Source organism: Plecotus auritus (genome assembly GCF_963455305.1).
Source record: "Plecotus auritus genome assembly, chromosome: 9".
NCBI classification, from domain to species: Eukaryota; Metazoa; Chordata; class Mammalia; order Chiroptera; family Vespertilionidae; genus Plecotus; species Plecotus auritus.
Genome location: NC_137783.1, coordinates 109,359,944 through 109,486,920, shown reverse-complemented (window position 1 = coordinate 109,486,920; position 126,977 = coordinate 109,359,944). Strand labels below are relative to the sequence as shown.

The window sequence follows — 126,977 nt, the reverse complement described above, 5'->3', positions numbered from 1 at the left end:
CTCTGCCATGTTTTATTCAACTCCCTCTGCCTCTGCCTGGATGATTCTTTCCCTCCATTTATTCACACCCTACCTAGAAAATCCCCACCCTCATGCCCTGTGCCAACGCCTGCCCCCGACCCCCAAGGGGTGTCCCTTTACTTGGAGTTGGTGGCCAGCTTCTTGAGGACAGGGAGCAGGTTGGATTCTTCTTTGTGGCCCCCACCTGGCTGCATAGGGCTTGGTCCAGAGAAGGGCCTCACAGAATGTCTTCAGACACTTGCCCATAGTCACACAGTAGGTGAGCAGCAGGACCCAGGCTTGAACCCAGGTCCCTTGTCTTCCTGCCCAGGACTCTTTCCTCGCAGCAGAGAGCAGGAGCCCAGGATTGGTGGCTTGGGGTGGAGAACCTCTCCACATGCGGGCAGCAGGTGACCTGAGGACATGACACACCTCATCTCAGTGCTATGCCTGGTAAGTGGGGGAAGGATAAAATGATCCACTGCCCACGTGCTGTACCTTCCCATCCGACATGGACTAGAGATGAAAAATGAACGACACAAAATCCAATCTTCCTTGGTGCAAAGGCTGGCAGGGGTGCGTGGGGGTGGGACTGCTGTGGCACAGCACATCTCATATTTATTGGCTAATAATTGAAGGCAGCCTGGAGATGTCCCAGCACTGGCACCCAGCAAGACAGATGGGCACAATGACTGTGAAGGAGGGAGTCAGGACACAGACTGCCTCACAGGACTGCAGCCATGGAGGGGAGGCTGGAGAAGGGAAGGCAGCTAGCTGGCTGCACTGGCCCCAGGCCTCTGACCCAGACCCGGGTCCTGCTTCTGCCACCCATGTGTGATGACCTCGATCAGACCCTTCCTTCTCCAAGCTCATAATTTCAGGCTCCTAGGTGTTGCTTTTTTACAACCAGGCTATGGGAGAGCTGTATTGGGGGTTGGGGAAATCTGGATTGCTAACTTGCTGTGTGGCTTTAGGTGAATCTCTTTACTTCTCTGGGCTTTGAGCTTTCTCCTTGTAAAGAGGAGAGGATGACTCTTTCCTCTGTAGAAAGACTGAGGGAGTTGGGTTGGCCTACAAGCAGCTAGACTGTGCATTTTAGCAACAACACTGGAAGGCTTCTGTTGGGGGAAGTCAAAAAAAGGAAAAAAAAATGCTGCCAAATATTAAGAACCTGCCATGGCTCCCAATTGCTCATGAGAATGTTCCAAATTCACAGGCTTGGCATTCAAGGCTCTGTGAGACCTGCATGGTCCTACTGCTATTTGTGCTATTGTGGGGAAAGGACGCCTGGGTCTGGACCAGTCTTACCACTACCTCACTGTGTGACTTTGGACAGGGCCGTCTCCAGGTCTCAGTTTCCCCATCTGTGATATTTCTGCACAGGATCCCAGGCAATCAGGGTCCCTAAGAACCAGTCAATGACTAAGTTCTGTTGTCTCTCCAAGTGTCCCCTACTCCATCCCTTTCCTCCAATCATGGCCATGCCTTCCCTTAGCACTCCTCTTTTCTCCCGGGCCAGTAGCCTCTTTGCTGGTCTCATAGCAAAGGGTCTCCACCCACCCCAGTCCATACTCTAGTCAAAGCATATATCTGACCATGCCGCCCACTTCGCTGTGCCAAGCCCTTCCTCAGCGACTCACTATCCTGTCAACCTCCTTGGACTGGTATTAAAGATCCTGCATGACCTGGTCCTCTCTTGTCTTTCTATCCCCCACACTGTCTGCACCTTTCAGGCTGGCCTCCGCATCCCTCTTCCACGCCTTTGCTCAGGCTGTTCTTCTATACCCTTCCCTGCCCTCTCTCCAGCTCCGACACCAGGCGGGGGCTTTCCCCAAACTGGCCAATAGGGGAAGGGCTGGCAGGTTCTTCCCAGGCCCCTCTCCACCTTCCAGGGAGCCATTGTCTCAGGGCTGAAGTCACTGCTTTTCGTGAAAGGCTATTTTATGCAGGCCCAATGTGATGGTTGCATTAAGTGACACCATTAGGGAGCTTTTCCAAGTGTGAGGTTATTAGTTTCCTAGATGTAATTTCATAGGAAGAATATGGCCAACAGCTGAAGCAGCCTATTCAAGATGCAAAATCAAATGTTACCTACATAGCATGTCTGTCCGTGAATCAGAACCCTGTGTTCATTCTGCAAATAATGAGAGCACCGTGGGCGAGACTGAGTGCCAGGCTTCGGGGGGCCACAGTCCATGCTTTCATTGCTTTTAGTTTTTATCATTTCATTTTGATATTTCGTTCTTTAACTTACTTAGGGTTTATGTGGGCATATGATATAAAGCGAAACTCTAAAACGATTTTCCCAAGTTGGACTGTGTACATGTGAACTGTAATCTAGGTCAGAATTTTCCAGAGTGTTTCTACAGAATATTGGTCCTATAAGATGTGCAGGAGTCAAAACGATCTGTAGTCAAAAATGTTTAGGGATTGCTGCACCCCAGAGCCTTGTTAGAGATTCACAATGGACATGCACATAGCAAAGGCTCTGAGGAGTTCTGTAGGAAGTAAACCTTTATGCCTTGATTCCTAATTTTATTTGATGACAGAACATGTTTTTAAATAACAGCCATGACACTATGCAGACATCCACTTTGGAGTGAAGACAATAATAGAGTAGAACCAAGACTGAGGCCTCCTCACTTGTGGATCTGGGGATGAATGATATGTAAATGACCAGTTCTGCTGCAGGGCCCACAGTGCTATCAGCTCTGCCTGGAGCCAGAAACAATGGGTGCCCCAGGGAAGACCAGGTGGCCTGTCTGGCACTCGCTAACACTTCATGGAGGAATGTTTGCTCTGGGCCTTGAAAGATGAGCAGAAATAGCTCTTGTGAGGACAAGATTTCTAGTAGTGACACCCAGCTTCTGTTGGGGAAGGAAAAAAAGAAAAAGAAAAGAAAAGAAAGAAAGAAATGCTGCCAAATATTAAGAACCTGCCATGGCTCCCAATTGCTCATGAGAATGGCCCAAATTCAAGGCTTGGCATTCAAGGCTCTGTGAGACCTGCATGGTCCTACTGCTATTTGTGCTTTTGTGGGGAAAAGGATGCCTGGGTCTGGACCAGTCTTACCACTACCTCACTGTGTGACTTTGGACCGGGCCGTCTCCAGGTCTCAGTTTCCCCGTCTGTGAGATTTCTGCACAGGATCTGTGAGGCAATCAGAGTCCCTAAGAACAAGATAGGGCAGTGACACAGATCATGGCTCCAGAACCATGGGGTGGAAAGAGCTATATGAACAGAGATGCCCAAATTAGCTGCCCCTGGCGAAGCCAGGTGAGAATACACATGTCTATAACATGGGGCAAAGGTGGGTATGGGTGTGCAGCTGGAACAGGTGCTGGGAAGGAAAGGGTACTTAGCATTTACTTTCCAAGTTCTGGGTCTGCCTTGATGAGGCAGGTTCTCCTGGGGCCTCATTATGACAGTTGGCACAGACCACACATGAGACCCTCCCAAGGCCTCTCTTTCCTTGGGGAGTCTGCAATCTTCCTTTCTTGTCTGAAACACATAACTGGGGAGTTGGAGTGGAATGAGAGGAGAATGTGGGGACCCAGATCCCTAGGAATTAATTAGGGCCTGCCAATGAGATCTGTTTCCTCTCTGGAGGCCAATTAGGATATCTGGAAACTTGGGTGGTGGGGAGGTATGTGTGTATGTGCTTGAGGCAGACCCATCTCTACTCTGCTGGGCTGGGTCCCTCTCGGGGGAGAGTAGGCCTCAGGGGCACCCTGTCCACTTAGAGGAAACGTGCAAGTGCAAAGATAATCACAGAACTGTTTCATCATCTAAGAACTGTATGAAGTGCATTATCCTCATCACAGAAATCACTCTCCCCTCCGTAGTATTGTCCTGTAATGGGCACTCACTAGGGTCCAAGCCCTGGGCTAGTCCTTTACATTCTTGATCCACCAGCAATGCACAGGGTCCCAGTTTTCCCACATCCTCACCAACACTTGTTGTTCTCTGTTTTTTGATACTAGCCATCCTAATGGGTGTGAAGTGGTATTTTGTTGTGGTTTGATTTGCATTTTGATGATTTTGAGCATCATTTTATGTACTCATTGGCCATTTGTGTATGTTCTTTGGAGAAATGTGTATTAATTTGCTCACTTTTAAATTGGGTTGTTTTGTTTTGTTGTTGGTGGTGGGTTCTTTATATATTTTGGGAATTAATGCCTTATCAGATATTTTCTCCTATTCTGTGGGTTGCCTTTTTACTCTCTTGATAGCATCCTATGATGAAGAAAAGACTTTCATTTTGATGAAGCCAATTTATCTATATATTTCTTTTGTTGCCTATGCTTTTGTTGTCATATAAAAGAAATCATTGAATCCAAGATGGCGGCGTAGGTAAACACCTAAACTGCTGCCTCACACAACAATTTCAAAACTACAACTAAAAGACAAAACGCCTATCACCCAGAACCACAGGAAAGCTGGCTGAGTGGAAGTTCTACAACTAGAAGGAAAGAGAAAAGAGCATTGAGACGTGCACAAGCGCTGAAAAGCTGAGGTACGGAGGCGTGCGAATTGGGCTGGCAGCGGGCAACTGGGAGCGCTGCTTTTTTCAACCCAAAGGGAAACAAGCTCCCAATCAATTACTCCAAACTCCAGTTTCTGGGGAGACGCGGGGGACCCAAACTCCTATGGGGAGAAGCTGGACTCTCTGCCATCGGGTCGGAAAGTGAGGGTGGCTTGCTTGCAGGGCTGCGTGCAGGAATAATTGTTTACTGCGCTGGGGCACGGGATGCGGGGATGCGGTCGGAGACACAGAGCCGGCTTACTGGCAGCCATCGCTGTTTGCCACACCCTAGTCTAGTGACGCCCTGAGACCCCGCCCTGCACAATCTACAAACCCACCCAAGCTCTAAGCAGCGGCTTTAGCATATGAATGGCCTGCCCTATCGCAGCTTAACATAGCAAACTTGCAGCCCGGGTCAGACAGCTCCAAAACCTCCAAACCCCAAGCAAACAGGAGAAAACTGTAGTTTTCGCTGTAGCTCCTGCTGGGTGGCCTCAGACAGTAGCTGACCTGCACCCCATTGGAGATCCAGAAGCCAGTGTACCTAGTGGTCAGTGTGAGACACCAGATTTCAACTCCTCACATCCATAAGTGACACATTCAAGAGGCAGAGTCAGTGAGCACCAAAGCCCCACTGAAACAAGTCCTGCACCATAAGCGTGTCTCCAGCGCAGCAGTTCTTCCATTATAGACACAGCGGGTTCCCATAGCCAATTGACCTGGAGGTCAATTCCTCCCAGTGTACCAACAGCAATCAAGGCTTAACTACACCAAGACTTTGCACTCAGCCCACAAAGGGGTGCACCAAGAGCGTCCACCTCAGGTGATTGGGGAGGCTGAACTACTGGCCCCTATAGGTCACCTACCACACAAAGCCACTCCATCAACACAGGGAAGCAGAGACAAAGAAACATGTCACGAATGAAAGAAATGGAGGAAAGCAAACTACTGCACGACATAGAGTTCAGAACCACATTTATAAGGTTACTCAAGAATCTTCTAAAAACCGCCAAGAAACTTGATGAGACCTCTGAAGAGCTTAGTGAGACCTTCAAGGACCTTAATGAGAATGCCAAAAAAATGGAAAAGGACCAGTCAGAAATTAAGCATACACTGTCTGAAATAAAGAATATACAGAAATTCAATTGTAGATCAAAGGACCCCAAGAATCAAACCAAAGATCTGAAATATGAGGAAACAAAAAACACCCAACCAGAAAAACAAAAAGAAAAAAGAATCCAAAAATATGAAGATAGTGTAAGGAGCCTCTGGGACAACTTTAAGCATACCAACATCCGAATTTTTTGGGTGCCAGAAGAAGAGAGAGAGCAAAATATTGAAAACCTATTAGAAGAAATAATGACAGAAAAATTTCCCTACCTGGTGAAAGAAATAGACTTACAAGTCCAGGAAGCGCACAGAACCCCGTACAAGAGGAATCCAAAGAGGACCACACCAAGACACATCATAATTAAAATGCCAAGGGCAAAAGACAAAGAGAGAATCTTGAAAGCAGCAAGAGAAAAACGGTTAGTTACCTACAAGGGAGTACCCATACGACTGTCAGCTGATTTCTCAACAGAAACTTTGCAGGCCAGAAGGGAGTGGCAAGAAATATTCAAAGTGATGAACAGCAAGAACCTATAACCAAGATTACTCTACCCAGCAAAGTTATCATTCAGAATTGAAGGTTAGATAAAGAGCTTCACAGACAAGAAAAAGCTAAAGGAGTTCATCACCACCAAACCAGGATTACATGAAATGCTGAAGGGTATTCTTAAAGAAGAGGAAGAAGAAGAAAAAGGTAGAGATAAAAATTATGAACAACAAAATGACATCAAATACATACCTACCAACAAGTGAATCTAAAAATCAAGTGAATAAAAAATCTGAAGAACAGAATGGACTGGTGAATATAATAGAATCAGGGACATAGAAAGTGAGTGGACTGACAATTCTCAGGGGAACGGGGGTGTGAGGAGTACAGGAAGAGATTGGACAAAAATCTTACACCTATGGATGAAGACAGTGGCGGGGGGTAAGGGCATGGGGTAGGGTGGGGTGGGGAATCAGGTGGAGGGGAGCTATGGGGGGAAAAAAAGAGGAACACCTGTAATAATATGAACAATAAAGATTTATTTAAAAATAATAAAATAAAATAATAATAATAAAAAAGAAATCATTGCCAAATCCAGTCTCATGAAGCTTTTCTTCAATGTTTTCTTCTAAAAGTTTTATACTTTTAGCTCTTGTGTTTAGGTCTTTGGGAGAGGCAGTTTTTAATATTACTTCTTTTAGTAAACATATATGGAATACCTTCTAAATGATGGATCCTGGTGCTTGAGAATACAATGATGAATACAACTCTTTAAGTCAGGCATGTTTTAGATGAGAGATTTGAGGCTCAGAGAAATAAGTAAACTGTCTAAGGCCACATAGCTAATAAGTGGAAGAATCATGACCACTCTAGGTCTTTTGACACTAAATCTACTCTCCTGTGCCATACCCTTCGCCTGTTTGCATGCTTCCTACAGTTCCTGAATGCCCAAGAACCAAGACCACACTCCTCAATAAGGCACACCAGGCTCTTTATTTGGGCCAGTCTACCTTCCCAGCCTCATCTTTCCTGAGCCACCTTTATGTGCCCCTAACTTGACCCAGGACTCAGTTCAATGCCCCATGCTCTCTACTTCTTTCTTCTTTTTCTCAAACCCACCCACATTCAAAGGCACAGCTAACAACCCACTTACTCCAGAAAGACTTCCCTAACCTTTCAGCCCTCACACATCTCTTCTCTTCTCTTCCCACAGAATGTAAAGTTGCAATATCATACCTCTTTTCATCTCATTACAGTTGTCATATCTGAATCAGCATCAGATTTGGCTTCAGAGAAACCTGATCTTGAATCCTCTTTCTGCTACTTTGTAACATCACATCATCTTTCAGAATCTCAGTTTCTTCCTCTGTAAAATGGGGACAGCAATGCTTACATGGCTGGTTTGTTGTGAGACTTACAACGACCTAAAACTTCGGCAAGTGCTCAGTGACATTCGTTATAGGTTCTTTCTCCTTCTCTCCCTCTTTCCCCACCCATTCCCTCTTCCCTCTGCGTCCTGAACGAGTCTGCTCTCCTTAACCACAGCATGTGTGTGTTCCTTCCAACAACTGTAATTCTCTCACTCTCACTCGCACAGCTGTGTAACAGGAAACTCACCCTGTGCTCATGCCCTCCCCTTGCCCCCTTCCAGAAAAAAAAAAAATAATAAGGCCCATAATGGGAAAGTGACTTACCTGAAGACACACTGTTAGCTAGGTCTGCCACCTATGTGTCTGATGGTTTGTTTTATTAATAGCATTACATAAACTGTAATTATCTTGTTTATTTATTTCTTGAATGTGCACTATACAAGGACAAGAACTTTTTCTTGTTTATCTTTGTTTCCAATGCCTAGCTATAGTCTTTTCTTCATAGATGTTTATTGAATGAAGGAATGTTACCAATTTTGCCCAAAGGAAAAGGCAGTGAGGAAAGTAGTAAATTCAGAATGCCCACAGGACAGATCACAAATTTGAAAATATATTTGCAATATTTAAAGTTACCAAGGAACAAGCATAGAGAAGTCCTGAAGGCAATAAAATAATACAGGAATTCCAAAGAAAATGAGCAAATGTTCTCAATAAGCAATTTATATAAGGGTAAATGCTGGTTGCTAACAAGTATTTACAGAGATGATGCATTAGTAATTAGAGAGATGCAGATTCAACAGAATGAGGTACCACTTTAGCCTGATAAGGATGGCAAAAAATTAGAAAGTTGGATAATACCAAATGTTAGTATGTGGGAAGATGGGAACTACATAGTCCATTGTTGCTGGGAGTGTAAATGGTACAACTATTCTAGAAAACAATATTAAAATAAAGTCAATTCTCATTATTTGTGGTAGTTACGTTCTATAAAGTAGCAGTGAACACTGAATTAGCGAATACGGAATCATTCTTCTAGGGAAAATACAGGGTTATTTTCTTGTGAGCCTCTGGTCACAACATCTTCATCAGCTGATCAAATACATACCCTTGTTTTATGTGTGTTTCTATTTAAAAGCATCTTAGTTAATATATTGTTGATTCATTAACATTGAACTCGGCCAATAGCACTGTAACTCATGCCTGAATGAAGCTTACCTAACACACGTATTCTCTCTATGAGGCAAATCACACACTGTTTGTGCTTAGGAACACTAGGCAGCACTTCAGCACTATGCTTGAGAACCACTTTAAATAGCAAAATCACACACACACCCGCCCCTCCAAGAGCGCACAGAAATGCAAAACAAAAACAAAAAACCATGGTCCTAAATACACTATGAAAAGGACACTTGTATGCAGTAGAAGCTGGAACAAGAAAGCAGAGTGTTGTCTTGTTAGACCTCAGCTGGGAGCATGGACGTGGGTGGCTCAGATATGTTGCTGCTCTGGCATGTCCGTGAGTGACCCTGAGAGTGCCATGAGTATTGGTTTTGGGTTTAGTGAGTAAGCAAATTTGCAAATACAGAATCTGCAAATAATGAGGAGAGACTATGTTTAGCTCAAGTCTATGCATACCCGATGACTAACCCGACTCCTTGTCCTATGTTCCAGGGAAAATCCTCCAGGGGTCCGTGAAAGGACATACACAAGGACATTTGTGAAGACATTGTAGTAGCAAAGCGTTGGAGGTAGTTTCAGTGTCCCCCACTAGGAGACGAGAGAAGTAAAATGTGATGAAATCATACTATGGAATATTATACATCAATTGGTACCAATGAAACTAGATGTATAAACAGCAACATAGGCAGATCTAAAACTTGGAACTGAATGCAATTGTAAGAAATAAACTGAGATGTGTAACATCTATATATATAAAACCCTAAGCGACCAGTTGACCACTCGACAATTTGACCTGTCGCTATGACGCATACTGACCACCAGGGGGAAGATGCTTAGTGCAGGAGCAGCCCCCTGTTGGTCAGTGAGCTCCCACAGCGGAAGTGCCGCTCAGTCGACCGACCAACAAGCGCCAGACGCTGGGCTGGCGAGCGCAGCTGCTCCAAGCAGCAAAGGCAGGAGCCTTGGGTCTGGGATGAGCAGGAGAGGCGTGGCGCCTGGCCCCGGGCTCAGGCTCCTCCCCTGCTGCCTGCTGTTTCGTGCACTACTACATCCTTTGGGAATCAGGCCAAAACTGGCAATCTGACATCCCCTGAGGGGTCCTGGATTGCGAGAGGGCGCAGGCTAGGCTGAGGGACTCCACCAGTGCACAGCAGGCCTCTAGTCATACATAAATTAAAAGTGTACATACATACATAGCACATTACATATTTTACAAAGATGTGTTTATATTTATGGATGTACATCCAACCCATCAGAATGATGCTTAAGTGGGGAAAGGAGAATGGGATGGGAATTGGGGGGATGGAGATAAAGAGGAAGATGAATAAAACAAGCGAGGAGCATGCACAGACTAATGGGTATAATGTGCTCAGAGCTCTCTTCTCCTAAGGTCCAGAAATGAAAAAGTGCCACATGGGGGGATTATAAACTGCTGAGGGAGAACATGTGAATGGCACCCACCTTGCATTTCAGGGTGAGGTGCCAGGGCAGGCTCCCCTGAGAAGATGATGTTTCAGGAGAAGCCCGAGTAAAATTCCAGCTGACATAGACAAAGAGGAAGAGGACTTTGGAAAGAGAGAAGAGGGAGTTATTGGTGAGAATGAGGACTTGATGTGTTTGAGAAACTGAAGGAAGTTCAGAATTGCCATGAGAGAGGCAATGGTGAGATTTGAGGTCAAAGTTGTTTCAGGCCACATTAGTGAGAGCCTTCCAGTTATGTGGAGGGCGGTAAGGTAACCAGATTTGTCTGTCGGAAAACCCATTCTGCCCACTTATGGAATGGAGGGTGTGCACACAGGTGGAGGGTCCAGTGAGGAGACCATTGTGCTCATTCAGGAGAGAGAAGGTGGTAACATCTGCCCCAGGGTTGATGAAATGGGGATGGAGAGGAGCGGATGCAGTCTCAAGACATTGGGGGGATGAAATTACCTGCTCTCACTCAAATCTTCACAACAATCTCCTGATACAGATGGGGAAAGGACTCCCCTAAGTGCAGCAGGTGTCAAATGCCTTTCCTCCCACCCCACTTTTTACGGCAAGCTGCTCCACTACTGTTTGTGTCCGTGGTAAGCCATGTGATTGAACAACATACCTCCCTCTGGCCACAGCTTATGACCCAGGGGTGGGCATCTGACAACGGGCAGCCTCTCAGGGGCCTGGGACCTAGGGCCTGGTGAAACTGTTTTTTAAATATACTTTGATTGTGGCAAAATATACGTGATATAAAATTTACCATTTTTAATGTAATCTACAGTGACATTAAATCGATTCACAATGTTGTGCAGCTATCACCATTGTTTCCAGAAGCGTTTCATCATTCCACATGGAAACTCCATAGACATAAAACAGGAACTCTTCCTTCCCCTCTCCACCCCCAGCTCCTGTAACAATTGTTTTCCTCTCAGTCTTTATGATTTGATTATTCCTCATGCCTCATATAAGTGGAATCATATGATGTGTCCTTTTGTGTCTGGCTCATTTTACTTAGCATAATATCTTTGGGTTTTATCCATGTTGTAGCATGTATCAGAATTTTATTGTTTTTTAAGCCTGAATTATATTCTATTGTATGTATATACCACATTTTGTTTATTTGTTCATCTGTTGATGGATAGTTGGTTATTGTGAATAAAGCCACTATAAACATAGGTTTACAGATATCTCTTAGGGCCCTGCTTTCAATTCTTTTGAATATATACCCAAAAGAGAAATTGATGGATCATTTGGTATTTCTATGTTCATTTTGTTTTTTTTGAGGAGTCTCTGTATTGTTTTCCACAGTGCCTGCACCATTTTTTCCCAAGGGTTCCAATTTCTCCATATCCTCACCAATGCTTATTATTTTCGATTTTTTATCATAGCCATCCTAATGGGTTCAAAGTAGTATCTCATTATGGTTTTAATTTACCTGATGGCTGGTGATGTTAAGCATCTTCTCATGTTCTTATTGGGCATTTGTATATCTGTTTTGTAGAAGTATTTATTCAAGTCTTTTGCCCATTTTTAGAGTTAGGTTTGTTTTTTGTTGTTGTTGAGTTGTAGGAGTTCTTTATATATTCTGGATATTAATACCTTACCAGATATGTGATTTGCAAAAAAATATATTAGATGTATTTTCTCCCTTTCTGTGTGTTGTCTTCTCATACTCTCTTGGTGGCGTCCTTTGATGCATGAAGTTAAAACAGTTTTTTAAAATTTGGAAATACAGAGAGACTTGCCAATTAGCAGATAAAGCTCCAGGTGAAAAACATTATTATTGTTGTCATTGTTGTTGTTGTTATTTCATGTCCACTCATGGAAAATGTGACGAGGAGCCACAATAGTGTGTGGGGGTGGAACTAGCCTGGTATTCCATGTTGCTCTGATCCAGTCTTCATGTGATTAATTCATTGTTCCATCTAGAAAGGGAACTGAACATGAAAGGATGTCATGAGGCTCATCCAGGAAACCAAAGCCCTGAACTGAAATGGAAATAGATACCAGAAGAGAGTTGCACAAAGCAGAACTTCAGTGGTGACGTGAGGGTACTTTTGAAGTTGTTTATTGGGTGGTAGTGGAGTAGAGAGCGAAACAATTTCTCTCCAAGCCCTTAGGTTAAATTCAACAGGTATTCAAGAGGAAATGAGGCATAGGGGAAGGGAACAAGGAGACAGGGCTGGCCACTAAGCCAGAAAGAGGACTTCGTAGGACATTGTTTTGAGAAAGAGTAGAGGTCCTGGACCCAGGATCCTACTGCTAAGGGCAAACTTCTCTGCTAAGCTCCCCATTGTCATGGATGGGAAAACTATGGTGTGGCTGAGAACCAAAAGAACTGTAATGCTGTGGTGCCCACACAGGTTTGGTAAGGGAACACGACTTGCCTAAGCATACGCTAAAGGAAGGGCCTGCTCTTGAGTGACCCCATGAGGGTCCAGAGGTAAATATCTAGTGTGACTGGTGTTGAAATATTGGTAGTGGCAGTGAATTTTTAGGCAACAAGGATTGAAATGGTAGCAGTCAGACTTTATCCGTGAAGGGGGTTTCTAAGGTGCTGTTCTAACAATAAGGGCAAGACAGATTTGTGTCTAGGTGTCAACAATCCTGGGGATGTTTAGAAATACTGGAAGAAGAGATACAAGGAAAAAGACTGAATTTATTGCTGGTCAAATACTTGGCATCTCAGAGAATCAAAATACTTTGAATTAATGGGAATGTGACCACAATTGTATTCACAGTCTTGTGAAGCTGGGATTCATAGCTTAAAAATGAAATAGAAAACTCCCATCCATTTTGTCTGTGAATTAAGGAAAGAAAATTATTATTCTATTACAGCGGAGGAATACTTAAGACTGTATTTTGAGAATTATTGTTCTAACTATCTGGCTGCTTCAACTGTCAACTTTTCCCTCTATTGTTATTGGCGTTTGTGAATAGATCAAGTTATACCTATGAATCAGGGTTTCCCAGCATTCTTTAGGCCCTTGGGACATCCCATTTTGGTGATGGCTGCTTTGACATCCTTATTCCTCAGCGTGTAAATGAAAGGGTTGAGGACAGGTGTGAGAATAGCATAAACCACATTGCCCATAATGTGGAAGTTCAGGGGCAGATTAACTCTGTAGGCCACATAGGCTATGGCAATAGAGGAGTAGTACGTGCCAACCACCAGGAGGTGGGAGCTGCAGGTGGAGAAGGCTTTTGAACGTCCTTCTTGGGAGCTAATGTGAAGAATGGAGGCCAGAATATGGGCATAGGAAAGAAACAACAGCAGAAGGGGAAGGAAGGACACCACCATGGAATGCAGAAGCCCATGAGGGTCTGGCCCGTGGTGTCAGAGCAGGAAGCCTGGACCACAGCCAAGTGGTCACAGAAGCAGCGGTAGACCTGGGCCACAGAACTAAAAGACATGTGGGATGTCTGCACCACTGCTGGGATGGGCAGGAGGAGGGCAGTGAGCCAGGCACTGGCTGCTAGTGCCCCATTGGTCTGTGGAGTCATGAGGACAGGGTAGTGTAGTGGGCGGCAGATAGCCACATAGTGGTCATAGGCCATGATCACCAGGATGAAGGCTTCAGAGCAGGAGAAGCTTTGGAAGAGGTACATCTGCAGGAAGCAGGCAGGGAAGCTGAGGAAGTGGTCCCCAAGCAGAAACAGGGAAAGCATCTTGGGGATGGTGGTTGTGGTGAAAAGGATGTCCAAGACAGAGAGATTGATCAGGAAGAAGTACATGGGCTTGTGGAGGCTGGGCTCTGCCACCACAGCCACCAGGATCAGGGTGTTACCTGCAACAACGAGCAGATAGAGGAGGAGAAAGACACAGAAGACAGAAAGGAAGAGAGATTTCGGCAGAGAGGGGATGCCTGTTAGGTAGGAGATAGTCGAGGAATCCTCTGATCCATTACAGGCTGTGGTCTGCATGATGAGTTAAGCTGGATGCCCAGAAGGTGGGTGGTGAAAACGTGGGAGCCAGGCACATCTGGAAACCAGAATAATCAGTGATTCTGGAATGAGAATTAAACAATGATCACTGTATAGTTAATGTAACCGTATTTATTTACAGTGGCTTTAAAAGAAACATGATGGGCCCTCTCTTCATCCTATCCTGTTTTCTTTTTGAACCCAGTATGGAAAAAGCACCTATGATACACAAAACCATGAGCTGGCACATATAACACATGGTTTTGTAGTAGACACATTGAACAAGACAGAGAGCTCCAACCTCATGGAGCTGAAATTCTAGTGGCAGAGAAAGACATTAAGCAATAAATTACACCATTATTTAACTGCAATTGTGTTAAGTGTTATGGGAGAACTTCCACTGGCCCTCTTTTCCACATCCCATCTGATCCTTTTGGGAATATCAGATCTCTTAAACCAGGCCTCTACACTCCTTTCTCTTTTGGCATTTACTTTAAGTTTTTAAAAAAAGTGACATCTTTGTCACCACATTGCCAGGGAGGGCTGATTTCTCCAAGGTTTACAGCGACATGTTGTCTTCCCACCATAGTTATTAACCAGGAAATGGCTTCTTTCTCTCTCGTTTGCTTGGTGCTATGGTTCTGCTTGCCTCCATCTAAGCTGAGTACTTTGTATCTTGTCTCTGGGTGTGGGGCCTTTGTCATGTTACAGTGAGGGGAATGACAATGAACATGCTCTTGGTGGGAAGGGTCATTTCTGATTAGAGTTTGAACTCATAATGGGTTCTCCCACAGTTGGGTAGCAACAGAGAATCCAAGACAATGTCTGTGTTGCTCCATTGAATTCACCTCCCTACTGGCTGCTGCAGCCCAGCAGATGCTCCTGTTTAACCATTGAGTGCCCACTGCCCAGCAGGCTTCCCAAGTCCCTGGTCAGAAGTTGTCATGTGACCCGGGAAGGCTTGGGAGGCATGGTTGATAGGAACTGAAGATGTGTTTGCAGTAGTTGCTCAAAGCCAAAGAACTCTTCCCAGAGGAATCAGAAGGGAATGTTTTCAACCCACAGACCTGGGGGACTTGAGCTAAAGGAAATGCTGATCCACCCCCGCCCCCCCCCCACCACCACTTTAGACTTGTCCCTCAGACTAAGCAACTACCCCACCCCCACCCCCGGCAAGTTCATGTTGACAGTGGTATGACTGCTTCTTTGATCCTGGTGATTCCGTGAGCAGTGTCCTTGTGATTTTCCTGGAGTCACCTCTAATTTCTTTCTCTTCTCACAACACCTCTTATGCATAAAACCACCAATGTAAAAACTGGAAAAATCTTTTATTATTTTTTTTATTTTATTTTCAAGGCCAACCAATTTCCCCTGAAGGCCAGGGACTGAGAAGGGTCTTTCTCGGGTGCCACCTGCATTGGTTGCAGAGTCACCACCAGAACTCAGGTCTCTGATTCTTAGGACAGGACTTTTTCTTCTCTGCCATTTCCCCTCCCTCCTGTCCCCCAGAGAATCCAGAATTTCAAGTTTACAGGGGAGAAAATATTAGGACCAAGGTTTTCTATTTCCCTTTCTGTTTTTTTTTTTTTTTTTTTTTTTTTTTTTTCATGGATAACATAAGACAAATCTCTATTTCAGAATTTTATCTGAGTCTGTATATGGTAAGTACTAAGTTGGGAATCGGTACCTGACAATGCAAATCCTTGTTTGAAATAATGATCCAGAAGTCGGCTCCCCCTCCAGACCTAGCAAAAGAGTGAAGCTGCTTTGTCCCACATTGAAAGGGTTATCCCTTAGTTAACCAAACCCCATCCAACAAGTTCACGACCAGGTTTTACTCACACCCGAAGGGGTGCAAACTGCCCTGCCCTGGACAATTCTGTTCTCAGAGAGGCAGTCATGCTGAGGGTTCCAGGTGAGGCAGAGTAGGGGATCTGAGGGGCAGAAACAAAGAGGGCCGAAGCCAGAGGAGTCCTAAGGCCATCAAGTCCAGCTCTGCCTCTCTCCCGCCTCCTCTGTCCCACTGCTTTAGAGATGGAGGAAGGGGTGCTGAGGCCCTGGTGGAGAGGGGGCCCATGCTACTCACTGCCAGGTGGTGCTGGACTATCCAACAGGTAGAGCAGACATGTTCTGGGTCATCACAAGGCAGGGGCACCAAAAATACTTCCTGAAAGAATTTCACATTTGATATTTCAAAGCACCCTTCTTGTTTTACTGCATCTGAGTGATGCTTAGGGCCTAAAGGGTGCTGTTTCTCAGGGCACAGAACTTGCCCCAGCAGGTTCTCCTCGTCAAGATAGTCTGTGAGCCAGCTCCGGTGCTGGTGGGGACAGCGAAGAACAGAACAACCAATCACCCGAGTGTGCACTTTACATACTTTATGTACATCATCACTTCTCATCCAGCCCTGCCAGGGTGTGGTTATACCCCTTCAACAAATGAGAAGCTAAGGACCAGAAAATGACAGGCAATTGTCCAAGGCCATGGCTGGGGAGAGGTTGTTCCTTAGCCGACCTGCTGTAAGAGACTGAGCCCCGCCTGGCAGCTGTGAGTGCTGGCTCCTGAGCCGGTTCTGCCACTCACTGCTGTGACTTTGGGGCCCTGAGCCTTGGTCTTCTCATTGGTTCAGTGAGGAGCTTAGAGGAAAAGTCCACCTAGTGAGCATCTGCTGCCAGTGGGTTCTTTACATTCATTATGTCACGTGGACCTTAGTGCTTAAGTGTGTGGATTTGTGAGTCAGAAAGGACTGAATTGCAATCCCAACTCCTGCCTTCAGCTGTGTGATCTTGGGCAAACCATTTTCCCCCCTCAGCCCGTTTCCCTCATTGTGACCTCCTGGGGTTGTTGTGAGTCTTTACAGAGAGAGTTCTGGACAAAGCTTACACCAGAACCTGGAACATGCAAGAGTGCAAAGTTTGCTAGTGTTTCCAATGGTTACTACTGGCATCAGTCTTGCTTTCCTGTGGGAAGCTGTTGGCCAAGGTGATTTGAATCCCACCTGTGAGCACCCTCTCTTACCCAGACCTGCCGGAATATGTGGTCTAAGATCTCACAGCCCATGCATGCACAGCCATCCTGGATCCTAGTTCCCTACCTTTTGTGCACACCCAGTAAGTCTTCTTGATCCCTGGTTTATAGGCTCTGGCCTCCCTGCCCCTGCCTCCCCACCCCAGTTTTCTCTGCCTATCTCTGGGCACTCCATCCCTAGCTCTTCTCACCTGTTAAGCCTGGTTCATACTGGTGTTTCCGGTGGTGTCTCTGTGCAAGCCCTTGTTGAAGGCTGAGTCATAGCCCATTCAACCCTCAGCCCCTCCTTTCTAGGAGGCCTCCTGGGGTACTTCCCTTAAGATGATGCTCCTATGGGGCACTGCACCCACCATTCCTCAGGGATGGACTCCCTCACATCTCCTAACGAGAGGGGGCAAGGATGTCCCTAGGCTTTGCTGATAATGAGGAGAATATCTTTAACAGCCCTCAACGGCCCAACACTTTACTGCAATGGTGTAACCTTCATTCTCATTATGAGTCTGACTGATCTCCATGCGACAATCAAATGTGCCCGCAACCAAGGTAATGCCCTTGACTGGAATCGAACCTGGGACCCTTCAATCCGCAAGCCAACGCTCTATCCACTGAGCCAAACCGGTTAGGGCCAGATTCCCTCTTTATGAATCCTCTCATCTTTTCTTTCCAAGTTCCTTCATATTCCAGCCAAACCATTAGGCATTGCCCATAAATTTGTATAGAGCCTTACCTCTTTCCATTGCGCCTTCTAAACCTACCAGGAAAAAAAGCCAGTTGCACTGCCCAAGATTCTGCCCACTGACAGGATTTACCTTCTTGTTGATCATTCAGGCCCTTCTGAATGGGGCCATAATGCAGCAGCAGTCCACTTTTGGGTGGACTCAGCATATTTTGAAAAACAGTAAGTCAGGCCTGAATGTTTTTCTTCTTGAGGGAGTTGGTTACAGTCCAGCTTCCAAGAGGCTGTATGTTAGAGTTGATGGAAAGGTGTCAATGTAGCAAGATTGTGTGTCATGGGAGTCTAAGACAACTGCTCATGCAATTTACTTACGCCTTTGAGATCTACTTGACCTAATATAACATTTATTATTTGCAATTGATGATGGGATATTTCTGTACATATCCAATTTTATACTTTGTTCAAATTCATACCCAATACATAAGGGACAGCTTAGGGTCCCATAGTCATTAAGTGTTCCCTGGTCAAGCATTCAAGTCTGCACCAGGAACTATTTTTCAAAAGGAGAATAGTTGTCTACAGAAAAAAGTACGGGTTCACTCTAAAATTCTAGGTCCAGTGCTGTGATCCTCCTATTACTATCACGTGTTACCTCAAAAATTCAAAGAGGATTTTAAAGTTTTGGCTATGACAGAATAGCTTGTTTTAACTAACCTTCCTGGTGAAAACAACTAGAAAAGCTGGACGAGATATAAAACAATTGTTCAGAGAACAACCAAGAGCAGGTGTTGAAGAATTGCAGTCCTTGAAAGAAGGAAGGCTCATGAGGTGAGTTCCACAGGACTCCAGCTTTTTACCTGAGGGCATTTCCCAATTTGCAGGACTGGAGAATAGAGCTGAATTAGAAAAGGGAAGTCTCCCTTGCCTGAGGAGATATGGAGTTGGAATGTGGGTAATCAAAGTGACTGACGCTAGAGGGGCAAAATCCTGGAGAGCAGGGTACTTACAGAGAGAAAGAAGATCCCAATCTGTATACAAATTCCCTTCAAGTCCTTGACCAACTCCTAAGGTGCATGTATAGGAAAAGACCTGGAGAAACTAGGAGAATATAGCAGCTGGGAGGCTACAGAGCTGCAGAAAGATTTGAGCAGCCACATGATGTTGGAGAGTCAGAGGTTGGAACCCAAGCCCTATCTAAGTGGATGGATCTAACATACATGCATTTTAAGTCCCCAAAGTAGAAGAGAAAAGGATGATGCAGAAACCATTTGTACAGAATAATGTCTGAGAAATCTCCAAAACTGGTGACAAATCAACCTACAGATTTAAGAAGCTCAGCAAATCCCAAGCCAAAAAAATAAACCAACAAAAACCCATAAAGGAACCACATTGCATCATAGTCAAACTTCTAAAAACCTATGTGAAAGGGAAAAACTAAAAAATAGCCACAGAAAGTAAGAAACTTTCCTTTTAATGTAGCAACAATAGGACTGAGAGCTGTCTTTTCAACAGAAACTCTGAAAGCCAGCAGACTGTGGGATAACATCATCACAATGTAAACAGAAAAAACCCTCCTAGCCTAGCATTTTATACTCACCAAGATATCCTATTAGGATTCCAAAGCAGAGTTCATGTTAAAGTCTCTCAGAAAAATGGAAAATAGAAAAGAACACCCCCAGCTTAATAAAGGGCATATATGACAAATCCAGAGCTAGCATATTTAATGGTGTAAAACTGAATGTCTTTTACTCTCAGATCAGGAAGTAGACAGCCTATCTTCTTTCACCACTTTTATTCAACATGGTGCTGGACGTCTGAGCCAGTGCAAAAAGGTAAGTGAAGAAATAAAAGGCGTAAGTATCGGAAAGGAATAGATAAAAGTCGTTATTCATAAATGACATGCCCAGATGGAGTGGCTCAGTTGGTTGAGCGTTGTCCTGTGCACTGAAAGGTTGCCAGTTCCATTCAGGACACATACCTGGGTTGCTCGTTCAGTCCCCAGTCAGGGCATGTACGGAAGGCAACCAATCGATGTTTCTTTCTCACATTGATGTTTCCCTCTCTCTCCCAACCCAGCCCCTTCTTCTCTCTAAGCATGTCTTTGGGTGAGGATTTAAACAAAAAAAAGAAGAATTTTTAAAAATCCCATGGAACCTAAATTAGCTACTGGAACATCAGCACATCTGGAAGTCAGATCAACCAAGGAAACGTTAACTAGAACATGCAACCTTTTTCTTTCCAAGCCTGGATCTCAATCCTGACAGTTTCTTTGTGCCTGGAATTTCATTGCACAGCTAAGATGCCCAGGATAGTGAAGTGTCTAGTGAGCAATGGTTGAAAGAGCTGTTCCTGTCTGGTGAACCCCTGCAGGGCTGTCAAAGGGCAGGAACGACACTTACAGAGAACTAGAGCCAGGATTAGCAGCTCCAGGGGCTCAGATATGGCTAAGTTTCTTATAATCAGAACTATCCCATTAAGCAAAAAGGTGGCTTCAAAATTAGCGAATTCCATGTAACTAGAGGTATGGAAGGCCGGGATCTTTTTGACTGAAATGCTACATATGAAGTTCAATATTTGTATAGGAGCCAAAGTAAAGACTTTTAAGCAACCTTCTAAACCTGGATCCATTGATTCTTTTTCTTTTCTCTCTCTCTTTTTTTTAAGTAATCTAAATGAACCACATCAATCAGATTGTAGGTTTTGGGGGACAAATTTATTCTATCTGAGAGAAATATTCTTGAGAAGCACCCATTTATATTCAAATGTAAAAAATCAAGTAGCTTCTTTATTAGTTCATGTGGCTCCTTTAAGGATGTCCGATGTGGTAGCCTAGTTCCTGCTCCCACAGGCGGAGGAACACTCTGGTTGTGATAATGTTGGTGGACCAATTACCAGACTTAGTCCGCTAACAGCACCGGAATCTTGACTGCTGTCCTTTGGCACAAGTCCAGTCCGTCCAGATATATCTACACAGCAGTTCCTGAATGGAGCTCTTTAACTTGAGGCCTTGTGAAGACACCAGGATGACTGGTTGAGATTGATGAAGCTAAACACAGGAGTGAAAGAAAACTCCATGTACTTTAATGTTCCATTGACTCTACTTCTGACCCTAGATCAGTGGTCGGCAAACTGCGGCTTGCGAGCCACATGCGGCTCTTTGACCCCTTGAGTGTGGCTCTTCCACAAAATACCACGGCCTGGGTGAGTCTATTTTGAAGAAGTGGCGTTAGAAGAAGTTTAAGTTTAAAAAATTTGGCTCTCAAAAGAAATTTCAATCGTTGTACTGTTGATATTTGGCTCTGTTGACTAATGGGTTTGCCGACCACTGCCCTAGATGATTGTCAGTGGACTCTGATAAGGACTTCCAGCTTGGGAGCTCTCTGGCGCTGGTGGGACCCTTCTTCAGGGATGGCTGCAAGAACCACCCTGTGCAGCTCGGGATTTAGTTCCTCTTCCATGCCCCAGGCCATTCTCGTCCTGCTCCTTCTGAGCCGGGATGCCATTTCTCTTGAATCAGCATTCTTTGTCTCTACATTTCCATTCACTTGAGGGTTCCCATTCTGTGATATGATGTGGTGGTGCTGATAGGAGGGCCTATTCCTCCATGGAGTTCACCAGGATGCTGTCTGCTTAGCACAGAACGGGTTAAGCTGCTGCCGGGTTCTCCATCTGCCTCAGTCTAACCTGGGTGCCCTGTAACCTGTGTTTGTATTCTGTCTCTTGGTCATATTTAGGGACTAACCATCCTGATTTGCCCAGAACTGCCTGGTTTTAGCACTGGAAGCCCCATGTTCCAGGAAATCACTCGGTTCCCAGCAAATCTGGATATTGGTCACCCTGGGAGGGTAGAGGCATTGTGTACACCTTTGGCAGAAGGAGACATTTCCCAAATGGAATCCAAATTGAAGGTGCATTCTCCTTCTATTGGGGAAAAACAGACTCCAGGGTCCCTCCCACGTCACTCCATATGTCTTCTCTTCTCCCGACTGCTGCAGCTTGGCAGGTGTTACTATTTAGCTATTTCATGCCCACACCCTGGAGTGGCCACCAGCTCAGAGGGCACCACAGAGAACTGAAACATCCCAGAACCAGTGTCAAGAGAGAAGACCAAGCGCTCGCAGTGAAGAAGTCCCCGCACATCATCGTGGCAGCCCAAGACCTCCGAAGCGAGACTTTCCAACCCACGGAATTGAGCTGAGGGGAGTGTGACTCATTCTTTACCTTGACAGAGCGATCCAGGGCCAGGTTGTGCTGACATTCAGATCACTGCCTCTCCGCCCCCACATACCCTGGAGCAGTTCTACTTGGTTTTCCAAAAATCACCCAGTTTCTCCCCTTTCTAACACAACTCTTCTCAGGCCACAGAATATGTAACAGTGGAAATGGCCCTGCAGACTGTTCAGGCCCTGAACCTTTCTTCACACATGAAGACTCAGGGTGGGGATGGGGAGCAGCAGGTCAGTGCCCGGTTGGTCCTGGAAACCAGGCCTCCTGGCTCTGGCCTTGGACTCTGCCCACCAAGCCAGGCCACCTGGAGGGTTCAGAAACTCTGGTTTCCATCTCGGGAAAAATTAGACCAAAGGTTTTATTTTTCTTCTCTCCATTTCTTAGGCTGATGTCAGAGACAACTATAAATTTCTGTGTGTTTTTTTCTGAGGAAATTTTCAAACAGTTTTAGATGGACTGATTACTAAATGGAGGTTCTCCATGGGGGGGAAAAAACCCTTTTCAACAAATGATGTAAAGAAGAGATGGACTGGGCACATCTGTGTGGAAAATGGTCATGGCCGCCAGGCCCCAGGTCCCAAGCAGCAATGTTGCACACCAGCGGCCCGGGGAAACCCAGCTCACAATGGACCCTCAGCAAATATTTTTAAGTAAATCAATTAAGGAATGAATGGGTTAAACTGAACTTTCCCCCATAGTGGACTAGTCAGAAGGGATTTTTATTTTCTTTTATTTTAGCATCTAAATTGACACAAACTGCATTTCCCTGAGAGGCTGTTCCCTCCACTCACTGGGCCCATGAAGCTGGTGGTGCAGGTTTTGCTGGGCAATCACAGTGTCAGAGCCAGAATTGTCCTTAAAATGCAGGCGATGTCATCCAATCCCCATTTCCCCTATTTTTCAAATAAAAAGAGCTTGGAGAAGGGAGTGACTTGCTCAAGGTCACAGAGGGAGTTGTTGGCAGAGCTGCTGCACTGGAAGCCAGACTCCTGGCTCCTGCCCAGGGCTCCTGAGGGCCCACCATGGGAGAGGCACTGAAGCAACCCTGTCTGGCAGCACAGATCATTCTGAGTGTTTCCCTCAGCTGCCTGGGGGTTCACTGGGCCTGGAGGTTGGCTCTGACTCCTCCCCTATAAAACCGGAGTCGCAGTGGGGCACCTTGCTTTTCAGTGTTTCCACAGGCAGAGACGGGAGCATGGCTGGCCTGAGGTTCCAGGCCTTCCCCTCTAGCATCCCTGCAGTGAGACAATGCTTGACTTTATGGAGAGCTTCTGGTCCTGCTTCCCTGCTGTTGCTGACAGGGTGAGGGAGGCCCCAGAGAGGGGCCATGACATGGCCAACATCACGGTTAGCAAGACAGCAGCAGAGCCAGCCAGAATGCTGTAATTGGGGCAGAAATATTTCAACCCATCTCCCTTCTCTTAGAGCTCCTATCATAGTGGTGTGAGGGTCCTTAACTGCACCCCTACACCCTGCTCTCCCAGAACCTTGTCCCTCCTTGGGCTCTGACCAGCTCTGGGCACTTTCTCGGTAGCTTTCATACCCGAGATCTCTGCAAGGTGGCCCAGCTCACCTGCAACCCAGGCCACTCCAGCTGCTCCATCCTCTCCCCAAGCCAACACAGCCTCAATGGGGAGGACCAGACTGGGGCTGAGCCAGGTCCCATTAAACTTCTAGGCCTTGCCCATCCTTAGCCTGCTGAGGCCCTGCCCATTGACATTCCCTTCTCCTGGGGCCCTGAGTAATGTTTTTCTGGGGATTCCCAAGTGGCTGATTAGCAGCTACCACTGGGCTTTGCTGATATTAGAACAACAAGATGAATAGTCCTCTCTGGGGCACAGACCTCTGTGGTCTATGAAGCCTGTGTTGAGCAGCAATTGGTATCCCCATGTGACAGATGAGAAAACCGAGGCTCCGACGTGAAAAGAATTGCCCATGTCATAGCAAGCCAAGGACAGGGCAGGATCTGGTCTCAGATTTGCTAACTCTTGGTCTACCCCTGAGCCAACTAACTAGACAAATGAGAAAAAATGTGAGTGGGAGAGGATTCTAGAAATAGGAAAACCCAGCAGAGAGCTGGATAACAAGGAGAGGAACAGAAAGAAGTAATCATGATTCCGATAACAGAAGCCGCTGCCCTTTATTGAGTGCTTGTTTATGCTAGTGACTGTGTCCAGGTGGTCACATATTTCATGTCAGTCTATCTGAGCAGTGGTTTTTATTACTTTGCTTTATAGATAAGGAAGCTCAGAGAGGTTAAGTAACTAAGCCTGCTTTGGTCCCTCCTCTGGGACAACAGTGAGTTGCTGTTAGAATCTTCTCTCTTTCCAAGGCCTACACCTCTTAACTATCAAGGCTTACCGAAATGTTTGAGGCAAAGTAGTCAGAATTTGATAACTGCATGTGGAAGCGTCCAAGATGATGCTCAGTATTCTGGATTGGGTGACAGGAGAGATGGCGGCAATATTGACTGAGAGAACATGGTGGCAGGTGATGGGCAGTGTAGATGGGAAGAAGACATTGAGTTTGTTTTTGGACATGTTGCATTTGAGGAGTCTGTGGGACATCCAAGTGGGGATACCTGACAGATATGTGTGGGTTTATGTCCGGAACTAAGGTGAGAGCTGAGTTGCAAACAAAGACTTAGGAGGCCTATGCTCTGTGGAACTTAGAGGGAGTGTAGAGTGAGAAGGACAGAACCTCATGCTTGGAGGAAACCAGCATGAGACTGAGGCAGGACAAGAAGGGTATGTAAGAGATGCTGAGAAACAAATGGTGGGAGAGAGTGAGCAAAGCCCGGAGAGGATGTGTGATAGCACAGAGGAGCTCCAAGGGGCACATGTGGCCAGCAGCAGTAAAAGCTGCTGATGTGACCGGAAGGGTGAGCAGTGACGAGTGTCCTGAGGATCCAGCAAGGAAGAGGTCACTGGTGAACAGGTCCAGTGGAAAGGAGGGTATGGAAAATGAGGAATTGAGTAGATAGAGAGTAGATAACATTTTCAAGATGTTTGGCTGTGAAGAGAAGTGAATGGTTGTAGGGCAGTGGTCGGCAAACTCATTAGTCAACAGAGCCAAATATCAACAGTACAACAACTGAAATTTCTTTTGAGAGCCAAATTTTTTAAACTTAGGCTATATATGTAGGTACATTGTTATTAACTTAATTAGGGTACTCCTTCAATCGCACTGTACGTGCGTGCCCGCACGTGGTATTTTGTGGAAAAGCCACACTCAAGGGGCCAAAGAGCCGCATGTGGCTCGCAAGCCGTGGTTTGCCGACCACTGTTTTAGGGCAATGAGGGATCAGGGAGGATTTTGTTTTATTTTTAAATCAGAGATATTTGAGCAGATTTCCCACCATTTATTGATGGGAATTAGCCAGTGGAAGGAATGGGAGAAGAAGGGTTTGTTAACAGAGAAGAAGAGAAGCTTCTGAGCCCAGGATCTAGACTTCTCATGAGTCCGGTGGGAGAGAAGCAGGTAAAAAAGTGGGGATGGGGAGGGGGAGATAAAGACAAGTTTGCAGATCTAGTGGCCCAGGTCGAGGAGAAGTCTCACTTAAGACAGAAGTGGTGGGAAGATTTTGTGGAGATGCTGAGATTGTGGGAGAGTTTGTTTTCCACCTAATGGGAGGCTGTATGGTAAATACATACTCAGATCTTAGTGCCAGACTGATACAGATCCAAGCCTGGAATTTAGCTCTTGAAGACTCTGTTTCATCTTCTGTAAAATGGGTTTGTTCATTGAGTAAGCATCTCTTGAGAGCAAGCTCTGTGCTAGTGTGGTGCAGGTTGAAAAAAAGTGAAGGAAATAAGCAGGTGTCATTAGCATTGCCCACTGAAATTGCACAAGCCCTGTTTCTCTCTCCTGGGGCCATGGAAGGTCCATAACATTCACAGTCCAGGTTTCACCCTCCTCAGAGAATGGGGAGGTCCAGAAATGTCTCCAGGAGGAAACCCGTGTATTTCAGGAACATTTTTGAGTTCAGAACAGAAACAACTCTGAAGGTCCCACCAGAGTGGAGGCCAGCTGCCTGCCAGCAACGTAATCAGTGACGCTCTCTCTCCATCTCACCAGCATTGCTCCTCACCCTCAGCAGCGTGAGGATCCAACAGACGCGAGAGGCTAGAAAGGAAAGTACCAAGGAGGAAAGGGAAGTTATAAAAACATCCAGGAAGAGCCCACATTGCCTTCATGGCTGTGGGCAGGAGGCCCACGGAGCTCTGCAGAGAGGAGTCTAGAATCAGGGACCACGTTGGGGCCTCTCACATGCTCATCCCTGGCATCATCCTTCCTGCCACTAGGAGGCAGAGTGGCATCAACTTTGGGGACCAAACACAGCTCCTCCATTTACCAGCTCCACTTCGACAGGTAACTTCACTTGTCTCGGCTGCTGTCTCCCTTTGTGAATAGGGTGACAGTACCAGCAATATGGGCTAGCGTGAAGGTTAAGATACTCTGGGTGTGAGTACTTTGCAAACCGTGAAGTGCTGTGAAGAGTTCCATTGCCATCACCACCATAGCCACCCCCTGGATGTCTCTCTTCCCCTCGGTGGTTTTTCACCCTCCAGCTGCCTTTTGGCTGGAGGCAGAGGAATGGGCTGATGAAAAGTTCCCTGAGAGTCTGGCCAACCTGTACAATGCTCGCTGCCCAAGGCCATGTAGAAAACTAGGATATGATCTTGACCTTGTCCGTTTTCTTTCTGGAGGAGTCAGAAAACACTCGGGGAAAGGGGAAATTGGTGGAGACTTGGAGGTGGTCCTTGAAGGATAAGTGCTAATTCTCTGACAAAGGGAGTAAGGGCATCTGACTAGGGGGAACTGCACATACAGCACCAAGATAGGAGAGTACATCAGGAGGCTGTCAGCTAGAGCAGAATCGAGGAGTCATCAGCTGGGGTTCAGGCTCTTCCTGTTGTGGGAGGGAAACATGAGATTTGAGGAAGAAAGTGACGTACGAAAGTTACTCAGATGGTCATCAGCAGAAGAGGCCTGGGACCCAGTTGAAGGTGCTCAGCTTAGTACTCAACTCTGTATCAACCCCATGACTCAGGGATTGGTGGGCAGATGACTAGGACCTTTGAGATAGTGAAGCCCTATTGTTCATGAATTCTAGGGCCAGGCTGTCTAGATTAAATCTTGGTTCTGCCTCTTACCAGCTGTGTAGCCTGGGGCAATTCTCCTAACCTCTGTGTGCCTCAGCTTCCTGATTTGTAAACTGGAGATTATAATGGGTAGTTGGGAGTTGTTAACTGAGTTAATGCAAGTAACATACTTAGAACAGTGCTTGACATATATGAATATTGGCCCCAATATGGTATCCATTTTATAGTTGGAACTGAGGCTTAGAAAAGTGAACTAACTGCCCAACGCCACACAGTTGGCACAGCTCAGGCCTGCGTGACTCCTAAGACTGCACTGGTTTGCTTATGCTGACGTGCCTTCTCTTGTGGTCATTTCTGGAAGATGGTTTGCATTTTTAAATCAAGAGACAGGAGTACCCAACTTAAAGACGCTTAGAGGAAATTTCTGGCCCTCTAGGCTCCTTGTCTGGGCCCAGTTCTGATTCTGACAGTGAGGCAGGAAAGTAAGAAGCTAGGAAAATTCTTTCGAAAGTGGAATGAGGGAAAATGAGAAAAATAATTCAATAAAGCCCATCAATTTAAGTAATTTACAGTCAGCTAGTGAATCACAAGGGCTGCCTTTCCTAACCAAGGACACTTAGTAGCAATGATTTTCACATTCCAGACCATGCAGGGACAGGGCCATCTCCTCCCGACCCTCTTCAATGACATTCTGTAAAGATAAAACTAACCAGAAAAAAATAAAAATAAAAAGATAAAACTAACCAGAGAATGACCCTGACTCCTCTATACACTCATTTTGATGAATCAACTTATTGAAGGACACCCCTGAAAAACTAATATATTCCGTTATCACCCTCCCTGGAGACCTTCCTTAGAATGCCCTTCAGAAGAGAGATAAAAGCCTCAAGACAAAGGACCCAGCACAGGCTCTCTCTGGAGCACACCCACGCCTTTTCTTGGGCACGAATTTTTTACTTTCTTTTCCTAAACACTAAGGGTCCCCACAAGACTTTCGACCAGGGGAGGAATGGGCAGCAGCAGCTCATCCTGGGCTTACCCTCTGAGCCTGTCTCCAAGGCCCCTTTTTCTCTGACTTTCCGGTGAGCTAAAAGCAGCCCCGCCTTGGCTCACTTCTGCACTGTGACTTACTTTTCAGTGAATTCACGCAGCCCAGTGTGGCTCACTTCTTTCCTCTAACATCTCTAGAACTCTCTCCTGTAGCTTCTATCCTCAGCCCTTTCTGTTTCACTGCCCCCAGCTTTAATAAACGTACTCTCAAAATCACCTGGACTTGTGTTGTGAAATTTTTCCTGCACAAAGTGAAGAACCCACACACTACAGGCCAGCCAAGGCAGACCCACTCCAAGCCCAGTCCCTGTCTGGTAACACCACCACCAGGAAGCCTGTGTGCTAGAGAGATCCACTCCTGCCCTTGCCAGAGACCAGGCCTGCTCCGTGTGGGACACCTCAGACCAGGGCTCTCCCCTCCCCTAGATAGACAGATCTATCTTCCATCCAAAGGAAAAAAAAAAAAAAAAAGGCAGGCATTTAAACAAGGACAGAACCACTCGGATGGTGAGAAGATTATAGACATGAGTGCCAGGAACAGTTGGAGCGAACAAATCTAGGAATAGTGTGTGTGGAGTGGAGGGAGTAGTGTTTGGGGTGGAACATGAGAAGGAGAGAATTAAGCAAAATGCAAGCTGACAATGTTTCAACTAACAACACTGATGAAAACAAGTTAGCTTGTTCCAGCCACTCCGGAAAGAGTTAGAACAGAGGCAAGCTGGGGGTCTTGCACCAGCCCAGCCTGGGCCCGATGCCAGGCAGAATTCTCCTTGCCCAGCACTTCTCACTGGAGTATCTGCGGAGGGCCAGCCTGGCTGAGAAGCAGCTGCCTACACACACTCTGCTTCCTACCTTACCCGTCTCAGGTGCATAGCCCCACCAGGAGAGGAAGTGACTCATCTTGCTGGATGAAGCATGCGGCAGGCTGCCCCAGCAGCTGTCCTAAACCCCCGAGTCACAGAAATGAATTGGGCAGTAATGGCCTATGGATTTCTTTTGTTCACTGGCTAATAGATTGTTTTAATTCTCTCACTAGATCAGTGGTAGGCAAACTGCAGCTCGCGAGCCGCGGTTTGCCGCTCTGTTGACTAATGAGTTTGCCGACCACTGGGATAGGGGCTTAATCACAAGGAACAACAACAGCCTGTAATTACTGGAATCGAGAGTCTAGGTCAGTGGTCGGCAAACTCATTAGTCAACAGAGCGGCAAACCTCGGCTCACGAGCCGCAGTCTGCCAACCACTGCACTAGATGAAACTCCAGCTTTTCGTTTTTATGTGGGGTAAACTGTAACTCCAGCAGAACGGCGATACAGAAAGGTTTTGTCACACGGCCTAGTTTCCATTTAGTCACTTCCTCGCGCTCTCCATTGGGATAGATGCGTTTACAGAACTGGCTGGCCTGAGCCTTCTTTGCAAGCAGCTTCAGAACTGCAGGGCCCTTGGCAGCCGCCCCCTTTTCCTGCTGTGCCGAGATGCTCCGCACCACGTGCTTCTCCACCCATTGTGCCATGTGCTCTTGTTCCTTTCGACACATCGTGTTCTGCACAGAGATATGATAGTCCAGGCGATTCTTTACCTCCTTGTACACTCTATGCAGCTGTTTCCAGTAAGTAACCTTTCCAGGCCATAGCACTGTTAGTCCTCTGGACATGAAAAAGGCAATGGTGCTTTTGAACACTGCCTGCTGTCACTTCTCCAGATCAACTGCATCCTGAATGTTTTTGATGGAAGCCTGTTTCGTCTCTTCTATAGCAATTGGGCATTTTTTTGCTCATTGAGTTTATCAGTAAATTCCCCAATTGATGTACAATATTTTTAAATCACATAGACAATCAACCCTGTTGTTGATATGGCAGAGATGGTGTCTGGAGTTATCACATGTATTTCTTTGAACAGAAAATACAGGCTCAGCCCAGTTCTGAGCACACAGGGTCCTGTTGCACTGGTTTTAGGATAAAGGAACTGGAAGAATTCCTCAAGGATCAGCCCATGACAAGCCTTTCCTCCATATTTAGGAAGAGGTGGCACAGGGGCAAGACTTGGTGCCCAGTTGAAAGATCCTCTTTGCCTGCAATACCCTGGACTGAGGACGGCTGTGTTCTTCAGAGAGGGGCTGCTGTGGTGGCAGCAGAAAGTACCAACCGAGACAGCAAGGCCAGCAAGGGTGTGCTTGGTGGTCTTGGCGTCCCAGTGATGGGCGGGACTAGCCTTTGGATTTCTTTAGATAACCCATGTGTGCTGCTTCACTTCCTTTCCAGAGCAGTTTCCTGGGTGAAAAGGGTGAATGGATTAAGCAAAACACAAACAAACAAAAACTCATAGACACAGACCACAGTATGATGATGACCAGAGGGAAAGAGCGGTCGGGGGAGGTAAAAGACAGTATAGGGGGTAAATGGTGAAGGAAGAAGACTTGACTTAGGGTGGTAAACTTACAATACAATATACAGATAATGTATTACAGATTTGTACACCTGAAACCTATATAATTTTATATAAATTTAATAAAAAGTAAAAAAATAAAGTCTATTTTGTCTGTTAAAGATAAAGAGATAGAAAAAAATTACAGTACTAATTGTTGAGCACCTACCTATGAGGCACTGTGCCAAGCATGTCCATTTTTTAGCCCCATCCTACAGGTGAGAAAACAGAAGCATAAAGAATGAAGTAACACATGGATATGGAGTTCAGTTTGGGAAGACGAAGAATTTCTGGAGAGGGATGGTGGTGATGGTTGCAAACAATGTGAATGTACTTAATGCCACTGAACTGTATACTTAAAATGGTTAAAACGGTAAATTTGATGTTATGGGCATTTACCACAACAAAAATACCTACAGAGAATTAAGTAGCATAGCTCCCAAGTGGAGAAGCCAGGAGTTACACCCTCCTGGTCCAGCCCCAAAGCCTTGTTCTTGACCACCCACTATTTCATCTCACTTGCAAGTGAAGACACTGAACTTGCAGAAGACAGTGACAGAGGGACAAGGTCCCTCTAGATCAGGCTTAGAACGATGGGTTTCTCCTGAGGGCCGGGGTCGGGGGCAGGGACAGGGTTTTAAGCAGAGAGGATGGGTATGGTTAGATTTAATGGTTGGAAAATTTCTTCTGGTTCCTAAGAAGATGGGCTGGAAGGTAAGGCCAGAGGTGGAGAGGAGGCTGGGGCTTGGCCCAGCCAGAGCTGCTGGTGGTGGGAGGGAGTTGGCTGGTTTGAGAGACGTGTGAAGAGGAACAGACTGTGTGGAGGGGAGGGAGAGTGAGGAGCAGGCAGTGATTGCTCTTCCTGGGCTGCTTCTGGCCTATCCATTTCAGCCTCTTCTGATAGTAGTCCTCCAGCCCCCTTTCCCTGATTGTTATCCTGCAGAAAAAGCCCGAGCACAAATCTCTTTTCTGACCCCCGGGGGGCAGTGTTGCAAAGTCTTCAGGAAATTGGGGCTCTTGCTCCAAACTACCTGCAGCCAGGGGCACATGCTTGCTCCCGGTCTTCTCTCCCAGCCTTCCCAGAATCCCCGCCCCCATGCCCTCTCTCCCAGGAGCTTAATTATTAATTACTGTAATCCCTCACGTCCCGAACATGGCACTTTACAAACCCCAACCTCCCACAGTCCCTCCAAAAGGCAGGGATGGAGCACAATGAGACCTTTCCTCTTAACAGCCCTCCCCCCCAACCCTGCCGCCACACACACATTTTATAATAAGGAAACTGAGGACCTGGCAGGAAGTGGAACCTGACCAATGCCAATGTGTTGGTGGCAGAGCCGGGGCTGGGGCCATAGGCCAGACAATGCCGAGTCTGGACCTCTGAGAGGGGCCACCCTGTAGCACCCACAGAACAATGGCTGCCTACAATGGCCTGCTAATACCCAACTTGCCTGCTGAACCCAAACTTGCCCTTGAGCTCCCTCCCACCTCAGGAGGCCTTTTCCTATGACTTATTTTCATGGGATTGTCAGTTGGGTCAGACCCACCTGGCACTCACCTGATTTACTTCTCCCTTTCCTCTGCTTCCAGAATTATAAGTCATTGCCATTGCCATCATCTCCATATGAATAATGGCATGCATTTGCTCAGCTCTCCAGAACTTAGCAAGGACTAATCCATCCATCAGCTCATCTGAGCCTTATAGCAGCCATGGGAAGTATTTCACAGACAAGGGCACTGAGCATCAGAAAGGGCAAGTAACCAGCCTCGGGTTCCCCAGCGAGGCCTCAGGGGAGCTTACACTCTCCTGGGAGAGAGAAGCTATGCACATACCACGTTGACGATAGGGCGAGATGATAGAATTTAGTGCAGTTCTGCCAGGAGGTTCTGGAAGCAGAGGAAAGGGATAAATAAATCAGGTGTGTGCCAGGTGGGTCTGACCTAACTGACAATCCCATGAAAATAAGTCATAGGTAAAGGTCTCCTGTCATCTCCATTTCACAGATGGGGAAACTGAGTCTTGGATATTCTTACTGGGTTAGGATTGAACTATCTGACGGAAAAGCTCATGCTCTTTCTGGGGCACAGGGCTGCCACGTTTAGGGAGGGGTGCGGAGCTTCTAGCATGGTATGCATTCTCTCTAGGCTGGAGGGAAAGGCTGGTGGGAAGTGGAAGCAGTTGGGCAAAAGGGCTTCCTGAGGAGGAACCTCCCAGAGGGGTTTAAGATGTGCAGGGCTGGCTGTGCTGAGCCAAGGTGGAGCGGCTGCGGAGCCAGGCCAGATACCCATGTGCCTGCCAACCTGAGCTTCTCCTCACGGGGTTGGGAAATTTTTGGGTTCTGACCCAAGAGGCATGCCAACAAAGATGGGGAAGTCCTGAACTTTTGGCAGGATGGGGTCTGTTTCTCATCCACCACAGAGAGAAATTGAAACCTAAGGACAGACACTCACGACACATACAGCAGAGCCTGCCTCTCCTCTGCCCTCAGTCTCCCAATCTCAGAAAGGGAAGGGTTGAATTAAATGAACTTGAAGCTCTTTCCAGCTCTGACCTCCTGAGTGTCCTGCATCCGTCTTTGCTGTCCTTGCCTCAGATCCCAACCTCCGCTGTACGTATACCTGACATGTAGCCCTGGGCAAGTCACATGGCATCTCTGAGTGTCAGAGTCCTCATGAGTGGAAGAACTATGACTTTGCCTTCCTTGGATGGATTTAAAGAGCCATGCATGGGGGCACATCTACACAGCTTGGGGTCTGACTCCCAGGCAGCACCTGGGGGTGGGGAAGGCTGAGGCTCTGGCTGAGGCTCTCACTTGTCTGCTCAGACAAGGGCTCATTTATAGATATCCGCTCCCTGGCTGCCAGGCCAGGGGGAAGTGGGAGCAAAGGTGCTGAGCGGGCAGTTTGGAACATTTTCAGGAAGGAGCCTCTGGCCACTGTTCCTCCTGCCCCCACCCCCATCTTCTGGGCATCCTCACAGCAATTCTCATAACAGTTTAGAAGGTCGTCATCTTGACCTCACAATCTCCATTAAACAGATGCGAAGACCGAGACTCAGAGAGGAGAAAGGACTTGCTCAAAGTGCCACTGCAAGGCAGTGACAGAGCTGGGACCAGAATTGAGGTCTTGAGCCTGGAGCCCAGGATTCTTCCCTTGTACCCAAGCTTAGTGAGTTCTAGAAAATGAAGTCTCCTATTTTGCCTGGTTTGCAAAAAAAAAAACAAACCCACAAAACACACCAAAAAACATTTTCCTATGTGGGTTGATGCAAAGAGGGGAAGGGCTTGGGTTCTGCCAACTCCCTGAGGGTTTATGAACAGCGTCAGGCTCAGCATGAGGACACGGGACTGTGTGAACGTCGTGGGGCCTGGAAGCTGCAAACTGTGCCAGGCTTTGCCAACAGCACAGGACTCAAAAAAAGGCATCAAGTTTGCAAACTGGGGAATTCGCAGATGGTGTTACAATCCGCACATATCGTGGGGCTCTGTAAAGTGCACAGGGCTCAACGAACACCGCATTGGCAAGTGGCAGAGCTGGAGTGCAAACACATTGGTCAGACCTCAGCCTGGGCCACCCACAGTGGGGCCTCAATGCAGGATTAGCCCAAGAGCCATTCAAGGGCTTGTCAGCCTAACTCCCAGAGGCTCCTGGGTACATGACCCTTGCTCCTAGTCCACAGGTGAGTTCAGGATTATTCTTGGACCAGGATGTGTCAGCATGGGGAGGCTGAGGTGGTAAATGAAGACTGTTCCTGTGTCTTCCATGCCCCGTGGGGTGCTATGCATTGAGGTGAACTTTATCAGGCAAGTTAGTCCTATTGTAGGAGGGAATGGCACCATGTGACTGGTGGGGGCTCAGACCAAATCTGGGTTCAGCAACCTCATTACTTGGGTTCGGGCTAGGAAAGAATTCAAAGTCCAGACCCAAACTGTAAGAGAACATTTACTGGGTAAATCACAGAGGTAGAAAAAGCAATTCCCAGAAGAAATGAGCTTAGCAAACAAGTTCTGAAGGTAAAAGAAGGGCCCTTGGAGCATGGGAGTGAGGAAGCTATTGGTAACTCGCCTGGGGATGTGGGCAGGGAAAGGTAAAGGTAAAGGGAAGGAAAAGGCTCAAGCGTACTCCCTGGAGGGAGAGCGCACTGGGTCCTCCTTCCTAAGGGTTTAAAGGTGGAGAGTTTAGGGCAGGTCCCAGGGGAAGATCTTAACACATTGCGGACCAGTGGTTTTATTGCTAGCTTTACCCAGTGGCCAGGTAAGTTTCTATTGAACGAATACAAAACATGTTTTACATAAATGTTAAAGGCACACTTTAAAATTAAATACCCATTGCATTTTGAAGTTATTTATTACATGTTCTTACAAGCTGATATCTTTTTAAAGTATGATACTTTGTAAAACACTGTGTTATATGAAGCGAGAATTCTCGTGATCCGTCCGCAATGTTAATAGAATATTCAGTAGTTGCAGGTGTGTCCTTTCAGGGTTGTGGTCTCCACTGATTGATTGGTCAGCACCCGAGGAGGGGGTCATTATTCAATGCAGCTGGTCCTGAGGGCAGCCCTAGAGTCACTGGTCTGGTTTTATTGGTTTTCTGGGCCTAGAGCCGAAATACAACTGAGGCATAGTTGTTATCTCTAGGGAGGAAAGGTCAGGGAGTCTAAACCTCATGACCAGAGATATGCTGGGGGAGGAATGGTCACCCTGGGGTGTAGCGGGGTGAGGTCCCCCCTACAATTGATTGTCCATTGTTAGGCACCTGAAGCTTCCCATCCTGGTGACCTTCTGTACCTGGCCCAATGTCCTTGCTCTGCTCATGTCTGTCTAATTGCCTACAGCAACCCCAGCACACACCCAGACCAATTCATGTGCATAATTTCTTCATCCCCCAGAGCCAAGCTAGGGGCAACTGGGCTTCTAGAAAGTCTAAAGGAACCTTCCTTCTCTCAACCATGCACCTTCCATTTGGAATCAGGAAAGTTGCACCTCCACCAATCTCAGTAAGGACTTACAGTTCCTACTATGGGCCAGGCCAATCTGTGATTATTTCCAACTAGAGGTCTGGTGCACAAAATTCGTGCACTTGGGGGGGGTGTCCCTCAGCCTGGCCTGCACCCTCTTGCAGTCTGGGAGGCCTCGGGGGATGTCTGACTAATGGCTTAGGCCAGCTCCCCACGGGGAGTGGGTCTAAGCCAGACATCGGACATCCTTAGCACTGAGCCCGGCTCCTGTTTTGAGCATCTGACCCCTGGTGGTCAGTGTGTGTCATAGCAACAGGTCGTTTCGCCATTCAGTTGATTTATATATTAGCCTTTTATTATATAGGATACTAATCACTTACTCCTAAAATCCTCATACAGCCACTAGGAGCCAAGTGGTGCTGATGATATTTCTCAATCATTATACCCTGAAAGTTAGACTCCAAACCCACATTCCCATTTCATGCAAAGACTTTATTCCTGGAACTGAGTCAGGTTCCCCTACTAGCTCGGTGACCTCTGGGCAGATCCAGAGACTCAATGCCTCATCTGTCACCTGAGGGGATAAATTCCTGGCCTATAGGTCAATAGGAGGGCCCGAGGGGGCTGCATGTGTGAAAATGCTGAGTAAGCAGGAAGAGGCAAGGCGGGTTAGCTTTCTCTCATGCTGCCTGGTTCTGAGCCACCTCTGCTGCTCCCTTCTCTGAGCTCCAGGACTTCAGACTTGGCTTCTTTCTTTCTCACTAAACTTTCACAGCAGCCCTGCAGGTGAGGAATATTGTCCCTTCTTTATAGATGAGGGAACATGCTCAGAGAGGTGCAAAGACTTGCCTAAGGCCACTTGACCAATGATTGACAGGGCTGAGATGGGACTCAGGTCCGTCTGGCTCCAAGTCCTCCATCCTCAGCCTCAGTCCAGGAAACTGGAAATTTCATAGTTGTCCTCCTGCTCTTCTTCCCCGCCCCCCGCCCTACACCCCCCATCAAGAGGGCCATGCTTTATGGAGCTGCTACTGTGAGTCCCTACCAGGTGGTCTGGCCATTGCAATTCTCAATGGACAGAGTCCCTCCTTGCTCTAAATCCTTGGAGCAGATGAGGGTTCAGTGAGAGGGAACCAGAGCTTGAGGAGGACAGGGGTTCAGTGAAGGAGGACAGTGGAAAAACAGGGGCTCATGAACAGTAACAGAAGTTCAGTGAGGGGGACAAGAGCTTAGTGGATCAGGGAGCACAGTGAGAAGAATCAGGACTGAATGACACCAGGGCTTGGGGACAACTCCCACTGGCCCCACCTCTCCACTGCTAACAGAGGAAGAAAAAATATCCAAGGGAAATGCTGAGGCAAGAGTCTGGGAAGAAGCAGGCTGACAGCAGCCTCCTCCCATCAGTGGGGCTGGATCTAAACAAACCCAGCCTCCTATGCAACTGGCCCTGGGCTGCCCCAGGCAGAGATCAGATGAATTCAGAGAGAGACAGAGAGATTGTGAGTTTGTAAGCCAGGGTGCAGATAGGGGGCTGGAGCAGAGAGAGACAGAAGAAACAAGTGATCAAGGCAGACAGGCACTTGGAGAGTGGGGTCAAGTTTGAGCAGGACTTCCTTGCCCATACCTGGAAAAGGTAGCTGCCTTATGATCGAAAAAGCATCGGCCAGTGCCTGGAGGCCCCACGTTAGCGCGTGCCTGCTGCGGCTTGAGACTTGTCTCTGGGAATCCCTGATAAGAGCTCACTCTCTCTTTCCTGCTAAACTCCAGTCCTGGGGTTGAAATAGGGGCTGAAACTCACTGCACCCCACACAGTCATGGGACCCAGGATAGGTAAGTCCGGACGAAGTAAGGAAGGGGTATTGGGAGGGAATATGGGGGCCGCATTCTCAATGTGGAGGGTGCAGCTGTTGAGCCAAAATGTGTGTGTTGGGGTGAGGTGGGGGGCTCGCGGTTCCTTACCCAGAGCCCAGCACAGGTGAGAGTGTGTGGAATGGATGAGTGAATTGCGGGAGGGGCAGGAAGGGACGCTGTTTACTCAGCTGGAGGTAGGGGACCTTATGAGACACAGCGACTGTTAGCGTAGAAACATTCAAACCTGTAAAGAATTTTTGTGAGTTTATTTGAGCCAAACTGTCAACAATTGCCAGGAAGCAGTATCTCAACGGATTGGGATAGTGCTCCAGAGAATGGCAGTTTTTTCATCTATTTTTATACCTTGCAATCAAAGGAGGGGGACATAGGTGGGTTATATGAAATCCATTGGTGATAGAGAGAGGTAGGAGAAAGCAAAGCGGGGAAAACTCTGGGATTGGATAAAAGTAAAATGATAGTCACATACTTAGGTGGGTACAGGATAGTCAACAAGTAACATGATAACAATGAAGGAATTTGTGGTATCCTGGTGCTCAGGCACATTAGGTTGTGCCCCAAGGGGTCTGGAAAAAGGCAAGTTACACGTTATCCTGACATTTCAAGGATATGTTACCATAGATGCAAAAAGACAGAAAGGCCCAGTTAAGGTAAAGGGCCTAGGACGACCCACCATAACGGCGTTTAGTTAAAGTTTAATTTCAGGCCATCCTTTGTGATTACTTTAGGTCTCTGAGTTTGCAAGACCGCCATGCAGGCCTCCCCTGAGCTTGTCAGGTTAGCATGTGGCCCCTTTCGTCCACACAACCAACAGGGCAATAGAAAGGCAATCCCCCACCCCCGATTCCTTCACCAAGCCCTGTTTCCCCTCTCTGAAGCAGCCAAAGAGAGAGAGACAAACACAGCAGGAAAAAAGAGAGGTAGAGAGAAATATAGTCAGAGACAGAACAAGTCCAGAGATATGCAGAGTCAGACAAAGGCCAGGACAGGACAGACACAGAGGGAGAAGACAAAGATTAGCAGGTGTCTGCGGGAGCGTGCACAGGGACCCAGAAGCATGCAGAGACCAGCCCCCGAGAGAGGGCTGCAGAAGAGATAGTGAGAGAGAGAACCAGAAGGAGACAGATACAGGACAGACCTACAGATCTGCAGACAGAGCAACAGAAAGATCAGCAGAGAAGAGACTTCAGAGACCTGTGTGCATCGGCTGCCAGGTGCGGAGGAGGCCAGAGGGGAAATGCCTTGAAGCCTCGAGAAGCCAAGCCTGGGGAGTGACTGAAGCACCGTGTGGAGAGGGCGGTGGTTCTGAACTTAGCGCTGAACTTTTCTTAGGCATGGGGAGGAAAGTGGAAGAAACAAATAATCTTTGATCTTCGGACAGGGTGGCTCTCCGTGCTGGACCCTGCAGTGATCACCTCTGGCATCCCTCCAGCTGTCTGTCCCCTCCTAACCGAGTTAGCCTCACACTGATTCAGGCAAGGCCGGGCTTGCTCTCTGGAGTGCGGCCGTGAGGGCTTTGTGGGCTGATTAATGCTTAGCGGGCCCAGCAGGCAGACTGGGCTATGTCACAGCCATGGCTTGGGGACTGTGGCATGGCAGGAAGGGCGGGGATGGATACTTCCTCTGGGGGCCTCACAGGAGAGATGACAATGAGGTTTGGAGATGGGCCACTGACAAACCAGTTTCCCAGTCGGCCTTGGTGAGCTATGGGACGGGAGAGTTGGCGATCCTATGGGTATGGGAAGAAACTAAACTAGAGACTTTGGCCATTACTGCACCAGCTCCCCAGCCCTGCCCTACCCTGACTGTTATTCTGAGCCCTGCTAGGCTCCGTTTTGGAATATTCTCTAGCTGCCCCCTAATTCACACACACACCACCACCACCTACACCCATAAAGCAGGAAGCTGGCCCCAGCATCTGCCCATCCTGCCACCAGAAGGCATACCTGGCCTATCTTCCTAAGTCCCAACCCGAGCTGTGGCTGCTTTCCCAGGCTCTCTTTCTGGTCTGAGAGAACTCTGAGGGATGTGGGGATGCAGGTGGGGCAGGTCCAGAGCCTGCAGCCTGAAAAGAGACCCAGTCCCAGCTCGCTGGAGGGGGAGGGACCAGCGGTCCCAGCCAGAGGCAGAGAGGAGTCGTGGTCAGATGTGGCTATTAGCAGAGACCCATCAACAGCTCATGTGCCCTTAGGCAACAGGTAGAGCTTCCTTGTCTGTGGGGCAGGGGCTGGAGGACATGAGCTAAGGCAGGAGTGGGGAACCTTTTTTCTACAAGGACCATTTGGATAATTATAACATCAGTCGTGGGCCATACAAAATTATCAACTTTAAAATTGCCTGCTATGTATTTGGTCAAACATTTAATTAACTCACCCCTAATGCCTTGGCAGGGCCAGACCAGATGATTTTGCGGGCCTTCCAGGGCCCAAAGGGCAGGACGTTCCTCACCCCTGATCTAAAGCCAGTCCCATTTTGTGATTCAGAAGAGCCACTGTCCCCCCTCTACAGCTTTGCTCAGTTTTACCTTCACCTGGAAGCCCCGCCCTCCACCCACATCCCATTCTGGTGAAATTTGCCACTTTCCAACGCCTCCAAACACCAACTCCCCCAGGAAGCCTTTCAGACTGATTCTCCTCTAGCAGTAGCCTCTCTCCCATATGCTGTTTGACCCTCTCTTTGTGGTTCATCCTCCTTTGTTCCTGGTGTTGTTTCTGTTGCTTTCTCCAGCACTTCTGGGTTCAAATGTGAGCCAATCCAGGGCAGATAGCTGGGGCAAGAGAAAACACCCGCAGCCCGCGGTTCAAATCTCAGCTCTGCAGCACTGGCTTTATGAGAATGCAGTGACATGCTCTCACCCTTTTTAATAGGAGAGGAAACAGATGCTCAGAGAGGGCAAGTGACTCGCCCAAGGTCGCCCTGCCAGCAAGCAGCAGCGTGGGGGCCAGAATCCAGCTTTACTTGATGCCAAAGCCCTTTCCTCTCTGCCAGTGCCCACGTGGCTTCATCTGTCCTTCCACAGACCCCATACTGGGTAGCCTCCACCTACGCTGGGCACTTCCCCCTGACTCCAGACAAAGCAAGCTGTTCCCTGGGAGCTAGTGACTGGGGAGCGGGCAGTATGTACGTGGGGAGGAGTTATTTCCTTCCAGGCTGGGCCTTGCCTGCTGAGCCAGATGTCAGGCAGCTGTGAACCAAATGGAGCGCTTGCTTGGACCCCTGAGTTGGGTGCCAGGCATCCAATGTCCAGTCTGCTTCTGTCCCTTTCTGGGACTCACTTTCTCTGTCTGTACAGTGTTGGCCAAGGTGGTCACTTGCTCCCTTCCTATTCTGAGAAGCTCAGTCTTCTGTCTTTGGAGGGAGCAGTGAAGCAGAGGCCTCCGCTGAGGGCAGGGTCCGGTCTTCCCTTCAGTGTTAGGGGCCTTGGCTATCTGTAGGAGGCCAGCCTTGGCCTCAGCCAGGAAGTAAACCTGGCCCCTACCACCCCTCATGGCCTGCAGCCCAGAGCCCTAAGCACCAATGCTTGACATTACAAAGAACAACACCCAACTCACCAGACTGGCAGCTCCCTGGGGGTGGGGCCTGATTTGATTCATTCTTAAGGCCCCAGAACTCAGCACAGGCTGGGCAGAGGTAGTACTAGGGAAGGCTCAGTACTAAGCTGTCCTCCGTCCTCTTCATGTTTTCCCTCCCCTCATCCATTCCTTCCTTCCCTCCAACCTGTTTTGAAAGCCCACTGAAGACTTGAGATTCATGATATGGAGTGAGGCGAAGTACAACGGGGATCTTTGGGAGTAAAGCACAGAGAGTGATGAGCTGGAAGTAGTGGTTGGAGGCCACAAGGCCTTGGCCAATGACACTTATCTCTGAGCCTCAGGCTCTGAGTTTTAGGCCTAAGGAAACTGGGCTCAGGGCCCACCCTCCCCATAAGCCCTCATCACCATTTTTAGGGTCATCTTGGGTCTACATGGGTAGCTCGGGCCAGAACTGGGAACAGAAAGTCCCAGCACAGGGTCCCTGACCTGGCTTGGAAACCACCAGAAAGTGCTTGACCCCTTCCCCCACCCTGCATGGATCTCCTTCAAGAAGCAACAGCTGGGAGGCCTGCAACAGCTGGACCTCAAGCAGGCTATTGTCCTCCCAGCAGACCACCCAAGGGTCCTGCTAGGAGGAGGAATTTCCCAAAGATGACAGCCAAGATCTATGCCTTTAAGTCTTCCCCCTCCCTGCCCAGCCCTGCTACACTGGGGGGACCTGGAGCACTCAGGGCCCCCACAGAGCCCCCACCCTACCCTGGAATTCCCTTACAGTCCTCCACCCCCACTCTGTTTTCTCCCTTATTTAGTTTACCTCAAAATCAACAATCATGATTTTAAGGTGGGCCAGGTCTTGAGAGATGAGAAGTGGTTTGCCGAGGAGGAAGACATTCCAGGATGAGTAAGAGCCTGTGCAAATGCTGAGGGGTGGAAAAAACCAAAATGAATTTGGGGAATGGCAAGCACCTAGTGGGGCCCAGAGAATAATGTTTACTAGGGGTGTGGAGATGAGACAGAGTGGCTCCCAGTGGCCTTGACCTCCTTGAGGCTGAGGCTTCTGTACTCAGGCTTCGGCAGATGGCGTGGGAGGGAGGAGGGGCTGACCATGGTTGAAGACGTCAGTGTAACCGGCAGGGCAGTTTCATGTGAGAAACTTCTCTCACTTCCAGAGAAGGAAACTGAGGCTTAGAGAGGCTAAATAAGCTGCTCAAGGTCACACAGCCACAGAGTGGCAACACCAATATTTTAACCCAAAGTCTTTGACCAAGAGGGTTTCAGCAGGGACCTCATGTGGTCCTTCAGGACACAGGTCAGGACAGCCTCTGCTCTGTTGGGTTGATCAGTGCCTAATCAGATAAGAGGGGCCAGAAAGAATGCAAGGGGGGATGAGCTCCGCAGCCCAGAGGAAGGGCTGAGGGACCCGCCCCACAATGGGGGGTTTATGAAGGGAGAGATAGCTGGCCTGGGCCACAGGAGCGAGGCAGGAAGGCCAGCAGGCTGAGGGAACCCAGGCAATCTAGGTGGTAGGGAGGGCTCAAGGCAGGCCCTGACTGTGATGAGGCTCCCTCCTTCCACTCCAGCACCTCCAGAGAAAGGTATGTGCCATTGTAATGAGGAATGGATTGACCAATATGTGCTGTTGGGAATATTTCCCTTTGCAGGCTTGGGCTGTGGGTGTGTTAGTGCTGGAAGCTGGTGGACTTTCCAAAAACATCCTGGCTCCTTAGTGACAATACACCTCCCCGCCCCACCCCACCCCCCACCCCCCCGCCACCCCCATCACCACCACCTTGGGCACCTGAACAGAGTTCCAATATGGTTCCTCCTTGTGCTGGTTCTCCTCAGTTGAGGCACATGGTGGGGGCTCCTCAGGCTTCCTGGGCAAGTTTACCCACCTGTGGCTTCTGCTACCTTTTTTCCACACATGCCTCCCAGGCTTCCAGAGGTCTGGTTCAAGGTATATCCTCTCATGGGCCCTCCTGAAGCCCATGTTCTTGGGATCTCCCCCGGGTGTCCCGGTGCCACCCCAAACTCACCTTGTCTATGGCTGGACTCACCACTGCCCTACAGTTCTGGCCTCTGTGGTGGCACACCCAGACAGAAAGCTGTGCCCCTTCCCTGCCGCCAGGACAACTCGGCCTCTTGCACTCCCCACCGCTGCTTTCCCACCAAGCCCTGCCCATCCCACTCCCCACTGGTGCATCCACGGATAACTCTCCATGTGCCACTACCTGGCCCAGTTCCATTACCACTCCCTGCCCAACACCCCACTCCTGCCTTCTCCTTGGTTCCTGTTTGCAGCCTGATTTCTCCGCTCTCCCCCCACAGGCATGGAGGTCTTCCTAGGAAGCCCAATCAGACCTCATTCCTGGGCTCAGAACAAATCCCAGCCCTTCTGCCTGGCCCCTCCAACTGCTCCAGCCTCACCTCCCTACCTTGACCCCAGCATTCCAGTCTTGCCAGACTCTTTGTTCCTTAAGCAGTCTTTGCACTTTCATACTTCTGCCTTTCTCTCTGATGTTTCTTCCTGTAAGAAGCCTTCCAGAATCTTCCAATCTAGGCTAGGGCCTCTACACTGTGTTTCCATAGTCTCAAAACTCCTAGTGTCACATTAGTGAGCACATGTCATTGTGATTCTGTGTTAGGTGTCTGCTCACCCCCACACCTCTCCCCTCCCCGACCCCTGCCCCATCACACTCACACACTGGAAGCTCCCCAGGGGGCAGGGCGTGGGTCTGCTTATCTCTGGGTCCTCTGTGGCCTGATTTGGGAAGTTGTCAGCGTGTGTGGAATGAATTTTCATTCTCACTCTTAAACTAACAGGGACCAGCTCTGTCCCTGCCATGGTGTCTCTGGGCAAGTCACGGTCCTGGTTGGCTCTGTTTCCTCACTCTGCAAAGGGTTAACCAGGCCCTGGCTTCCTCTCTAGTGGACTCCCCAGGCCCAGTGTTATTGTGGGGTCACAGACAGGGAATCCTCCAGGCAGGTGAAGAGGGTCCAGGGAGCAGACCAGGCAGGCACCCCCAAAGAAGCTCCAATAGGACAAATTGCCACGTGTAGGCCCAGCAGCTTGGACTAGCTGAGCGTTGCCATATGGGAATGTGGGTCCATTGTTGCCAGATCTGCTAATCTTCCAAGAAAAGAAAACAAAAATCTGGAGTTTTATGTGAAATTTTCTGGTTTTTAAATGCTGGAAACTAACTTGTTTAAAAACACTCAACAAGCCAAGCATTGTGCAAGCCCTCCAAAAATGTCCAGGAGTCAGATGTACCCCAGGCAGGACTATGCATGGCCCAACTCCGTAGGGTATCTTTCACCTCATGGTCCACAGCTCACACAGCTACACATGGGCCGGGCCCTCCCAGTCGTAACCTCTGCCTTATATTTTGTCTCTGCCAGGTCCTTTGATGGCTCTGGCAAAGTGTGAGTGGTGGCGCGTGTGGGGGAGGGACCTTTCCTTCTCTTGCACAGGGAAATGATTAGAAAAAAAAAAAAGAAAAGGTCTTAGAATGCAGCTGGTGGGGATGGGGTGGGTGTTGCTCAGGGATCAGAAGGAGGTGAGAGAGTAATGCTGGGGCTGAGTCCCCCACAGGAAGGAAACTAAGTTATTCTGAGGCCTGGTGGCCAGACCTGGAAATAGACTCCCTGGTGAGTTGGAGGCAAAAGTTGACAAAACTGTGGTTTAAGAGGCATCTTTGAGTTGATCAAGGATGTTATCCTGTGTGACCGTCATACAGGCTTAAGAAGCAAGGCTATGACTCTAGTTTAGAGGCTCAGAGAGGTTGAATTGCTGGCCCAAGACCATAGCAGGTGTAAGTGACCCTAGGTCTTGCTCTCTCTGCTGAGAGGCAGCCTGGAACATTCTAGAGAGAAAGTATCATTGCCTTGTTCCTGCTTGATCCAAGACCTCCTCCTTCATCCTCAGGCATTTCCCAGCAGATTCCTCCTAAAAGTTCAAATCTGGGCTTTGGTTATGAGTCTTAAGCTCCAACCATCCTCAAGCCCCCTGGACTGGGGGCCACGTGTCCCTCTCACCACACCTCTCTCCAGCCTTGCCCTGAGGCCATCAGAAAAAGGTGTTGACTGACCAGTGAATTGACTGACTGACTCCCTGATTAGGTAAAGAATCAGCTGGTAAACTCTAGCCAGTTTGGCTCAGTGGATAGAGCATCAGCCTGCAGACTAAAGAGCACTGGGTTTGATTAAGGTCAAGGGCACATGCCCAGGTGGTGGGCTCAATCTCCAGTAGGGGACGTGCAGGAGGCAGCCAATCAATGATTCTCTCTCATCATTGATGTTTCTATCTTTCTCTCCCTAACCCTTTCTCTCTGAAATATATATATATATATATTTTATTTATTTTTTATTTTTTTAAAGAAGAAGAATCAGCTGGTAGAATGACAGACTGTCCCCATACAACCACCTTTGACAATTCGGGAAGCCAGGCCTGAAGAAGAAATGGCTCCATGGGGATTATTTTTGCGTTTGTTCCAAGGCCATTGTTATAGCCCCCATCTTGTGGTTGCTGGAGTCAGACAGATCTGGGTTCCAGTCTGGTTTCCATTTACCAGCCCAGGGACCCGGGATAAGTCACTCCCCTCTCTGTACCTCAGTTTCCTCATCTGTATTATGGAGTCACAGCAGCCACCTGAAAGGATTGCTAGGAGAATGGGTGAGTGTGCCCAGCTCAGTCTGCCACACAGTGTTGCTCAACTATGGTAGCTCTTAGGACAAGCTCCTCCATCTGAGCCACTTGCTGTAGAGGGTGAAGGATCCTGACTAGAACTGGGTAAGAATCATGACCCAACAGTACAGGATTTGTGGGTGGAAACAGCAAGGCAAAAATCTTGGGGATAGAGATTCAAAGAATTTGTGGGTACACACTCTGTTATGGTTACCCTTGAAAAGCAGATCAGTTTTTCAGGAAGTTCCTATAATAAGCAATCAAGCCATTTGCTTGGTCTGGTCAGTCAGGGAAGAGTAAGAAGGAAAAATGCTAATAAAAACAGTGTAATATCAAAATCAAGTTAACGTGGACATTAAGGTATGGTTTTGGTGTCCCAGCTGAATGTGGGGTGGAAGCGTTCTAGTGGACACTGTCTGCAGTGGGAAGTGGGAATAATCATCCCGGCACTGGGATGAAGAGGCAAGGGGCGCCTCGTCCAAGGCCACATGGCAGAATTGCAGCTGGGGGAGTCAAACCTGGGCAGTTGCCTCCCAAGACAGTGAGTGTGCATGGAGGGAAGGGGTCCAGTGCTCAGGGCTTATGGTTGACTGGGGCTAGGATGAGAAGGAGAGACAATCCAGAGATGGTGTTAACTTGGAGGAGTCAGGTGTGCATGGGAGGGAATGGGATCAGTAGGGCCTCGTGGTCTCGAGGGCTTGAAGTTTACCGGGAGAGGGGAGGGCAGCGATGCTCAGTGGGGCCTGCGGTGTGCCAGGCCTGGGCCAGGCGCCCTAGATGCCTTATCTCCTGGGAGTAGATGTTGTGTCCTCACTCTACAGATAAGAAATAGGCTCAGAAAAGTGGAGGGTCTCACTCAAGCTTATGCAGCAGGTCGGTGGTGATGGGGAGGGCTGGGGTTCAGACCAGGTCTGAGGACTTGGAAACCGACCATGTGCCTGGGATTTGCTCTTGGCAGCTGGAAGGTGATGGAGAAAGCAGGCCCCTAAGTCTTTCCAGCAAAGAGCAGGTGGGGAAGGCAGCCCTCCCTCTCAGCTCTCTGAAACCTTGGCCCTCATCACCCTGGACTCAGCTGGTGAGAGGGAAGATAATTCCTGTCCCTGGAGGGGATAGCTAGAGGCAGACCCTCTGCCTTGTGGACCTACCTCTGGAGTCTGACAGAACTGGTAAACAAGGACTCAGGATGACTGTCTGACCAGCTTGTTGGGCAGCTGCAGGCAGGTGGCCAGGCAACACCTCAAGTGGACAAGTCTCCTGAAAGGCTACCCAGACTAGTGACTTGCCAGCAGATAGACACGAGTGGGCCTGTGTGAATGACCAGCCACAAAACCCACTGACTGGCACGCAGACCCCTTGCCTTTTAGCTCTGGAGCTGAGGGCTCCGGCTCTTGGAACTACCTGACCTACTTGGGGCCCCAAAACTTGTTTTCCTACCTGGAGTGAAAGAGGCTGGGATTTTTTACTGGGGTCTGGTTCCCTGCTTTTCCCTTCATTCCTACAGGCCACCCAGCCCAACCCAGGTTCACTCCCCCAACTGCCCCTCTCCTGTCAAGGCTGGACCCTGATAGTCTTCATGGGACGGGAAGGGCCCCCAGGATGTCACAGGAGAAGGACACACAGCTCTGGACTCAGGACCCTTCTTCTGAGGGGAGTTCTGATCTCTATCAGGGAGTTGGACTGTTTGCTGTTGTCCCTCAGGAGAGGCCTCAGCCCACAGGAAGGGCTCAGAGGGGACTGACAACCTGCTGGACCAGCCCCATTTAGTGACCAACTGACCACTCAATACACTGACTCATGGTCTCAGAACCCAGGGGGTCGGGCCAGTGCTTCCCTCTTCAGCTCAGAGGCTCAGGTTGTGGAATGGGCCACAGGGAAGTGGAAGTTTCTGAGCTGGTCCACTGACCTTCTGTCCCTCTCCCTCCTCTATCCTTTGGGTTTCTTTCAGAGCTGGGCCTCCAAGTCAGTGACTTCTGCCTTCCCAGCCTTGGCTCCAGCCCATCATCTGGCTGGCCTGGCCCCTTGGCACTGCTGTCTTCCGGGTGCCTGGCTAGGTTTGCTTGGGCTAGTGCACTGTGCTTCTTTCCCTCATCAAACCTGTACAAGGAGCATCAAGCGATGGTGAGATTAACACCTGAGCTTGAATCGCTGCACCAATGTCACCCAGCAGACCTAGTTATCGCTGAGCCTCAGTGCCCTCCTCAGAAGCACAGAGACAATGAAAGCACCTAAGGCACTGAGTAGCGGAGAGCCTGCACGAGCAGGTAGAGCATGTAGCACAGCACCTGCAATAGTGACTCCCTGGTCTCTGCTGGTGAGAGCCCTGGGGCTTAGAACGGCCCGCCGATATCCTCTGGGAGAGTTTGTTAGGAACCCTTCCGTGAGCTTTGCAGAGTTTCCCTCGCTGCCCTTCACTAAGCCAACCCCTCATCACCTCCCTGTCAGGTGTCACTTTTGTTTCAATATCTCCTGTTTCCTCTGAGTGTTTATGCCCCAAAAAGGCACTCCTCCCCAGCCACACACACTTTCATTTCCTCCGTCAAGCTCCTCTAGCCATTTGAATGGACATTTCTCCAAAGAAAATACACAGATGGCCAGCAAGCACATGAAAAGATGCTCAACATCAGTAGCCCTTGGGGGAATGCAAATCAAAACCACATGAGATGTCACTTCACACCCACTAGGATGGCTATCATCAAAAAGACAGCTAATAATAAGTACTGACAAGAATGCGGAGAAATTGAAGTCATCACACATTGTTGGCAATATAAAATGGTGCAGCCACTTGGGAAAACAGTTTGATAGTTCCTCAGAAAGTTAAACATAGAGTTACCGGATGACCCAGGAATTCTACTCCTGGCTATATACCCAAGAGAACTGAAAACATATGTCTAAGTAAAAATCAGTACATGAATGTTCAGGGCACCTGAAACAACTCAGATGTCCATCGACAGATGGCTGAATAAACACAGTGTGGTCTGTGCATACAATGGAATATTATTCAGCCATCGAAAGGCACGGAGTACTGATGTATGCTATAACATGCAAGAACCTTGAAAGCTGTGCTAAGTGAAAGAAGCCAGTCACAAAAGACCATGTAGTGTGTGGTTTCATGTGTATGAATGTATATGAAATACCTGGAATAGGCAAACCCAGAGAGCCAGGAAATAGATTAGTGGTTGCCAGGAGCTGGAGGATGGAGAAATGGGGAGTGACTGCTAATGCGTATGGGATTTCTTAGTGGGGTGATGGAAACCCCACTGGAATTAGTGGTGATGGTATGTAACTTTCTGACTATACTAAAAACCACTGAATTGTGTACTTTAAAGGGCTTTATTTTATGGCATGTGAATTATATCTCAATTTAAAAAATTTTTCTCAGGATCCCAGGTTCCTAGCACGAGGAGCACAAGCCACCGGCTGGGGCAGTTCCCAGCCTCTGGGGCCCCCTCCCTGAGTGTGCCTTCCAGGCCTGGCCAGAGGTGTCCTCAGGTCAGTTTTCAGGCTCCAGAAGGAGCCTGTTGAATGAGAGGAAACTCCTGCAGGTTGAGAAGCATATGAAACAATGGAGGCGGCTTCCACAGGAAGTGGACCCCAGAGGGAGGAAGGCCAAGGAGGCCTGGGCTGCCAGAGGTGCAGGGGGTTTCCATCTAAGTCAGGGGTGGAGTCTCCCGAGGCCGGGCTTCTGGCTCCTCGTTGCGATTAAACCTCAGGAGACCCTAGGAGATGCCTCTGAAGGGGCTCAGCTTCCTCTCAAGACAGTGAGGGGGATACTGACATGATTGCTGTGGCTGCCATGGGAGAAAACGGACCTTTGTGATGGGACCAGTGTCCCGTTCTGCCACCTCTCTGCCTCCTGAGTCATCACACCACTTGGGGCCTCAGTTGGGGGGGTGGGGGAGGTATGTTGAATAGGATGACTCTGAGGGCCCTCTTTGCACCAATCACAGCATGGTTTGATATATGATTTGGGGATTGAGCTGGATAGCTCTGTGATGACATGCAGGGTGCTCTCCTATGGAGGTGTTGGTATTTATTCCAAACTACCCCCAGGAAAAGTCTTTATGCCCTGACTATGCACCAAGCCTGGACCCTGCACCTGGCCCCAGACGTCTGATCCTAGGCTAAGCCAGACAGACCCAGACACAGACTCAGTCTCCAGGAGCACCAGTATGTCACTGCTCCTGCCCAAGGCGGGCTGAGACTGTGCATCCCTACCACTGGGGCCACTGCTTGAAGGCTGTGTCATGGTGAGCAGCTTCTCCTTCTCAAGAAGGCAAGTTTATGCTAGGAATGGAACGAAGGTGTGAGATAGGTGGTGCCAGGCAGGATCTGGCCAAAGCGGGCACAAGGACTACACACCCTCTAGCACCTGGGACTCGGGAGTCTGAAGGCGCTTTGACTCTGAGATCCTGACCAACCCCTGAAATACCGTGGACTGCCTGGGTCAGGGCCGTTCTCTGGGATTCCATCTTCACCTGACCCTCTGGCTGTCTGTCCCTCAGGGCCAGTGGTTATGGAGCCCCAGATGCCAGACAAGGACACCAAGGCCGTGATGGGTCCAGAAGACACAGCTGGAGACAAAGCCAGCCCAGATTCTCGGGACTTGCGGCCAAGTGTGTTCCACAGCATCAAGGTACTTCTCAGGGCCTGGCAGCGGCAGGGTCATCCAAACCTGGCAGAGAAATCTCTGCCACTTACCGGCTGTGTAACACCAAGCAAGTTGCTGCCTTCCTGAGCCTCAGTTTCCTCATCTGTAGAATGGGTGGCTGTGAGAATCAAAGGAATGATCTAGGAAAGCACTTAGCTTGGTTTGGGGCACATGGAAGATGCCCAGCACGAGTTCCCCCCTTCCAGAAATGAAAAAGGGGCTGCTCTGTGATGATAGGAGACCAGTGTCTCTACCTCTTGTTTCCCTAGAGGGAAAGAGAAGGGCCCAGGGATCCTGAACCTGTGTGGCATAGGGGAAGTTGTGTCTCCAGCACAGGCAGCCTCAATATTCAAGCATCCACTGGCACCTACAGGGTGCCAGGCCCTGTGCCAGTGCTGTCTCCACATGATCTCACTTAGTTCTCACAGTAACACGGCGGGTGGGGGTGGTAGAAACATTGCCCTTGTTGTACACAGGGACACCAGAATCAAAAGAACAGAGTGGATGTTATTAAGCTTTGGCATAAAAACTCTATTTTTTAATTCTCTGAGGCTAGGGTTTTTTCCTCTTAGGAATTCTGCCATTTTTTAGGAAGCAGGAGGGGATGTTTGAGGTGGGGCTGGGTAGAGTGGGGTGAGCAGCTTGGGGATTTGGTGAGTACAGGTTGTCTCCCAGGAGAGCTCTGAGGGGAGGTGGGTGGGGGTTGGAGAAGGATGTGGGATAGCTTCCAGGAGAAAGGGGAGGGAGGTGGCCAGTGCAGCTCGAGGAGCTCTGAGGATCAGAGAGGCCTCTCACCAGTCTAGGCCCAGGAAGACCCTACTCTCAGTCATGTGGGTTACTTGAGACCCCAGGCCCCTGAGGGTACCCTGGCAGCTTTTCATTTGTGTGAGAAGCTATGGCTACTCCAATAACTCTCTCTCTCTCTCTCTATCTTCCTCTCCCCATCTCTCCTCTGTTCTTGACTCTCCCTCACTGTCTCCTCCTGTGTGTATGTCCCTCACTGTCTCCTCCTGTGTGTATGTCCCTCACTGTCTCCTCCTGTGTGTATGTCTCCCTCACTGTCTCCTCCTGTGTGTATGTCTCCCTCACTGTCTCCTCCTGTGTGTATGTCCCTCACTGTCTCCTCCTGTGTGTATGTCTTCCTCACTGTCTCCTCCTGTGTGCATGTCCCTCACTGTCTCCTCCTGTGTGTATGTCTCCCTCACTGTCTCCTCCTGTGTGCATGTCTCCCTCACTGTCTCCTCCTGTGTGCATGTCCCTCACTGTCTCCTCCTGTGTGTATGTCTTCCTCACTGTCTCCTCCTGTGTGCATGTCTCCCTCACTGTCTCCTCCTGTGTGTATGTCCCTCACTGTCTCCTCCTGTGTGTATGTCTCCCTCACTGTCTCCTCCTGTGTGTATGTCCCTCACTGTCTCCTCCTGTGTGTATGTCTCCCTCACTGTCTCCTCCTGTGTGTATGTCCCTCACTGTCTCCTCCTGTGTGTATGTCTCCCTCACTGTCTCCTCCTGTGTGCATGTCCCTCACTGTCTCCTCCTGTGTGCATGTCCCTCACTGTCTCCTCCTGTGTGTATGTCTCCCTCACCATCTCCTCCTGTGTGTATGTCTCCCTCACTGTCTCCTCCTGTGTGTATGTCTCCCTCACTGTCTCCTCCTGTGTGTATGTCCCTCACTATCTCCTCCTGTGTGCATGTCCCTCACTGTCTCCTCCTGTGTGTATGTCTCCCTCACTGTCTCCTCCTGTGTGTATGTCCCTCACTGTCTCCTCCTGTGTGTATGTCCCTCACTGTCTCCTCCTGTGTGTATGTCTCCCTCACCATCTCCTCCTGTGTGTATGTCTCCCTCACTGTCTCCTCCTGTGTGTATGTCCCTCACTGTCTCCTCCTGTGTGTATGTCTCCCTCACTGTCTCCTCCTGTGTGTATGTCTCCCTCACTGTCTCCTCCTGTGTGTATGTCCCTCACTGTCTCCTCCTGTGTGTATGTCTCCCTCACCATCTCCTCCTGTGTGTATGTCTCCCTCACTCTCTCCTCCTGTGTGTATGTCTCCCTCACTGTCTCCTCCTGTGTGTATGTCTCCCTCACTATCTCCTCCTGTGTGCATGTCCCTCACTGTCTCCTCCTGTGTGTATGTCTTCCTCACTGTCTCCTCCTGTGTGCATGTCCCTCACTGTCTCCTCCTGTGTGTATGTCTCCCTCACTGTCTCCTCCTGTGTGCATGTCTCCCTCACTGTCTCCTCCTGTGTGCATGTCCCTCACTGTCTCCTCCTGTGTGTATGTCTTCCTCACTGTCTCCTCCTGTGTGCATGTCTCCCTCACTGTCTCCTCCTGTGTGTATGTCCCTCACTGTCTCCTCCTGTGTGTATGTCTCCCTCACTGTCTCCTCCTGTGTGTATGTCCCTCACTGTCTCCTCCTGTGTGTATGTCTCCCTCACTGTCTCCTCCTGTGTGTATGTCCCTCACTGTCTCCTCCTGTGTGTATGTCTCCCTCACTGTCTCCTCCTGTGTGCATGTCCCTCACTGTCTCCTCCTGTGTGTATGTCCCTCACTATCTCCTCCTGTGTGCATGTCCCTCACTGTCTCCTCCTGTGTGTATGTCTCCCTCACTGTCTCCTCCTGTGTGTATGTCTTCCTCACTGTCTCCTCCTGTGTGCATGTCTCCCTCACTGTCTCCTCCTGTGTGTATGTCCCTCACTGTCTCCTCCTGTGTGTATGTCTCCCTCACTGTCTCCTCCTGTGTGTATGTCCCTCACTGTCTCCTCCTGTGTGTATGTCTCCCTCACTGTCTCCTCCTGTGTGTATGTCCCTCACTGTCTCCTCCTGTGTGTATGTCTCCCTCACTGTCTCCTCCTGTGTGCATGTCCCTCACTGTCTCCTCCTGTGTGTATGTCCCTCACTATCTCCTCCTGTGTGCATGTCCCTCACTGTCTCCTCCTGTGTGTATGTCTCCCTCACTGTCTCCTCCTGTGTGTATGTCCCTCACTGTCTCCTCCTGTGTGTATGTCCCTCACTGTCTCCTCCTGTGTGTATGTCTCCCTCACCATCTCCTCCTGTGTGTATGTCTCCCTCACTGTCTCCTCCTGTGTGTATGTCCCTAACTGTCTCCTCCTGTGTGTATGTCTCCCTCACTGTCTCCTCCTGTGTGTATGTCCCTCACTGTCTCCTCCTGTGTGTATGTCTCCCTCACCATCTCCTCCTGTGTGTATGTCTCCCTCACTCTCTCCTCCTGTGTGTATGTCTCCCTCACTGTCTCCTCCTGTGTGTATGTCTCCCTCACTGTCTCCTCCTGTGTGCATGTCCCTCACTGTCTCCTCCTGTGTGTATGTCTCCCTCACCATTTCCCCATCTTTATTCCTTGCTCCTCTCATGGCCTTACTCTTCCCCAACTCCATCTCTGTCTCCCTGCGCCTCTATCTCCCCACTGTCTCCCTGTCCCTCTGCCCACTGCATCACTGTGTCCCCTCCCTCCCTCCCGCAGTTCTTCGTCCTGTGCCACAGTCTGCTGCAGCTGGCACAGCTCATGATCTCCGGCTACCTCAAGAGCTCCATCTCAACAGTGGAGAAACGCTTTGGCCTCTCCAGCCAGACCTCGGGGCTGCTGGCTGCCTTCAATGAGGTACTGGCCCTGCCCCAGCCACAGGGTGGATGGGAGGTAGACTCGCACTCCCACCACCCCCATCCTCCTCTCTCACTGGTCCAACATACATCCTTCCCCTCCCAGGACCTGCAGGCTACCCATCACAGCGTTGTCTTGGCCAATAAGGGACAAGCCACGTGTTAGGACAAGGCCTAATGAGAAGGCCTCCCCTCCCTGTACAGTCACAGTATAGGCAATTCTGCCCTGGGGGGGCCCTTTAGTGGGGCTGTTTTAGAGCTAGCCACTGTCCCCATATCCACCCCTCTCCCTTTGATTCCCTTTCCCTTTCAGGCACCTGGCTATTGCCTGTCCCAGGAAAGGATCAGAGGAAGTCATTTCAATGGCAGTGAGAGAGGGTGACGTTAGATCAGAGGCAGAACTTTGGAACCTTGGGGTGGTAGGAGAGAGGTTGATACCAGAGCAGTATGTATTGACCTCAGAGTTGTTTAGAGATCCAGGGCCTCTGCCTCTGGGGCCAACAGTCAGGGAGGAGTAGATAAACTGCTTTGTGTGGATTTGGAGATCAGAGTCCAGCTGTGCCAGCCGCTCCCCCACCAGATGTCTGGAGAAGGCCACTGTCCAGAAGTCACTCTCACTTCCCCAGCCCCAGCAGATTCCTGTAAACTTCTCTCCCCCTGGGTGATGTGTCACATTCCTCCCAAACCAAGTTTGCCAGCTCCACAGGGTTCCCAGATGTCCCTTAGACCCACCTCCAGACCTCAGGAGAGGGGAAGAGAAAGTCATTGTCTAGCTCTGGGACCCTGGTCAAGCCACTGTCTCTGGGCCTCCATGTCCCATCTATATAGTGGAGAGTGGCTGTCCTTCTGTTGTAGGTGGCGGGAAGGGCACCAGGTGTTAGACCATTGGGGACAGACCACACCTGGGTTCAGCAACCTTGGTGCTTGTGTTTTGGCTAGGAAAGAATTCAGAGCCAAGACTCCCAACCATTTATTTGGTAAATCACAGAGGTAGAAAAGGTAATTCCTAGAAGAAATGGGCTTAGGAAACAAGTTATAGGGATAAAGGAAGGGCCCTTGGAGCTTGGGAGTGAGGAAACTAATGGTAACTCGCCTGGGGAGGAGGGGGAGAGGGAGAGGGAAAGGGGAAGGTAAGAGTAAGGAAGTGCTCCTGGGAGAGAGACTGGGCTGGTCCTCCAACCGAAGGGTTTAAGGGTGGAGATTTTAGGGGAGGTCTGGGGAAGATCTCAATAGAATACTCAGCAGCTTTCCAGGTATCCTTCCAGGATCTAGTCTCCACCTATTGGTTGGCACCAGGGCCGGGGTCATTATCCAATGCAGCTGGTCCTGAGGGCAGCCACGGGGTCGCTGGTCTGGTTTTGCTGCTTTTCTGGGCCTGGAGCTGAAATACAACTGAGGCCTCCATGCTATCTCTAGTGAGGAAAGGTGAGGGGGTCCAAACCATATGACCTTCTCCAAACATCTGGTGGAGGAGCAGCTGGAACAGCTGGACTCTCTGACCTCCAAATCCACACAAAGCAGTTTATCCAAATCCACCCCACAATTGTCCTTTGATAGGCTTTCCACCTGGTGACCTTCTGTTCCTGGCCCATTGTCCTTGCTCTGCGCACATCTGTCTAACTGCCTCCCACACCTCTCAGGATCAGTCCTCCTCCCAGCCCTCTACTGATACTGCCCCGCTCCACCAGCAAGGAGCCTGGGGCTCAGCCTGAGGACCTCACCCACGGTCAGCAGCCAGGAAGCAGTGGAGTGGGATACAGATGCTGACAGGGGAGCCTACTTTTTACTTTCAAGCTCTTGTCCCCTCCAGTGCCCATATCCTAGGATTTTGATTCCAAGGTTCAAAATTCCAAGCCTTAGTCATCGTTATTTGTTTCTCTCATTCATGACATCTCAAAAATCAAAATCCCTTTCCTTGACTTCCCCCTTCATACTATAATACAGCAGTGACTTTCAATCTTTTCATCTCATGGCACTCAAACTAAAATTCTGGGGCACACCTGTTGAACATCGCTGTAATATGGGATCCAACCCATGTTCCAGAATGGAATTGAACTTCTAACCTTGTCCACTCTGCCCTCATTTCTCTCCCCTAGTAGGGTAGTGGGGCCTTTCCTAGGAGGACCCAGAATCTGATTCTTATTTAGTCTACTAGTCTATTATACAGATGGGAACACTGAGGTTGGTGATAGAGGCATGGATGTTGTAGACCGCCAGCTCTGGGTTCTACTCCACTTTAATGGGTCCCCTCATCCTTCTGCAGGTGGGGAACACAGCCCTGATTGTGTTCGTGAGCTATTTTGGCAGCAGGGTACACCGACCCCGACTGATCGGCTGTGGGGCTATCCTTGTGGCCCTGGCGGGCTTGCTCATGACCCTCCCACACTTCATCTCGGAGCCATACCACTACGACCGCACCAGCCCTGGTAAGAGCAGGAGGGGCTGGGCAGGAGTTGGACATGAGGAGCAGCATTACAGTACACCAGGGCCCATCCCAAGGCCTTCATTCTGGCCTTGCTTCCCAGGACACTTGCCCATCCCAGCTTGGTCCTGGGGAGTAGGGTAGGGTGCAGTCCTGGGGCAAAGCTCTCTGGGCCAGTCTGGTTGAGGGCCTGTTTGTATGTCACTGCTTCTTTTGAGGCAAATTTACACCACAGTCTGCTTTGGGGCCTGGCAGTAGTAGATCCTCAGGCAATGCCTGTGGAATAATAACAGTATCACACACCACTTACTATGCACTAGACACTGTTCTAAACACTTTGCATGTATTCATGCATTTAATTTTCACAAGAAGCCAAGATGCTGATGAAAGAAAGAATGAGTGAGTGAAGAAACAAACTGAAAAATGAAAGAATTTCAGACAGGAATAGTGAAGCCTCTGTTCAGCCCACTGGGATTTTTGTCAAAGGCCTGCTGGACAGATGGACGCCTGTTCCTTAGAGAACAACCCAAGCAGCCTTAGCATTTGCTCATTCCTTCTTTCTCCCATCCACCTGTTTACCCATCCATCCATCCACCCACCCACCCACCACCCCGCATTTTACAATGCTCTGAGCAGGTGCTATCATCCTATTTTACAAGCAAGGGAACTGAAGCTCAGGGAGGGAGGGACTTCCCCAAGGCACACAGCTACCAGAGCTATGACATGCCCAGGTAGCCTGGCCCTAGAACCCTTGCTCTGAATTACTGAATTATTCTGGTTCTGAATTCCACATTTCTGTAGAAGTTCCATAGTAGGAGACCTTTGAAAAATGAGGAAATGGAGGCTCAGAGGGCTGAAAAGGGTCACAGTCTTCAGCTCAGGCAGCCTCGATGTGTTGTAGGTGGCGGGAACGGCATCAGGTGTTAGACCGGTGGAGTCAGACCAGACCTGAGTTTAGCATCCTCGGTACTTGGGTTCTGGCTAGGAAAGAATTCAGAGCCAAGACCAAAGCTGTAAGAGAACATTTATTTGGTAAATCACAGAGGTAGAAGAAGTCATTCCTAGAAGAAATGGGCTTAGGAAATAAGTTATGGAGGTAAAGGAAGGGCCCTTGGAGCTTGGGAGTGAGGAAGGAATAGTAACACATGGCGGTTGGTGGGGGGAGGCCAAGAGGAGGAAAGGGAAAGGCATAGGCATGCTCCCCAGAGGGAGAGCTGCGCTGGGTCCTCCTTCCTAAGGGTTTAAGGGTGGAGATTTTACTGGAGGTTCTAGGACCTAGGGGAAGATCTTTTAAAAAAAAAATGTATACACACACACACACACACACACACACACACACACACACACATACTAGAGGCCTGGTGCATGATTCATGCACTGGTGGGGTCCCTCAGCCTGGCCTGTGGGGATTGGGCAAAACCAGCTCTCTGACATCCTCCGAGAGGTCCCAGATTGGCAGAGGGCACAGACATATAAGATTTTTGGTTAATCTCTTCCCACCCTCCCCACCCCCTTCCCTCTGAGATTCATCAGTCTGTTCCATGTTTCCATGCCTGTGTATTGAGCATCTGCCCCCTAGTGGTCAGTGCGTATCATAGCTACCAGTTGAAAGGTCAAATGGTCAAACAGGCGCTTAGGCTTTTATATATATAGATATTTTATTGATTTCAGAGAGGAAGGGAGAGGGAGAGAGATAGAAATATCAATGATGAGAGAGAATCATGGATCGGCTGCCTCCTGCATGGCCCCACACTGCAGATCAAGCCTGACCGGGCATGTGCCTGACCGGGAATGGAACTGGGACCTCCTGGTTGATAGGACGATGCTCAACCACTGAGCCACACCAGCTGGACTACAGTATTTTCTATCTGGCCCTTTCCAAAAAAGTGTTTGATGACTTAAAATTGAGGCTTGCCCTTGCTCTTGAAAGAGTCACGGTCAGGTCAGGAAAATGGGAAGCAGTTGGTCGTCGGTCAAGGTGGGCTGGAGCCAGCAAAGCCCCACGGGAGAGCAGGGTAATAGTTTTAGGAGTTTGGGGAGTGGATTAGCTCACTGGGGCTTCCCTGACAAACTACCCCAGCTGGGCGGCTCAAACAACAAAAGTTCTCTCCCATATCCGGAGGCTGGAAGTCCAGGACGAAGGTGTCCGCAGGGCTGGTTTCTCCTGAGGCCTCTCCTTGGCTCCTGTGTCCTCCGGTGGCTGTCCCTGCATGGGTGTCTGTGTCCTAATCTCCTCTTATCAGGGCACTAATTCCCAGGGGATGATCTTAACAGAACATTCAGCAGCTTTCCAGGTATGTCCCTTCAGGGTCCGGTCTCCACTGATTGATTGGTCAGCACCAAGGCAGGGGGTCATTATTCAGTGCATCTGGTCCTGAGGTCAGCCATGGAGTCGCTGATCTGGTTTTGTTTCTTTCCTGGGCCAGAAGCTAAAATACAACTGAGGCCAAGATGTTAATTCTAGGGAGGAAAGGTGAGGGGGTCCAAACCTCATGACCAGTGATATGCTAGGGGAGGAAAGGTCACCCTGGGGGCGAGGTCCCACCCTGCAATTATCCTTTGCTAGGCACCTGGGGCTTTCCGCCCTGGTGACCTTCTCTATCTGGCCCACTGTCCTCACTCTGCTCATGTCTGTCTAACTGCCTACCACAGATGGAATGTCTGGATTGTTAACCTTGGTTCATGCAGCGTTTCCTCAGCCCCAGTTCCTGGAAAGGGCTGGACAGGCCTCAGAGGGAGGGCCACTTCTGCACCCATATTTGGGATAATAATAGCATGAGGGTCTTAAGTTTGCTCACCAAATATTGGTTAGTTACAGGGAACAAATGTCTGGTACTAAATTAAGAAATGCCCTTTAACTGCACTTTATATCTGTGTCCCGAGCTGACACTGAGCCCTCCTCAGAATGAAGGCCAAGGGTCCTAGAACCCTCCACAATCTAGCCCCAGCATCCCTCCCCTGCCAGCCCCACCTTCAGCCCTGGCCTTGCCCCTCACACTCTGGGGCCAGCAGTGCTGAACTTCCTAAGCCCCGGGTTTGCAATGCACTGTGACCTGGAATAGCCCTCCCCAAGTTCTTTTTCTGGAAAATCTTGTTTGTTCATCTCAACCCAGTTCAAACTCGACCTCCTTTGACAGCCCCACCCCACGCGAGAGCACATACTTCTGCTCAGAAAGGTAGCATAGGGTGGTTTAAGAGCAAGGACTCAAAGCCAGGCTGCCTGGGTTCGGATTCTGACCCCACCCTTGCTAGTTGCTGCCTGAGCATCAGTCTCCTCACCTGTGAACTCAGGGCAATGAGAGCAATCCTCCCTGAGGTTTGTTGTGATTGAAATACACAGGCTCTTAGATCAGTACCTTGAGTCCAGGAAGTGCTGTATAAAAGTCTTATCTGTTGTCATCATATTTTTATCACCTCTCAGGGGACATGCCACAGGACTTCGAGGCTTCCCTGTGCCTGACCACAACCTCGGCTCCTGCCCCAACCCCCTCCAATGGCAGTAGCTGTTCCAGCTACACGGAGGCCCAGCATCTGGCCGCGGTGGGAATAATGTTCATGGCACAGACCCTGCTCGGTGTGGGCAGTGTGCCCATCCAGCCCTTCGGCATCTCCTATATCGATGACTTTGCCCATGACAACAACTCTCCCCTTTACCTCGGTGAGAAGTGGTACCACCCTTTGGGCTCTGAGGGAAGGCCAGGCTCAGGTGGGAGGACCAGAGGCCCGGAGTGAGGGGGGTCAGGGGGACTAGCCTCTGTCCCATGTGGCCAGTGGACGTTCAGAGTAGCCCTGGGAAATTTCCCGGGCTCAGCCCGGGGAGATGGGCTGCTCTTGCCCAGCGGGCACTGACCTGCAGGGAAGCCAGGGTCAGAATAGCCTAACCTAGGTTTTATGTTGCAGGGATCCTATTTGCAGTGACGATGATGGGGCCAGGCATGGCCTATGGGCTGGGTGGCCTCATGCTGCGCCTTTATGTGGACATTGACCGAATGCCAGAAGGTGAGCCCCAAGGCCACACAGCTGCCCCCAGGGGCACATGGATGCTAGCTAACTGACTCCTGGTCTCCCAGGAGACACTGAGCCAGGCAGTCCAGGTTCAGATCCCAGCAATTCCACTGACCTTGGACATGCTTCTTAACCTCTCTTTTTTCTCATCTTTGAGATAGTCTCTGTCCTGTCTACCTCCCAAAAGTGCAATCAGAGTCCAGTGAGATGACGGAGATAAGCTGTGAAGCGTCATCAGATAAGGAACTAGGATTGTTGTCACTGTTATTATCACGTCTTCACCCTGTTCCATCCCTGAGTCCTCCCGGTCCCCAGCCCTGTGGGCAGACAGGGGTGCATACTCTCTTAGCCCTCGGGGAGCTCCCATCTTTAGGGGGAGAAGACCCAGGTGAAGCAGAGAGGACACTGGCACGCCAGAGAAAATGTTTGGAGCAGGACTCAGTTCCTTGAGCCTCTCTCCGATGAATTTACTGGGTGGCCTCTAAGGACCCTTCTAGTTCTGACCATCTCAGAGTTTGGGAACCTGTGTCGAGGGCACCATTTGGGGAACAGTGGTCTCTGACCCAGGTAGTGGTCAGAGTGGGCCAAGGGGTGGGACCGGAGCTTGGTATGAAGGCAACCAAGAGGGAGGAATTTGGGGGGTCCTGACGCTCTGGTGCCCTGCGGGGAGTAGGAAAACATTCCTTTTAGAACAGGTCACTGTGGCAGCTCACCAAGCAGTTCTGAGCCCCAGCTATGCCTTCTGCCTTCTGCTGCTCAGAAGTCCTGTCCCTGACCTGGAGATATCCCAGGAAGCCCTAGAAGCCTCCGGTGATAGACGTTCGATTAGGTGGACATGCAGATTCTGCTCTTGCTCTCTGGTTCTGCTCAATGATGCCTCCAGCCAGGACAGGTCTGGGCAGCTCTGAACAAGAGTCACTAGGACAGCCCCGCCCTACCCCACCACACCTCCCTCTCTGCTAGAAAACTGGGTCTGGGAGCCAAGTGGGACCTCTTGTTGGCACTCAGCTCTCTCTCTCTTGAAGTATAACTTGTGGGAGTCAGGCCTCCCTAGGTTCCCAAGACACACCCCAGCTCTTTTGGCATCATCCTGCAGATGTGGCACCTCCACAGACAGATGTGAATTTCTAGTCCTTCTTTCTCTCTGGGGAATTTCATGGGGTGGGTAGATCATGTCCGCTGCAGGCACAGACTGGTATGTGAGAAGTGGAGGAGCTGGGGAGATACATGGGTGAACTCTCACCAGCCTGGCACAGAAACTAGGGGAATAATAAGTGGAGGAGGGCATCAGTGCTAAAGCCAACTCCATTCCCAGCTTTACAGATACATTTGCTGAGTGCCAACTGTGTACCCTGGCCCCTGCCCAGGAGGTGCTCGGGATCAACTACCTGGTTACCACTCTGACTCATGGGGCTGCATCCATCTGTAATAATAAAAGGATAATATGCTAATTAGACTGGATGTCCTTCTGGACGACTTTCCAGATGAAGCTGGGGCTGTGAAGGAAGCCCGGGTCCCGGGTGCCAGAGGGAAGCTGGTGCCAGCAGCCGGGGGGAAGGAAGGCCTACTCTTGCACAAATTTTGTGCATCGGACCTCTAGTGTTATTATAAAGTGTTTGCAGATACTGTGGCAATTGAAGGAGGAGGGACCCAACTCAGCCTTGGGGTCAAGAAGTTTGATGGGGGGATGTGGGCACTCCAGACAAGAGTTACATCTGGGATAATCTAGTCCTAATTACACCTGGTGGAAGATCAAAATCACCTGGGGAACTTGTTAAAGGTACAGATTCCTTGGTCACCTTCCCACCCCACCCCATGGTGTTTCTAAGTTATTTTTAGGTCAGACCAGGTATTTTTGATAAGCACCTCTGGTGATTTTAATCATCCTGCATGTCTGAGAACCACAAAAGCAGTCCTAACCATCAATCTATATATATAAAAACCTAATATGCAAAGTGTTCCCTTGGCAGTTTGATCACTCGCTATGACATGCACTGACCACCAGGTGGCAGCGTGGAACAAAGGAAGGCCCCAGCCGGCAGCTGGCAGCCACTAGGGACCCTACCCATGCATGAGTTTTGTGCACTGGGCCTCTAGTTTAATAATAATAACAATAGTAACAGTAAAATGGAGAAGTACAAACACCTGTATAGAACATACTGTGTGCCAGTACTATTCTAAGTGCTTTTTACATGTATTTATTTCTATGATTCTCACAACAACCTTCTGATGTACATACTATTAATATCGGTATTTTACAGAGGAAGAAACTGAGGCACATAGAGGTTAAGTAACTTGCCCAAAGTTATGTTAGTAATGGAATTCAGACCCAGCAGTCCATTTCCAAAGTCTATGACCTTGACCATTACACACGTTGCTTTAGTAGTTGAAAAAGCCAAGGCCCAAATGGTCAGGGGCTTGCCCAAAGTCATGCAGGACATAAATGGCAGCGCCAGGATCATAATCTAGGTCTCCTGACTCCCTCCTAGGCAACCTTATGTCTCAGATGTCAGTCCAAGGGTGCTGGCCAAGAATTGAGAGTCATCTTGAACCTACTATCACCATGGTCTTCTCTTCCAGATGGTATCAACTTGACCTTGAAGGACCCCCGATGGGTGGGTGCCTGGTGGCTGGGCTTCCTTATCTCTGCTGTTGCCGTGGCCCTGGCTGCCACCCCCTACTTCTTCTTCCCCAGGGAGATGGCCAAGGAGAAAGATGAGCTTCACTTCCGGCGAAGGGTCTTGGCAATTGTCAGCAAAGTAAGCTCCCTCTATGTCTCCACTTTGGTCCAGGCTCAAGCCCCCACTGATGTGTCCTCCTATGTAACATTAAACTTCATCCCTCCTGGGCACTGCACAGTTACAAAGCCACTCCTGTTGTGCTCCACTGCATCCCCCCAATAACCCCGAGCAGTGAGCATTTCCTGCCCCTCCCACAGCTGAGGAGATCAAGGGCCAGAGATGGAAGTGACCTGCCCAAGATCACAAATTTTATTATACTCTGAAATTTTGTGCATTCATTGTTTTCTTTTCCCAAGTATGGGAGTGTAAAGGAATAGCACTCCTGTGTTTCTCCTTTACTCACACATAAAATTCTGTGACCAGATTCCCTGTGGCATCTGCTGGGTGTCCTAAAACTTAACTTCATTTTGATCCTATCTACCAGGAGATAGCACCAGATCCCATAGCTGAAGGGCTCCATCCCACAAGACTGCCCTACTTTAGAGGCCAATCACAAGGAGTAGGTCCCAGGTCCCCCACAACTTATTTCCAACTTGGCTACAAATCAGAGGTTCCCACACGCCCTCCTTGGATTCAGTGATTTGCTAGGATGGCTCACAGAACTCAGGGAAACATGTTTATCAGTTTATTACATAATAAAGGATATGATAAAGGATACAAATGAACGGCTAGATGAAGTGATACATAGGCGAGGTCTGCGAGGGTCCCCAGTGCAGGAGCTTCTGTCCCTGTGGAGTTGGGTGTGTCACTCACCAGCCGGTGGATGAGTTCCCTGGCCTGGAAGCTCCACGCCCACATTGTTGGGAGGCTTCACCAAGTATTTATTATGATCCATTATTAACTCCGTTCCCAGCCCCTCTTCCCTTGCTGAAGAATGAAAGGATGGGGCTGACGTTCCAAGTTTCTCATCATCACTTGGTCTTTCTGTGACCAGCCCTCACCTAGGACTCCACTAAAGTCTTCTGTTCAAAACAAAAGATGCTCCTATCAACCCAGGAAATTCCAAAGATCCTAGGAGCTGTGTGTCCAGAACCAGGGCCAAAGACTACATATTAGAACAAACAATTCTCCTAGCACTCCTGTTTATAAGACTTTTAGGAGCTCTGTGTCGGGAACGGGGGACAGAGACCTGCATATATAACATATAACATACACAATATAATATACATATGTAATTATTTCACAGGGAAGTCATTGGTAATAAATCACAAGCATAAATTAAGTCAGTTGTTGATAAGTAGTTCTAATTTCAAAAGGACATTTATGAAAAAACATGTTGAATATTTTGCAGCAAGAATAATTCTACTTAATGTGGCAGGTTAGTGCATTTTAATATGCTTTTGCTGTAGTATATGATATCGCCTCCTTCTCAGAGCAGGAAAGTTTGGGCCTAGGAGCAAGGACTGAAAATGTCTCTGCCTAGAAAAGCTGGGATTTGAGCCCAAGTCTCTCTGACCCCAGACCAGGCTTCTTTAGGCACCTTCCCGCCTCATTTCCCTGCTGGAGCACAGGGTGTATGTGTGGGGCCCCAAGAAAAAGGATGTTGGAACAGCCAGCAGGGGCCAGACCAGGAGGAACCTTGCCTGCCTGTCAGCTTCAACAGCAGCAGCTGGCCCTGGAGGGTAGGCAGTGGTCCTGTGGCTCTAGGCAGAGACCGAACTGCAACAGGCAGTGAAGTATGTGGAGAGCGGCTGCAGGCCGGGAGGCTGAGGTGGCAGTGACGGCATTGGCCCGGGAGCTACCAGTGCACTGGCAATGAGGTGGGGCATGGGAATGAGTCCAGGAGACACCCCGGGGTGCTGCTCTGTTGTGGGATGTCCCAGAGACAGTGAAGGGCTGTGCTGATCTGGATCAGATTCAGGGGAGGCACGCACTGGAGAGGGAGCAGTTTCAGGGAAAAAGGAAGTTTGGAACCACAGATGGTCCTTCCCGGTTCTGCCAAGCCCAGGTCAAAATTTGAATGAGCTAGAATTCCTAGAATTGGGGGAAGAGTTCTTAGAAGTGAGGATGATCACAGAGCAAAGGGAGAGCCTGGGTCACTGGTTATGGATAATCTCCAAGCTGAGTCTTAATACAGAACAGAAAGAATGGCCACTTGGGCCTTGGGATGGACTCGGTAGAAGAGATTTGTCTATGCTGGGCTCAGTCACATGTCAGTCATGTGACCTTGAGCAAGTCACTTCCTTATCATGTTCTGTTGTGGAAGATGCTAAGGTTGGCTCCCTGGAGCATATTCTGTGCACCTGGCTTCTGAGAATGCGATTCTTTGAGTTGAAGCTGCTGTGCTGCAGAGATTTGGATTTTAAGAGGTCTGTGTCTGTGATGCCTTGAAACCCTGGTCCCTAGGCTGTGAACTTGTCTGGCTGTCTGGATTCATTCTGTCAGTACACTGGGGATGAGGAGTAGGGAGGGAAGGGGTGAGAGGTTCTTAAAAAAGAACCAAAGGCTGAGAACATGATGATCTGCTTCCAGCAGCTCTCAGCAATAAATATTGATGTGGGAGGAATTGTTCCCCTGCCTCCTGAGGCTGCCTTGACTGTGTCTGCTTAAGTGACTGGGGCTGGCCCAGCTCACTCAGGCCGCTGATGGGGAGGTGGATGGACCAGGAGGAAGGGCCCAATTAGGTGGAATCGGCTGCATGGGATGTGTTATCTCCTGCAGGGTGTGGGGACAGACAGGGGGAGGAAGTGAAGAAAAGATTACTTCTGAAATCCCTTCCAGTATCCCCTCCCTGGTTCAGGGGTCCCCTAAAAACCCTCCTACAAGTAAAAGCAGAGTCTAATGATACCCAGGAGACGGTGGGATGTAATACAAGGGTTGTATGACCCAGAGAAGGTCTCTGAACTCAGTCTCACTTCAATTGGGCAGTTTTACTTTTATGTATTTTTATTTCAGTCTTTTGAGTGAGATTTTAATTAGGAAAAGGGTTCTGTTGCTAAAAACCAGTTAAAAAAAAACCACACTTATCTAGTCCAGTACCCCCATTTGACAGAGGAAGAGACTGAGGCTAAAGAAGAGAGGTGATTGGCGGTTGATGTGGCCCAAAAGGCACCAACAGGGGCAGAAGTTAAACACATGGTTTGTGTACCGTAGTGACCCGAGTATGAATCCTGGCTCTGACACTTACTGATTCTGAAATCTATAAAATGGGTATAATCAGCTCTAGCCGGTTTGGCTCAGTGGATAGAGCGTCAGCCTGTAGACTGAAGGGTCCCAGGTTCGATTCCGGTCAAGGGCACTTACCTCAGGTGCAGGTTCCTTCCTGGTCCAGGCCCTGGTCGGGGCTCATGCAGGAGGCAACCAATTGATGTGTTTCTTTCACATCGGTATTTCTCTCTGTCTTCCCCTCTCTTTTCCGCTCTCTCTAAAAATCAATGGAAAAAATATCCTCGGGTGAGGATTAAAAACATAAGTAAATAAGTAAAATAAAATGGGTATAATCATAAAATCTACATCTTGAGTTTTTTGGAAGAATGAAATAAGGCAAAGTGGTGAGGTAGGCAGTTTAATGCCTGACACACGGGTTCAATAACCAGGAGCACTTGTTCTTAGTATCTTTCTCTGATCAGGCCAACGCTTCAGAGGAAACATAGTGGAAAATTACCTTTTTTCTAATTCTCTTTTTGTAGACTTTTCTATATTCCACTTTCACTATATTCCGTAGAAGGTTTAAGACAGCTTACACCAAGCACATGCACAGTACTAGTAAACAAGTGGGAAATTAGGCTAACGTGTATTGCTTACTTTGTACCATGTGCTGCTCTAAGCCCACTTAATCTTCATTACCCACCTATGAAATAGGGTTAGTTACTATCCCCAGTTTACACCCAAGGGACCGAGTCACAGAGGGATTAAATACCTGATCACGTGACTAGTGAATGTTGAAGCTGCGATCCAGACCCAGGAAGAGCATTGCCAGAGCTCAATCAAGGTCAAAAAGCAGGAAAACAGAAATAACAGAAAAAGGTTATCAGACTTAGAGAAAGAAACATCAAAGTGTGACCAGCCAGCATGGCTCAGTGGTTGAGCACCGACCTGTGAACCAGGAGGTCATGGGGTTGCGGGCTTGATCCCCAGTGTGGGGCGTGCAGGAGGCAGCCGATCAATGATTCTCTCTCACTATTGACGTTTCTATCTCTCTCTTCCTCTCCTTTCCTCTCTGAAATCCATAAAAATGTGTTTTTTTAAAAAAGAGAAACATGGAAGTGTGGGACATAAAGATAAAGTCAGTTCATGTCATTGAACCTCTTACTTGTTTCTGAGCTTTGTGGCAGCCAAAGGGAAAGAGAAGCCTGGCCAGTTGCATGAATCTCATGATAAGAAAGCCAGAAGCATGTTGGGCTCCTCGCAGAAGTTCAGATCCCCAGGCACTCGGCTGCAAACCACGGCCTCCCTCCTGTCGGGGAAAGGAAGTTTAATGGATACCCCCATCCCTGTGGCTGCTTTCTGTGGCCACACGTGATGGAAGCTGAGGGCTGACAGAGGTTCCGTATCACTTGCAAGGCTCAGCCTTGGCTCCCGGGGGCTGGGGACACAGCTCCGGGCCAGAACCTCCTAAGATTCCAGCTTCCCCTGAGGACAGCTCCTGGGAATCCCTGGTGGCCCGGCAGACAGTGGGGCCTTCCATGCACCAGACCACACAGTGTCCCGTGCCCTGCAGGCTTGCAGCAGTCAGCACCACACAGCCCCAAGAGGGGAAATTCTAACCAGCTCTCAGCCCAGCCTGCTGACCTGGGCAAACCACAGCCAGATGGCTCGGACTCCAAGCCCTGTTCTGAGCAGAGGCATGTTTCCTGTTTCTGGAGGCTGCTATTAGTCAGGAGTCCTCAACACAGATCTGGGGAGAGGGGGTGGACATTTGTGGAGCGCACAGAGATGGGAGCCAGGGACAGAGAGTGCTCCTGGCACCCGAGGGCTCTCAACTGCTTGGCTGTTTATTTGCCTCAGTTCCCCTATTCCACTTGTCCTGGCTTCCTAGCCTGTGTCACGATGCCCTTGCTTCAGATGACTTCTCTCTTCCTGTCTATCCAAATCTCAAACCTCACTTCTCCCTGGATGCCTTCCCTGAACCCCCAGCCCCTGAAAGTCTGTCGTCCCCTCCTATCTCCAGTCCCCATGTTCTTTTTCACAGCACGAGACAGGCGTGAGGTGAGGTGACTAGAGAATCTGAGTTCAAGAGCCTGTTCTGCCAATTTCTCCCCAGGAGACACTTCCCCTTTTGGGGCCTTAGTTTCTTCTGTGGAATAGGTGCAGTAATAACCCTTGCACCAGACTGTTGTGGGAATTAATGGACATGATGGAAGTGAAAGTGTAGGGTATAGGGTTGTACACGTGGCCAGAGATGACACTGTGGTTGTTTTCACTGTTCACTTGAGGACGAGGAGTCCCAGGCAAGGAACTCACAAGGTTCTGCCTGTCGAAAGGGAAAGCCTGCTTTTGCGTGATAAGAGAAGCGGGGGAGTCATCAGTCTATCCCTGCCCTTCCTACTTCCATTCTTGGGGCAGCACCGCACTCCTAGCACCCCTCTCCCTCAGGTACCAGGACCCTCCCAAACTGCTCTCCCGAAGCCTGGCTAGGACTGAGACAGGACAAGGAGATGCTCATTCGCTTTAGGCAGGAGGTCCAAAATAAATATTATGTGAGCAATGTGTTAATTTTAAATGTTCTAGTAGCTACATTCAAAAATAAAAGACATTAATTTTAATAATATATATTTTTTATTTATTGGGGTGACATTGGTCAATAGGATCATATAGGTTTCAAATGTACATTTCTATGACAGGTGATTTGTATATTGCATTGTACACCCACCACCCACAGTCATCCTGTATTTGGCCCCCTTTACCACTTATTACTACCCCATCCTTCCCTCTGGTAACCACCATACTGTTGTCTGTGTCTATGAGTTTCTGTTTTATATCCCACATATGAGTTAAATTATATGGTTCTTAGCTTTTCCTGACTGACTTGTTTCTCTTAGTATAATTTTCTCAATGTCCATCCATGTTGTTGCAAATGGAAATGTTTCATCTTTTCTTATGGCTGAGTAGTATTTCATAGTAGTATGTACTTCCTCTTTATCCAATCCTCTATTAAAGGACACTTCGGTTGCTTCCATGTCTTGGCCACCATAGATAATGCTGCAGTGAACGTAGGGGTGCATATATCTTTGTGAATTAACGTTTTCAAGTTTTTTGGTAGATACCCAGAAGAGGGATTGCTGGGTCATAGAGTAACTCTATTCTTAATTTTTTGAGGAACCACCAGTATGTCTTCCATAGTGGCTGTACCAGTTTACATTCCCACCAGCAGTGAATGAGGGTTCCTTTTTCTCCACACCCTCTCCAACACTTGATATTACTTGTCTTGTTGATAATAGCCATTCTAATCATTGTAGTTTTGATTTGCATTTCCCCAATAGCAAGTGAAGTTAGGCATCTTTTCATATATATGTTGGCCATTTGTATGTCTTCTGGGGAGGGGTGCTGTTCAGGTCCTCTACCCCTTTTTTAATTGTTTGTTTGTTTGGTGTTGAGTTGAATGAGTTCTTTATATATTTTGGATATTAACTCCTTGTTGGAGCTCTTGTTTGCAAATATCATCTCTCATTCGGGTGGTTGCCTTTCTGTTTTGTTGACAGTTCCTTTTGCTATGTAGAAGCTTTTGAGTTTGGTATAGTCTTATTCATTTATTTTTGCCTTTACTTCCCTTGCTTTGGGGATAAAATTCATAAAATGTTCTCTAAGGCCGAGGCCCATAAGTTTAATACTTACATATAATTTGTTGTTTCAGATTTTGTATTTAGGTCTTTGATTCATTTTGAATTAATTTTTGTACATGGAGACAAACCGTAATCTAGTTTCATTCTTTTGCATGTGGCTTTCCAATTTTCCCAGCACCATTTATTGACAAGGCCTTCTTTTCTCCATTGTGTGTTTTTGGCTTCTCTGTCAAAAATTATTTTCTCATATACCTGTGGTTTTATTTCGAGGCTCTCAGTTCTGTTCCATTGGTCTGTGTGTCTGTTTTTCTGCCAATGCTATGCTGTTTTGGTTATCATAGCTCTGTAGTTCAATTTGAAGTCAGGTAGTGTGGTACCTCCAGCTTTGTTTTCTCTCAGGATTGTTTTGGCTCTTTGGGTCTTTTGTGGCTCCATACAAATCTGATGATTTTTGTTGTTGTTCTATTTCAGTGGTCGGCAAACTCATTAGTCAACAGAGCCAAATATCAACAGTACAACAATTGAAATTTCTTTTGAGAGCCAAATTTTTTAAACTTCTTCCAACGCCACTTCTTCAAAATAGACTTGCCCAGGCCGTGGTATTTTGTGGAAGAGCCACACTCAATGGGCCAAAGAGCCGCATGTGGCTCACGAGCCGCAGTTTGCTGACCACTGTTCTATTTCTTTAAAATATGACATTGGGATTTTGATAGGGATTGCATTAAATCCATATATTGCTTTGGGTAATATGGCCATGTTGATTCTTCCAATCCATGAACACAGAATATCTTTCCATTTCATTATGTCTTTTTCAATCTCTCTCTCTCTCTATCTCTCTATTTCTCACCCAAGGATATGTTGTTATTGATTTTTAGATAGAGAGCAAGGGAGTGGGAGACAGAGTGAGAGAAACATCTATCAGTTGCCTCTGGTTGCCTCCCATACAACCTTGACCAGGAATCTAACCACATCCTGGGTATGTGCCCTGACTAGGAATTGAACCCTCAACCTTTCAGTGTATGGACAAGGTTCCAACCAATTGAGCCACACCAGCCAAGGCTTTTTCAACTTCTTTTAATAATGCTTTGTAGTTTTCAGTATATAGGTCCTTCCCACCCTTTGTTAAGTTTATTCCTAGGTACTTTATTCTTTGGTTGCAATCGCAAAAAGAATTGTTTTTTCATTTCTGTCTCTGAAGTTTCATTGTTAGTATATAGGAATGCAGCATAAAAATCAATTTTTGTACATTGATTTTGTATCCTGCAACTTTGCTGTATTTGTTTTTTGTTTCTAATAGTATTTTGGTGGCATCTTTAGGGTTTTCTATATAGAGAATCTTGTCATCTGCAAAAAGTGACATTTTCACTTCTTCCTTCCCAATTTGGATGCCTTTTATTTCCTTCTCTTGCCTGATTGCTCTGGCTAGGACTTCCAGAACTATGTTGAATAAGAGTGGTGAGAGTGGGCATCCCTGTCTTGCTCCTGATTTTAGAGGAAATGATTTCAGTTTTTCACCATTGAGTATGATATTGGCTGAGGGTTTGTCATATATGGCCTTTATTATGTTAAGGTACTTTCCTTCTATACCCATTTTGCTGAGTGTTTTAATTATAAATGTGTGTTGTATCTTATCAAATGCTATCTCTGTATCTATTGATAAGATCACATGATTTTCATCCTTTCTTTTGTTAATGTGGTGTATTACATTGATCAATTTGTATATGTTGAATCATCCTTGTGCACCTGGAATGAGCCCCACTTGATCATGATGTATAATTTTTTTAATGTGTTGTTGTACTTGATTTGCTAGTACTTTGTTTAAGATTTTTGCATCTGTATTCATCAGAGTTACTGGTCTGTAGTTTTCTTTTTTTGTGTTATCCTTACCAGGTTTTGGTATTGGGGTTATGTTGACCTCATAAAATGTGTTAGGAATTATTGCCTCTCCTTTAATTTTGAAAGAGTTTGAGGGGGATAGGTATGTTTCAATGTTTGGTAGAATTCAATAGTGAACCCATCTGGTCCTGGACTTTTTGGGAGGTTTTTTATTGTTGTTTCAATTTACTCACTGTTGGTCTACTTAGATTTTCCAGTTCTTCATGATTCAGTCTAGGAAGGTTATATATTTCTAGGAACTTACCCATTTCTTCTAAGTTATTGAATTTGGTGGCATACAGTCTTTCATAGTATTCTAGTATGATCCTTGTATATTTATAATGTCTGTGGTAACTTCTCTTTCATTTCTGATTTTGTTTATATGAGTCTTTTTTCTTTAGTGAGTCTAGGCAGGGTTTATTCATTTTATTAATCTTTTCAAAGAAGCAGTTCTTTGTTGTATTAGTTTTTTTTGTAGTCTTTTGTTCTCTCTTTCATTCAATTCTCTTCTCATTTTTATTATTTCATTTCTCCTGCTGACTTTGGGTTGCTTTTGTTCTTCTTTTTCTAGTTCTTTAAGGTATAATGTTAGGTTGTTTACTTGGGATTTCTCTTGTTTCTTGAGATAGGCCTGTGATGATATAAACTCCCTCTTATTACTGCTTTTGCTGCATTTCAGAAATGTCATACTGTCTCTATATACCTTTTGATCCCACCTTTTATTTCTTCTTTGACCCAATCATTTTTTAGTAGTATGTTGTTTAATCTCTATGTATTTGTGGATTTCTTTACTTCCTTTTTGTAGTTGATTACTAATTTCAAATCATTGTGGTCAGGCAATATGCTTGATATAATTTCAATCTTCTTAAATTTGTTGAGGCTGGTTTTGTGACCCAACATATGGTCTATCCTTATGAATGTTCCATGTGCACTGGAGAAAAATGTATAATCTGATGTTCTGGAACGAAAGGCTCTGTAAATGTTAATTATGTCCATTTAGTCTAATGTGTCATTTAAGGCTGATTTTTTTTATTGATTTTTCTGTTTGGATAGTCTGTCTAGAGCTGTCAATGGAGTATTAAGGCCCCCACCTATGACTGTTTTGGTCTGTTTCTCCCTTTAGTTCTGTTTTGTATATTTTGGTGCTCCCTGACTGGGTGTATATTAAGAAGTATTATGTCTTCTTGATGTAGTGTTCTTTTTATCATTATAAAATGTCCATCTTTGTCTCTTGTTACCTTTGTTATTTTGAAATCTCTTTTGTCAGATATAAGTATGGCTGCACTTGCTTTTTTGTAGATGTTATTTTCTTAGATAATCAATAATTCTCTAATAATAAATTTTATTTAACCCACTACATCTAAAATATTATCATTGTAGTATTTCATAAATATAAAAAATTAATGTCAATATAAGAAACTTCAAACCTGTAGGGAAATTTTATGTGTTTATTTGAGCCAAATTGATGACAGTGCTAAGAAGCAAGATCTCAAATTCTCTGGAGAATGACAGTTTACATATTTGGAATTAAGGAGGGGATGTAAGGAAGATTACATGGAGGTGGGAGAAAGCAAGGTGGGATAGGATTACAGGACAGTTAACAAGATTATGTGCTCCCTTGCCCTTGCCAGTGTGGTTCTGTTCGTTGAGTGTCACCTCCTACATGGAAGGCTGACTGTTCAATTCCTGATCAGGGCACATGCCCAGGTGTTGGGTTCGATTCCTGGTCAGAGTGCATGCAGGAGGCAACCAATTAATGTTTCTCACTCTCTCTCTCTCAAAACATTATTCTTTTAAAGAGAAGATTATTTTTTTTAAAGAGAAGATTATGTGCTCCATTAAGGGTGATTAGGCTTCCCAGGAGTCTGAAAAAAAGGCTTTTCAAAGTGTGTTAACCTAGATGAACAGAAACCATGGGCAGAACTTGCGTAAGGCAAATATAAGCTTTTACTAAAGAAGTTATATGCCTGGTGAGTGACTACCCATCATGACCAGCCCAGTTAGCAATTTATGATCAGATCACCCAGTGAGGTTACTTGGGTGTTTTATTACAGAGCCCCTTTTTGTCTACATCAATAATGAGATATTGTCCATTCTTTTATTTTCATACTAAGTCTGTGACATTCAATGTGTATTTTATATTTATGTCACATGCCACTTGGGACTAGCCATATTTCCAGTCCTCAGTGGCCACATGGGCTGGTGGCTCAGACAGCACAGCTCTAAGCTATAAATGAATAATAGCCCCACAACACCTCACCAGGAGAAACAAGACAGAATGGTGGGATTTCAGTCTCCTTCACTTCACACCACAAAGGGGCCTTCTCATTCTGCCAGTTCTGCACCAGGGGCTCTGACTTATAGGGCTTAGTGGATAAAGCATGAGTTTTCTACTCAGCAGGCTTGAGCTCAGATCTTAGTTCTGCCACTCTCTAGTTGTGTGATGTTGAGCAAGTTACCTAACCTTACAGCATGTTTGCTTGTGTGTGGAGTGCTTAGGTCTCTTACTTTGCAGGTCCCAGTGAGGATGGGGCAGGGACATACACAGCCAGTGGCCGGGTATGCCTGTAATCTCCATCCTGCTAGGCCCCTGGGGTGCTTGGTGTGGACCCTCTGCCCTCCTCTGAGCCAGCAGCAGTCTAAGAGTTTGCTTGCAGCATGATAGTATCTCCCGTTGATGTTCTCATTTTTCTTCCAAGAGCCTGGCGTTGGCTGCACCCACTACCTGTTGGAACCACTTCTTGCATTCCTTCTTTCCTATATTTATCAGATATCTGCTATTTTGCCCCAGGCCCTTGGCTAGGCACCAGAGGGTTTTTTGTTGTTGTTGTTGTTGTTTTTATTTTATTGATTTCAGAAAGAAAGGGAGAGGGAGATAGAAACATCAATGATGAGAGAGAATCATTAATTGGCTGCCTCCTGCGCGCCCTCCCACTGGGGATTGAGCCCACAACCCGGGCATGTGCCCTGACCGGGAATCAAACCGGGACCTCCTGGTTCATAGTTCAATGCTCAACCATTGAGCCATGCCGGCTGGGCAAGCACCAGAGTTTTGACAGAGAACAGGGTCCCTGAGGGCCACTCTTGAGCCAGCCAGCACCCAGGAGTCAGGTGGAAGAAGGCTGGAACAGTGTGCCCCTAGGGTAGGGGTGGGCTCTTGAGATCTCAGAGACTAGCAGGGGAGAGATAATGAACAAACTTGACTCATACCCAAGTGTATGTGAGATAGACACTTTTTTATTTTCTCTGAAAATTAACTTTCACATGGAATGCCCATCCTGCCAGATCAGCAAGAAATGCAATCTCAGCCCTAGCCGTTTGGCTCAGTGGATAGAGCATTGGCCTGCAGACTGAAAGGTCCTGGGTTCAATTCTGGCCAAGGGCACATGCCCGGGTTGCAGGCTTGATCCCCAGTAGGAGGTGTGCAGGAGAGAGCCGCCAATCAATGATTCTCTCTCATCATCTCTCTCTCTCTCTCTCTCTCTCTCTCTCTCTCTCTCTCTCTCTCTCTTTCTCTCTCTCTCTCTCTTCCTCTCTGAAATCAATAAAAATATATAAAAAAAAGAAAAAGGAAATGCAATCTCAGCCTTTTTCAGGGCTCCTTCACCAAGGTGAAGTGAAGGTCCTGAGGTCTTACAGGGTGCCCAGGCACCAGCGAGGAACCATGCCACCCAGCAGGCATCAGCATAAGTCCATCCTGTCCCATGTGGTCCCCTTCAACAAGCTTGGAGCATAGGAGTTTGGTGTAGCTGAGGACAAGAGAGCCCAGCCTCCCTAGGTTAGCCTGCAGCCTGCCCCCTCGAGGTAAACTGTTCTCTGTTGCTCATGGAACCCACAGACTGCTTGACCCCACCCCTTCACCCCTCATTCCCAAAGGCTTCTGCTTCTCCTCGCACCCCCCCCCACACACACACACACACATACATACACAACACCCAGCATACTTTTTCAATGGACTCAGGCTTTGGGAACAAAGGCAGGGAAGGAAAATCTGAAAGCAGTGGAGGACTGCTTTCTGTCTTGCTGCAAACCTCCCCTGAAACCAGAAAACCCAGAGCCCTTGCTACCTGCTGAAATAAAAGAGAGGAGAAAGGAAAAGCCCAAGAGGGGAAAACACACAGGAATTGATGTTTGAATGGATTTCCTTGCTGGGCGAGGCCAGTCTTGAGCCAACCAGCACCAGGGAGCCAGGTGGGAGAAGGCTAGAACAGTGTGCCCATGGGTGGGGGTGAGCATGAGGTTCTGAAATGTGAGAAAATCCAGTATTTGCCTCCAGTGGCTCCCTTAAAAATAAATAAAGGTGAGAAAGGAAAGAGAAAGTGTTAGACACAGACCGAAAGGTGAGGCCTGTAGGGACAAAAGCTCCGTGGGAAGAGAAGAGCTTTATAAGACTTATTTGTGCCAACCTGTTGACAATGGCTGGGAAGCAAGATTTCAAATGCTCCGGAGAATAACAGTTCTGCAGTTTTCTTTATACATTTGGAGTTAGGGAGCAACAAAGGTGGGAGAAAGCAAAGCATAGCATAGTTAAGATATAGGTTCCCTTGAGGATGTCTCTGAGGGGTCTGAAAAGAGGATTACTCTGGCATTTCAAGGTGTGTTAACCTAGATGCACAAGAACAATGGACAGGACTTGATAAATCTTTTACTATAAATGTCATAGGCCTGGAGTGTGACTACCCACATGACCTGCCCAGTTAGAAATTTATGATCAGATCATCCTGTGAGGTTATTTTCCATCACTGGACTTGTCAGTTTTATTACACAACCTCTTTTTTTGTCCTTAAGAGGCAGAACCAGAGGACCCCCAGATAAGTTTTCCAGCTTAACCTACCTTCCCGCATGGACGAGGGAAAAGTCAGCCTCTGCTTGCATGCTTCTAGTTATGGGGAACTCACTTCCTCCCAGGACAGCCTCATCCAAAGTGCTCTTTTCATTGGGCTTCAGTCTTCCTCCATAGAACATGTTGCTTCTAATTCTGGCCTTAGGCTGCATAGAAAAATGTAGTGAAATCAGACCCACTTGATCACTTATATTTGAACTAGAGGCCTGGTGCATGAAATTCGTGCACAGTGGGGAGGGTCCCTCAGCCTGGCCTGCACTCTCTCCAATCCCCTCAGGGGATGTCCAACTGCCGATTTAGGCCCGATCCTGCAGTGGGACATTCCTCTTGCAATCCGGGACCACTGGCTCCTAACTGCTTGCCTGCCTGCCTGATCACCCCTAACCACTCTGCCTGCCGGCCTGATCACCCCTAGCCACCTTCGCCTGCTGGCCTGATCACCCCCAACTGCTCCCCCTGCCAGCCTGATTGCCCCCAACTGCCCTCCCCTGCTGACCTGATCACCCCCAACTTCCCTCCCCTGCCGACCTGATTGCCCCTAACCACCTCTGCCTCAGCCCTGCCACCATGGCTTTGTCCAGAAGGATGTCCGGAAGGTCACCGGAAGGACCCCTGATCTAATTAGCATATTGCTCTTTTATTAGTATAGATGAGTGTGTGTCAGTTGCAACTTCTCCAAGATTTTGTTTCCTCATCTAAAAACTGTGCACAATAATAATACCTGCATGAAAATGTCATATTAGAGCAAGGCAGGTAAAACACTCAACACTCAGAGACCTTGGTTCCTCCTTCCCTCAGGGTGAACCAGCCAAGTGCATAGAGGCTCTGGAGTCGAGCTGTCTGAGTTCAAATCATACCCAGACCACTTACTGGTTGTATGACCAAGCAAGTTATTTTATCTCTTTGTGTCTCCATTTTATCCCCTAAAAATAGGGATTATAATGGTCCCTACTTCAGAAGGTTGCTGTGAGGTTTCAATGAGTTAATGCATTAGTTGTTAGAATAGCACCGGGCTTGTAATAGGTGCTTAGTAACCATTAATCATTATCATAATTTCATCCTTCTCTTCTGACAATCAGAAGACTGTGACTGTGGCCTGACATCTCTTCCTTCCCAGAATAAAAGACCTCTTTTGTAGGGCACGCTCATGCAGATGGGAGGTCACACTCCAGGGTGTCCATGAGTTTCCTCATAGCGTGATGGTAGAGCTGAGCGATCTTTTCCCTCTCCGAGTGTGGTCTGACTCATCCGAGAGGAGAGGAGCTGTTGCCTCTTGCCTCCCCCAACCTACTTCTCTTCTTCTCTCAGCAGACAATATAGAACAGATAAGCCTATAAGCCCAACCAACCCCAACCTCTAGGAAGGCATAAGTCACTGGAGGCTCTTGCTATGGTGACTTTCCAAGTGATGATAGCCATGAGTGATATAATAACTGAAGACAGCGGTGTGGTGTTAACTTCAGATAGAGGTTGGTGATGCTGATGGTGATTAAGACAGTGGCAGGGATAATGATGATATTAGAGATAATGATAATAGTATTGGTGATTCTTAGAGTCATGATTTCATTAATGATTCTGAAGTGTCAGGTGACAGTGATGATGAAAATGATTGTGCTGGTGGTGGGTGACTATGACAGAAACAATGATAATAGGACAATATTGGTCATTTATTCATGATGATATTGGTGATGTGAATGGGGTGATGTTTAAGATGATGGGAATACTGATGATGCTTGTAGTTATGGTGGTAATTTTCATGGTAATGTTGGTGATTATTATGATGTTAATGATGGTAATGGCAAAGTTTGACCACTGGAATTTCATCCATTCTTTCAAAACTACTTGTATGATGGATGTTTTCCAAAAACTTTTCATAAAGGATGACTAAACCCCTAGAAGCACAATTGCATGTAACATGCATATAATATTCAAGTTCTTAGCTGTGGTGTTTAAAAATTCTTCATTGCCTCAGAGGTGTGGCAGTGACATTTTGGAAGGAAAAAACAAAGAATTAGTCAAGAAGTCGTGAGTTGAAGCAAATGATGAAAATTATTATTTTATTTAACATTGGTCACCTCACAATAAATTATGTAGAAAATACATGTTTGAATACTTTTAATTGCTGGACAATAAAATCTGTTTTCTTAAAAACACACACAGAGAGAAAAAACACTTGTTAAGTACCTATAAGGCCAAGAACAAATAGATCACTGCTGGCCCCTGTTGCTCCTGAGGAGGTGACAGACCCCCACCCTTTCCTCTCCCAGAGTTCCCTTCCCCAGCCCACAAGCATCTCTGAGCAGGATGTCTCATCCAGCTGACCCCCTTGGTTGTGTCTTCCCAGGGTGAAGACTCCTCCGAGCAGAGCCCCGAGGAGTCCCCAAAGAAGCAGGATGGCCTAGCCCAGATTGCACCAGACCTGACTGTGGTCCAGTTCATCAAAGGTAGGTAAACTCAGGCCGGACTGTGTGGAGGTAGAGCTGGAGGGGCATTTGAGACTGTACAGGGTCTAGTCCCTTCCTGTCTTCCTTGATTCATCTTCCATACCTACAGGCCCCTCATGAGCACCCTACACTTCTTGTGAGTCTCTGCTCATATGATCACCTCTGCCTGGAATATCATTTTTTATTGCTATCAAAATCTTCCTTGTTCCTCTAGGTCAGTGGTTGGCAAACTGCAGTTCGCGAATCACATGCGGCTCTTTGGCCCCTTGAGCGTGGCTCTTCCATAAAATACCTCGTGCGGGCGCGCACGTACAGTGCGATTGAAACTTAGTGGCCCATGCGCAGAAGTCGGTTTTCGGCTCTCAAAAGAAATTTCAATCGTTGTACTGTTGATATTTGGCTCTGTTGACTAATGAGTTTGCCAACCACTGCTTTAGGTCAAAATCAAGTGCCATTTCTCTCCTTTGCTCACCTAGCCTGGCTCCCCTCCTCTCAGCTCTCTGAACCCTTAGGGCTTCCAAATCAGCTCAGATCTGTGCTGCATACTAGTCCAGTCCTTCCCCTGAGCAGTGAGCTCATGAAGGCCAGAGCCTGTGTCATCTGTGACCCTTCTCCTAGCTATCACTGAGCCCGCTAGCAGAGGGCTCTCAGTAAATATTGATTAAATTTCCAGGTGGTGGTATGGGTAGAGGGACCTCTGAGCTAAAGTGCAGAAACCTGGACTTTTTTTAAAATTATATTTTTATTGATTTCAGAGAGGAAGGGAGGAGAGAGAGATAGAAACATCAGTGATGAAAGAGAATCATTGATTGGCTGCCTCCTGCACGCCCCACATTGGGGATTGAGCCCGCAACCTGAGCACATGCCCTGACTGGGAATCGAACCGTGACCTCCTGGTTCATAGGTCGATGCTCAACCACTAAGCCACACGGGCTGGGCAGAAACCTGGACTTTTATCCTGGGTGATTGCTCCTCTCTGGGCCCTGGTTTCCCCATCTGTGCAGTGTGTGTGTGTGTGTGTGTGTGTGTGTGTGTGTGTGTGTGTGTGTTGGGGGGGGGGAGGTTGGGGTAGATTCAATGATCTAAGATCCATGCCACTCTGATCCTGAGACTATGAGCTCAGTTGATCAGTAACCAGGGTCCATGTTGTAACCAGGCCGTCCTCTCTGAAGATGCTGATCCCATGACCACTGATTGCCTGCTGTGAGCCAGGCTCTTGTATAGCCCTGGACGGCAAGTCAGAGACCTGGATTAGAGGCCCCAACACTGACCAGCGTACAGTCTTACGGAAGTTCCTTTCTTCCCCTAACCTGAGTTTCCTCACCTGAAAGATCGGGTCTGTAATCCTTTCTCAAGGACTATTAGAAAAATCAAATGGGATGATGAATGGAAAGCCCTTTGTATATTATTTTTTAAACTCTACTTATATAAGGTACAATTATTATTTCAATTATCACTCCTTGCCCTACTGTTATTATTCTGACTGTGTCCTGGGACAGTAAATCAAGCTGCTTGTGGTTTAAGGGGGTGATAACCACAGGGTTTACATCATGTTCCCACTGAGGACTTTTGCAACAGGAAGTTAATTAAGCCCAATTCTTGGGAAGCGTTTCCTGAGACATGATGTTGGGATATCAGTCATCTAGCCCACAGGGAAAGGGGGCATGGACCCCTGTGAGCTGGGCCTAGAGGCAGGGGCCTGGGCTCCTTAGCTCAGCTCACCCTCAGCTGCTGGGGGCACTGGCAGGCTGCTCCATGGGGGAGCTTATTAATCATTGCTTTGGCTCCCGCCCAGAGAGAAGTTGGAGCCAGTCACTGAAACTCAGTCCTGGAATGGGTGTCTGGGGCAGATCGTCTCTGGTGGTTTTAACTTCTACATAAGCCTGTGGGAAACCGGCCAGCCAACTGGCTGCTGGGCTTTCTGCGGAACTCCAGAGGAACTAGTCTGACCCTGAGGCTTGGCCTTGACCCCCTGGAACCATGGAGGAAGCAGAGGGAGGAGGAACCATTGTCCTTCAACTGGAGGAGCCCTAAACTCTTGAGGGAAGACAGTCCCTGAGCTGTGGAAGTCCCCTGTCTGATAGGGGAGACATAGTCCTTGAGTGGGCGTGGCCCTGGCTGAGGGGAGAGGCAAGTGTCGGTGCTGCGGGAGGTCCCTGTCCAATGGTGGATACATAGTCCCTGAATGGAGGGAGAACCCACTTGCCTTGTCTAATGGAGGAAACCTGGCCTCTGTGCCAGAGGAGGCCCCTATCTGATGGGGGGACATTGTCCTTGAGTTAAGGGAAGTCTCTGACAAGTGGAAGAAACACAGTCCCTAAACTGGGGGGAAAACTCTTCTATTTGAGGGGGGTACCTGCCTCTGAGCTGTGGGAGGCCCTTTCTGATAAGGGAGACGTAGCCTCTGAGAGAGAGAGGCCTGGCTTGTCTGATGGGGAGACATTGTGCTGAGCTAAGGGAAGCCTCTGCCTAATGGATCAGACACACTTCTGAGCGAGAGATGGACCCTGGGGATACCTTCAAGTATCCCTATCTAAGTGCCCTTTGAGAATTTTCCATCTGTTCTAGGACCAGGCTGCAGACACTGGAGATTAGCACAGGAGAATGGGGTGGAAACAGTTAGATGGAGTCAGGCAGCCAGAGGCCCAGGAATTGGGGGGAGGCGGGGGAGGAGAAGGGGGAATGGCCCTTATACTGAGTCAGGAAACCCCCAGCAACTCCTGGCCTTGCCCCAGCCTTTCCAGCCAAACTGGGCTGAGTCCCTGCCACCTGTACAATGAGGGCACCTGTACAGCGTGGGCCAAGCCCAGGCCAATCCTGGACTGGCAACTCATGGAGGGAGAGAGGGAGAGAGACTGGAGCCGAGGGCCTGGCATCACATCTCCCTGCTTCGAATCCTGGCTGACTGTTCTCTGTCTGTGACAAGGGACTGGGGACAGGAGGCAGGCCTGGGACGTGAACGAAGGGGAATTCCACAGTCCCTGCTCCCACCTCCCCTGCCCGGACTGTTTGTCTTTATTTTTTGGCTCCCATGAAGACAGCTCCAGGCCCGGCCCTGGGGGCTAGGGAACCAGCTGGCTTGGTTCTGGCCGTGCTCTGAAAGCGGGCATAAATCTCCTGTGACAGGCCCTGGCCCTGCTGCTGTAGGAACTGAAGGGACCCTCCCCGCCCACAGGGCCTAGAGAAGCCCCATGGCCATCTATGCCAACCAGCCCAGTCTGGCAAGTGGTTTGTTCCTTTGATACCTCTTCTTAGAAAGGCCTTTCTTTCTCTCTCCATCTCACCTGCAGGCAGAAACACATCTCTTCCTCTTTTGTTGTTAGTGGAGTCGCTCCTGTCAGAACAGAAGCCTTCTTGGCTATACCTTGGCGGCCCCTGCTGATGAAGGCCTGAAGCCCAGGGCTTGGGCTCCCCCAGTGTCAGGTGCCATTTAGCAGACTTTCAGTGAGGAACCTGTATCCAGGCACCGGTTTAGGAGCCAGCAAGAGACGGGGGAGCTCATCACTTCTCTTCCTGTCTCCAGGCCTTTGCCCCTGCTGTGCCCCCTATTAGGAATTCCTTTTCTTTCTCACTCAACCTCTCCAGACCCTCCCATTCCTCAGGCCCCACCTCCAGGAAGCTGCCCATCACCCAGCCTGCTCAGGTTTCATCTTACCTGGAGGTCTGAGATCTGCCCCATCGTTTTGACATTTGACCACATGTTAGTATATATATCCATTCATTCATGCCCTCATTCATTCCATAAATATGTGTTGAGAGCTTACTGTGCCCCAGGCTCTGGAAATTCGGCAATTAGCCCAACAGGCAGAAATCCCTGCTCTAAATGAAACTCGCATTCTGGTGGGTGACAACAAAATGGTCAAATAAGTAAAATGTGTAATATGTTAGGTAAAGTGTTATGGAGAAACATGAACTAAGGATGGAGAGATCAGGGGAGAAGATGTCCTGTGTTGGGGACAAAGAAGGGAAGACAAAGGCCTGGGCTGGCTTTGAAAGAGCTATAGCAGGACAGCATGGAAAGGGCCAAGTGGGCGGGAGGGGCGGGGGGAGAAGAAAAGATAAATAAGTAGAGCAGAATGAATGAAATGAGATGGGGTGGCATGAATGAAATAGAATCAGATAGGATGATATGGAATAGAAGTATATGGCATAGAATTTTGAATTGAATGGAATGGAAAGAAACACAGTTGAATAAAATGCAATGTAATTCAATGGAATAGAATGAAGCAGAACTTAAAAAATGAACTGGAATTAAATGGAAAGGAGTCAGATGTACTAGGATGGAATTGAATGTAAAATTAAATGGAATGAGATGGGATGGAAGGAATGGAACAGTGTAAACTGAACAGGGCAGGATGGAACAGAAATGAATGACATGAGTGGCTGCCCACCCTGACCTTCTCCCCATTCACCCCAACAGTCTTCCCCAGGGTGCTGCTCCGAACCCTGCGACACCCCATCTTCTTGCTGGTGGTCCTGTCCCAGGTGTGCGTGTCATCCATGGTGGCAGGCATGGCCACCTTCCTGCCCAAGTTCCTGGAACGCCAGTTTTCCATCACAGCGTCCTATGCCAACATGCTCATTGGCTGTTTCTCCATCCCCTCGGCCATCGTGGGCATCGTCGTGGGGGGCATCCTGGTCAAGCGCCTCCATCTGGGTCCCCTGTGCTGCAGTGTCCTCTGCCTGCTGGGGGCGCTGTTCTGCCTACTTTTCACCCTGCCCCTCTTCTTCATGGGCTGCCCTACCCACCAGATCGCAGGCATCTTCCACCAGCCTGAGTGAGTATGTGCGAGATCCTGTGAACAAAAGCATAGAAGAGGGTGGGACAAGGAAGGGTGTAGCCCAAACAAGGCCAGGTCAACGGGGCACCTCAAATGTCACCTCCCCCATATCCCTGTCTCCTCCTCTCCCCACTGGACTCAGTTGTGAGCAGTGGGACTTGTCTCTCCAGTGAATGTGTCGGGCAACACTGAAAGGGGCAGGGAGGGAAGGAATTGCACTGGCATGAGAGCTCAGGCCTGGGGAGGAATGGAGGCTGAGTCAGGGCATCAGGGCAAAGCCTCTTGTGGGCATGGTATCTCCAGAGTGGACAAGCGCTGTGTGCCAGTGGAGGTGGGGCGCACCACAGGGGCAGGACCAGCTCAGCCTAAGGAAGGCTTTGCTCCCAGGCAGAGGAAAGGCCTACCCAGGAGGGAGCAGGCTCTCCATCCTGGGGGCGAGGGGGTGAAGGGGGTGACCAGGGCTGAGAGGCCCCTATCAGAGACACTTGCAGAGGAGACTTACACTTTAGGAAGGGGTTGCCCTGGAGACCTCAGAGATTCTTGGTTTTTAGAGCCTGGGGGCTAAAATCTGTTGTTCCATGGCCCTGAAATTCCAGAACTCTTTTTCCATCTGTGGGGCAGCATCTGCCTCCAACCCCCAGGAGGAAATCCTCTGATGACTATCTCCTTCCCTCTCCAGCGCCCCCACCCCCATACTCATACCTTCTCCCCTCGGGAGCAACTTGGAGAGGATGTTGGAAGTTACACTGCTGCCTCTTCTCCAGGATGATTTCATTTTTCCTAGGAACTGTTCCAGGCTTAGGCTGGCCTGACACTCAGCTAGAATTTCCCAACTTTCTCTGTTCCCGACTCTCCCAGGCATCTCCTCCCTCCACCGGGTGCCAGCTTTCTGTACCTGGGGCTCCTGTGTGACAGGAGTGGGTGGGGACTTGGTTCAGGCTCCAGAAATGCTCAGTCCTGGCCTCCCTGTCCCAGGTCCCACCTCACAGACCTCTCCCACCTCCGGTTCCCTCCTCCCTTCCTTCTCCTTCCCCAGTGAGGCATCTTCGCTGTCCAGGGTGGGGCCTTCTGTGTGCAGAGCCCTGGTCTCGGCGCAGCAAGAAGCTTCAGCCAGGCCCTGGGTCTGAGGAGGGAGCCAGGGCCTTGAATTGATTTTTGGAATAAAAAGTAAATGAATATGTGACCACATATATTTTTTCTTTTTTAAATTGGCCTATCCCCACTGCAATGGCTCAGTTGGTTGAACATCATCCTGTGCAACAAAAAGTTGCCCAATTCCCCGTCAGGGCACATACTTCGGTCGTGGATTTGATCCCCAGTCAGGGAGCATGCGACAGCCAACTGATCAATGTTTCTCTCTCACATGGATGTTTCTTTCTCTCTCCCTCTTCGACTCTCCCTCCCTGTCTCTATCTGCACGTCCTCGAGTGAGGATTTTTTAGAAAGCCTATACCACATAACTTATTTCTCTTTTCTTCTCCCTCTCACCTTGACTCTGACATCTCATCTCACCTGTGTTCTCATCTATATTTTTTTTAATTTTTTTTATTGATTTCAGAGAGGAAGGGAGAGAGATAGATAGAAACATCAGTGATGAGAGAGAACCATTGATTGGCTGCCTCCTGCATGCTCCCCTACTGGAGGGATCAAGCCTGCAACTGGGGCATTGTGACCTTTACCAGAATCAAACCTGGGACCCTTTAGTCTGCAGGCCGATGCTCTATCCACTGAGCCAAACCGGCTAGGGCTATATTCTTATAATTTACTCACTGAACTTTGGGTTCTAATTCATTAAAGAAGCCTTTCTGGACCAAATGAGCAAACTGAACAGGATTACTCCAGCCCGACTAATGACCCTGATTGCTGCCTGGGCCTCTGCCTGCACCACCCAGGCCCACAGCACCTCCAGCTGCCCCAGCTGGCCTCCTGCTCTCAGCGGGCCAATGGCTCTTTGGCAGGTTTCCTCCCTCCATGCTGCGATGCCAGCTCACATTCGAGTCCCAGGGCACCTCTGTCCCTCCCAGGTGACCTGCCCCTGGGACTCAGCCTCTTTCCTCATCTCCTGCCCCATCTTGCTCTGGCTCACTAGAGTGGGGGCTCTCCTGGGACTTGGGGACTGAATCTCTGAGGGAAGGCAGGTGGGATATAAAACGTGCCCTAGACACAGTGAACAGGGTAGTGAGAGTTTTGAGAGGTCATGAGACTGGAGAATGGTGATGGGATGGGGGATCCTCAGTCAAGGTGACAAAAAGAGAAACCAAGGCCCAGAGAGAGGCAGGAACAGGTCGGAGACCCCACAGCTAGTCACATATCCTGAGTTCCACACATGGAGCTTAATTTTTCCAAGAAAAAGAAGTAATCCAGTTACATCAAGAAAAAGGCACTTATCATCTGAGACTAGATTCTAGGAGGAATTTATCTTATGTTCCCCAAAGAAGGGCCCCTGAGGAGCAGAGATGTTCACGGAAGCAGTTCAAACATCACAGGCTCTTGGGGCGGGAGGAATCTCAGAGGCCTCTGGTCCCCTCTGCTCCCCACCTCTCCCATCGGGAGGCCCTGAAGCTCCTAGCCATCTTCCTGCTCACACACATCCACTGCAAGGAGCTCACCACCACATGTCATGGAGCAGCCCGGACAGTGTAGGACCTGCATGGGGTGGAAATCTCTGGCCATTGCTCGCTCAGTGGGGAGCCAGGCTGAGGGCTAAGGTATCTCTGGTTTGTGGCCTGAGGGAAGGAGAGCCAGGCCAACCCTCTGGCCTTCTCTCCCACCAGGTCCCAGCCTGGACTGGAACTCTCCCCAGGCTGCATGGAGCCCTGCGCCTGTCCTCCGGACGACTTTAACCCGGTCTGCGACCCCAGCACCCGTGTGGAGTACCTCACCCCCTGCCACGCAGGCTGCACAAACCGGGTGGTCCAGGAAGCTCTGGACAAACAGGTGGGTCAGGCCTCTGGCTGCTCCCTCTGCCTCTCGTGGGCTCTCTGCCTTCCCTGTCTCTGTGTGCCTGTCACACTCCCCAACTCGGAATGTTCTCACTCTCTGGCGCTTCTGTCTGTCTCCTGTTGGCAGATGGAGAATGTTATTCTCTCAATAAGCTTTCATTGCCAGCCTGGGCCCAGCCATGTGCCAGTGCCCAGAGGGGACGCAGATCTGGTCCCAGCTGCCCATGCAGGAGAGATGCAAATGGAAATAGCTCAGGAATTCCCGGGGTGCTTCTAGGCAGGAGAAGTGGTACCCACACACACACACACACAAGGATGGAAGGAGATAAAGAGGCTCCATAGGACGTGGCATTTGTGCTGGATCTTCAAGGGTGAGTAGGCAAACTAGGGAAGGGCTTCCCAGTCCACAGGCTGATGCTCTATCCACTGAGCCAAACAGGCTAGGGCTATATTCTTGCATTTTACTCACTGAACTTTGGGTTCTAATTCATTGAAGAAGCCTTTCTGGACCAAGTGGGCAAATTGAACAGAATTACTCCAGCCCGACTAATGACACTGATCGCTGCCTGGGCCTCTGCCTGCATCACCCCAGGCCCATAGCACCTCCAGCTGCCCCAGCTGACCTCCTGCTCTCAGCGGGCCATTGGCTCTTTGGCAGGTTTCCTCCCTCCATGCTGCGATGCCAGCTCACATTTGAGTCCCAGTCTGGAGAAGAACAGGAGCCCAGAGTGTGGAAGCAAGCCCACTCAGAGAGTGCGCTCGTGCACACACACACACACACACACACACACACACACAAATACAATGTTTCATGAAAATGCAAAGAGCTTGTTGGAGCAGAAGCTAGGGTTCATGGAGGAAAAGCAAGGCCCAGACCCGGAAGGGCCTTGAATGCCAGACCATGAGTGGGCACTTCATCCAGAGAGCAGCGGGGAGCCTTGGATGACTTTTAAGCAGGGGAGTGATAGAGTCAGACCTGTGTGTGATCATAATGAGGCCATGGTGAGGGGAAGGTGAGCAGAGTGCAGGCTGGGAGACGGAGACCAGAGGGGAGGCTGCACAGTGAGCCCATCAGTCAGCCCGGGAGCCCTGCCTTCCAGGAACTCTCCGGGTGGGAAAGGGGCAGCGTCAGCAGCAGCAGTGCATTCTGTGTGAGCCCTAGAAAGGCCATGGAGACCAACTGGCTCCTCCTCCCCTTTCTCCTCAGTCCCAACAAATGACAAACCGGCACAAAATCCAGCCCCGGGTTGTAAAGCATGTGTGTGCTGGGCGGTAGGGTCAGGCTTATTGTTATGACAACACTGCCCTCTCTCCAGAGTCTCCCACCTGCTGTTGTGTCCTACTTGGCACCAGCCTCTAAGCCTGCAGCTCTCCCAGGAAGGGAACCTGGCCCCACTGGCTGGTGCAGAGTAAAGCACCTGGCTGATTGTGCTTCAGAAGCCGGCCAGGCGGCACCTGGGCTGTGTAAACTGTTTGCATTTGGAATAAATGTAATCCAAGCCTTTGGAGCCTCCTAGCACTCCCTGTCCTGACCTGGTGTGACCTCCCTGAGGTCACTCCAGAAGCCTCCAGGCCCTAGTGGCTGGGGCAGTATCCCCAAGGTGACAGTGCACTGTGAATATGGGCCTCTGAACACCGAGCCCAGGCCACATGGTTCAAATCCCTGTTCTGCCTCTGACTCTGTTACCTTACGCCAGTGGTCGGCAAACCGCGGCTTGGGAGCCACATGCGGCTCTTTGGCCCCTTGAGTGTGGCTCTTCCATAAAATACCACGTGCAGGCGCACACATACAGTGCGATTGAAACTTCGTGGCCCATGCGCAGAAGTCGGTTTTCGGCTCTCAAAAGAAATTTCAGTCGTTGTACTGTTGATATTTGGCTCTGTTGACTAATGAGTTTGCCGACGACTGCCTTAGGCGAATTAATCTGTGCCTCGGTTTCCTAGTCTGTAAAATGGAGATGCTAGCAGTGAGTGCCTACTCTTTGCCAGTCACTGTGCTAAATGCTTTCCCCAGATGAATTAATTAAGTCGGAAGTGAAGAGCCACATGCTATATAATCCATGAAAAGCACTTAGCACAGGGCCTGGGGGATTTTAAGCACTCAGTAATACTCCTGTTTATACCCATTAAACAGATGGGAAACTGAGGCCCAGGAAAGGACCAGGCATTGCACAAATGCCCAAAGTCTTAATGCCAGAGCTGGGACTAGTACCCAGGGCTCTGACCTCCCAGCCCAGCCCCCTTTCCGAGCACCCTTCGGATATAGTGCTTGGAGGTGCCCAGCCCTGGTCAGCACTCAGAAACTGTCACTCCATTCTGAATTGTCTCTTGGTGAGCCTGCCTCCTCGGCCGACTGCCAGCTCCTAGGCCCAGGGGTGGGTGGGTCCATGTCCAGCACAGCTGTGTTCAGTAACCAGTTATGAAGAAGTGACTGGGAAAAGATGGGGTGAGGTGGCTGGCTGGTGGGATCTAGGGCTTGGGGGATAGGGCTGCATCAGAGGTTATTCACAAGAAGAACTTTTTAAAAAATATATATCTTTATAGATTTCAGAGAGGAAGGGAGAGGGAGAGAAAGATAGAAACATCAATGATGAGAGAGAATCATTGATTGATTGCCTCCTGCACGCCCCCTACTAGGGATCGAGCCTGTAACATGGGCTTGTGCCCTTGACCGGAATCGAACCTGGGACCCTTCAGTCCATAGACTGACACTCTATCCACTGAGCCAAACCGGCTAGGGCAGAACTTTCTGCCACAGAATTAGATGAATGTGAATGAAGGGCTGGGAAAATCCCCAAGAGAAAGGCCCCTAGCTTCTGTGTCCACCCCAGCCTCTCAGAAAAGGAACAGGGAAGGGTATTTCTCTCCAGTAACCTTGCCCTGGCTCATTTCTCCACTCTCCTGCCCCTCCAGTATATCTACAGCCCAGTGAGTTGTTCAGCCTGTAGGAGAAGGTCCAAATATTGTGTGCTCAGGAGGTCACACACATGGCCCCAGCCTCGCCATGCACAGGTGCTCGGCAGAGCAATGGGAAGTGCACCCACTTCCCCAGCCTGAATCCTAGGTGTCCCCTCTCTCAGCTCAATACCCAGCTTCCCAGGACCCTCCCCTTGCAGTTGCCAGAGCAGCTTTTGTACCGTCAGGTCTTTTCTCTCCCGTGCTTAACGTCTTTCCAAGGCTCCCGGCATCCAGCTCAGGGCTTCCCAACCCTTTTCACACTGGGAAGTGTGTGAGGCCGCCCGGGCTGAAGGTGAGCGGCCCACCGGGTTCCAGCTGCCCTCGGCCAGCCAGGCCACAGTGGCCAGTCCCTGCACACCTGTGTCCCAGCTGCAGCCCGAGGACCCCTGGGGCACCCTGGTCAGGAAACTGACACTGTATGTGGGGAACAAAGGAAAAGCCTGGCTTCCTGGCTTGGTTTTGTGTTTGTCGGGCACCTGAGGGCACTGCCAGTCTAGACCACTTCTGAAAGAATCTCTGGCTGGAGGTTTTCCAGGCCACTAGAGGGTAGGAGTGTGGGCTGCAATCAAACACCCTTTGCCAGCCTGGGACGGCTCCATGCAGTTTGGAAAGAGGTCAGCTTTTATTCCTACTTCAGCATTTAGAGGGGTCCCAGTTTCTTGGCGGGGGTGGGGGGGTGTCTCCTATTAGACTTTTCACCCTGGCAGGAGGGAGGGCTGGGACTCATGCTCTGGTCCTGTAGCCCCCAAACCTCAGAAAGCTACACTCCACTGCATAAAAGCTTGTTCCAGGACTCTGCACATCTTTCAGCATCTGGCCTCCCTGAGTACGGCCTCAGTATTGTTTACATTCTGCCAGCTTGTGGGTGCATTCGGGACAATACGTTCAATACCTTATCCAGTATTTTAGGTTGTTGTCAGCAGGATGATTGGCAGGGCCCCTGGTCCACCGTGTCTCTGGAAACAGCAGTCCAGGTTCCTCTCTCACGATGCCACCACAGCGCACCCTTTGAGCACTGCCCCTCTGCCCTCTCTGCTCCGGGCAGAAGGAAAGATTGGCTGGGGTCTTTCATGCCACTGTGATTTCACATTTGACCCTCCCCTACTCGTCCCAATTTTCCTCTTGGCAAACTCTTATTCATTCCTCAAGACCCAAGTCCAGCCCCCGTCTTGGGCCAACCCTTCCTCCGCAGTCTGGCTGCATCTCTCCACCCTGCTTCAGTCTCTCCTTGAGAGTCCCCTGTAGGGTCCTGAGTTCTGGAAAACCTGGGTAACGTGGGGAGGGGGAGCCCTGAGCTGAAAACCGGATTTCCTTCCCTAAAACTCTTTATTGCTCTGATTCCTTGCACATATGGTCAGGAGTTTGGAACATTCTGACATCACCAGGTAAAAGAATGAGTTTGTGTGTGGTGTGTGTGGGTGGGGGGGGGGGGGGGCGGTATATGTGAGGGTGTGTGTATGTGTATGTGTGTGTGTGTCTGTGTATACAGGGTAAGGCACAAGTAGGTTTACAGTTGTGAGTACACGAAACAGTTTATTCTTATATTATTATTTACTAATTATTGTGTTATTTTCCATATGAACAACTGTAAACCAACTTTTGCCCTATATGGTATGTGTATGTGTGTATAATATGTGTAAATGTGTCTGTGTGTGTATGGTGTGTGTGAATGTGTATGTGTGAATGTGTGTTGTGTGTGTGTGTGTGGTGTGTGGTGTGTTGAGGGTGATGCTCTTCTAGGCTCTCTCCCTTTCCTCCTTTCCACTCCCCTCTGTCCCCACAGCGTCATGCAGGCTCATCCCATCTGTGTGCAGACAGACAGCCTGAGTCCAGCGACCTGCCATCTGACTCAGCCTCCCATCAGCTCTGTCCCAGCTGGTTTGGGTCTGTCAAGCCTCTGAGCCACAGGCCCTTGGCCAGCTGCTTGCCCCTGAAGGTTCTTCCCCTCTTCCCCACAGGTTTTCTACACCAACTGCAGCTGCGTGGCGGGGGGCGGCCCTGTGCCTGCGGGCTCCTGTGACTCAGCCTGCAGCCACCTGGTGCTGCCCTTCATGCTCCTGATTAGCCTGGGTGCAGCCATGGCTAGTGTCACCCACACTCCCTCCTTCATGCTCATCCTAAGGTGAGAGCAGGGATGGGTGAGAGCTGGTGGACACCAAGAGGTCCTTAGCCACAGGCAGAACAGGAATCCCGAAGGAGGAGTCTGAAGGAGGAGGGGTGGGCCCCACAACACAGCAGGCTCCCACTATCCTGTCTTCATCCTCATGGCAACCTGCTGAGATGAAGTTTTCTCCCATCTTACAGATAAGAAAACTGAGGCTCAGAGTAATTCAGAAGCTAACCACAGGTCATGTGGCAAGCGTTGGGTAGCAAGCCCAAGCCCCTATCTACCCCAGGGGAGAGGAGGCCACACCCAAGGCCCTGCCTTTGCCTCCCAGTCACATGGGGGAGGAAGTGGAAGATTGTCCTCTGACTCCCCACCCAGACCTATCTGTCAGGGGCAGGCCACAGGTGGGCATGCAGAAAACCAAACGCTATTAATGTGGTCCATGATTCTGAACACCACTCCGACCAACAAGCACCTAAGGGCCCACTGTGGAACCAGCCAAGGTCCAAGATCTTCCTGGCTATTGTCCTGAGGGTGCCTGCTGGGACCGACAAATTGTCTCCTGAGGCCAAAGTCAGCAGCTCCCAGGGTGGGGCTGCAATAAAGGGACCTCATAGAAGGGTAATTCCAATTTTCATTATGCTGGGATTATTTTTATTCCCTGTTTGTTTTCTAGAAAATTAGAATGGGGGTGGAACCCCTTACAAATATTAGAAGACATGTAGATCCATAAAATAGTCTGGCCACAAGAGAGAAAGTAGAGGAATCGGATGTCCCAGCAGGCAGCCTGCGTATGAGGAGTTAAGGCAGGCAATGTGCTGCACAAATTCTAACTCCTGAAATCATCAGCCGTGGGATCTTCGCCAAGTCACTTAGCCTGTCCAAGAAGCTGTCAGTCTCTTATCTGTAAAATGGGGCTAATGATACACCTACCTCATGGGGTTGAGGAGGGGCTGCAATAGAGAATGAGTCCTTCGTAATTGCCAGTTGCTGGTATCACTTAGGAGAGGAGCCAGTGCTTCTCCTGGCCTCTGGAGCAAGTTAGAAGCAAGTTAGAAGGCATGTCTGGCTGCCCAGCTCCAGGTTTTGTCAAGTGTATGAGGAAGGGGAGAATTTGGTGGAGCCAGGGGATAGGGATGGGAGGTATCTGTGACCAGGAACATAGGGAGGTCAGCATAGGACCCTGACGGTCAGTGGCTATGCCTGGTACATGGGGATCAGGCTCTGCGGGTTGATAGGAAATGGAGTGTAGAGCCTGAGGTCCTGGCCCCATCCCACCCACGGGCCTTGAGACTGGGGGAAGGCTGGCATTGGGTGGCGGGAGAGAAGGAATGGTGAGAGCCCCTTGAGGGCTGGACCCCTCTCGATCCTCATGTCACCCATTTCCCTGATTGTCAGGGGAGTGAAGAAAGAAGACAAGACTCTGGCTGTGGGAATCCAGTTCATGCTCCTGAGAGTTTTAGGTAAAGAACCTCTGGTCCAGACACTCACTGTGTGCCGGGGCTGGGGGCACAGGGATGAGTGAGACCCAGTCCCTGACCTTGGGGTTCGCTGGCCCATGGGGAAGCAGATCCAACCCAGGTACCTGCAGGTGGGTGTATAAGCAGCTAGACAGCCCAGCAGGGAGGTAGCATCTGATATCAGGGTGAGAGGTGGACTTGAGGGCCAAGGACAGATGGGCCCAGAGGCCTCCAGTGGCTCAGAGCCCCTGAGGGGTTGTATATACCAGGGAATAAGGGGAGGGGGTACAGGAATTCCAGGTCCGTTGTCCCCTGAGCACCTCCTCCTCCAGCCTGGATGCCCAGTCCTGTGATCCACGGCAGTGCCATCGACACCACCTGCGTGCACTGGGCCTGGAGCTGTGGGCGTCGGGCTGTCTGCCGCTACTATGACCATGACCTGCTCCGAACTCGGTGAGACCTGTGGTGGGGGCTGCCAGGGGATTGTGGGAAGGGTGCTGAACGTACCAGAGGGTCCCAGGCAGGACACCAGCAGGGAGGAAAAGTTCTGCTGGTGACAGGTGCTATATCCAGTCCTGTGATCTAGATACTGTCTCCTCCTTTAGGGAAAAGTGAGAGTTAAGTGGCCCAAAGACACAGCTGATAACTGGCGAAGCTGGGCCTTGAACCAGCCGTCTGATGGCAGACCGTGAGGAACATGCATCATCGTGGCTGAGTGTGGGGGAACCAGGGAGCAGCCCAGTTGTGAGAGAGACAGGAAATGGGGGTCGGGTAGGAAGAAGGCCCTCTCCATGAATAACACTGGAGCCCACAATCTGGGCCCAGCTCTTTCTTCCTCATTGTGAGACCTGCCTTTTCGGGGCTCAGTCTTCCTACCTGTACAATGAGAAGCCCAAAGGAACCTGAAGGCAGAGAGGCTGCTGGCCCTGAGATGTGTTGGGAGATGGGAGGAGGAGGAGGAGGAGAAGATGACTAGCTAGCAGGGTTGGGAGCATGGAGCTGGTCACTTCCAGCTCTGAGGAGGGCATGGTTCCTGTGGGTTGGGACTGTCCAGGGACTTCCTAGGGGACAAAAAGTCAAATGAGAGACTTGGTGAGTTCAACCAGGGATTTTTAAACTTTTTCATATCATGGCTCACATTAACTAATTACTAAAATATATATTTTTTTATGATCTGATTTTTTTTAATATATTTTATTGATTATTGATTTTTTACAGAGAGGAAGGAAGAGGGATAGAGAGTTAGAAACATCGATGAGAGAGAAACATCGATCAGCTGCCTCTTGCACACCTCCTACTGGGGATGTGCCCGCAACCAAGTTACGTGCCCTTGACCGGAATCGAACCTGGGACCTTTCAGTCCGCAGGCTGACGCTCTATCCACTGAGCCAAACCGGTTTTGGCTATGATCTGATTTTTAAAAAAAGATATAATTTGGATTTATTCACACCAGACAGTTATTATTATGTTGACTGTTGTCATTTTTTTCATTTTACAATCTAAGGGAAAAGAGGTCAGTGCCCCTGACTAAACAGTCAGGTATTGCATGTTTTAAAAATTCTTGCAGCACACCGGTTGAATATCACTGAGTTAGACAAGTGATTTTTCTTTTGGTGGAGCAGGCGGGGGGTGGGAGGCAATCCAGAGTTGCAATTGTCAGGCAGGGCCTCTGAGCCCTTAGACCTAGACAGAGGCACACTGGCCAAGGCCACAAAGCAGTCAGGGACAGGGCAGGGAGGGTGCCTAGGCTTCTGCTCCCCACCCAGGGCTCCTCCTGCATAGTGTATCGCACTCTTCCAGGCTACGGTGACGCAGAGTCCACTGGGGATGGAAGCCTCTCCTCCCCGCAGGGCCTCAATGTCTCCACCTGCACAATGGGTGGTGATTGCTGACCCCATTCTGCTCCCAGCCCAAGGACACCAAAGCCTGGACGGGGAGGTCCTGAGCCCAAGGTCTCTTGCTCTTTCCCAGGTTCATTGGCCTCCAGTTCTTCTTCAAGACGGGCTCCCTGGCCTGCTTCGCCTTGATTATGGCTATCCTAAGGCAGCAGGGCAAAGAGGAGGGGACCAAGGTGGTGACATGCCCTGGCCTACAGCAGCAGCCGTTAATGTCAGGACCAGAGAAGAAGCCTGAAGAATCCAGAGTGTGAGCTGTCCCAGGGCCCTACCCTGGCCAAGAGTGGCAGCCACGGCAAGTGCCTCCTCCAGGCTCTTGGCCTGAGATTGGTTGTCAGGAGCCCTGTGACCATCTGTGCTGTCAGGATGGACACAGGTCTCCTCCTCAGCCTGGGGTGGGGCCAGGATAGCCTCTGTCAAGAAGTGTCCATTTGGTGCCCCCTGGAGGCAGAGCCCTGAGCTCTGAGGAAGAGATCCCTGGGGAAGGAGGTGAGCATCCAGGCTGGGCAGGGCCTTTAGGAAATCTTGTGTCAGGGTCCTAAGGGGTCTGAACTTCTTGGGGAGGCTCACTCTCTGGACTCAGGAATCTCAGACCTTGCCCTCAGGGAGCCACAGTCTGGTGAGGGGCTTCGGTGGAGAGGGAGACCCGGGCCCCTCACTTGGGTGTTTTCCAACTTCAAAGACCAAACACACCCACCACATACTCACTGGTACCCTATGCATTGCCAAGATTTTACACATTTGACCAGGGCCCCCCACAAAAGTTACTGTGGCTTTTGTAACTAGAATCCTAATTTCACCATTTCCTCCTAGGTGCTTGAATCTGTCACCTGGGGCTATGTAGATAATGTCTGTTTCTATGATACCTAAGTTTGGGGGTTAAACTGGTTCTCTGTGATGCCTGGGTTGGTATAAGGACCTGCTCTTTGTACTGCCCAGGCCTGTAATGCTGGGAGCAGTAATGCCCAGCTCTGTGTAATGAGTAGGTCTGTGGAATGCTCAGGGCTAAACAAACTGGGCCTGTGTATGTCAGGCCTTGACTGATGCTATGGCCAGGCCTGCTTATCTCCCTGGAAGGAGAGAGTTTCCTGATCTGCTCCCAGCCTATTCTGTTGCCTTCACCTATATGACCTAGCTGGGACCTGCTGCTCCAGAGGCAGGAGACAGGGAGCCCTCAGTAGCTTCCCACACGCTGTATCCAGCCATGTGGGGCGGGGGCCAGGGAGAGCTGAAGGGACAGGGGACACACCTGGCTGTGGCCCTCTGAGCAGCTCCCAGCATCAGGCTTTGAGGCTATCTCATGTGAAAGAAGAGGGAAATACAGAAGTTCTAATTCCCATTTTATCCTACCATTTGTTGATACCTTTAAATGTTTAGCAACTATCTGAGCCTTTATTTATCAGTGTCAAGAATTTCAAAGTTCCCAACAGGAAGAGGCTGTTCATGTGTTTATATTCCTTCTCCTCCCCCCATTTCCCAGGTTTTGCAGAAATAATCTGGAATTATAGATACAGCTTGTTATTAAATTTGTTATTGCATACTGTCTCTCCTATTACAAAAATCCGTTCTTACAAACTGCATTAGAATTTGCAACAACTGCATTATTTCCAATTACTTAGATTTAAGTTTTACTGGAGTCACTGCTCACCATTATTTCTTGTGTATTACATCTTCCCCTATCTGTATATTCTGGTCTAATTTTTATTTGGCTGGGTTACTTCCTCTAGTAATGGTTTCAGAAATGGAATAAGGGCATGAGGCTTTCTGAGTCCTCACCTATCCAAATCATCATTTACATTTATCCAAGAGGAAATGGTTCAGAAAGGTTAAGTAACTTGCCCAAGATCACCCAGAACATAAATGGTGGCACTGGGCTTAGATCCAGATTTTGTGGGAACTGAAGCTTAAACAATTTGGGGTGCCCTCTAAGAAAAAGAACACAAAATGAGGTAAGAAAATGAGTATTTACTTAAAATGAGAAAAGAAGTCAAAACAACTGTCACACAATTCAGAAAAACAGCACAGTATTTTTTACTAACTGCTGTGCACACCTCTAAAATACATTTCCCCCCTGACAAGTGGAAGGATTTCCCACAGATTAGCTTCTGTTTCTGTACATTTTCAACCTGTATCTCCTCCATTGCCCATGTGCTTCCAGGGCCAGGTGGCATGAAATACATTCATGTTATGAGATGACCTCTGGATATGACATCTTTATGTCACAATTCTGAGTGAGTTGGACAGTGTATAGGAAGATTCTTAGAAGCCATTCTGTACATTGAGGTGGCTGGCAATGATTTACCTAAATGCAGCGATGACTGAGAACCACATAAATATATCTCCATGGACCCAAGTTAAATTGATCCCCAACTCAACTCCCCCTTAGCCAGATCCCAGAAATGCCCTTGGCCTCTCCAACCACCTCATATAAAGGGAAGTGGGGACACAAGGAAAGTTGGTGTGAAAAGACTTAGCAATCTTAACTGATTGTGGTTAAAGTATCTTACCTTTGCAAATTTCCCAAGAACATGACAATGTGAACACATGCAGAGGCCCTATCAAGCTGGGTCTTGATGCTGAATCTACATTCAGCAGAGATTTGAAAAAGATGAGGTCCTTGTGCTTAAAACCTCTCAGGCTGGTCAGGGCCAGGAGACTCCAGGAGTCATTGCAAGAGAGACGTGGGCTGAGAGCCAGGAGCGGAGCAGGTAAGGACTGAAGGGGTTCCCAGAGATGGAGGGGCCCAGGATGCAGCCCTCTTCCCTAATATTAGCCGCTGGTCCATGAGGAACCACAAGCAATTGACCTGTGTGCTCAGGAGAAGGTGTGAAATTTCTTGCAAGATTCTACAGGTGATAAAATCCAGCAGAGGACAGGACTGAAGCAGAGCGGATATCCTGATGCCTGGCCTGGAGTTCCTTTGCCCTGTAGACCCATGCTGGGACGCTGCAGGGCGGGCAGATGCTCCTTAGAAGTTGGGAGCCAGGAGCCATGATTGGAGCACAAATAAATGAGGAGCAAGAACCCACAGCACCCTCAGCATTCTTTAGACCTATTGAATTCTTTCTTCCTCATCTACCCCTACATGTGTTCTTCTCTACCCAGCTGGCCTTCTTCATCCCACTCCACTGTATCCCAATCTTCTATACTCAGCTCAAAGGCCTCCTCCAGGGAGGGAACATGGTATAGGCAAGGGGATGGGTGACAATCACCTTGGACGATACAAGATATAAACTCTCCATAAAAAAAAAATGCACATAAACACAATTGTGCATCTGATTTCAGAGGCTGGGGACCCTTTGAAGCCTGGCTCAAGACCTTCAGTGCAATGAAGGGAAAAGAACCACATTTTAGAGTCAGATTTAAACTCAAATCTTGACTCTGGCACTTATTCATGGTGTGACCCTGAACAAGTGATTTAACTTCTCTACACCTCCGTTTCTTCACCTGGAAAGTGAGGTTGATCATTCCTATCTCCTGTTTCCCAAAAGTTGTGAAGACCAAATAATGAGTGCATTTGATGATCAACATTTTTAAGTTTCCTTCTCCATCCAGGATCCCTGAGAGAACTGTAGGAGTGCATAGAGCATGGGGGCAGGGAAAGTGGTAAAGACAGAGGAGGGAGGTACCACTGAAGGGAGACACTCCCTTTGCCCTGCCCTGGCTGCAGCTCTGCTTGTCCCCTAATCTCTTTTACTGTCAACCAGGGCTCACCATCCCAGTCTTATCTCTCCCCACGGCCAACCTGGGGCAGCTTTTCTCAACCAGATTTACATTTTATTGATTTTCTTCATTCCAGAGCAGTCCTTTCTGCTTCCTCTTTTGCTATAAAATGGGCTTGCCCTGGAAAATAACAGTTCCGAGGCTGGCCAAGAAGTGATGGTTCAAGGATGGATTCATTCACCATTCATTCCTTCATTCATTCAACCAGCCAACAAATCCTACATGGCTGCTCCAAGCACCTGTGCTGACCCTCCTGGGGACACAACCGTGTGTCAGATACAAGAAACTTCCAGTGTAAGCAGGCAAGCTGACCAACAGTAACAAAAACTTGAGAAGTCATATAGGAGAGGGAAGAAGAAGCCCTGGACTCTTCCTGGGATCACCAGGGCAGGCTTCCCAGAAGAGGTTAAATCAGAGCTGGCCTTCTACGTTAGGCAGGAAGTCACTAGGTGGCTAAGATGGGAATGGGCATGGAAAACAATGGGACCAGCAGATCAGAAGGCACGAGAGAGTGAGGCATGTCTGAGTTACTGAACGAGATCAATGCGGCTAGGATGTACCACCTGTGCAGGGCGATCAGGAGAGAGGAGAGCTGAGGCTGGAGACACCAGTGGGGAGCAAGCCTTGAGTTCCAGCTGGAGGCTTTGGATGTTTTCCTGAGAGCAAGGAGGAGCTGTTGAAACATTGATTGATGGATTATTCCATTGGGCGGTTATTTTAAGCAGGGAGTGACATGACAAGCTGTGTGTTTTAGAGAGACTGCTGGCTGTGCCACGGGGGTTTTTGAGTAGAAAAGAGAAGCTAGAGTCCAAGTGCTCAGGCAGGAGACTGGTGCACTAATGCAGAGGAGAAGTAGGCTTTGAACCAGGTCAAGAGGTATCCTGAAAGTGGGGACATCTGAGTCATGAAAGATGAGTAGTGACACACTAGGTGGAGAAGTTGAGAATGGTGTCCAGAGAGAAGAAACTGCAAAGATAGAGGCTCAGCATACAGAAAAGCTCCTGTCAGGCTTGGGAAGTTTCCACTACTTCAGTAGGGCTGCAATGTTGCTTAAGAGGGAGATGATAGTGAGGGATGAGATTGAAGAAGTGGGTTGGGGCTCTCAATTTCTCTCAGTATTCCCTGTCTCCTGAACCTAGACTCGGGTGGGAGAGAAGAGGGAGCACTGGCCACTGCTGCAGACTGTGAGGGGCTACCTCCATGCAGACTGTGAGAGCCCTGGGTAAGGCGTGCTCCTTACTCAAAGCAAACCTTTCTGGGACCACAATACTTGACATTTTACTAAGTCCCTTTGTACTGGATGCTCATGGTTCCCTGGTGAGTAATGAGGAACAAGGGTTATTATCTCCATAAAGGAGATAAAGAAACTGAGGCCTACAAGAGTGTAAGAACTTACCCAAGGTCACTCAAGAGCCCAAGTATCCCCCTCTTAAAACTCTGATGTTTTTTATAATAAACCTACTTGTCACTGACTCACATATACACAAAAGATGCCATAGCTGCAAACTAATGTGATTGAAATGAAAAGAGGAAGAGAAACACCTCAGACAAAGAGACCACGTCCTCCTGTTGATTCCTCAAACTTCACCCTGGAGCTGGAGACATTCCAGCTAAGAAAACAGAACCAGGTTCCCTGTGACTTGGAACCCAATAGACATGGGAAAAATCCCAGCTCAGCCACTTCCCAGATGTGGGAAGTCACTACACTCATCTCAGCCTTGGTTTTCTCATCTGAAAAATGGGAGAAAAATTCTACCTTTCATGTTTGTTCTGAGGATTTAATGTGATAATGTGGCACTATAGTAAGTAGTTAACCATTGCTGAGTAACCAATTACCCCGAAACTTAGCATCTTAAAACAACAAGTTTTTCCCAGCTGGTGTAGCTCAGTGGTTGAACATCGACCCATGAACCAGGAGGTCACAGTTTGATTCCCAGTCAGGGCACATGCCCAGTTGTGGGCTTGGTCCCCAGTGGGGGTGGGGGGGCATGCAGGAGTCAGCTGATCAATGATTCTCTCTCATCATTGATGTTTCTATCTCTCCCTCTCTGAAATCAATAAAAATATATTTTTTAAAAACAACTAATTTCTATTATCTCACCCAGTTTCTGAGGATAAAGAACCCAGAAGAGAATCAATTAGGAGATTCTGGCTCAGGATCTCTCATGACATTGCAATTGAATGTTAGCCTGGGCTGCAATCATCAGAAGGCTCAACTGGGGCAGGAGGATCCTTTCCCAGGCTTATTCTGAAACCATGGTCAAAGGTTTCAGTTTCTTTCTACACAAACCTCTCCACAAGGCTGCTCATGACATGGTGGTTAACTTCTCCTAGAATGAATGATCCAAGAAAGAGAATGTGTGCTACCCAGATGGAAGCCACTCATCTTTTACAACTAATCTTACAAGTGACATATCATAACTTTTGCTATATTCTATTGGTCACACAGACTAACCTTGGTAAAATGTGGGAGGGGAATACAAACAGTTAGGAATACCAGGAGGTGTGGATCATTGGGAGCCATTTGGGAGCTGGCTCACAAGTGCCTAGAACAGTGCCTGGCACACAATAGGTACTTATTCATTAGTAACTGCTATTAGTCTCCCAAAGCTGACAGGTTGAGAAGACAAGATTTGGACATGAAAAGATGAGAGACCTTGTCAAAGTAGACTGTGAATTGAACTGGGTAATGTTTGATTACATGGTAGAAGAAGGTGTGCTGGTCAAAGGGGTGTAAATAGGGAAGGCTCCCTGGCAGAGGCTGAAAGGAGATGAGGCCAATCTAGAGAGAAGACAGAGTGTGAGTATGGCAGGCACTACTGGTTACCTTCCCACAGCCAATCCCCTCATCCTTATTTCAGGAGCAAGATGCCCAGAAACAGGGATGATCCAAGTGATTCATGGAAACACCTTCCCCTTTGCCAGTAAGTGGTCTAGGAGTGGATGTGTGACCTCATTTTGGTCAATGGCAAATAAGGAGATGGTCCACTTGGAAAGCCCCCTTCCTGGATAAAAGAGAGGCACGAGAGGAGGAGGCCCTTTTTGCTCCCATGCCCTTTCTTCTTGCTTGGGAGGACATGGTGCGCCGTGTCACATCAGCCACTCTGTGATCACAAGTAGAGTCTACCTCAAGGCTTAGAATGGGAAAAGTCTGTCATCAGAAACATGGCGAATCACCAGACCAACCCTGGATCCATCTTCCTCTGGCCTCCTTGTTAAAGAAATAAAATATTTAAGCCCTTCTTACCAGGTTTTCTCTTACTTGCATTCCAACTGATTCAGTGACAAAGTATTCCAGTTCCCTTTGGGATCATTTCCTTTTTCCGAAGAAGGCAGAGTGGAAATGTGGAATAGGAAAGGGCCCTGGGCTGGGAGGCAGGAGTCCTTGGTCTAACTCCAGCTCTGCCTCTGAGTTACTCTGTGATCTTGAGCAAGTCCCTGCCCCTCTGGGCCTCTAATAATCATAGCTAATATTTACTGACTGCTTACTGTGTGCCAAGCACTCTGCTAAGAGCGTCCCTTGCATTATCCCATTCAATCCTCACATCAACTCTGCTATGTCAATATTATTATTCTCTTTGTTTTATGGATAAGGAGAGTGAGGCCCAGAGACATTAGGTAATTTGCCAATGGTTACATAGCAAGTTAGTGCTGTGTCTCTGGATTCTGAATTCAGGCTTCTCTCTCTCTCTCTACAGCCCAGGCTTTCTGACCATAATGCTGTATTGCCTGGCAATAAATGGAAGTCTCTGGACAACATGACTGTCAGGGCCTTTCCAGATCAAATATTCTTTGATTTGCTGTCCCATTTCTAGCTACATGAGAACAGCCAGCTTATCTGAGAGAAGAAAGAAAGAAGGACTTCTACCTATCTGAAAGGCTGTCATGTAAATGGAGATTAGACTTACTCCATGTAGCTCTAAGGGCATGAAATGGACTAATGTGGGAACACCACAAGGAGACAGAGTATAGTTTATATAAGTTAGAACTTTCCAGCTGCTATTCAGCAGGGGGTAGAGGTATGCACAGAGGTAAGAACTCCTCTGTTAAGAAACTTATGGGAGCCTGTGTTTGATAGACCTTTTTCAGAAGTACTGCAATTGCGTAGAGATGGGACTGAATGGCTTAAAACTTGTGAAAGGAATTAAATGGGATAATATACTAGAATACTCCTAGCACCATAACAGATAAAACTAGAGGGAGTCCATAAAATAGTGTTTCTTTTCCCCTTTGACACTGAGATAGCTTGAATTTTAGATTCTCTAATGTGAATTTTTAGCTCTTTGGCTCTAAGATACTACAGTTCTATAATTTCAACACACTGTGATTCTGCCCTGTTAAGATGCTATGATTATTTATTTATTTATTTATTTATTTATATTTTTGTTAATCCTCACCCGAGGATATTTTTCCATTGATGTTGAGAGAGAGTGGAAGGGAGGGGGAAAGACAGAGAGAGAGAGAAACATCCATGTGAGGGAGACACATCAATTGTTTGCCTCCTGTTCCCGTCCTGCCCAGGGCTGGAGACCGACCCTGCAACCGAGGTATGTACACTTGACTGGAATGGAATCCAGGACCTTCAGTCCATGGGTTGACACTCTATCCACTGAGCAACACTGGCTAGGGCAATGCTATGGTTTTAATTCTCTAACTTTCCATGCTTGTGTGGCTCTAGAAGCTGAGCAGTCTATGATTTTATAATTTAATAGTCTCTAGCTTTAACTACCCAAGATTCAATAAAGTGTCTCTCACCAACTCCAGAAACAGGGCGTTGCTCTAAATGCTGTGCTTCAGTGGCCTGCACACACATAGGGTAACTCTCTCTGTCCCTGTTATCACTCTACTGCCATACCTCACACCAGCCTCAGGCTCTCCACTCCAACCAACCCTCCTCCCTGATCCCTACTCCATTCCCACTCTGCTGTCTCCAACTCACCAAATAGATACATTCACTATCTGTTGGTGATTGTTCATTAAACAAGAGCCTTCTCTGTGCTCAGGCTTATGCATATTACAAAGGGGATATTCTATAATAAAAAAGTAATATGCAAATTAACCATCAACCCGCTACACCCACAAGCCACGCCCACCAGCCAAACAGAAACGAGTATGCAAATTAACCCAAGCAAGATGGCTGTGGCCACAGAGTGAGCAGGAGGCTTGGGATTCCCTGGCAATGGAGGAAGCCAAGCTTTCCGCACACCCTGGCAGGCCCAGGCCTCCACTCAAGGCTACAACGTTTCAATTATAGAAGATAAATAAATCCCAACAAAAATGGCTGCAGCCACAGAGTGAGCAGGAGGCGTGGTACTGCTGAAGGCTACAAAGTTTCAATTATAGAAGATAAATAAATCCCAGATACCAGGGCCTCCACTTGGGTTGCCAGGGGGCATGGCCAGCCTGCAAACCACCACAGGCCCCTCGCCCAGGCTGCCCCACGCCCCAAGGGAACTCCCACCCTGATCTGGGACACACTTCAGGGCAAACCAGCTGGTCCCGACCCGTGCATCAGGCCTCTATCCTATCTAATAAAAGAGTAATATGCAGCCAAAACCGGTTTGGCTCAGTGGATAGAGCGTCAGCCTGCGGACTGAAGGGTCCCGGGTTCGATTCCGGTCAAGGGCATGTACCTTGGTTGCGGGCACGTCCCCGGTGGGGGGTGTGCAGGAGGCAGCTGATCGATGTTTCTCTCTCATCGATGTTTCTAACTCTCTAACCCTCTCCCTTCCTCTCTGTAAAAAATCAATAAAATATATTTAAAAAAAAAAAAAGAGTAATATGCAAACTGACCATCACTCCAACACACAAGGTGGCTGCCCCCATGTGGACATAAGATGACCCCCACAAGATGGCCAGCAGGGGAGGGCAGTTGGGAGGGACCAGGCCTGCAAGGGAAGGCAGTTGTGGGAGATCAGGCCAGCAGGGGAGGGCAGTTGGGAGGGACCAGGCCTGCAAGGGAGAGCAGTTGGGGGCGATCAAGCCTACAGGGGAGAGTAGTTAGGGGTGACCAGGCCGGCAGAGGAGGGAAGTTGGGGGCAACCAGGCCTGCAGGGAAGGGCAGTTGGGGGGGGACCCAGGCCTGCAGGGGAGAGCAGTTGGGGGGGACCAGGCCTGCAGGGGAGAGCAGTTAGGGGTGACCAGGCCTGCAGGGGAGGGCAGTTAGGGGTGACCAGGCCTACAGGGGAGGGCAGTTAGGGGCAAACAGGCTGGCAGGAAAGCAGTTAGGCATCAATCAGGCTGGCAGGGGAGTGGTTAGGGGGTGATCAGGCTGGCAGGGGAGTTGTTAGGGGTGATCAGGTTGGCAGGCAGAAGTGGTTAGAGGCAATCAGGAAGGCAGGCAGGCGAGCAGTTGGGAGCCTGCAGTCCTGGATTGTGAGAGGGATGTCTGACTGCCTGTTTAGGCCCGATCCTACTGGGATCGGACCTAAACGGGCAGTCAGACATCCCTCAAGGGGGTCCCAGATTGGAGAGGGTGCAGGCTGGGCTGAGGGACACACCGCCGCCCCCCCCCCCCCCGCCATGCACAAATTTCGTGCACCGGGCCTCTAGTAAGGAAATAAGGTAGTATGGTCATGATTCTCAGGGGGCCTAAGATCTATGGACTCAAGTCCCTTGCTTTCCTTTAAACTCAAATTCACCTCTACCAGGAAGACTTCCTTGATTGACACTAAATATCTAGTACCAGTAACCACAATTACATGTGTGAAGGTCTGAGCTCTTTAATTATTTTGCACATTTTAAGTTATCTGTCCATCCTGTCTTCCTGAATATAACTGAGGTTTCCCCCTAAGTCAATAGCATGTCTTCTTCAACCAGACTGAGAGTTTTCTCCAGCAGACTTGAGGCACCATGTAGACTTGAGCCATGACTCCCTTCTATTATACTTGAGCTAGAGTTAAAGGTAGAATGATGTTCCTCCACCAGACTAATAAATTCTCAAGGCAAGTCCATGTCTCTGTTATTGCAAAAGATTTTGTAAAAGCAGAAGCCACATCTCTCCTTAAAATGATGAAGTCCCCAATGCCAATGACTGGGATTCTACCCTCATACTGGGGGCTGTAGCCTCAAGAGCAAAGAGTCTAGGGCTCTCCCCTCTTTTTCTATTTCTACAATCCCAGCCCATAACTCTGACCACAAGAAAGGATATTTTTCCTAAAGCAGATAGACAAATGAATGGGAAAGGGAAGATTCAGGATGCAAAGGGAAAATTTGGATCTCCAATACGTCCAGACCCTTGATCTATCTATCCTGGGGCATCTCCTATAAGCTACCCCTCTGTGCAAGTAGGCTCCTCCCGGCAACTTGGAGCAGTAAGTGAAGATGTCAGCACCTTGGACAGCGCCCAACCCATTACAGGCCTCTGGAGCCAGCGGAAGAAGCCAAGCTCTCCAACTCCCTTAGCCTCTGGGTGATGGATTTCCTCTTTTCTCAATTTGATTAAAGACCAGTGGATAACCAGAGTGCCTTGTTCCGTTCTCTTCTCTCTTCCTGATGAACATAATTAACTCTGCCAGGCTGGGAATACTTGTTCTTAAATACTGCCTGCCCAGCCCCCACCTAGACATGAATTGTAACACACAGCCAGAAACTCTTGGGGGATTCATACATTTCTTCCTGGGGAATGGAGGTGGAGAGGAAACTTTCCCCGAGAAAAACAGGCTGTGAATGGAGTCTGAAATGAATGGTTAAGTAAAGAAAACCCTGAACCAAAAGTCAGGAAATTTGAAGTTTAGTTCTGGCTTTAACACTAATCTAGATATGATCTAGAGCAAGTCACATGGCTTTTATGAGTCAGTTTTTCCATTTGTAGGATGAGGACATTGGACTAGACAATTTCAAATTCTGTGTTCAGTGCTAAAATTCTGTGGAGAAGAAGAGGAACCTTTAAAACAGAAAAGGAAAGAGACTGGTCTGAGGTCCTACAGCAAGCTCATGGCAAAGCTGGGCTTAAATTCGTGGCTCCTGGTTTCTACTGCAATCCTATTTCACTTGCACAGAACTTCCCCTGTTGTCCACTCACATACTTTGTTGCCTGGGTATGGGGCTGAGGCAGTTGAAGACAGGTGGGATTGAGTTCACTGGTGCTGACAAAAGATAATAAAATTTAAGATATATGGAAATGCTGGTCTCTCAGCAGAAAGCAGAGAGCAAAGTAGAAATAATTAAAATGGTGGGGGGAGGACCACCAGATAGAGACAGAAATAACAACCCCAAACTCAAAAAAGAAATACAAACTCAAAGAAGCCCAGAAAAGTTCCATGAGTTGTCCAAGGCCATCTAGTAGGACCCTCTTAAAGATAAAGAGTGAAATCTTATTCAGATCAAGTATTTGGGGGGAGGCGGAAGGGTGCCTCTGTGAGAGAAGGGAAAATATCAATCAATAAGTATATATTAGGTTATTATAGTGTGCCCTGCTCAGTACTATGCACTTAGGCAGAGATATAAAGAGTGATACTCGAATTCTGCTCTCTATGTTTTTGATGTGCTGCTTCTTCTACTTAAAATTACTTCCAATGCATCTGTGTATGTCCAAACACTGCTGTTCCATTAAGACCCAAACAAAAAGTCTCCCCTGGTGGGAAGGCATCCATAACCTTATCCAGATGCCCCTCTGAGTCCCCAAAGCACTTTCTTCATTGCTGTTTTACAGTACTCAGCATCATCTGCCTTATTGGCTCCCACCCTCTCCCCAAAGAGTGAAAACACACACACACACACACACACACACACACACACACACACACACACACACAGAGAGAGAGAGAGAGAGAGAGAGAGAGAGAGAGAGAGAGAGCGCGCACTTGTATTTCATTCTGCTTTGAATCATTCAGAATTACTCAAGATTTGAAATGTAATAGAATCTCAGTAATTATTAGATGGATGGATGAATGGATGGTGAATATAGATGTATGGGTGACTAGGAGAGAGAGTAGATGAAGAGACAGCTGTATAAATTGGTGAATGGGTATATGGGTGTATGGTGGGTAAATGGATAGATGGAAAGATAAACCCATGATAGGATAGGTGGATAGAAAGTGGGTAAGTGGGTTGGTGGGTAAATGAACAGGTAAATGAGTGAATTTATGGACAGCTGAGTAGAAGGGAATGTAGGTGGATATTGGGGTTGGTGAATGGATGGATTAGTACATAGATAGTTGTGTGGGTGAAGGAATGGATGGATAATTGCATGATTGTATTGAAAAAATAAATTTTAGGGTAGATGAAAAGAATTATGGGAAAGAAACATGGAGATATTCCTAATATCACAAAGATCATTTTCATGGAAACTTTTCATTCTAATGTCAGAAAAATTGCTATGGGGGTTGACTAATTCCATGTTTAAGCTAAGTAAAAAATGTGCTAATACCCCAAATGATCTCAGGCAATTTCAGGCTGTATCAATGGAAATCTAACATCAAAATGAACAACCTGAGCTGTTCACACTGCCCTGGAGTCTGTGTTCGCTCTTCCCACCTGGGATGATGACATCCATGGCTTAGCCAGAGGAAATACAGGGAGGAGTAATCTCTAAAGTCACAAGTGAGAAACTGGTGAGAGAACCAGGGTGTTCAGCCCAGCGAAGAGCAAAGTCATGGATGACAATCACTATGTCTCACTTTCCTGGGGCATGTCCTGTGGCCACAGTGGCAAAGCTGGGTCCCAGAGGAAGTCACAAGGCCAGTGTCTCAGCCCCTTGTGAGAAAGGCCATCACACAAGGAAAGGACTATCTTCGGGGAGTGAGCTTCCCATCTTGGGCATGTAGAAGTAGAATCTGAACATTATTAGAAAAGTTGCCAAGTGGGGACTTGTTTGGTGTGGAAAGCAACTCTAAGGTCTCTTCCCACCTCAAAATGAAATCATCTGTTCACCTCTTCATTCCTTAAAACGTTGGGTTTCGCTGTGCCCTGTGCTCAGATCAGAATGCTGGGAATTTCTATTCAAAGCTCAGGGTTTAGGGAGACTTGAGAGATAGATAGGTCTTGTGAGACCCGCAACTTTCTCTCCATATAGGACTGGGGTTTGAGGACTGAGGAGGAGCTGAAAGTGTCCTTTCAGAGACCAAAATGACTGGGAGGGGGAAATCAGAGCCAATCCATGACCTAGATTCCCTGTCATTAATGAGCCTACGTCACTGATGTGTTGGCTTCTGTCTCCCCAATCCTGCCCAGCTCTCTGGTATGAGAAGATTAAATCAATTAGGAGGAGGAGGAGGAGGAGGAGGAGGAGGAGGAGGAGGAGGAGGAGGAGGAGGAGGAGGAGATCATCTGGATGGCGCTAGTTGGGAACAGCAGATAATTCACTTACATAACAGGGGGTTGAGGTTTGGACTTGGCCCTTGAGTAGTGGGGGTGGATCCCAGAACCCAGGCCTTTGGAAAGAGAGAGAGACATCAGGACTTGGGAGTGAATGCAGAAGCATGTCCAGGGGAGGGGGCAGCAGAGCCCCCAGGCAGAGGCTCTTCTTCCATCTTCCTGCTGAGAACTAACCCCCTGATCTCTGGGGTGGGAGAGAGCCAAATTAAAAAATCACTTTTCTTTCCCCAAATGAGGGGGTCCAGCCACCACTATCATTCAACAATTAAAATTTGATTAAGTCTCTTCTTAGCCTGGCATTCAAGTCCCTGAAAGCTTTCCATCTGCATCTTCTACTGCCAAGGAGTGCGGGCGGGTAGGGAAGAAACATCCTGGTTTTCTCTTTGTGCCAGGCCCTGGCTAGGCACTGGAGGTACAGAGAGAAACAGATCCAGTTCCCTCAGAAGTGCTGCCTAGTGGAGGACACACCCACAACTCTCTGTGCCAAGTGGTATAACGGACGCCTGCATGGGCAGGGCCCAAAGGGGCACAATGAGGGAGCCTCCTGGGCAAGTTCCAGAAGGCTTCCCACGGGAGACAGCACTTGCACTCATTGAGCCTTAAAGGAAGGATGGATTAGTGGGAGTTCATTGGGCTGACCTGGTAGAGGGAGGGCTTTGGGTGGAAGGAACGGCATGTCCAAAGGCGTGGACAAAATGTACAAAAGCTTGGCACACATTCAGGGAACGGGTTGGTGTGGATGGAACCTAGAGCTCACGGAAGGAATTGGGGATATGAGGCAGGAGAGGTAGCTGAGTCCAGGTCTCTCTCTCTCTCTCTCTCTCTCTCTCTCTCTATATATATATATATATATATATATATATATATATATATATGTGTGTGTGTGTGTGTGTGTGTGTGTGTGTGTGTGTGTGTGTGTATAAATATCCATATATGGAGATATATATATACTTTTTTTTTTAGTTGATTTCCGAAGAGAGGGAGAGAGAGATAGAAATATCAGTGATGAGAATCATTGATTGGCTGCCTCTGGCATGCCCCTTACCAGGGATCAAGCCTGCAACCAGGGCATGTGCCCTGACTGTGAATGGAACCATGACCTCCTGGTTCATAGGTCAATGCTCAAACACTGAGCCACACTTGGCCCTGCCAGGTCTCACTTTTGGTGCATGCCAAGAAAGGCCTGAGGCAATGATCCCAGAGTTCCTAATCAGTCCACACTTCCTGCACACTGACAGCGGGCCAGGCTCTGTGCTTGAACTGGGGACGGGGGAGTGAGGGAAAGAGAGATGAACCCAGACTCAGGCCCTGCCCATGGGGAATTCTAAAAGGGCACACAAATATCTCCCTCTGCCAAGATGGATAGTCCCAGCTTGGCTCCAGGTGGGACTGAGGTCTGGCCTGAGTCTTTGGAGCTCTGCTTATTGATTGGGCCTGCCCAAAGGCCCTTACCTAAACATTGAGAATCCCAGGCAAGCAGCATTGCTTATCAAAAGTGAGCTGGCCTCTGGGGGACTGCTCCTGCCACCCAAATGGGCTCCTGAAGACAAGTTCTGTGTCGAGCAAGGTCACCATTTGCAAATTTGGATAGATGAGAGATAGTGGCAGGCGGAGATGGTGTAGTGGGGAGGCAAGGCAGAGATTGAGAAACATTTAGAAGGTCGACCAGAAGGGTCTTGGGAGACACCAGGGCTTTTAACTTGGGTCATGCCATCTTCTGGGAAACACAGGAGCCCATAAGGGCGAGAAGGGAAGATGAGCTGCAATAGTTGTGGGCACTCAAGTCAGAGGATTCAGCAGATGGAGGCCCAAAGAGCCTTAGAAACTCAAGTGGAGCACACATAAGCTGCCTGTAGTAAGTGGGCATGTATAAATTCCTCCCTTGCTTGCTCTCTCCCTTCCTTTATTCTTCCCTTCAGCAGCTCTCAGTACCTCCTCTCTCTAAGCAGGCTCTGGACTGAGCAGTGAGACACAGATCTAGGGTTGCCTTGTTCTTTGTCCAAAAGGCCAGCATTAAGCACAACACTTCTAACACATCCAGGCCTTACCTGCATGAAAACTTTGGGAATTAAAGCTAGTGCCTGAAACTTACTCTACTATTGAAAAGATTTAAGAACTAACGTTTGTGGTTGCAAGCAACAGAAACTGTCACAGACTAAGCAAAACAGGAAAAAATTTTGGCAGTTCCACTGGGAAGCTCAGAATGGATGAGAAAGCTGGACAACCAAATGAGTGGGCAGCTGGATTCATAGCCAAGGTCATACCATAGGAACAGCTGGTCCCAACACCTCCACCAGTACAGCCTTTAAACATCACCATCACACTGCATGCCCAGATGTGGCCCTGCTACATGACATAAGCACAAATGAGTTCTAACCAATCTTCCTCCCAGCCTCACTAATTGTCACATTGAAGTCCTGAGCCAGGTACAGCTGGCCAAATTGCTGGGGCAGGAGATAGTGGGAGGGAATCTGGCCTCCTTTGGCTTAGAAGTGGAAGGTGGGGTCCTAGTTTCCAGAAGGACTCACCTAGTGGGAGATTCACTCAAAATACAAAGCAAGAGATTAGTCTTAGGCAACAAACGTGAGAAATATGCACTACACCTTCATACTTTCATCAAGGACTCACAAAGTGCTGCATGCATGGCCAGGTGGAGTAACTTTCCCAAAGTGAGTGATAAAGCCAGGATTCAAATACAGGTGTGTGTTTGGCGGGGGGGGATGGGGAGGCGGGGAGGCAGGGAGGGTTGTTGTTATAAATACATTATGCTGACTCCCAAATCGTAAACACAGAGCACTTATACTTATGGTTCTAACATATTTTTTAAAAGTGTGGAGCACAGGAAAATGACTAGAAGTAAATATCCCAATGTCTTTGCACAATGGTTAATGAAATATGGGATTATGAGTAATTTTTTCCTGCTCCTTAATGTTCTTCTTTACTTTTATTTTTTAAAATATATTTTCTTAATGATTTCTGAGAGGAAGGGAGAGGGAAGGAGAGAGAGAAACATCAATGATGACAGAGAATCATTGATTGGATGCCTCCTGCACCCCCTACACTTGGGATCTAGCCCACAACTTGGCATGTGCCCTCACCAGAAATCAAACCGTGACCAACTGTGACCTCCTGGTTCTTAGGTCAACACTCAACCACTGGCCAGGCTTTACTTTCATTTTTAAAAATCTTTATATTCATAAGAAAAAATAAAGTAAAAGTTTTAAAGGTTATAGCAGTATTAACACAATTATGAAGAAAACTAAGGGCCCGGTGCATGAAATTTGTGCACGGGGGGTGGGGGGAATGGTGTCTCTCAGCCTGGCCTGCACCCTCTCGCAATCCGGGGCCCCTCAGGGGATGTCAGACTGTTGGTTTAGGCCCTATCCCACAAGGAGGTATTGGGCCTAAACCAGCAGTTGGACATCCCTCTCACAATCCAGGACCGCTGGCTCCTAACCACTGGCCTGCCTGATCGCCCCTAACCACTCTGCCTGCATGCCTGATCACCCTTAACCGCCTCTGCCTGCCTGCCTCATTGCCCCTAACCACTCACCTGCCTGCCTGATCGCCCCTAACTGCCTCTGCCTGCCTGCCTGATTGCCCCTAACCACTCTGCCTGCCTGATCACCCCTAACTGCCTCTGCCTGCCTGCCTCATCGCTCCTAACCACTCGCCTGCCTGCCTGATCACCCCTAACTGCCTCTGCCTGCCTGCCTGCCCACCCCTAACCACTTGCCTGCCTGCCTGATCGCCCCTAACTGCCTCTGCCTCGGCCCCCACTGCCACAGCTTCATCCAGAAGGACATCCAGAAGGTTGTTAGGTTGTCCAGTCTAATTAGCATATTACACTTTTATTATTATAGATATGCACAGGAAAAAGACTGGAAGAAAACTTGTCAAAAATGTCTCTGAAGCCCAGAAATAAACCCATGCCTATATGGTCAATTAATATTTGACAAAGGAAGTAAGAACATACAATAGGGTAAAGACAGTCTAGTCAATAAATAGCATTGGGAAAATTGGACAGATACATGCAATCAATGAAACTAGGCCACCTTCTTACACCATACACAAGAATAAACTCAAAATGGGTTAAATCTTAAATGTAAGACTCGAACCCATAAAACTCCTAGAAAAAAACATAGGCAGTAAAATCTCTGACATTCTCTTAGCAATATTTTTTTCTGATATATTGCTATCATAAACAAAAGAAAAAATAAACAAATGGGACTACATCAATCTAGAAAGTGTTTACACAGCAAAGGAAACCATCAACAAAATGAAAATACAACATGGGAGAATGTATTCATCAATGATACTTCTGATAAGGGGTTAATATCCATAAAAAAGAATGAAATCTTACGATTTGGGACCGTATTGATGAACCTACAGGGTATGAAGCTGAGTGAAATAAGTCAGTCAGAGAGAGAGAAACAGCACATTATTTCACTTACATGTGGAATCTAAAGAACAAAATAAACTAACAAACACAACTGAAACAGACTCATAGACACAGAGGACAAATGGATGGTTCTGGTGGGATCGGGAAACACTGGGCAAAAAAGGTGAAGGAATTGAGAAGCACAAATTGGCGGTTACAAAATAGAGTACAGCATAGAAAATATAATCAATAATCCTATCTAATAAAAGAGTAATATTCAAATTAACCATCACTCTGCCACACCCACAAGCCACGCCCACAAGCCAATCAGGAGTGAATATGCAAATAAACCCAACCAAGATGGCTACAGCCACAGAGAGCAGGAGGGAGGCATGGGTTTCCCCGGCAATGGAGGAAGCCAAGCTTTCCAAGCCTGCCCTTGTCGGCCTAGGCCTCCACTCAAGGCTACAAAGTTTCAATGATAGAAGATACATAAACCCAAACAGAAATGGTGGCAGCCACAGAGCTGGAAAGAGCAGGAGGCTAGGGTTGCCCCCGGTGATGGAGGAAGCCAAGCTTTCCACACACCCTGGCCTGCCTTGGCCTCTGCTTAAGGCTACAAAGTTTCAATTATAGAAGATACATAAATCCCAACAGAAATGGCTGCTGCCACGGAGCAAGCAGAAGGCTTGGCTCTGCCCCAGGCTACAAAGTTTCAATTGTAGAAGATAAATAAACCCCAGATACCAGGGCCTCCGCTTGGGTCACCGGGGGGCGTGGCCGGCCTGCAAACCACCACAGGCCCCTCGCCAAGGCTGCCCCACGCCCCAAGGGAACCCCCACCCTGATCTGGGACACTCTTCAGGGCAAACCAGCTGGCCCCCACCCATGCACCAGGCCTCTATCCCATCTAATAAAAGAGTAATATGCAGATTGACCATCACTCCAACACACAAGATGGCTGCACCCATGTGGTCAAAGATCCTGCCCCCATGTGGACACAAGATGGCCACCACAAGATGGCCAGCAAGGGAGGGCAGTTGGGAGGAACCAGGCCTGCAAGGGAGGGCAGTTGTGGGTGATCAGGCCAGCAGGGGAGGGCAGTTGGGAGGGACCAGGCCTGCAAGGGAGAGCAGTTGGGGGTGATCAAGCCTGCAGGGGAGAGCAGTTAGGGGTGACCAAGCCGGCAGAGGAGGGAAGTTGGGGGCAACCAGGCCTGCAGGGAAAGGCAGTTGGGAGGGACCTAGGCCTGCAGGGGAGAGCAGTTGGAGGGGACCAGGCCTGCAGGTGAGGGCAGTTGGGAGGGACCTAGGCCTGCAGGGGAGGGCAGTTAGGGGTGACCAGGCATGCAGGGGAGGGCAGTTAAGGGAAAACAGGCTGGCAGGGGAGCAGTTAGGCATCAATCAGCCTGGCAGGGGAGGAGTTAGGGGGTGATCAGGCTGGCAGGCAGAAGCAGTTAGGGGCAATCAGGAAGGCAGGCAGGTGAGCAGTTGGGAGCCAGCAGTCCTGGATTGTGGGAGGGATGTTGGGCCTAAACGGGCAGTCGGACATCCCTCGAGGAGTCCCAGATTGGAGAGGGTGCAGGCTGGGCTGAGGGACACACACCCCCGTGCACGAATTTGTGCACTGGGCCTCTAGTATTGTAATAACTATGTATGCTGAAAATATTGGAGGGAACACTTTGTAAAATATATGACTGTCTAGTCACTATGCTGTATACCTGAAACTAACACAAAATAATATTGAATATAAACTGTAACTGAAAAATACATTTTTTTAAAAGTCTCTGGATTGTGGGATTATGGATATGTTTTTCTTACAACTTACATTTTTCCAAATTTCTATGGTGAGCATACTTGAAAAAGAAGTAAAAATCAATTGTATTTTAAAACCAAGCATAAAAATGATATTAACAAAGAAGTGATATTAACTGCTGTGTTTTGGTCCTTTTAAATTTCTGAAGTCATGTCCTCGAGTAGTTTGGAAGCCAAAGTAGTTCTGGGTTTTCTGGGGCAGCCTGGCAGTCCCTTCAATGTTTGTGCTGCCACCAGAGCTGAACACTCTGAGCCAGGCTGGGAACAACCCAGCGTGCCCGCCTCTGGTAACAATGTGTGTGTTTCCAGGCCCAGCTACACTGAGAATTATGCTGGAATCCTCCTCTCTGCTGGTTTTCTCACTTTCCCAGGCTTCAAGTTCTACCTTCCCCTCTGTGAATGGGGCAAGACTGCTCAGTCATGTGACGTGTAGGCCCTCTGGGGTGCCTTCTTGTCCCAGTCCCCTCTCCTCTCTGCACTGCTCCAGCCCCAGGTGCTGTGGATAAACAGGATGGAGGCTTGGTCCTGGGAGCCAGGCTTCCAACCTCAGGAAGAGTCCTGACTATTCCCTGCCTTAGGAATGTCCTAATGAGACGGAATAGGCCGTCTCTCCTTTTTCAGGAGCTCTTTGCGTGATGGGGAGACAAGTGGGGGATAGAATGGGGGCTGGTTCGTACAAGAAGAAATCAGTCTCAGCCAACCTTGACTCCTGAACCTTCTATGGTGAGCACACACCCAGGACCCCCACGCCTCTCCACCCATTCCTCCAGGTGGGATAGTCACCAGCATGGCCCGCCCTGGCCTGCAGGGCCCTCTGCTTCCTCCCCTCCCTCCCCTTTCCAAGCACAAGGTTTCTGGTGCCCGGCGCATCCTCTGGCAAGTCACCATTGCACCCACCTCGCCACACCCAACCCACGGCTCAGTTTCTTTCTGGACAAAGTGAGGGAGCCAGATAATCTTGAAGGTCCTCCAAACCAGGGGGGCATTTTGTGTTTATTTGTTTGTTTGGCTCCTTCCCGGCCCCTCCTCTTCTCTCTCCCCTCCCAGAATCTTCACCGATGTGTTCCCTCTCCTCCTCCTTCCAGGTATACCCTCTTCTTGCCAAGCTCTCAGAATCTCCAGGCAGAGGTCCACTTTGGCTCCTGCAGTGGCCAAGCTGCTGCAGTAAAGGATGCAGTGGGGTAGAGTAGAGGTGGCTGGGGAGGGAGGAGGGCCCAAGCCAAGGCCGAGGTCGAGAAGGCTGGGCAGGGCATGCAGCCAGCCCTAGCAGCCCAAGCCAAAGCCACCTCAGCAGCTTCTGCTAAACTCTAGCAAGGCATCTGCGCTTGGGTGGCAGCTCCAGAGCTGAGAGGCCTGTGGGGGAAGGGGGCTTCTGCTAAGGTCAGCACAGCCTCCAGCAATCTCTCCAGAGGCCACAGAGTCCCAGCCCAATGCTGGCCTCAGGAATCAGAGGACAGTGCTGGATATAGGGACCCCCTCTACTCCCTCCTGAGCTGTAGATCCCCTGCTCACAAGCCTCTGGGCAGGAAGCTCATTCCTTCGCCCACTCCACTGAGAGTCGCTTCATGTACCAATTACCAAACTGCCACCAGTGCCTCTTCTGTGCCAGGACCTGTGCTGGGCTCTGGGGGTGCAGAGATGCAAGTGGTCCATACTCTCAAGGAGTTTGCCTTCTACGGGGTGAGGCCGACACTGCCCACACACTGTGATAGGAATCTGTGGGAGCCCAGAGGCAGTGAGCCAGCCTTCGGACAAGGTGGGAGGTCAGGAACTGCTTCCCACAGCAGACAATGGACCCACGGGCCCTGTATGAGCAGGCGGCTTCAATGACCACTTCAATGCTGACAGCTCCCAGCTCTGCATCTCTAGCTGTGACACAGCTCCTGAACTCCAGGCTTAAATATCCAACTGCCCATTCAATGTCTCCACTTGGGTATCTCGACATCGCTAACTCACCAGGACCACGGCCAAGTTCACACTCTGCCCACCCTGTACCCGGTCTTCCCTCTCTCAGTGAATGATCTCATTATCCATAAGCCGACAACCCAGAGCCATCCCCCCTCACCCAGTATCCAGCCTGTCACCAGCCCCCAAGTGACAAACCCGACTTCTCCCCACCACCACCCAGCCAAGTGCAGCCGTCTTCCACCTGCGCTCCTCCCTCCAGGCGCCTCCTCATTTGTCTTCTTGCACTCAGCCTCCTTCAATCACGCAGTGACAATGAGCTCTCCAAAATGCAAATAAAATTGTCCCCTCTCTGCCTTAAAGCCTTCAGTGGCTTCTTCCTGCCTTGGGATAGAGGTTAAAATCTCGAACAAAGCCTGTAAGGCCCAGCATGGCCTGCCCAATTGTATTTGGTGGCATTCCTCCTTCATCTCTTGTCTCCAACCTACCAGACTTTGACCCCACCCCCAATATCTTCAAACACATTAACCACACTGTCCCCCCAAAGGCACAAGGACTTGGGCAGCCATCCTTGCCTCTTCCAAATGACCCCCGGGACATCTGTTCTTTGCATGTTCGCTGCCCCTGAACACATCGCTGGCCCTTCTCACTAACAGGAACAGCTGCTGGATTCAGCCAGGGGTTGGAAAGTAATTGGCATGCTTAGAGCCTGTGGCCCCAGAACCTCCCAGCATTCCCAGAGCGTGTCCCGATTCCGGCTCCCGATGCCTTCCAGAACTCCCACTCCCTTCTTCCATTTCTGGCTTGGGGGCTGGGATGGAGAGTTGGCCAGCCTCCCCATCCCTTCAGCCAAGACCCTTCCTGGGCCTTACAGTGGAGCCCAGAAATGAAGTGCTCAGGCTGGTACAGTACACCTGGACCCTCATCCCACGTTTCCCCTGGGCTCCCAGACAAGCCAGCCATCCTCAGGCCTCAGGCCTCAGGCCAGGCACTGCCTCCTCTGTGCAATTCTCTGGGACTTCCTGGAGGATGCCTCGTTTTCCGTGGGCTCCCATAGCGCTCAGTATGCCCAGCACTGTCAGATTCGTTTGTTGTTGTGTCCGTTTCTCTCCCAGACCAGGGCTCAGCTTGCTCATAGGCTCAGTTTTCATCTTTGCACCCTTAGCCTGGCTCAAGGGTGGTCCCAAAGGAGAGGATTAGAAAAGTCTCAGCATCCGAATCTGGGACTAACATCACATGCATATGTATGTTTGTCTTCTTTTTACATAAACTACAGTTCAGCTCTGTCTCCTTCCTCCCGAACTTTTGGTGAGAAGGTGCACCTATGTGTCTGACCAGCCTCAGTTTTGATCTCAGTACACCTCTTACTAGCTGTGACCTAGAGCAAATGCTGAGCTTCTTAGGGCCTCAGTTTCTTCTCCTATAAAATGAGACCAACATCCTATTCTAAGCGTTTTCATAACTAAACGAGCTATCTTATGCAAAGGGTATGGCATCCAGTCCATGCTCAATAATTCCTTCTCCTCTCCTTCACCCCAACCTTTGATCTCTGATAAGGACTTGACATTTACCTCCATGAACTTGAACCTAGAGGTCAAGTCAATCCACGTCATTTTGAAACCCAGTTCTGCCATCTGACACAGTCACTCTCCTGCCTACAGATTTTGATACATGTGTTTTATCTGACCAAGTACTTCAAAAATACATCAGACTGAACAAGTCAGCACAGAGGACCAAGCCCCAAGCAGGGCTCTGGTCTGCCCTCCAGGCTACTATTGATCCACTAATCAATTCTCTTCCTCTGGTCATCCAGGCAGCCAGTGACTCCCCTAGAGTATCACTATTTTATCCTGCCCTGATCTCACCATAAAAATACTTTGGGAGATGTTCCAAATGTCTTTTCAAAGTCAAGATTCTCAGGACTCTGATAGACACCTGATCCATTACTCCATTCTCCCAAAGGAGGAGAGAGGGGAGGTTAGGCTGGCTTCCTTTAAGTAAACCTATGCTGGGTCCTGGGCCCACTACGCTTTTTTCTTCACTTTGTTTAAGTGATATAAATCAATCTTTTTTTCTGCTGTCTTTGTTAGTGCTGCTAAATCCGAAAACATTTTTTCAGTCCTCAGTGAAATAATCTCACTTAGACATTATCAAATTAACCCAGGTTACTTGCCTACACCAGTTGGCTGTTGGTTGAAAACAGTTTAAAACATGTAAGTGAGAACCTCCCTCTCCCACAGGAAATTTGCTTTCTGAATGAAGGAAGGTTCTCTATAGGAAAGTAAATTTCCGTCCTGCTTTTCGGGTTCATCATAAATGGGGAATGGTGCGATTCAAATAACTGCTGTCTTCCTGTAATCTTGGGTCAAACATTCACTTGTTAAAAATACAACAACATTGTGTCTTAGTAAAAGCTCAGCTGCATATTTTAAGACTGAGAACATAAGCTTGGCTGGCTATGATTTTCAAAGTTTTGTAAGATTACTGAGAACACAGAAAGCCAGTACGAGAGGGAGCATAATGAAATCCAGCAGGAATAATTTGTAATTAGAAAACCCCACGCAATTCCTCAGCCAAGGATAATGGTGATCCATCTTAAAAACTCATGTGTCCCATGCTGGGCCCTGATGAGCCTAATCAGACACACTCCACTGGCATTTTTCACCACGCCGAGCAGCCCCTAATTGCTGGTGGGTGCACACAGGCAAGCTTCTTGCTGTTCCTCTCAGGAGATCGTGATGATGAAGAGCAGGCCTGGAGCCAGCCAGCCAGCCAGGGCTGGAATCCCAGCCGTCCTCCTACTCACTCTGGGACCTTATGCAAGTTACGTAGCCTCTCTGTGCCTCAGTTTCCTTATCTTTACAGTCAGGACTGAGAATCGCTACCTTTCAGCGTGAAGATGGAACTGGCTGCTATGGGAAGTCTGCCAGACTCAAAATGTGTCTCTACTACTCCCTGGTTGCTACTGGGGTGCTCATGGGCAAGGCAAAAGAGGGGTCCCCTTCCCCCTCCCCATCCTGCTGCCAATCTCTTTTGTTAGGGACACTTGGCCCCTGCCAGAAGTTCCAGCCTGTGTGGAGGGGCACTGTGCCCTGCCCTGAGGCTGGTGTACTTAATTCTCTCCTCCTCAGGGCCCCCAACCCCACCCGGACCACACCTGGCCCTGGCCCAGCTGGACTGCTGGTGACCTGCCCAGACTAAGTGAGGTGGCTTGGCTCCAGCAAGGGCTAAAGGTTCTTCATTCTGTTTTCTCTGCAGCTTAACCATCTGGGCAGGGTTGGGGGAAGAAGGAGTGGCAAAGAGGGAAGAAATGCACTGTTCCCACACTCCTTCCTCCCCTGCCTCCCCCATGGCCAGGCACAGGATGCACTCATTCCAGATTGTCCTCGGCCCCAGGAAAGCTCCCTCCAGGGCCCCCTGCAGAGTGTCTCATCATGTCCTTCCCTGGTTCAGCCTGTCCTGCCCCGTTGAGTTCAACTGCTTCTAGCAGCACTTGCCACGTGCCCGTCCCTTTCCCAGGGCTGAGCGCTGGGGGCACAGAGATGACTCAGGCCAGGGCTCTGCCCTCCAAGCACTCATTTTATAGCAACAAGAGCACAGGCTGCAAAGACACAGCCTGAGCTGGACTCTCCACTCGGCCCCTTTTAAGCTGTGTGATCTTCGGTCAACTACTTAACCTGAGTGTTCACTTCTTTATTTTAAATGGGGGCCAAAGTATTCCCATTCCAGGGCTCTGTGAGAATTAAATAAAGTTCTCAACTCGGTGCACTGCATGCAGTGGATGTTCAGTACAGTCTGCCTGCCTTTCCTCCCTCCACATTCTTTCCTCCCTTCCAGAGGAAAGACCCACAGTGGGGTCTATGGGTGGAGGCAGAGCCCTCTCCCAGCAGGGGGACCTAGGACTCAAGGTCAGTTGGGCCTGTGTGGGGCCAAGCCCCTTGCTGGGTGGTGTAGGGGTGCAGACCAGCACGGTCTGCCTGCCAGGTGCTTTCTTCCAGAAGTAGACTCAGTCCTCTGACCTCCTTTTCTTTCTCTCAGTGGCTAATTAGTGCTGATTGTGGGCTCCTTTTTAGCCTTTCCTTTTCTGAACTCCCAAATGGCTTATTTTTTCTTTCCCCAGGGCAGGGCTGAAGACACATCGGCAGGGCCAAATCGAAGCCCCCGCCTTAGCCAGGCCCTACACTAAGGAGGGGGTGAGAACTGTTTATCTTGGGTGTGCCATGGGGGCTGCTAAGGCACAGAAGTTGGGGTGGCCCCAACAGAAAACTGCTTCTTGACTGACCAGGCTGCTGTCCATCCGTCTGTCCTGAGGTTCCTGTCCTAAGCCCAGGAATATGTGGAACAGCCAATATTCTGGTCAGCCTTCAAGGTTTTCCTGCCCACCCAAGCCTTCCAGAGAGTGATGAGCTTAGAGATCCGCAGGGATATCTCGCCTTCATTAGGGTGGGGAAGCTACCCCATCCCCACCTGCGGCTGAATGCTTTCTCTACCGTTTGGAAATACAGTGGGGGAATCTAGAGACTTGGCTCCTGACCCACGGGGGAAACCAGCACTAGATCATCCTGGGGACTGGCCAACATGAGGCCGAAAAGAGAGAGAGGCTCTGCGGGGTCAGGGAACCTCCAGTTCTTGAGGCCTCGGCTGGTGGCAATAGATGGTCTGTCTGCAAAGAGTGGGGCTCCACCACTCCCGTGGTGGGAAATGAGTCAGTCATGAGTACCAGGACCAAAGATTGGCAGCAGAGGGACCTGAGACCCAGGGTGGCACCCAAACATCTCCAATCTCTAAGAGACTGAAGCCACAGCCAAATAAAGCTGGTTCAGCTGGGCAGAGAGAAGGAGGGCCACTGTGGCTGCAGCCAGGCATGGCTGCCACGTACAAAGAAGCACAGATCAATGGAAAGGGCAGGCAGGTCAGGAAGATGTCGTCCAGGAGCTCTGAGCAGAAGCTGAGGAAGAGACAAGGGCATGAGGACAGAGGAGGCCTTAGGAAGTCTTCCTGGAAAAGGAGTGTCACTAGAAAAGTCAGGCCTGGCTGGCGTGGCTCAGTGGTGGAGTGTCAACCTGTGAACCAGGAGATCACAGTTCAATTTCCCTTCAGGCCCCATACCTGGGCTGTGGGCTCGATCCCCAGTGTGGGGCATGCAGGAGGCAGCCAATCAATGATTCTCTCTCATCATTAATGTTTCTCTCTCTCTCTCTCCTTCTCCTCTCCTCTCGGAAATCAATAAAAATATATTTTAAAAAAGGAAGTCAGGAGTCCAGCCCGCATGTCTCAGTGGTTGAGCGTCAACCTATGGTTTGATTCCCAGGCAGGGCACATGCCTGGGTTGTGGGCTCGATCCCCAGTATGGGCTGTGCAGGAAGCAGCCGATCAATGATTCTCTCTCATCATTGATGCTTCTAACTCCCACTTCCTCTCTGAATCAATAAAAATATATTTATTTTTTAAAAAAGGAAAGTCGGGAAATCTGGTGTCGAAAATTTGGGAAGTGAACTGGAGGTGGACTCACCAACCATCTTGAGCACCAGTGCCTGCGCTGTGGTTACTTCTGCATTCTAGTGGGTGCTGGGCAAGTGATGCTGGAACTACTCAGGCCAAGGTGTCCTCCAGGCCCCACTCCAGCAGGCAGGAGGCTGCCACATGTTCTCATCACGCCTCCTCACCTGGAGCCAGAGCCTGCTGGCTCCTCTGCTAATGGCTTCCAGGTGTGTCCTTGGGCCCATGGGGGAGACATCCTGAAGTCCCACCCCTCTGGTCACCTTCAGCCACAGAACCTGGGCTGGCCTGGTGCCTCCTTGTGAGATTGAGCGTGTCGGTGCCTGAGGGTCTCCGTAACTGAGGGCCTAATTTCTTTCTGTGTAACTCTTTCTGCATGCGTGTCCTTGTAACCATTTGTCTCTTATTTCTGAGGCTATGGGTCCATGTGTTTCTCTGTGTATTTCACAGCCAAGCTTTCCTTGACTGTAACAACCAATTCCATCAGTGTTTATTGTCCAATAAAAGGAAGCTCAATATCGCCCTTTCTGCTCCACCTCCCTAAAACCCTAAGTTTTTATTCCATAGTTATTTCCAGCCTAAATAGAGAGAACCTGATTTATGCTCTGCTGGGGGTGACTTGGATTCAAGATGATGAGAGGCTCATGGCTGGTGAGCTGCAAAGGAGCAGCAGTGCCACAAATCACACCCCTGTGGTTTGGAGCACGCCTCCGGCTCCAGACACCTGTCGTCACTGAGTCCATCTTCTAGAATTCTCCTGATCCAGGCTGATGCCTGAATAAGTCTGTGCTCCTGGACCAGAGTTTATTCTGACCATCAGTTTTATCACCCCCACCCTCACCATAACCTCCTGCTTCTTCATCATCATCATTACCATTATCACCCCTTCTTCCAACATCACCACCACCGCCATTCCCATTACTGTCACTATCAACACCACAACTAATATTCCACAGTAACTGTCACCATCAACACCACTGTTCCAATACTAATGTCAGAGATTTCTAGTTACTTCTCAATAGCTATTTCTCCTTCTTTCTCAGTAATAATGACCACAACTTTTTGCTGGATGCATTGACTCCCAGTTAATAGACTATATTCCCAGGCCCTTTGAAACTAGTTACATGTGGCCATGTAAGTGAAAGTGTTAAAATGAAATTATGGGAAGGACCCATAAAGGGAAGGGGCACCCTTTCCTATACTTTGCCTCCATCTGCTACCTGATGTGATGGCTGGTGCTCTGGCAGCCATTTTTCACCACAAGAATGAGGACTGCACACTAGGAAAGGCAGAATGGTTTCTCGTGACTGTGGAGAAACCATTCAGACTCTGGACTGCTACATCTGGACTTTTTATGAGAAAAAAATGAACTTCTGTTTCTATATCATTTAAGAGATTGTTGTTTGGGGCATTCTAATGCAGATAGCTGAACCTAAACTTGATTAGTATACAACAGCACGTATTAGTTTGCTTTTAAATAGTCCAGGCCAATGATCTAGAGATGGGGGAGGGGGAGATGGCATATAGGGGATAGGGAAGAGAGAGAGAAAGGGAGGAAGGGACAAGGAGAGAGGAAGAGAGTGAGAGAGGGAGAGAGGGAAAGAGGGAAGGAGGGAGGGAGAAAAATAGAGATTGAATTCTAGGACATGGGAATGCAGCTATTCTGAGGGAGACAGTGGCCAGGAGGAGAAAGACTTTCAGCACCATGGATAGATCATAGAACTCAGCAGTGCGACCACAGGGCAGGAAAAAGTGAAGAGTTTTTTTGCGGTGGTGGTTGCTGTTTTCCTCAAGATATTTTCATTAACCTCCACTCTGTACCAGGCGCTGTGCCAGGAACTGGGATAAATACCAAGACAAATTTCCACCAGGTCTACATTTACGTCCCAAGACCAGAGCAAGCAGATCAACACAGGAAAGCTTCCTAAAGCAGAAGGGATTGAGAAACCAGCCGACAGGTGGAACAAGAAGACTGCGTGATAGAATAAACAGAACTCTGAAAAATAAGGGACCCTGTGGGTGGCAGGAGGGCTCCTGGTTAGAAGGGGATGAGTGAGCCAATTGGTCTGTGAATTAAAGGAGGAGTTAAAGAAATGAGTTCTCAGGCCCCTTCTATTCCTCAGACACTATAACAAAACTTTCCATTTCTGGCCCTGGCTGGTGTGGCTCAATGGGTTGGGCATCAGCCCATGCACGGAAGGGTTGTCAGTTCCATTCCCAGGGAGAGCACATGCTTGGGTTGGAGGCTCAATCCCCGGTAGGGGGGCTGGGGGCATCCAGAAAGCAGCCGATGTTACGCTCTCACATCAATGTTTCTCTCTCTCCCTCTCCTTTCCCCTCTAAAAAACAAAATATTTTCTTTTAAATTTCAGTTTCTGATCCCAGGAATCTATGATACTATGTATGGAATCTATGACTAAGATTCTACAATTCTAATTCTATGGCTCTGACTCAGTTATCTACTACTGCTGTGTAACAACTTCCTCCCTCCTCCCAGAACTTAATGGCTTCAAACAGCAACTATTTTATTTGTTCACAATTCCGAGTCGGCACTTTGGGCTTGTGTCAGCTGGGTAGTTTTTGTCTTATCTGGGGTCACTCAGACAGCTGGAGTCAGCTGGAAGATCATCTGGGAGCTGGTGGATCTAGAGGGCTGTAGCTGGGATGGCTCATTTCTCCTCTCTTCCTCTGAGAGGCCTGCTTGGGTTTCTACACATGGAGCTCTCAGGGGAGCAAGAAGAGGGGAGTCCCATTTCACAAGCAGTTTTTATCCCTTTGCTTGCATCACACTGGCTGATGTCTCAATAGCCAAAGGAATTCATATGGCCAAACCAAAGTCAGTGTGCAAAGGGACAGTATGAGAATATGGAAATAGGCAGGACTCACCGGGGAACATTCGTGTAACAACCTACTGCAGGCTCTAAGTATTTCATTCACCACCATTCATAGTACCAGCACCATCTGATTTAAACAGACCATGGTTCTACAACTCTCCCAGTCTGTGGTTCTTAGAATTCAATGTTTGGATTCCAAGATTCTGTAATTCTAGAAGTAGAAGGCTTGGTACAGCTGAGGAAGATCATGAGGACCCAAGAGGATGCAAGGGAAGTCAAACACACTGAGGTCACTCCCAGAGCTAACAAGAACCCACCTGCCTCTCCCATTTCCATCCCTTAGCCCCAACTTCCTGCATGGAGAAGAGCAGTGGCATGAGCACCAAGTTGGAAATCAGAAAACGTACATCATTAATCTGGCATGACCCCAAGTATTGTTCTTAACCTCCCAGTGTTCTCATATAACCAACAGAGATATCAATCTAACCAACCGAAATATCATTCCTGTCTTCCGAGGGACACAGAACAGGTGAAGCCGGGGAACTGGGCTCGCTAACTTCCATTACCAGAAGCCTGACCCTGGTGCAGCTTAAGAAGAGGGTTTTGCTCCCACCTTCTCAAACTGCATCTACAGCTTCTGAGACCCTGAGTTTTAAGAAAATTAAGATTTAAATAGGTTATTGCCCTTGGTCTGTCCTGACCTCTCCCTTCAAAAGAAAGGAAGGGGGGGAGAGCAAGGCAAGAGAAGAAAGAGTCCAACTCTGCTCCTTCCCCTTCCCCCACCCACTCCTGCTCCAGTTGAATCTACACTGGAATCCTGGGGCCAGCCCCTGCCTGGCCTTGAGCCTCCGTCTTCTCTGCCCTTTAGCTTCCCCAGGAAGAAGAGTGTGGAGGCAAAGAGTAGCTCTATGAAAAATCTAGACCAGAGCAGCGATTCATGAAATTTTGCAGCTGGAGGGACACGGTGGCCACCCCAAAACACCAGTGAGGAAACCAAAGTCCAGAAAGAGACAGGGACCTGCTCACAGCCGCACAGCCAGCCAGCCTGCAGCAGACCAAGAACAAAAGCCAGATGGAGTCACCTCCCTTTTCTAAACTTCCGTTTCCAATTCTAAACCAGGGATAACAACTCCAGCCTGGGGCTCCACTTAGAGACTGGGAGTTTGGATCTATGCAGTAAAACTGTGAAAAGGTAGTAAGGAATACGGTTTTCCCCTGTGGCCTAGAGTCTGGGGGTGGTGTAAGGGTGGTTGACGTGGGGGCGGGAGCACTTATGACTTTCAGAGGACTCACCAGTTCATTTACTCCAGCCTTTCCTCAGAGGCCCAGGCCACAAAGCGGAGGAGGTTATAAAATATCAGAGAGTTATTTAATGGCCAGTTGGCTGCCCCTCACAAGCAGTGTGGCCTCTGCTGACTCAGTGGAGAAA

At 48.7% G+C, this 126,977-nt stretch overlaps 2 protein-coding genes and 1 pseudogene across 4 annotated transcripts; 1 reads left to right on the top strand and 2 right to left on the bottom strand.

Moving 5' to 3' along the window:
- Positions 1–13,103: 13,103 nt before the first annotated feature.
- On the bottom strand, positions 13,104–14,068 carry OR2AT4 (olfactory receptor family 2 subfamily AT member 4; the record flags this gene model as incomplete). The annotated part of the gene is given in 2 exon segments (XM_080640623.1): positions 13,104–13,447; positions 13,450–14,068. Coding segments are annotated over 2 exon segments (963 nt in total).
- Positions 14,069–21,365: 7,297 nt separating this feature from the next.
- Positions 21,366–30,774, bottom strand: LOC308233639 (ATP synthase F(0) complex subunit B1, mitochondrial-like; annotated as a pseudogene). Its single transcript has 4 exons — positions 30,746–30,774; positions 29,507–30,324; positions 29,011–29,095; positions 21,366–21,397 (listed from the first exon to the last, which is right to left on the bottom strand). The product of its transcript is annotated as an ATP synthase F(0) complex subunit B1, mitochondrial-like (transcript).
- Positions 30,775–36,941: 6,167 nt separating this feature from the next.
- On the top strand, positions 36,942–96,620 carry SLCO2B1 (solute carrier organic anion transporter family member 2B1). Of its 2 annotated transcripts, XM_080687179.1 has the most exons (14): positions 36,942–37,366; positions 50,125–50,255; positions 53,745–53,882; positions 56,145–56,307; positions 59,725–59,961; positions 60,204–60,302; positions 62,889–63,067; positions 78,833–78,932; positions 83,353–83,710; positions 86,488–86,650; positions 91,572–91,735; positions 93,119–93,183; positions 93,513–93,633; positions 95,152–96,620. In XM_080687179.1, exons 1-14 carry the CDS (start codon positions 37,351–37,353, stop codon positions 95,327–95,329), a joined length of 2,112 nt encoding a protein of 703 aa, XP_080543305.1. In that variant the 5' UTR covers positions 36,942–37,350; the 3' UTR covers positions 95,330–96,620. The 2 variants fall into 2 exon arrangements, with proteins under 2 accessions (XP_080543305.1, XP_080543306.1); XM_080687180.1 differs by lacking the exons at positions 36,942–37,366; positions 50,125–50,255 and adding an exon at positions 51,096–51,100.
- Positions 96,621–126,977: the final 30,357 nt, after the last annotated feature.

Excerpts from the sequence above, each read along its gene's own strand:
- SLCO2B1 (XM_080687179.1), top strand. Across the intron at positions 50,256-53,744 it reads GTGTGTTCCACAGCATCAAG|TTCTTCGTCCTGTGCCACAG; the intron begins GTACTTCTCAGG and ends TCCCTCCCGCAG. Across the intron at positions 63,068-78,832 it reads TCTTGGCAATTGTCAGCAAA|GGTGAAGACTCCTCCGAGCA; the intron begins GTAAGCTCCCTC and ends GTGTCTTCCCAG.